Genomic DNA, 144,179 nt, shown 5'->3' with positions numbered 1-144,179 from the left:
TCAGAGTTTTCTGCTGCTCGGGGCTGAAAGTATCCTAAAGGAGATGGCAGAAAAGCATGACTATATAATTCACTTTAATTAATTTGTTCAGCATGTGCTAAATGAACATCCACTAGCCCCAGGCGTTGTTCTAAAACTTGGGGGCAGACCAATAAATAAAACAGACAAATCCTTGCCTTTATAAACATATGTTCTGGTGGGAAATTCACTTCGTGTGATGCCTTATACACTTAGCACGGCACAAAGTGGGGAAAGGGAAGTCACCTAACCTTGGAAGGAGGGGAGGAAAGTTGCATTTATTATCCATCAGGACACGTTTCAAGGGCTATCTCATTCAGTCACCACAGCGGCATGGTGGGATTAGTGTTACGGGCCCCATTTTGCAGACGAGGACGCAGGCGCTCAGAGATCATAAGTGGCAGAGTCAGGATAAAAATCCAGATCTTCAACCTCAACTCTGACACTCTTTTGGTGCTAGTGCTACATTAAGCCTGCAAAGTAGTGAGTGGGTCAACAGTAGGAGCAGGACTAGAGACCCACAGGATCCTGGTGTGCTGGCACAGATACATGGCTGCTACCTGGTCTCAGACCAACACAGGGCCATTGTGTGCCCTGTGGGGATTGCAAACAGGACAAGGCAGTAAAATTCAGGACAATCCCAAACAGAGGGACATCTGGCATTCGTGAGATAAGCAGTCAGAGCTTTTGATGAGTCAGTGACAGCGAGGGAAGGAGCAGAGGTGAGTGTTCTGAAGGGTCTCTGATTTCCTGGTCTGTCAGCTCTGAGCCAGGCTGTCCTGTAAGGGAGGTGACCCCACCCTCTGTAGAAGATAAACACAAGAGCTGCTGGATCACCGTTAGGCGTACGGAAAGGGGGAGTTCACTCAAGAGCTGTACGTTTTGCAATAGTAATGCATAAAGGAATCCTTCCCAGACTTCTGCTTGGTGTGCTGTTTAGTGACATAATGATGGTGGCTTCCATTTATTAAGCGCTTAATGCATGCCAGGCAATGTGCAAAGTCCTTCGTCTGTAGGATCGTATTATGAAGTTAATTCTACCCTTATTCTTATTTTTACAGATGGGGAAAACCAAGGCACAGAGAATTTTAGTAATTTTAGTAACTGCTAAACAGGAGGCAGAACTGGGATTTGAACCAAGTCTGTCTTCCGACTGTTGTCCTCCCCTCTTGAGGGTTTATGCAGCTTTCAAGATCCTGTGTGCTGGCATTCTCCACTCTGATTCTCAGCCTGTCCAAAGTGAAGAACTGGTTTGTTTGCTTATTTGTTTTGTCCAGTTTGCCATGGACCGATGCAGAGTTCTCATATGCTTAGAGATTCCCACCACATAAGAGTCAGAACCCAGCCTGCACAATATCCTATAAGATAATCTTCTGACCATTGCTTGGATGGTATAGCAATGTCAAACCACTATGTCATTTTGAGATCTAGACACTTCCTCTCAGTTTATGTATTTGTCTCGTTGCAGACCAGCAGCAAACAGTTCACAGACATGCACTGGTCCACAGACCACACGTTGAACAACAGTGATGTAGGACATTGAACCTGCAGCCCGCTAATCTTGCAAAGGCAAGGAGGCCAGTTGACAAGGAATAGTGTTTGTACGTACAGGTACATCTCAGAGAAGGAAAGCCCAACATTAAAAAATCCAAAGGAAAATGAGGAAGCAAAGACGTTTATAAAAAGGTAGTTCCCAGACCTAAAAGCATCTTTCATATTATAAACCAATAGGATAGGGGCGCCTGGGTGGCGCAGTCGGTTAAGCGTCCGACTTCAGCCAGGTCACGATCTCGCGGCCCGTGAGTTCGAGCCCCGCGTCAGGCTCTGGGCTGATGGCTCAGAGCCTGGAGCCTGTTTCCGATTCTGTGTTTCCCTCTCTCTCTGCCCCTCCCCCGTTCATGCTCTGTCTCTCTCTGTCCCAAAAATAAATAAACGTTGAAAAAAAAAAAAATTTAAACCAATAGGATAGATGCAATTGTCTAGCAGTAGAAGAACGGAACAATAATTCTGGTGAAGTTATTCACTGGAATAGTATACAGTCATTGGAAAAATAGATATAATGCTAAATAGAACACAAGAGTAACATATATCCAGTATAATCCCCATCTCTAACACACCAAAATCTGCTATCAAGAAAGGACTCTATAAACTATCTTGTTTCTTTTTTAATTTTTTTTTCAACGTTTATTTATTTTTGGGACAGAGAGAGACAGAGCATGAATGGGGGAGGGGCAGAGAGAGAGGGAGACACAGAATCGGAAACAGGCTCCAGGCTCTGAGCCATCAGCCCAGAGCCCGACGTGGGGCTCGAACTCACGGACCGCGAGATCGTGACCTGGCTGAAGTTGGACGCTTAACCGACTGCGCCACCCAGGCGCCCCTAAACTATCTTGTTTCTAATTATAATTTGGTAGACGATTTTAGCTAGCATCAATGTTTTTCTTAACATACTAATTAATATCTCCTTAACTTATTTTAAGAAAATGTTATAAATTCATTCTCACTAAGGTGTAAATGACTAATAACTAGTAATGCTTTCCGGGAGCATTTGCCTTTTAATAGGAGACGTAGCAAAAAGAATTTATTGTCCAGTTTCAATTAGCTATGCATTAGGAATATTACTTTGAAATCAGGCAACTGAAAGAGGCTGGATCCCTGATATATATGGCATATGCCTCATAAGCTTGGTCCCAGCTCTTCACTTTCCAAGAGTCCTTGCCCACAATAATGAGCCATGAGACCAAAACAGAGATGCTGCCTTCGTCACCCACTTAGGAGGTATATAGAGAGAGGTTTTTCCATTTTTTAGGATTTAAGGCTCACCTACTTCCCAAAAGAATTTGAAAACACTGATGAAATTTAAACAATTCAATTAGGGGCACCTGGCTGGCTCAGTCGGAAGAGTGGGCAATGCTCCATCTCGAGATTGTGAGTTCGAGCCCCACATTGGGTGTAGAGATTATTTAAATAAATAAAACTTAAAAATACATACTTCAGTTAAAAAAAACACACAGACTAAAACAATTCGTAATGGCTGGAAAATAGATATTAAAAAAAGTGAAGCAATGAATTTAGCTGACATTTTCCTTCTAGAACACAGTATTATTTTTGACTCAACAAAAATATGCTGATTGTATCTCGTGTAGACTTCCCACAGTAGGTGTTTAAAATGAACACATTTAATCAAAGTACAGCAACTTCAAGTTTTAACCATCTCTTCCTAAAGAAACTTGTGGAAGTCAGTGTGTAAATTATGAAGTATTGGGTAAATTCCAAAGCAATAGTATATTCTGGTAATTGTTTTATTTTTCCACTAGGCCATTTAAAACATCTCAGTCCTGAACTACATTATGTACATTAAGTGTTATCGCTTTATAATGTATTTAGAACTCAACAGACTCCCTTTCCCCTCACCTCACCATCAGATGATCCACATAGGTCGAATTTGGTGTCAAGCAAATTAAAAGTGTTATTTTATTATCCAAAGTAATTGTTTCAGTATTAACAGGCCATTATGCTGAATTGCCTATGTTGGTGATTATGCCATTAAGAATGTGGGGCTAACTATTGGTTTAGCTGAATGCCCATGCTTGTGAAAGCCTTCTTTAAGCTCTCCTACATGTGGCAAATCATTCTTAACTGGGTACTGCAAATGGTCTGTGTACCTCAGATGTATTTTTCTAAGCCATTAACACATTGAGGCCCCTCCCCCAATTCCCCAAGCGATCATTGATTAACAGCGTAAGAAGAAAAAACCAGGCCTCCCATTGTGATGCGACTGGGACCAAACCGTTCAGCGATGATCTTGCTCAGAACCAGTCAGTCATTGGATGAGATCTCTTATTCACATCAAATATGCTATCATGGGAAGGGGGGTGTTGGGAGGGCAGAGTGTTAGAACAATGATTTTATTAAGAGCATTTGTTAAAAATCTGCCGGATATGGATATGTTTCTGAAAGCTTCAAGGAATCTCAGTCTTGTAAAGAATTTTGAAATGAACTCCTTAACCCGGCCCTCAAATAGCTCCCATTATCTGAGGACTCACTAAGTGCTAAGACCTGTATTAAGTGATTCATTTATCATTATCGATGCTTACAAATTCCTGCCAGGTTTTCTATTTTATAGATGGGGAAAAGAAGCTTACAGAGGAGAATCTACCTAAGCCTCTTGGCAACCTGGAAGTTATATCAAAGATCCACTTGGTAGGTTTCTATTACATACCAACTCCCTAAAACACCTCACTGCAACTCTGAGTTTACAATCTATGGCAGAGGGTAGCCTGTCTAAGCATATACCTGAGAACCATATGATTAATCGTGAAACCAACAAAACCCACAAAAATACCCAGAAACAAACACTGAGAGAAACAGGCAAAATCTGCGATACCCACTCACACACAGGGACATTGTCACTTGAGACTCGGAATTGTGAAGTAACCAGCTCTCCCCCCAACCCCAAATTAATCTATACATAAAATACAATTCTAATGAAAATCCCAAAAGGATCCTCTCTGAACCTTTGAAAAATGATTCCAAAATCTCTCTGGAAGACTAAACATTCGAAAATCGCCGGGAAAACTCTGAAGATGAATAGTAATGAGATATTAAAACGTGTGGTCCTGGCATAGAAATGCACAGAGCAATCAGATGACCGTGGTAGAGCCTAGAAAGTATATACGGACATTTAGTACATAATAAAAGTAGCATTTTATATCAGTGGGAATAAGATAAATTATTCAAGAAATGATCTTGAAAAAACTAGCTAGCCATTTGGAAAAAAATAAATAGAGTTGGATCCCAGCCTCGTTCTTTATACTGAGTGAAATTCCAGAGGGATCAACAAAATTACAACAAATGTAAAAATTGGAACTGTAGAAGTAATAAGGGAAAAAAGAACAAAGATTTTTATTATCCAGGAAAAATGGCAGTCTTTCTTATCATGAGTCAAAGGCCAGAAATGAAAAGAGGAAAACATGATAAATTTTATTTCATAAAAAATGTAAAACCCTTGTAATTAAAAAAGGAGGCAAATGACAAACAGAAAAACATTTGCAGCGAACATGATTTTCAAAGAGTTAACATCACTAATTTAAAGAGAGTGTTTAAATACTTTCTTCTTTATATTTTCCAACATTGTTTGATTTTTTACAATGAACATATACCATTTTTCCACCAAGAAAAATAATAAGGCTGTTTTTATTTTTTAAATGAAATATTTGTTTAACCATACCGATTTCCTCCAGCACATAACTTCCAATATTGAAGGAACCGGGCAATAACTTTAGATCACACCCTTGCAACCTTAACCATAGGAGGTCTCAAAGTTGTATGTGCTTAAGAATCACCCAGGAAGGTTTTATTTCAGGGGTAAAGGAATTTGCCTTTAATTTTTTTTTTTTTCAACGTTTATTTATTTTTGGGACAGAGAGAGACAGAGCATGAACGGGGGAGGGGCAGAGAGAGAGGGAGACACAGAATCGGAAACAGGCTCCAGGCTCCGACCCATCAGCCCAGAGCCCGAGGCGGGGCTCGAACTCACGGACCGCGAGATCGTGACCTGGCTGAAGTCGGACGTTTAACCGACTGCGCCACCCAGGCGCCCCAGAATTTGCCTTTAATTTTTAACAAGCGTCTTGATGTGTCTCGCCTGTTAATCTCACTTTGAAAGTATCTCCAATCACAGTACATTTTAACCTGCGGAAAAAGTACACTGAGAGACTATCTTGAATTTAGGAAGAGATGAAGAAAGATCCAGTGCTTCCTAAAGCAGCTCCACTGGCCATTGAAGAATTGCTTTCTCTGTCTCCTAGCTTTGGTGGCCTCTTAAGATCTGATGTTAAAATGCTGGCGCTAAATAAAACTTACTATCTAAGTTTTATCCTCAAGATGTCTTACATTTTATACCAGGAAACGAGTTCTGGGTATGACACTGTATTCTCCACATTTCTATGATGTGAAGTATGAGCTCTGTCCTCTGCAGTTAAATGACCATTACAGGAATTCAATCTTCTGCATATAGTCTGAATTTCATTTACTGAAGATGCCATATATGTCTCCTAAGTTGAAATAAAAAATTTGGATTCTTTATTGGAACTTTCCTGCTCCATCATGACACTCTGGGTTTTTTTTTTTTTTTTTTTTTTTTTCATATATTTGGAATGACTTTGCAAGTTTCTGTTGGCTCTTTTTCCCTCCTCAGTTTTAACTTCAGTGTTAGGATCTTCACAGGCTTTAAGTGTTGAGACACTAGTACAGTTCACTAGCTATGTGTGGTGTTTTCAAATCTACCTTGTTGGAATAGAAACTCAAGACTTCGAGTCAATTGATGACATGTCTAGATATAAATACGGTCTACTTTGAGAGATCTTCCTATAATTGGGTTTTTCAAAAGATGTGATGGCCTTAGAAACTGACCATTCAATTGATGACATGTCTAGATATAAATGCGGTCTACTTTGAGAGATCTTCCTATAATTGGGTTTTTCAAAAGATGTGATGGCCTTAGAAACTGACCATTTTTTCTAATTGTTTTCTCTTTTCTTTCAACTTTTAGTGACAAGTAGTTAGATCCTACCACCTACATATTTAGGCTTGCAGTCATTTCTCTCTTCATACATAGGTATTATCAGACTAGATAAAAACAATCGGTTATCTTTTTATATTTTATCTAACATTGAATTATTCTTTCTTCACTCATCATTTGATTAGTTTGTATTGACCACCTAGATAGGGTCTAGTTACTTTCTAGATCATGAACACATAAAAATTTGGGGACATCAATTCTAGATGATATACTTTTGTTCTTTCCCAAGCTTTCTCAAGAAGGAGTTGAACTTCACAATCACAACAGAGCTCCAGAAATATCAACTATATAACTACTGTGAAGTTAGTATTAATAATCTTGGCAAATGGCCATGAAAAAATTCTAGGGTGATGTCTTACCAGTCAGACCCTAACAACTAGCATTACCTTCATGTGTTGCTCATGGCCCCCGGACAGGTACTTTTGGACCTTCTTGTCTCCGCTGGTATAAAAATACGTAAGCTTCCAGACACCCAATGATTGATTAGATGTCATGCTCTGCTAGTTGCGATCCCTCATACCTGTTAAGGGGCACATCCTTTCACAATGTTTATCCTTTCAAAACAATTTTTGCTTTCCTCCTTGAATCTAGGAGAAAATCACTGAGGAAAGACTGCTGTCTGAACAAGGATTGCATGTCCCCAGAGTCCTAATGATGTCTGGGATTGCCAGATCATCTTATTCACCTACGTAGTAAGAATTCTCTCACCAACCTTGCGCTTCTGTTCGATATCTGAGAAAATTAGAAATTTATTCTCATGGCCCAGGCTTTGTTCCATGCCAATGAAAATATCAAATTTGGTTTTGTCAGGAGTCCCTCTTGGAGGTCATTGCCAAGAATTTCACATAGGAGGTGATCTCATGGGAAACTATGTTGGAAATCCCCAATATCAACGTGTGGGGGCAGGTGGCTTGACTCTGTGAGGTTTCAGCAGAGCCTCTCAGGCCTCTCGCTTTCATTTGTAAAATTCAAGACTCTGAACAGGGACTGGTAGGACTGACAGGACATCCTTCTTCAGTAATTCAATCATGTCATCAAACTGCCTAATCTGAGGCTAGTCACTGGTCACAAGAGATGTTATTGTGCCACATGTTTGGTCCTAGGGGAGGTCTGCTTGTGCTTGTTTTGTTTGCTTCTAGACAGCCTCAAATACGACATGGAAATCCCTGAGCCTAAAAATTGGGGGAATTACGTAAAGTTCATCTGGAAGTCAGCACAGACTTAAACCAAGTCTCTCATTCTTTTTTAAAATTTTTTTTTTTCAACGTTTATTCATTTTTGGGACAGAGAGAGACAGAGCATGAACGGGGGAGGGGCAGAGAGAGAGGGAGACACAGAATCGGAAACAGGCTCCAGGCTCTGAGCCATCAGCCCAGAGCCTGATGTGGGGCTCGAACTCACGGACCGCGAGATCGTGACCTGGCTGAAGTCGGACGCCTAACCGACTGCGCCACCCAGGCGCCCCAAGTCTCTCATTCTTTTAAGCAAAATGAGCTGGCTCATAATTCTCAAAGAGGACTGGTGTCAGCTTGGAGGGAGGTCTCTAATCAATAGGCCACAGGGCTCTCTCTGTCTTTAGACATTCCCTCAGTCCAAATGTTTTCCCCCGCCACCGATGAGGACATGGATGGCATGCCTATCAAATCCTATGAAATTTATTCAGCGTGTAAATCCAAGAAACAGGACACCTGACATCCATCTCTGCAATATACTTCAGAGAAACGATGTAAGCAGTGTCTTTTCAAACTCCGGTAAAGATAGGATTTAGCTGCATGTGCAGAGTAATTATCAAAAGATGTATACTGCCTGCTGTTGTTTTGTGTTCTTCTTCATTCTCATTAGTATCTTTTTGGGGGGTGGGGAGGTGACTAAAAAGTGTATGTAGTTTTGAGATCACAGCAAGTGGCGTTGGTAGTCAGTTGCAGCAAATTATAACGAGACACTTCCTATCATCTTAAAGGAACACCCTGAGATATCACACAGTGCTCCTTGGCACACAGAACAAAAGACAAAGGTCCTTGCAGGCAAGTTCAAGTCCTGTAGCTCAAAGACCATAGAATTTTAGAAATGATAAAACATTAGAAAGTACGTAGCTCATATGTTCCATCTTAAGACTGAGGCACTTTAAAGGCACAGGATTTCCATGGCTTTTGAATGCCCCAGTGCAATTCAGATTTAGAGTCTAAGTGAAAATCCCACTCCCTCCTTATACCTCATTCTCTTTATGCTCCCGAATGCCTGACTCAGTGCCTCCTCCTAAGTAGGCTGTGCTTCCCTTTCTGCTCTCTTTCCTCTCTGTGAGCCATTCACACCAGCATTCCCACAAAGCTTCACCCTCCTATTGTGGTTTCTTCTGTCTAGAGGTCCCTCCCTGTTGCTATGGAAACGGTTCCCTAATCATCTTCCAAGACCCAGGTCAAATAAACTTTGAGGAAACTATTTACTCCGTCCGAGTTAGTTGCTCATTGTTCACTTTGCCCGCATTATGTGAATTTTCAGACTGGCTTCCATTCCCCTGTCTCTCCTACTCTGAGCTGCTGGAAGAGGAATTAAATGTCAGCCATCTTGGATGCCCAGCCTCAGGGAGAGCCAAGTATACCCAGGTATGTAGTGGACAATAAATGGCCAAATTAAAACAAGCCAATAAACAATAATAACAATAAAAACAACCTTAGGCCAGACCCAACTCCATAAATCTGTAGAAGCCACAAAGGTAAAAAGACAAAGCTTTTGCTCTCAAGGGGCTTACCATCCAGTGGAGAAGTCGTTTATAACTTCTTAGCAAATATTTGATGAATGATGAATTAACATGACTTAATTCCAATTGTCCCAAATTGATAGGCTATTATGAAATTCAACCGATCTCAGTGTGTTTTGTAGAGCAATCGCTTTTTATCTCTACTAACAGGACTTCCTACTTTGTAAGCTGACTTCCGCACTTCACCGCGTTTATCACAGCGCCCCCCCTCCCCCCCCCCCCCCAGGGCTGGGCTCTCACCATAAAGCTGTGCAGAAAACATGGTGGGAAAATTCACTCACACACATCAGAAGTGTCCCCCATGATAAACCATCGTATTGGCCTGGCGTGGGAAAGTAGGCACACATATGTTAGTTGGAGTATAAGACAGCATAATCATTCTAGTGACCAACTTGGCAATATGTCTCAACATTTTAAATGTACATCTCTTTGTCCCAGCATCTCACTGCTAAAAATTTACTCCATGAACATGTTTGCACAAATCTGCAAGTGTGTAAGTATATTCATTGCAGCAATGGTTCGAATAACATAAATTTAAAATTTGTTACATCCATACCCTGGAATTTCATGCAATCACCACAAAGGATGCAATAGATTAAATATGCTGGGGGGGGGGGAGGGGAGACGTTCGCTATGTTATTAAAAACAACAGATGCCTATATTTGCATATGTATAAAAATTACTAAAAGAATATAAAAAAAATATTAACAGAGATTATAACAACGGATGGTACAGACGCCAGAAGGAAACAGGAGAATTTCATTTTTTTAGTTCACAGTCTTTGGCAGTGTTTGAATTATTTTACTATAAAATATATCACTTTTGTGATTTTCTAAAAGTGTCTTCCATCTCCTTACCACCTTCTTATTTTATCTATTTCGGTTTCGCAACTAGATTTTTCTCAGGACTGAAGTTATTTATTCCATGTTAACTCTGAAACTCATATGCATCTCTCAAACTTATTCGCTCTAAACCACTTTTGCACTTTAAACACGGCCTTTCCCACGTCTTCAGTTCATCGTCAACCAGATGAAATCATCAGTACGTGGCCCCCCAGTCCAGGTATTGACTTACAAAAGTACATTTGGAGGAGGCGGCGGGGGGGGGGGGGGGGGGGGGTGGGAAGCTAACTCAATTGCATTAGTGAAAACATCAACAAATGTTAGTAATGCCACAGTGGCAGGAGGTCAAAGACCCATGCACTCTGCACCAGGAGTCACAGGGGGACTTAACTGGGGCAGTTCTGGTTCTGCCGCTAGGACCAGGAGCACTCTCATCTCAAGGAAAGTGCATAAGACACCGCCATTATCCCCGGATCATTGCCATGGTAGACCCAAACAACTCCAGTCTGTCGTGTCAATGTGTATTTGGGGAGTCTTTAATGCACGGATCATTGGCAAGCTGCACCATAAAAGCCCTGTAGGAGCCATGGCCGTGCGTGGAGTCAATGCACACTCAGGGACGCCCTCATGCCTGGATCATTTGCAGCGCATCGTGTCAATGCATACTCGGGGAGCCCTTACTCCGCAGCCTGTGCATGCCGAGGAACAATGTACACCAGAAATACTTATGAAATAGTCGTTACAGTGCATACACAGTATTCACTCTTCTAAACGGCATGTCAGCAAGTTTAGTCTGCGACAAATAACTCCTAAAAGGCACAAAACGCTCCTAGAGGCCCAACTTCACACACAGACAGTTGGCCCATGGAATTGTGGCATGGCTGTAGCGGGAACAGGGGTCTCTCTTTACAGTGAACAAAGGGAAAGGGATAGTTGTTGGTCCGTGCAGTCTAAGCCTCAGCCTCTACTCAGTGTTTCAATACAACCCCAACTATTTTCTAATTATTTTCCTGGGCGTTTGACACTTGAGATCCCAGAACTTTCCCTCTCTCCCTGCCCTGCTCCAAAGCACCTGCAGAGTCAGGTAAGAGGTCACGGCTAGAGGCAGGCTGCTTGGGTCTTAAGTCTCTAGACCAGCACTGCCCAACAGAAATACAGTGCAAGCCTTGTATGTCATTTTAAGTGTTCTTTGCAGTCTCGTTTTTTTTTTTTTAAAGGCAAAAAGGAACAGACTTAACAGATTTTAATATTTTATTTCACACAAAATACCAAAACGGCATGTCAATAACCAATCAATATTTGTAAATGATGGGGAGTTTGCATTCCTTTTTTCATAGAGCCTGTATTTTGCACTTACAGCACATCTCAATTTAGACTAGCCACATTTCAAGTGCTCACTAGCCACATGTGGCCAGTGGCTGCTCCAGTGGACAGCACAGCTCCAGAAGCCCAGGAAAATGAGTCTCACGAGCTTCAAGGTTCACCAGCAACTACCTATGTCAAAGCAGGTATGTGTCTGTCTTTCCACGTCGTTTCCTTACCAGTGCTGCCGCACCTACAGCCTTTTCTTAGCAGTCTGAGTGGGTGGCTATGTTTCGGTTTTGTAATCAGAAAAATGACCACAAACATGCATTCAGCAAGGGGAGAAAACCACTGCAGGCCAAAGTGATAATGACAGCATTTAGGTCCTCCTTCTCGGAGATGGAGATAAGGAGAACAGGGGGAGGGGCCGGGGGGAAGGGAAGGGTGCCAAGTGTGAGGGTGGTGGCCTCACTGCCACGAATTTCGTCCCCCTGGGTGCTGTCCGCAGGGCAGCGGGGACGTGCGTCTCGGGGTCTGCGGGGCCACCGGCGGCCAGCCGGGTGGGGTCGCTTGGATCTGAGGCTGAGCCTTCCAGAGACACAAAGCGGGAGGGAGGCGGAGACAAAGGCGCGGGGAGAGAAAGGGAAGAGGGCGAGGGCGGGGCGCCGGCCGGAGCGGGCGCGGGGCGCGGGGAAGCGGCGCCCCTGCAAACAAAGCGCCCGCGGCCGTCGGGGAGGGGGCGGGCGGCGCGCGCTCATCCGGGGACTCGCAGCCCGGCGGGGGGCGGGGGCGGGGGCGGGAGGCTGGGCGAGTCGGGCAGGTCTATTTGAATATCAGGCTCTGGCACACTCCGGGCGCCGCTGACAACTTCATTACCTCCGCGTATAAAAATGACTGCCGGCGAATGCAAATGGCTCGCCCGTCTCAGCCGCCTGCCTCCGCTCTGCCGCCGGCTGCGGGCGGAGGCCCCGGGAGCCGCCGCCGCCCGACCTGACGAACCGCCCGCGGCAGGGCCGGCGCCTCCTCCCGCGCCCCCGCGCGCCGCCGGGACCCCGGACCCCCCGCCCGGCGCGGGCTTTGAGGGCCGCGGGGGAGGCCGGTTTCGGGAGAGACATGGGGGTGGGGGCGGCTGAGAACTGCTGATCGACTGAGATGTGCTCGTGAGTGTGAAGCAAATGCCCTGCCTCTTAACTGTCATCTAATTAATGTATGGAAATGCCGGGAAAACAGAGTACTCGGTGCGTGGGATTCGCAACCTTGAACCCTGAAGGAAGAGGTTGGACCCCACTGGTCCCCGGGCCTGGTGATTAATTTGGACGAAAGCATCCCTACCGCCCATTTGCGCCTACTGAGCAAGCAGGGAAGCCAGCGTGCTGCTCCCTGCTCCCCAGGCCTTAGGGTGCACCTGCCCCCCAGGACGATGCCGCGTCACCCTGCAGAGCCCCTCTCCCAGTCCAGATGGCAATAGAGGCAGGTCTAGGGCGGAAGGAAAAACAGCCCTTACAGAACCTCTCTCCCTCCTTTGGCACGTAGAACGAGAGGAGGGCTCGCTCCCTGGCAAGAAGTCACCTCTCGCCTTGCGACAGTTCCACTTATTCCATGAGGACTCCTTGGGAGCTCCTCTAGGGCAGGAGTTAGGTCATTTTTATTAATCACATCAACAGCAATAGTTAACATCTGCTGATAGCTTTTTATGCGCAAAATGTATACCCACTTCTTTATCTAGATGACTTTACCTTTGCCACAACAACGCTACCGCTCTCCTAGAAACCCAGGCTTATGGAAGCCTTACCAGGGGCCCAGAGTAACCCAGCAGGAAGGGATGGAGCAGGGGTTGGGAAGCAGGCCTGTCTGCCAGCAAGTCTGCTCTCAACCACTCGGCAATGTTCACTTTATGGGGCCGCTGGCACTGCTGTGCTGGGCGCCCTCCTCTAGACTCCCCAACCCCCTCCCACAGGGTCCTCTCTCTTGTGGCCCAGGAGTAAGTCCTAAATCTGTTCCAGTCAACCCCTTCCTTTGTCCCGGGCTTGGTTCAGAAAGGAACACGTGACCAGTCCCGGCCAATGTCATGGGAGGGGACATCTGCCAGGGGGCTCTGGGAAGTGCTTAAAACAGGGACACGCAGAAGGGATTCCCGTTTCTTCTGTTGGATGATATCTTGGTGCTGTGTGTAGTTTGATAGTGTCTACCACCTGGTAACCATGGGGGTGCCAGCCAGCGAATCTCCTTTTTGTGGAGACAGATCTGCAGGATGCAGTCATGCGGGCAGAGGGAGTCCAAGGCCCCAGGGAGGGAGGGGGGGAGGGGGGCCCCACAGGACCAGCCAAGAGGGTCCTTGGCTTCACGCAGGCTACAATTCCAATGCAAGCCAAAGAAAGTGAAATCAGAGTTTATTGAATAGCATGAGTGACAGAGCACAGCAGAGTGTCTGGGAAACTCTGGAAGGGAAGGAGGGTGAATCTCGTCGTCACTTTTTCCAATTTATTCTGGAAAGGGGTCTGGGGTATGTGTTCCTTCAGGAATCCAGGGTAGCGGCCAATCACAGGCTAGTGTCAGGTGAACAGTAGGGGCTATTCCCTAAACGATCGAAGGTAGGGGTATTGAGGTCCAGGTTTGTTTGAAGCTAATGTCCTGGGACATGTCAGCGATCTGGCTCTCTCTTCTTCCATGTTGTGAGGCCTATGACAAAACTCGGAGAAGGATTAACTGTCTTGCTTCCCCCCTTGAATTGGGAACGTAGCTTTTTGAGCTGACTCAGAAGCAAAATATGGAACATGAGTAAATCGTTTCTAGCAGAAACACAATGAGAGAGCTAAAGTTTAGGCAAGTCTCATTCTATTCCCATGTCTACCAGCAGTGAAATCACGCTGCCTCATGTTCATTCAGGGGTATATTTAAGTTAAGCCTGTTTGGGAATGAGAGAAAATATAAAGAAGTAAAGGAGGGAAACCCTCCCGCCCAGAAATTTGGTCAGGTCTCTTCCCTGGTCTCTTTCCCTGACTTCATCGGTAGAATGAAGTAAAATGACTGAAGTGTCTGCACCAGATGCTTAAAATGAGACCTCGCCTTTCCAGATTCTCTTCCCGGACACTCACCTCCAACCTCATTCAGTGTCAAGGCACTAGGCAGCTTTTCCCCAACCCCCTTTTTTGCTTCAAGACATTCCTCTGTCTACACAGGCAAGGCGTCTCTTCCCTCTCAGTATCAGACCCTCCATCTAACTGTCCCCCCCCCACACACACACACACACACACGCAGGTGTCTGAGCTTGACCCCCTTTGAAATGTTGCTTACTAGCCTTCAAGTAGTGTCTTTAGAGAATGTGTATCTGGCTTGGGACATTTTCAAAAACGATGGCTACTTAACCAGGCACTTAGTAGTTTCCTTTGGCAGATGCTTTAAAATATAGAATCCACATTAGGATGGAAAATTGATTTTATTGTTTCATTAAAACCACACACACTTTTGGGGGTGCCTGAGTGGCTCAGTCGGTTAATCGTCTGACTCTTGATGTCGGTTCAGCTCATGATCTCACGGTTCATGGGATCAAGCCCCGCGTTGGGCTCTGTGCTGGCAGCGCGGAGCCTGCTTGGGATTCTGTCTCCCTCTTCCTCTCTGCCCCTCCCCCACTTACACGCTCACTCTCTCTCTCTTTCTCAAAATAAATAAACAACAACAAAATCCACACTTCTCATTAAAATATGCAAAAAAAAAAAAAACACTACATAAAATACATACCATGTGCAATCCATCCAGAATCAACCATGTGAATCCAGGGATCCATACAATCGATCCAGAATCAAGTATGGTGAACAGCTCAAGTATCTCTAATATTTCCCACCACTGAGGAAAAGAAGCCCTCATGCATTAGCAAGGCATTCAAGACCTGCCACAATCCGTACCTAAGCAGCTCTCGCCTTATCTGTCTACATCATATACCCCTAAATCGTACTCTTGCATTTTCTCTCCCATGACAGACACTTTAGTATGTTCATTGCCCATGCTATCCAGAAAGCCCTCGAACCCCATCTCCAACTATTCAAATACCACTGCCCTTTTCAGGTACGGATTAAATACGACCTCCTCCCCAAATCCTTTCCCCTTCCTCACGTTTAATGACGGAAACTTTTGTTACCTAGTATTTGTTCTCAGTAATATTTAGCCTATGTTTTGAGGTTATTGACACCCAGTATTCTAAAAGTAATGTACATGCCCAAATAGCATAGGCCTTAAATATCCTCAAGCAAACAAATCAAATAGGTTATATATATATATATATATATTATCAGCAGAATGTATAAACCTCACTCCCAACTTAAGGATGTTCTCTTAGATATGATAAAGTTTCTTGCACTTCTTGTTTTTACTAGGACAACTTTTTTTTTTAACGTTTATTTATTTTTGGGACAGAGAGAGACAGAGCATGAACGGGGGAGGGGCAGAGAGAGAGGGAGACACAGAATCGGAAACAGGCTCCAGGCTCTGAGCCATCAGCCCAGAGCCCGACGCGGGGCTGGAACTCACGGACAGTGAGATCGTGACCTGAGCCGAAGTCGGACGCTCAACCGACTGAGCCACCCAGGCGCCCCTTTACTAGGACAACTTTAATGTAAGCAATAGAAAAGCTGTCCCTACTAGTTCAAGTAACAAGGAAAATGTAGCATCGCACATAGGAAGTCTCAAAGTGGCAGGTGCTGAGGCCGATTAATTCAGTGTCTCCATAATGTTTTGTGTTGTCAAGGACCCAAGCCATCCTCAGCTTGTTGACATTGTCCTTAGCTGGTTCTCCTCAGGGTCTCAAAATGGCTACCAAAGTTCCAGGCATCACCTCAAGACATGCTAAAGACCAGCCAAAAAAGTGGGACTGTTCTAACCTTTCATTTCTTCTGAAGAGTTAGGAAAATTACACCAGACGCATCTCAGAAGATCTTTTCTCATATGTCATTAGCCGGAATTGGATCACATCTCCAAACTTTTACTGGCAAGGGAGAGGAGATTATCATCACTGGTGACTAACTGGGATTTATCCCTGGGTTGTATTGGGAGAGCAGGCAAGGGATAGGACAGGTCACATCAGAACAAACGGCAAATTTTAGCCAGTCATCTCTTCTGCATGCAGACCATACCAAATTTACCGGCTTAAGAAAATAATTTGTTTTTCTCAATATTCTAGGCTGGGTGAGGAAAGGGGTGAACCCCAAGCAAGAAGGGAGGTTTGGTTGGGTGGGCAAGTGAAAACATCTCTTTCATGCAAATTATGATGGTTTATTTGAAAGTTAGAAACAGTCACACTTAGGTTATTCTTGTAGTTGTCCTTTCTACAGAATGTGTTAAAAATGGTATATATTAGGGGCTCCTGAGTGGCTCAGTCAGTTAAGCCTCTGACTCTTGATTTTGGCTCAGGTCGTGATCTCACGGTTTGAGTTCAAGCCCCGAGTCGGGCTCCACACTTGGGATTCTCGCTCTCTCCCTCTCTCTGTCCTGCCCCTGCTCGCTCTCTCTCTCTCTCTCTCTCAACATGAATAAATAAACTTTTAAATAATATTTTTAAATGGTATATTTTAATTGCATCAATAGCCGATTGGCTAAATTCAACCGATAATTTTCTTCGTGGGTGGTAGAATCATGTTTGCTCTTTTGCATTGTTTCCTCCTAAATAAGTAGCCATGCCATGTACCCCACATAGGGGTTTTCCTTCAGTAACATTAACACTTGGCTGAATTAAGCCATTTCTGCCCTAAATTCTTTAGGTTGTCGACATCTGAGAATTGAGGTCAGGAGGATAGCAAATGATTCCTTTGGTTTTGCAAATAATTTGGTAACTGGACTATTCGCCACCAGAGTATTACCCTTTTGAAAACCTGTAAACCACAGAAGCTTTTGAGGATACAATTATTAAATAACCATTCCTCTCGTTTTAATCAGGGCAGGTAGCAAATGGCAACCTAATATTCTTTGTTTTGTAATGCCACCGCCTTACCCTAAATAGGCCTTCCAATTCTAACTTCCATATGTGTGAGGCAAGAAATGCTTTCGTGGCGGCTACAGTGAGATTCATATCATTTACTAAAATAATACATGGGCTTCCTTTTGTGATGATATCTTCCATCTTCTAATAAATGTATAACCGCCTCTCTAACAATACCCAGTCAGATGATGAATGTCCGTATAATAATACTACCTCTCTCCCCCATTTTTTTTTTTCGAGAAGCTCGTGGAACTGCTTGCACAAAAACAGATGTATTTCGACCTCATCTCTGTGAGTCGTAGGCCACGAAATCCAGAACGACAGCCCTCTAATTTGGTAAGTGAAGAACAGGAGGGCCCTTGCGTTTGGAGAACTTTTTGGAAGTTGCCGGGCTAGTCAGTGGCAGAGTAGGGTCCCATCATCTTGTTTTCTGGTTACCTGTCCTTTACACCACACAATGCCATTAATGATTGACGTTAAGGACAGAACTCACTCTAACCAGGTCATCAGGTCAAAGTCTTTATAGGTGGCACCCGCTCAGCCAGGTCCCCGAGAGGGCAGGGTGTAGGTTCTATCCTCTGGGTGTCCTCCCCACCAGCCCAACACTACCTACATCCTGACCCACAGGTACCTCGGGTCTCCTCAGATCCCTGTTTCCATGACACGTCCCAGCAGTCCAGGCCAACCGAGGGTGCGAGGAGCGTCCCTGACAAGGTGCTTCTCCCCCACACTCCCATTCAGCACAAGAAGGGACAAACAGAAGAGCACAGCTACAAGGCATCGCTGGCCATCATGTCACCCTCACGGTGAGTTTGAAGCCAAATTTTAAGAATAGAGTCTTTCAGTTCCATCATGAAAGTAGGTTTTTACTTCTCAAGGTCAGCTGAATTTTCCCCCTTCAATAATTGTTTGGAATTATTCCAGAATGGAATAATAGAATTATTCCAGAATGGAATAATAGAATTATTCCATTGGCGGCATTCACTCAAACCTACAACTCATTTGTTCATACCATACATTTCTTTTTTTTTTTTTTTTACATTTATTTATGTTTGAGGGGGCTTGGTGAGGGCAGAGAGCAAGGGAGACACAGAATCCTAAGCAGGCTCCAGGCTCTGAGCTGTCAGCACAGAACCTGACACGCGGCTCAAACTCACGAGCCTTGAGACCATGACCTGAGCCGAAGTGGGACACTTAACCGACGGAGCCACCCAGGCACCCCCATATTGTACATTTCTAAGCAGCAGAAAGGAAAAGGAGCTCCAATTCACTCATATTTTCAACAATTGAGGCACAACTAAGAAAATGAAGCCGTATTTCCCCTCTTTATCCCTTGCCTCCTCTCCTTTGACCAACAATTGCCATAATCCACACTAATGAGGTAGACTGTGTTAAGAATTTTCTTCACTTAACAGTTCTCATTATTAATAAATTTTACACTGACAACTATAAAGTGAACACTTTGGATTTATGCACCTAACCTAATTACATATGCTGCATGTACGCATTTCATTATTTACTTGACAGATTCATTCCTTGATATCATAAATAATTAAACAAGAATCAAATATTAACAATCAGATACATGTTAATTCCCCTCGAATCTGTAGAAACAAACTATATTTTTATCTTCAGTTCAACAAGCACTGATGAAAATTTCTTCGTTAGGCAAATTTCATAAGCAAAGTTCTTGATCTACTTTTCTTACTTTCATTGAAAATTAAACCTGGAGCAAATTATTCCAGGATTACTTCATGGGCAAAAAAATGGAACGTAATAGTATTTCTAACAAGCCGTTGGATTCACAATCCTTCTCAAGCACTGCTCTCTCTTATATATGAAACATTAATCTGTGTGTTTGTTAGGAGTTTTCAAATATGGATTTTATTATAAGCCAGGAGACAGCCCCATATTAGTAGCTGGTAGTGTATTACCAGAGCTTAGTTTCCAGTGAGCTGGTGGTTTTAACCAAACAATTATTTTATCAGTTGTTTAAAGAATAATATCTGGGCATTATGGATAATGGTGGAACTAAATTTACTGGGGCTGAAAATTTACTCTGAGGTCAAAGTATAGCTTTTTCTGCTTTGATGAGCTGGGTTTCAATTTTTTTTATTCGTGTATAGCAACATCTTCATTGATCAAACCATTCTCACATTTTATCAAATTTGCTTTGGTAGAGCATACCATACAATTTCATCATTGAAAAAATATTAAAGATTCATAGATAGCCACATTATTCATAACACAAGATTAATGCCAGGCTGACAGGTTTTTGTAAAGATCTGACTCTTTTTTTCTAAGTGCATATACCATATCTATGTGAAATGTACCTCCGATGTTGCATATTGATTTCTCCCTTCTCTTCTCTTCTGATGCTAAAGAGAGAATATTATGGGATGATTGTCAGGGTTAGTGTGTTTCTGACCTACACATGTACTATTAATAATTTATGAGCCGATTTGAAATACAGCACGAAGAAACCGACTGAGGACCAGTGCCACTGCCTGGGAAGACGTACACCCAGGGCTGACAGCCTGTGCACCCAGATTTTGAGGTTCCGTTAAAATACATGGAGAGACACAAACGCTCTAAGTGCCAGACCTAACTGGATACAAGGAAGCCATGCTTCTTTGTTAGAAAGTTCAAGTAGCTACATTTACCTCTTTCCGTCCTATCCTTTCTATGACATCAGATTTCCTTTGTCAATTATTTAATTAGATTGCCAAGGGAACTCATAGCATCTTAAAACATCAGGTAATCTAAATTCAAGGAATATGGAAGCATATAAAGCAAAAGATCAGGGCTTTCTTCTTATTTCCCCCATGCTTTTACACATAGAGGTTGTCTGATGAGTAACCTCCCAGACTGTTCTGTGCTCATTTAAAGACAGAGAAGACGGGCGCCTGGGTGGCTCAGTCAATTAAGCGGCCCACTTCAGCTCAGGTCATGATCTCGTGATTCACGATTTCGAGCCCCACGTTGGGCTCTGTGCTAACAGCTCAGAGCCTGGAGCCTACTTCAGATTCTGTGTGTGTGTCTCTCTCTCTCTCTGCTCCTCCCCGGCTCACGCTCTGCCTGTCTCTCTCTCTCAAAAATAAACATTAAAAAATAAATTAAATAAATAAATAGATAAAGATAGAGGAGATGGGGAGGAAGAGTTCCCCCTGCCCTCAAAAATGGCATCACACTCTACATTACTGTGCTGCGATTTGCTTTTTTCACTCAACAACATTCAAAGACGTGCCCCGTATCACCACGTACATTTGTAGCTCGTATTTTAAACAACAGTATAGGGCTCCATTTTATAGAGGTGCCATGGTCCATCTATCCATTCCCTCGTTAAAGATTGTTACGCTGGGGCACCTGGGTGGCGCAGTCGGTTAAGCCTCCGACTTCAGCCAGGTCACGATCTCGCGGTCCGGGAGTTCGAGCCCCGCGTCAGGCTCTGGGGTGATGGCTCAGAGCCTGGAGCCTGTTTCCGATTCTGTGTCTCCCTCTCTCTCTGCCCCTCCCCCGTTCATGCTCTGTCTCTCTCTGTCCCAAAAATAAATAAACGTTGAAAAAAAAAATTAAAAAAAAAAAAAAGATTGTTACGCTGTCTCCAATTTTTCACAATGAAAAAATAGTGCCACATACACTGAACATATATGCTTATGCACTTGCTCAACTATTTCACTTAGATGGAGACCTAGAAGTGGAATTGCTAGGTCAGTGACTGATTTTTCAGTAGAACATGTGACTCTTGCTCTCAGGGTCATGAGTTCAAGGCCTACAATGGGTGTAGAGCTTACTTACAAAAAGAAAATAAAATCTCCTTAATCCATTAAGTACATAAGGCTAGAATAAATGAATGTCCCTAGTTAGGATCTGACTACAACACTGCATTAATAGATTTGTACATAACATTTAAGTACATTTTCTTAAAAGTATAGTTTTAAAACGTTAACAATATGAAGTAATTTAGGAAAAGTTCATCTAAAGTTTTAATTCCTGAGTAGCTTTATGCAAAAGCAAACTAAAGTCTAAGTTGTTCCTAATGCTTAACAATATGCCACCAGGCCACACATCTGTATGTATTTTTTAAAAATGTTTATTCGTGGGACACCTGGGTGGCTCAGTCGGTTAAGCGTCAGACTTCGGCTCAGGTCATGATCTCACGGTTCGTGGGGTTGAGCCCCACGTCAGGCTCTGGGCTGACAGCTCGGAGCCTGGAGCCTGCTTCGGATTCTGTGTCTCCCTCTCTCTCTGCCCCTCCCCCTCTCACACTCTGTCTCTCTCTGTCTCTCGAAAATAGAGATGTTAAAAATAAAATAAAGTAAAAAATAAAAATGTTTATTCGTTTTTGAGAGGGAGAGAGAGAGCGTGAGTAAGGAAGGGGCAGAGAGAGAGGGGGACAGCGGATCTGAAGCAGGCTCCACGCTGACAGCAGCAAGCCTGACGCGGGGCTCGAACTCACAAACCCATGAGACCATGAGCTGAGCTGAAGTCCGATGCTCAACTGACGGAGCCACCCACGCGCCCCTGTATGTATTATTTTTAATACCAACACTCAAAGCAGGCAGTCTTCATTTTAGCAACGCTACATGTAACAAACCCTCTTAAAGTGTGTTTATAGAGATTGACAACTGTTAAACTATCGAATGTTTTACAAAAATATATTCAAAGAATTTTACGTTGAAAGACATCTCATCCACGAAATCTAATTAAAACCAGTATTGTTATGTTTATGTGAAATCATCACGAGCGAAGTGTATTTGTAAAATTCTCTGCTGTTCACCTAAACGGCTTGAAGCTTTCTACAAACAGAGTAGCGGTTACCTAGTGTGTCTGTCAAGTTCCATTACATGAAGTAGAATATGCTTTCAGAAAAGACGCCTTGCATCCGATGACAGGCACTTCCTATCTGCTAGGTTTCATAAAAATTGGAACATTGATCATTTCATGTAGAGATTTTCTTTAGCAAGAAGATAAAGGGAAACCTTGTTATGCCAAATGACTTACTAGTCAAAAGTATCCAGGACACTGAAACCTGGAAACTAGTTAATGGTTTGTAACAAGTCAGAAATAAAGATGTTCAACCAAGAAAATGACATTAAGCAGCACCGGCTACAAGAGAAAAGAGCAGCCTGTCAGAATCATGCAAGGGCTGTGGTGACAGGTAGACAATAAAATGGGATGACACCCGTTCCTCTCACTGGGGGTGTTTTCAACGGCTTTCTCTTGAGCGTTTCCATGCACTTCCTTTGTAGGAGACTTTCCCTCTGAAAATGGCAGCAGACCCGTTGGAGGTCTTATTAAAATTCTCCTTCTGTGTCATAAAATATGTTGTATAAGGCAGATGGCTGTACCTGAACAGTTAATTCTTCATTGTGTAAAGGAATGTGGGGATAAGTCATTCCCGTAAGAGGTAGCTCCTCGGCTGACATATCCCAGCAATACTGCACCGTAGGCATCAGGAAACAGGAAATGAGTCAGGGGTGAAATCCGTCCACAACCCCATCTAAAATGGCAGACAGCACGAATCCAAACAGAAGCAATATGGTACATGATTAATATTTCATACTCAGATTGGTATCCATCATATCTCCAGATGAATTCCACACACTCGCTTAAATCTCCACAGTGTATAGTCCAACAGCACCGTGAGGATAAACACTGTTTTCATTTTTAAGAGAAATTTTCTTTCATTTACTCTCCACCACAAAACTGCTGTGGGAAGAGTGTACCTCGACCTACCTCATCATGAGCTATACGGGCTGTGCCATCAAAGAACGGAAAAAAAGCAAACACCCAGCGAGTGCCCAATGAGTTCCTTAATACCAGCAATTTCAAGGAATGAACCTACTCGATCTAAAATAATACTATCAATGTGTTTTACTTAACCCCGGTCTACTGTAAAGTTCGATCATTTCATATATGTCTACTTAAAATGTTATAATACCACTGAACTAATTTCCAGTAGAGTAATAGCTGTTAGAACAGTTTTCTAGACCATTTCTCTCTTTTAAAAATTCTGTTCCCAACATATTTCAAGTTATATGACAAAATAAACATGTCATAACCCTTTTCAGCTGAATTTTTTTTTTTCTACTAATGTCATTTCAACCAGTGGTGGGTGGGGGGGTCTATATTTTTCACACTGCAGTTCTACATCTAAAATTATTTCTGATATAGATTAGCTGTCCCTTCCTGAGCGGTGAAAGACAAAATCTTAGTGTCTTTAACCCCGTCTGGTTTACAGCATGCACATATTTACATGAAATAAAAAGCAAATATTTGCTCTTTTCATACAGCTGTCAGCACAAACTTGGGTTGTGTAGAAACCTGTTCACACAAACAGAATTTGTGTTTAAGACATGACATATGAGAAAAGGTCAACGATAGGTAAAATCAAAGATTATTTAAAAAGAAGTATGGAGTTGATAACACATTTTTGGAACAGGAGGTGGCCGTGTTATGCCATACATTATATAGCACACTGACGACTAGAACTTCGTTGTTGATTCATTTGGTTGTTTATTTAAGAAAACACGGGCCTCATTTTAGTTGCTCACTTACCAGAGTATTAACTTTGGGTTCACTTGCGGGGATAAGTATACGAAAATGTTGTTACCCTAAAATATTTCCAATGAAAGCTGCTTTTCACCTCTTTCTTTCAGGGGATTTTTCTAATAGCTAATGGGCACGTATTCTGAGGTCAGGCAAGCTGAGCATTCCGGATATCACTGCCACCGACTCTGGGATCCTGAGCCACACCACCTCCAGTTACCCGACAAAGTCACGCGGCTGCATTAAGAAACTGGTAGCTCCCGAGTGTGCGGGAGCAGGAGCAGTGATTTACCAAAAGATGGTTTCAGGGGTGAATCTACTTTCTTCCTTCCCCCGGGATTTGTGCTGTCCTGGGGACAAATTTCACCTGCCCCTGGACCCACGCTGTTCTGAAGCCCCGAGGACAGAACTTGTTCAGCTTCCTGTGGACAGCGTCCCATCTGCGGAACACACATTTTAATAAGTAAACTCTATTTCCAGGGAAATACCTGCTGGTATTAACAAGAAAATAGCATCTCTACAAGATGCTCTGAAAAGAAACCCTGTCAGCGCCACTCACTCTGCCTTCAAAGACAAGTCCCTGTAATTACTTTCTCCTCTTCGTTTCCTTGTCTGGATAAAGCAACAAGATCAGGAGAGCCTATCCATTTTCCCCAGATACCTTCCAAAATGTGCGTCTGCTGTGCAGGCTGGGATCAGAAATTGCATTATCTGTATTTGTATTAGTAATTCACTGCACAAAGAGAACAGGGGGCAGAGGAGGAGAGCAAGCATGGAAGCAAACATCAGACAGACAATTGTATATATGCAAATGCTTGCAAATTTCGGCCAGCATCTCCATATCTATAACCAAGCAACATGGAAGCCTATTCATCCCTCATCTTCTTTGCTGCCAACTATGGTTGTGGTTTTGGAGGAAAATATTGAGAAAACGTTGAACCTTCAGCCACCGGGACTAAATCTAACTCAAAGCCTACCATGTCAAAAGCTAATGCATAAGTATAATCAGTGATTTTCTGGAAAGACGTGAGATATTCAACCTCCCGGCCACAGAGGGTGGGAAACAATACGCCCTGGGAGGGGGCAGGGGAAGAGAATGGTAGCGTGCAGCTCTCCAGCCCAATTGACAGAGAACTGAAATGTTGCCTCTTGGCTTGGGGTTGTGTATTTGCACAAGCAGCCCGAGCAAAAGGGGCATGGAAAACCGGAAACAGGCATGATGAAGAAAATGCCCCAAATTCAAATTCATAAATACCATGTACTATCTTTCAAATGAATATGCATGATGGTTGAAAAATGACAGCGGGACTCACCATGCATTTTGCTTTGTCTTGAAACCGATTAGTCCCAAATAATGATGGTTATAGAAACGGGGCACCTGGGTGGCTCAGTCGGGTAAGTGTCTGACTTCGGCTCAGGTCACGATCTCACAGTTCAGGAGTTCTAGCCCTGCGTCAGGCTCTGGGCTGGCAGCTCTGTGGAGCCTGCTTCGGATTCTGTGTCTCCCTCTCTGCCCCTCCCCTGCTCGCTCGCTCTCTCTCTCTCTCTCTCTCTCTCTCTCAAAAATAAATTTAGGGGCGCCTGGGTGGCGCAGTCCGTTAAGCGTCCGACTTCAGCTCAGGTCACGATCTCGCGGTCCGGGAGTTCGAGCCCCGCGTCAGGCTCTGGGCTGGTGGCTCAGAGCCTGGAGCCTGTTTCCGATTCTGTGTCTCCCTCTCTCTCTGCCCCTCCCCCATTCATGCTCTGTCTCTCTCTGTCCCAAAATAAATAAATGTTGAAAAAAAAAATTAAACAAAAAATTAATTAATTAATTAATTAATTTAAAAAAATAATAATGGTTATAGAAATTCTCATGACCTTCCTTTTATACATTTATTCTACTCACTGCACATCAGTAATAACATTAATAATTCACCCATATATATGCATTTCACACGGAGTAATTCCGCTCACCTTCACAATCATGCTTGGAGACAGGATCGGTATTGTACTCACTTTACAGGTAAAGAAAGCAAGGCTCTGATGTTCAGAGATTCACATCACTAATAAATGACGGGACTGGAACTCCTCTTCTCACGATCAACCGAGCCCCGGGTGCTACCACAGGTAGCTGCTGAGCAACATTACAAAGAGAATTCACTCCAAGTGTAATGGAAGTGGCCCTTTTTTACCTCCCAGCAACATTTGGCCCTGCTGCTCACTCCTGCCTTCTTGCAACCCTCTGCTTTCATTGTGCTCGGGAATCGCTCATTATTGATTGGCCTTCTGCCTCACAGACTTTCTCGGTCTCTTCCAAGATTTCCTTTTCCTTGGACTTCCGTCCCCTCCTCTCAATTTCCGTCAGCAGTGAGCAATCTCATCCACTTCTGTTCTTTCATTTATTCATTCAACAAGTATTTCTTATGCGTCTCCAATGTACCACACTCCAGCCTAGTCCCATGGGATAGCACAGCACACACCAGCGATCTCCCTGCACAAATAAAGTCTATATTGTTGGGTGGGTGCAGAGAAAACGGATAAAAACAAATAGATAAGGAAAAGAGATACAGGTGGCGAGCGCTGTGGAGAATAGAAAGCAGAGAAGGATAGGGGAGCGGCCAGGTCAGGGAATTGAGACGAGATTGCAACTTGGGGGGTCAAGGCAGGCCTCACTGGCTAGACATCTGTGCAGAGGTGACCTCTGCGATTCTCCTCTCAGACGATTTCTGAATTTCCACATCTGACCTCTCTCCTGATTCCAACCCCACGCTGGCACTCCTCAACACACCATCTCTTTCTGTACCCACACCCCGAAGTCATTCACCCTCTCCTCCTCTTCCTCCTGCACCTCCTGAGTCAATAAATGTATCAGGAGGACCTCTGAAGCAAATGCACTATTCTGGGTGCTAAGGGAATTCATTGGTCAATAAGACCTATTTTCTTCTTAAGAGCTGTGTCTGGGGAAATCACAGAGGGAAATGATTAAGGGTTTATAAACAGACCTGTGTTCAATTCCATCTCCTCCATCAATGAGCAGCAGGTTCATCTATTCAATGGGGATAATGGTACCTACTCATATTAATGCTACAGGGATTAAATGCAACAATATCAGGAAAGTGAGCAGTACGTTAATGAATGAATAAATCAGCGAATGGTGTGCTTCCTGCCGTGCGTGAGGTGGGAAGTACTTAAGATATTTACATGACGTCATCAGGGCCCACTCTCTTGTCTCCCAGCTCTGTTCTGTTTCGCGTGGCCTCACTCTCCTCATTCTCAGGCAGGCTCCCCTTACGGTGGCAAGACGGCATCCCAGAGTTCCGGGCTTACACCCTCACCCAGCCACTCCAGAAGGCGAAAGAGAGTTTCTTTTCTCCATAATTGCACAAAAGTCACCGGTCCTGGTAGAGTCATGTGCCCACCCCTGAACCAATCACTTGGGCCAGGGAAATACCGTTGCTCTGATTGGCCAGGCTGGTGGCAGCCCCCTCTAGGTAGGGAGGTTGAATCAGCTCCACCGTGAACCTAGAGCGAAGAGAGATGCCCACCGAGGAAAATCGAGGTGCTTGCAGGAAGACAATGCGCAGTTGGCACGTAACGCAATGTTTACCTGCTACCCTCGACTGGGGCACCTAGCTCATTCTATCCCGTATTACGGTCAGATGCTTCCATGTGTATCTGCCCTCCGATTGAGAGCCCCTGAGAACAAGGGCTATTCGTTTGTTACCATGGTATCTCCAAGACCCAGGACAATCCTTGAATATAGTACAAGTTCAGTAAATGTTTCTTGACACGAATTGATTCATGACGCTAGTTTCAACTAGTTCTTCTTGTGCTCCTTTGAAATCCTGTGCTGTCTTGTTCTCTTTTTATTACACGAGGGTAAAGTCTCAAACACACACACACCTTTTAACGCCGAAGAGGCAAGAAGCAAATAAACCATCTTCATAATTTACATATATATTGACTCTCCTCTAAAATCATTATCTCAGCTAATTTTACGCAGGTGAGAAAAAAGCAAGATTTGGTGGTGCCTCTCTAAGCCGCTTCGTTTTGCTGTTCTGTTTTTGTTCGGCAAATGTTGCACTTGCTAAAAACTCAAGGGCGGAAGACTCACACTCGGCCTTTCGCAAGGTATCAGCAGTACACGGTTGTCATCATTTGGATTTCACCGCAGGGCGGAAATGTCCTTAGTCTTTCCTTGACTAACTTCACTTCGATCTCTGTGGCCTTTCTCAAGGACGCCCCTCAAATCCTGTGGCCTCAAGTGGGGCACTTTCCTCCACTTTCCTGGGCACACAGCCGCCTACTGGAGACTGCCCCGGCTTTGCTTACAGCTGGATGTGGCCGGGTCACTGAGTTCTTGCCAAGTGATGGGTGTGGTGACGGCTGCCACTTTCAGATAGCTTCTTAATCACAGAGTGACCGGCACGGCCGGGGTGCGGGGTGGGGGGGGGATATTATACTACATTATCCTTACCTGTGGGTGTGTTTGAAAATTCCTATTGGCAGATGAATCCAAATAAATTAAAATAAAACATAATTAATTAATTAACAGGCGCTCGCCCCAGTTGTTCTTACCCCAGTTGTTCTAGCCTTTCCATCGGACTGGCTAGAAACAGGAAGGAACGGGGCAACCTTGGAAAGCACGTGTGGAGGGTGACAGAGCTACTCCACCAGCCTGGGTCCCTGAATGATTTCCTGGAGCCGGGCTTGCTGGTCTGTGTTGGAGAGCGGCTGGAAGAGAAATTGATTTCTGACTCATTGGAGCCATTGCACTTTGGGCTCTCTCTCTTATGATTAGTGTTCTCTACCCAACTCCAGCTCCTCATTTACTTACGTTCTATTTCGAAGCAGCCTGCTTTCCTCTAACAGACAGGATAGTTCGCCTGCCTTCACCATCCCCTTACTGCTTTCTGGTTCTCTTCGCGGTCAGAAGGGTGCTACAGCTCAATACATGTTTACTACGGGTACATTTTCTGCTCCTCTGCAGGTCAGGCTCCACAAGCCCCCCAGATACCTAGATTGCACTGAGACGACCTTAAATCGCTCACGACACAGCTCACTGTCAAAACCCTTACAAAAATGTCATGTTTGAGTTTGCAGGTCTACCGTTTACTACGGTTATGGGCAAATTTGATTCAGAAAAGAACCATAGATTCTTACAGCAAAACTTAGGATGAAAGAGTGATGTTGAGAACATTTCAACGAGAGAATGAAAAGTGAAGAAAAAGTTAAAAAATTTTTTTTTTTTTTTTGCATAAAATATGGTTGTATTCGAAACCATCCCGTAGGTTGCATCCAACCCGTGGACCTGTTTGGCCTTCCCCTCCCCAGATCTGGCACAGTCCAACACCACTTGCATGATTTCTGAATTTCTGTACTTCAAGGACATACACGCTCCAGGGCCGCACCCCCCCCCCCCCCCACCAACTCCCGCCAGGCTTCTTACACATTTCCCTGGAGCCCGAGGGATTTGGCCATAGACTGGGCTTCACGTGTAGCATGAGGCACACGGATTGAAAATAATTTTCTTTTAAAATGATTTTTAGGGGCGCCTGGGTGGCGCAGTCGGTTAAGCGTCCGACTTCAGCCAGGTCACGATCTCGCGGTCCGTGAGTTCGAGCCCCGCGTCGGGCTCTGGGCTGATGGCTCAGAGCCTGGAGCCTGTTTCCGATTCTGTGTCTCCCTCTCTCTCTGCCCCTCCCCCGTTCATGCTCTCTCTCTGTCCCAAAAATAAATCAACGTTAAAAAAAAAATTAAAAAAAAAAAAGAGAAAAGGGGCGCCTGGGTGGCGCAGTCGGTTAAGCGTCCGACTTCAGCCAGGTCACGATCTCGCGGTCCGTGAGTTCGAGCCCCGCGTCGGGCTCTGGGTTGATGGCTCAGAGCCTGGAGCCTGTTTCCGATTCTGTGTCTCCCTCTCCCTCTGCCCCTCCCCCGTTCATGCTCTGTCTCTCTCTGCCCCAAAAATAAATAAACGTTGAAAAAAAAATTTTTTAATGATTTTTAATGTTTTTTATTTATTTTGAGAGAGAGAGAATGAGCAGGGGAGAGGCAGAGAGGGTGAGAGAGAGAGAATCCCAAGCAGGCTTCACACTGTCAGCGCAAAGCCCGACGCGGGGGCTTGAACTTATGAACCGTGAGATCATGACCGGGGCCGAAACCAAGAGTGGGGTGCTAAATTTGACTGAGCCACTCAAGTGCCCCTAAAATTAATTTTCTAAAAGGAGTTGTTACCCCTTACCAAAGGACACAGGCTCTTTCCCCAATGGGCCTTAGAAATAAGGTTGATTTTCACACTTGTGGCTTTAGGTGAATTCCCCTGAAGGTCAGAGGATGAAACTGTAGATAGACCTACAGAGAGGAACGTAGAAATGGGGTGCGAACTACCCTTTGTTGTTATTGAACCTAAAAAAATTGGGAGTCTCAGGAAAGCTGTCCTGGCAGTGTGAGACTGTGGGTTTCCTCTGCTCACTTCTGCGATGGGGGGGGGAGGGGGGGAATTACCTGGCGAGTACAGCCAGCCTGCTCCCGCCCTCTGCCCCCCCCCCGCACACCCACGTCCACACACACACACACACACACACACCCCAGCGCCCCTCCCCCCAGGGCTGGCTGCGCAGGCTGGAGTCAGTGGTAGTGTGGGTAGGAACGGGGAGGATTGGAGATTGTCTTCACCAGCTTACACAAGAGCAAGGAATGGATAGGGCAGGTTCGAAAAGAAGGGGAGAAAGACGAGAGCCAGTGTGGGCTGGGATTTGGAAGTCTCAACAGACGCCCAAGTTGCCAGAAGTTTGAAAGAAACTGACTAGGAATGTGAGGGATGCATGCGTGTGTGTGTGTGTGTGTGTGTGTGTGTGTGGAGAGACAGAGAGAGACAGAGAAAGTGTAGGGGGCTAAAATGAGATTCCTTTGGTGTTTGTTTTAGGAGACTTTAGTAAAACTTTAAAACTCCGTCTGGGCTTCAGCTTTATGTAGGGTTATATGACAAGAGCCGCAGACATTTGGAGAAAAGGCTCACCTGTCCACAGAGTCAAATATTTCTTTTTTTAATTAATTTATTTTTTTTAGCGTTTATTTATTTTTGAGATAGGGAGAGACAGAGCATGAACGGGGGAGGGTCAGAGAGAGAGGGAGACACAGAATCTGAAACAGGCTCCAGGCTCTGAGCTGTCAGCACAGAGCCCGACGCGGGGCTCAAACTCACGGACCGCGAGATCATGACCTGAGCCGAAGTCGGACGCTTCACCAACTGAGCCACCCAGGCGCCCCACAGAGTCAAATATTTCAACTCAATCATCAACTCTGTCTTGGATGTCACTCTACTGTTGACACACCGCACTAGGCACAGTGTCTTGTCAGAACCGAGTTGGCCAAAAGAAATATTTCATCAAAATGTTTCATTGTGTGGTCTCTTTGATCAACGAAAAAAGTAATGTCGAGCAAGGCATTTATTGACCCACCAGGCAGACCTCACGAGTGGACAATTATATTACCATCGCAAGGCCTACTGCAAAAGAGAACTGGGAAACAAGGCACTGTGCTTGAGGGTTCTCCTGCACCGTCAGGATGACCAAAGTCTCCAAGTTCAAGGAGGTAAACGTCTCTGAATTACCTGCTGCATTCTCTAAGCTCTTCTATTTTTGCTGGTTCTGCCACAGGAAATGGAGCCTTAAGAGGGTCCACAGGCCTTTTGCCCACCACATGGCATCATCGACTCCAGAACGTGCTCTGTATTAAACTGTAGGTTGGTGCTGGGTGGCAGGGGGGTGGGAGGCAGAAACGAAATGCGTTCCTCACCGTCCAGGAGCTTCTGCCTGAACAGAGGAACAGACAGGCGGGTGACCAATCATGAAGAGCAGGGGGAGAAGTGCTACCAGAAAGTCACGCGGGGATACGTGGGTCTTGCTACAGAAACACCACGAAAGGGCACCTGACTTGTAGTGGATGCCCTCAGAGTAGACCTCAGCCATCAGCGCATAGGAGACATATCATGAGTCCTGAATAACTAGTAGGAATTAGCCAAGCTATGAGGCATTGGGAGAGGAAAAGACCCTTCTGAACCAAGGGAACCCGCAGTGACTTCATCAGCAATTCACACCCAGCCTCTCGTTGTATTATTATCCTCATGCTATAAATGAAGGAACGAATTCCATAAGGTTGAGTGACCTATTCCCACTTACTTTGTAAGCAGTGAAACCAAGATTTAAACCTGTTACCATATTCCCTGCCTCTTTATAGAACTTGCCCTCTGAAGGGGAATCCTTTTTACTTAGTGATATTCACACTTTCCTCACACACCACACCTCAGGGACACCTGGGGTGAATGCAAGTGCATTCATTCTGGGAAGAGATCCAAAGTATTCAGAATCAAATATCATGGAATTTTAGATTCTCTTCTTCAAATCAGTTTAAGGAAACTGCATAGAGAAGCCCCCCCCCACCCCACGCCCTCCCACACACGTACACTTAAGAGATTCACAGTGCATATTAACATATGAAAGGCACTGACAAGTCCTGCAGAAAAATTAATGTTAAATTTTGTTTAACTCAATGTGTCTGAAATGTAACTGACCATGGAAACCTTAACCCCTTTCCTTCCTTCTTTTCTTTCTTTCTCTTTCTTTCTTTCTTTCTCTTTCTTTTTCTTTCCTTCCCAACCCCCTTCCTTCCTTCTTTCCTTCCTTCCTTCCTTTTTTAGTAACACTTATTAACACCTTTAAAGACATTCTGTATCCAATTTTCTTACTGCAGTGATGAGGAAACTGCAGTGGAGAGGGGTTGGGAGCTACCTTTGGGTATGTGCTAATGGCAGAGTCAGAACTCAATTCATCAGACTTCCTTCCACTCAACATTCTCTCAGACAAATCATGCTTCAATATGTCCGTTCCATACTTCCAATATGTAAACAGCACACACAGCACATGAGTTGATAACCTTGTAATTGCCAACTTAACAAATTACCCCTCTAAAAAAAAAACACAAAGAAATCCGTAGGTGAGAGCTGAGATCATGTATACAAATCTGAAGTGTGTTTATATACACTATTAATCGCCCTTGTCATGGTTTATATTAGTTATCCAACTCTTGCTGATATCAACTGTTTATCTTCACAGCCTTCCCACTGAAATAATAATACTAATAACAACTACTAGCTCTCTCGTTGCTCTCAGTGTGAAAGATAACATTAATATTTCGATGGCAATTTCTAGTGTTTATCTTTATGCATTCATTTAAACGGAACCAAAGCTGAAGAAATCACTTGTTAACAAGATAATCACAAAACAAATCTTTGCACCAAGTACTTCGTTGCGAGATCAAATCCCATCATCACCACCTAAAAGGAAAATTCTTACTTTGGAATTCAGTTGGAATCCAGACAGCACAAAAAAGGAAGGGAAGGTTTTTTTTGTTTTGTTTTTTGGTTTGTGTGTGTGTGTGTGTGAAGATATCTATTATAACAGTATCTATTATATTAAAATTTAAGTTATGTTTGAATGAAAACATTTTACAGGTAATATACAAATTAAAGAACACATTTCAAGAGCAGTCAGGGTGCAAATTTGAAGAGTATTTATGAATAATAATGGATTAGGAAAGGCCAATTGGGCTGTCTGTCTAAACAGTTAAATGTTCGGTGCCTGCATTCTGCATTTGTTACCAAAGCCTTCTTTATCAGCAGAAGGAGGCAAATGATACCCTGAAAATGTTTTAAACGTGCAACTTTGCTTATCTTCCTGTATTAATGATCCTTACGGCAGTTGTTATATTAACCTTATCACATAGAACAGCAATAGGGGAAAACTATTGTGAAAGGAAGGAAAAGAAAAAGCATTTAGTTTAATCTTGAGACCCTTTTTTCAACCTAGCAATTTTCTGATTGTCAAGGGCAGGGGGTAATGAAAGTAAGGTTTTTACTGGGTTTTCTTAAAATCTCAAAAAAGAAATCAGACATTTCAGACATTTCCAAGTCGTGATTCATTAAACATCATATGCTGTGAAGAGTACAGAGATTAGATTATCAATGAAAGGCTCATTACGTGAGTTCTGGGTTTCGTGAGGTCCGGGAAAGAGCTCTGACCGGGAGACAGTGAGTGACTCCTGAGAAAGCCAGCCTCTCCTTCAAGGCTCTGAATTACTCATTTGTGGATATGACATTACAAGAAACACAATTTGCCCCTCAGAAGACTTCTAGATCCTTCTTCATACAGTCCCTGTGCTCACATAGAGGAAATTCAAAGGCTCCGTCTTTTAACTCCTTTTAACTTGGACAACAATACCAAACCCGACCCTAAGACCCCTTACCTTCTCATTCTCTCAAGGTGCTTAGGGAACCACCTAACTTTATGATTGCAATGAATGTTTTCGCTCCACTGCAAATGCTTGAGCGTAACACACAGACCAGCAGAGTGAAGCCCCTTCGGCTTCTTCAGCCAGGTAATACGCTTCTTCCTTTTTTTTTTTTTTTTTTTTCCCATTATCCCTTTAATGCAGAGCAGGGCTACTGATTACAAAGAGGCAGTTTGACTCCAGCAATAGGTCTTCCTCACTAATCCTCACTGTCATGGAAATTCCAGCTGCTACAAGAATAAGAGGTTCAATCCATATTTGCCAGCTCTAATATGAAATCTGTCAGAGCCCAAATTAATGAGTTCCAAATTCCTTACATCACGATAACAGGTTAAGACTGGTCAATTAATTACATAAATCCTTCCCGATTCATTGTGCGTTTGCAGCCCAGATTGTGTCTTACATTACTCCATGACACAAGGCCTTTTGGCTCCTGTTGTTCTGCAGAAAGGCCCCATTTAAGTGGAGGCTGCCTGCCACGGCAAAATGTTAAATGTCACACGTTAAATTTGCACTTTTCTGTAATTGCTTTTGTTAAAAAAAAAAAAAATTAAATTAAAGCACAGGGCTCCCAGTACACCACTATGCAGAGGGCTGGGGTGGTACTGAATGGATCCCCAGGCGTGCAAGGAGCTACCTTTCACCTCTAAAGGTTCACAGGGTCTCTCTGTAGCAGGTGCCCCGTAGGCAGTGGAACCCAGAACGCGCACATTTGTGAAAATGAACCAAGTTTCCCGAGGATCCGTGGCGGCAAAAATATATATTTGGGAGAGTCTTTTCTTGATGAAAGGATTAAAATAGCATTCTTTACATAGCCAGATTCCCTTTTGTCTACCAGCAAAAGTTAGATATATAAAACACGGTTGATCTAATCACTTCTTCAGGAACATACATGGTACAAACGAATGCGTGTTATACGTGTGTAGATCTTTGCCATAAAAAAAAGATGTTGCTGATGGCTTTGCTCTTTGGGTTTGTAACTGGGACACATCTACAGAGGGAAAATAACTGAGGATTAAGATCTCAAAGGAGTTAAAAAATCGTCCAGGTCAAACGTTTTCCTTTCTAAAGCATCAAAATGAGCTTGGAATCACAACTCGTTTGAACGAGACGTAGACTGTGGACTTCCAGCTTCCTAGGGCAGCCGGTCTTCACTCCGGTACACGTCCTTGTGAAATGGCCTTTTATGTGCCTAGGTGTTCTGTACTGAAAGGACCCAGTCCCTGGTTGTATTTCCTGCATCATCTCATCGAGGGCTGGGGGTTCTGCTAATACCCTAACGAGCAGACGATGCCACTAAGCACAAAGTGAAATCTACATGGGGCGCAGGTTCCTCCGACCTGGAACCCCTAACGCCGCTCACTCCACCACGCGGACAACTAGCCAGACCCGAGGCTGCGTGTTCTCTCCGCCGCCCTGGCCCCGCAGCGCCCCCCTCTGTCCTCCGACGGCCTTGCACCGGCTATGCCATCTGCGCGCGCCTCTTTTTTCCAGGCGAACAACACCCCCTCCCCACCCCCGCCCCGCTTCTGGGCCCGCAGCCTAAAGCGGTGGAGGATCCGTGTTCCTAAACTACCCCGCTACCCCCACCCCCGCACACAGAGACATTAAACTCTGACCCAGGGCCGTTTCTGGACCCGGAGGCACGCCCTTCTATCCCGAGGCCCAGTCCCGCCACCAGGCGCGACCGTCCCCTCCCTCTCCAAACGGGAGGAGGCGAGTTTAAGGCGACGGCGCGTCCGCTCGGCAGGTTTTAAGGTCCTGGGGAGACTGGAGAGGAAAGGGGTTAACTAACGGGTGCGGTGCGTGCGCAGACATTCGGAGCGCACCGGCTTCGCCCCAGCCTCGCCGCGACCCCGGGGCGCTCGGCCCCCCCCCCCCCCCCCCAGGCCTCGTCGCCTCCAGGCCGGGCGGCGTGTCGTCGCCCTCTCTCCGGCCTGCCGGCGGGGCCGGGGGCCGCAGCACCGCGAGCATCTTGCAGAACAAAGACTCGGGTCTAGACGGGGCAGCGCCGCCGCCGCCGCCGCCGCCGCCTCCCCCGGCTCCGGCTCCGGCGCGGACGACCCCGACCCAACCATCCCCAAACCCACCGGAGCGACAGGGTTGCGGCTCCACGCGCGCTCCCAAACCCAGCGGGGCCCCAGGAGACCACTGAGCCCGGAGGCCTGCGGTGGGGACGTCGCTATTCAAAGCTCCCCCCGCCCCTCCGACACCAAACCCACCCTCCGAGGCCCCTCTGCATTTTTATGTTTTATTATTGTTTTCCAAGCAGCCAGAGTCGTCATTTTCACATTGGGAAGGGGGCCTCGTGGTGCCCACGTTGACAGCAGGTGGGGCAGGGGAGAGGGCGCTGCAGGTTTGTGCTGTAAATCGCAGTCTTTTTGCGGCCGTTGTTCCCACTCGCCACCCACCGCCCCCCCCCTCCACCCGGGTTTTCTCTCTCTCTCTCTCTCTCTCTTTCTTTCCGCAGCGCAGTTGCTATGGGTTACCAGGGCGGTTGCCATGGGTTACCGGACCGAGGCCGGCTGGCTCGCTACCTGCCACCCAGTCGCCGCCGCAGCCGCCGCCGGCGGAGCGCCCGGGCGGGAGGAGGCGGGAGCGCGCGTGTGCGGGACGCGGCGCGGGGGAGTGTGCGCGGGCAGCCGAGGCGCCGCAGCCAACGGGCGGCCGAGGGTGCAGCGGCGGGAGCGCCACCGCCAGTGGGGTGGGGGCAAAGCTATAAAGAAGACCCAGAGGTAAGAAACTAACAAAAACACAACCACAAGTTATGCCCGTGCTGTGCCTGTGCAGCAGCAAAGACAAGCGGTGTGGGGTTTGGGGATGAGTCTACACTTCTCGTGGGGGAGAGAAAGGGTGTGTGCCTCTTTGGCATAAGCCATTTGCATAGTGTCTTTAGACCAGAGTTTACTTTCAGCAGAAAACCGTGGCTGAATTTTTTCCCCTCTTTTCTTCTGTATCGTTTGAAAAGAAGTCTTTGGAATTTTGGAGAAAGAGAAAATGATCATTACCAGAGTTGGCGCAGCTGAAATAAATGACTGTCCAAGGCAGTGTTCGTAACAATGATCCAGAAAAGTTTCCAACAAGAGTGAACAGCAATTGTGTCTGACTTAAAGGGACAATGGTGACTCGTTTGTGAGATGCATACGGCAAAGAACAGAGTCAAAATCCTTAGTAAATATTTTTAAATTTTAAAATGTTGCTTACCTACATTCTTCTAAAATTTTTGAATTCCCTCTATTAAAATGTATTTCTTATGACCTTTATTTGCAAAGAAAATTGTATCTATGCTTTGAATGTCAAATTGCAGTAATTAATTTCAGACGGCGTTTTGTACTTGAAAATGTGTCTATATAATAAAGGAAGAGAAGGTCTACATTCCAAACAAAAACAGAAAATTGTGTTGAAATTAATGGTTTTCCTCCACTGAAAAGATACTACATTGGATTTGCAGGACACCAACTAAGCAATTTAAGTATTAAGAGGGCAACTATTTAGAAAGAGAATAAGCTTTTGTTGTGTTATATTTGTCTTAAAACTATAGAGGCCTTTTGTGAAAAAAACGGTCTTCCATTTATAGCTGAAATACTAAAAACCTTATTTGTACCACAGTAGCTCCATAATGATGAATCCTTAAGGCACCAAAAGAACAGAGTTGAAAACAACATTAAATTTACTGTTGGATATAACTGTAATTGTGGCGAGGCTAAATGAATTTGTTTATGTTCTCAATAGCCATAAAAGAAATTTTATTCTTTTACCTTACTACAGTAAGGTTATTGCATATCACTTGTTTGTATTTAATTATTCAATAAAATGTGCATTAGGCTGGAAAAGCTCCTGCAAGATATTTAATATCTTAAGGGACATAACTATTTAAAGATAAACATTTCTGCTTTTCCTTGGTAATTTTTAAAACTTGTAATTTTAACTAGAATCTAAGTCACTTTCTTCCAAGTGAGACTTTAAAGAAGCCCTAAGTAACAGGTTGTTGACTTTCCTTGTTGACACCTCTGGGTTATATATAAAACCAGTTCTCAAACAAAACACACAAACTGGCTTTATAGGTGAATCATTTACCCTTTAAGAACTAGCCAGGGAAATACAGTTCTGCTGTATGTAAATCATAAAGCATCCAAGGTCACATTAAAAATAGTTTTAAATAAACATCGACTTAATTTAGTTACTTAGTAACTACTTTCTTTTCCCAAAGAAAGCTTTATAAAATTACGCCAGAGAAAAATAAGAGACTTGAACATAGCAAGAAGGCCACTGGGGGCTGAAGTTTACCTAAATATCTCAGCTGCAGAAAATGAGAAGCCAGTGCTCACAAAACAACCAAACCCAAGGCTAAAAACCTCAAATGTGTACAACTATACTGAGCAGTAAACCAAATCTTACCAAAGTTTCTCATTAAAATTTACTGCTTGCTCAAAAACACCCTGAAATTAGGTGGAAGTCAAAAAAAAAAATGTATTCTCTTCTATAAAATAAGTGATCCAACAAACTGAACTTGATTTTTTCATGTTTAATGTGAAAACGATGATCTTGTGAAGGTTACATACCACAGTATTAGGCACTACTTAATATCAACTTTAATGGCTATGTTACATCATCTAAAAATAGGACAATTGGTGGCACATTACATGCTGTTGAAAACTGCTGTAAAACAGAAATAATGTGAATTCAGACACATTGCCAAACAAGCTGGGGATCGCTCTTAAATGACTAGATGGCAAACGTCACAGGTTAGCAAGATAAAAAGAAATTGCTCCATCTTTTCCGCCCCCGTGTTAAAATGAGTCTTAGATGATAAAATAACAAGATCCAAGATACATTAAATAAAAATATTTACAAAAGTTCAATAATGTTTTAGACCAAACAAAAACAAAAAAAGGAAAACTTAAGGAAATCATTCTTGTTCTAAATTTAATTTATTTTCTGTTCTTAGTTACGAGCACTTCAAAGGCTTTTTAATAATACAGTCACTTTTAAACTCCCAGTTAAAATGAGGTGAGGTAACATTTAATTAAAGCAACAAGTTATCGCAGTTACGTGGAAGTGTCTTCGTGGTGGTTTAAGAGACACTTCACACCATTCAACAGAGAAGAAACTTGGATAATTATCTCAAGAAAACGCTGCCTCATCTGAAATTTGAAGTTCAATGTAGTTTATCTAAGACATTTTATCTTTGGGCCACTAACAAAGAAGACATTTTATTAAATTGCGCCAGTCCTCAGGCAGATGCCTTAAAAGGAAGGCTCTTGAAAAATGAGTAATTCTTAAATTAGCAAGTTGATATTCTTTTCTAAATGATGGGAATGTTTACTGAAAACATGAAATGTATTACTTTTTATAAGATCCCACTCGTAACTTAAAAATAAGTAACAAGTAACCACCACTGACACTGAAAGTTATCTAGTGATAAGAAATTGCACATTTAGTCAGAAAACAGTCAACCTGGAATTCTAATTACACGCCGGTAATGAAACCACAGTACCTGTTTCCAGAAACCAGGTGTTAAAGCTGAATGTGAACAATGCAAATGTATTTCTGAATCTATATATTGCAAATATGAGCAAAATTACGAGCACGATTTCTGTTTTCATGTAAGACGTAAACATTATTTTACCATGTCTCTAGTCATAAGGTACATTTTCCATCTACGTTGTGAAATAAAATACTGGAAAGGCGAAGCTTCTTAAAATATTTCAAACACCCAAAGCGAAGTGTTTTGCCAGTGCAGGGGAGGTGCCCACAAAACATCAGCCACATGTCTGAAAGAGGCCGTCCGGTCGATGCCGTCAGTCTTCATCCTGGCTAAGATCATACGAGCTGGGTTTATGCTGACGCTGTCCCACTGACACGAGAAGGAAGGCGCTCTCTGGATTTTCAATGCTGCCTATTTACCTATCTTTTCAAATTCAGTAAAACCAACTCGGTGCTTCTAAATGTATGTGGCATTTCAGTTCAAGACAGGATCTAGTTTTACCGATAGTGTTTGCCTATAAAGGAGAGTTGCATTCGCGGGCCTTTAGCTTTTTACAGGAGCTCATCCAAAATAAGACAACATAAAAATACCACTAATAAACAACCCAACGTCTTTAATTAAATACCTACTATCATGACAGGGAGCTTTAGGTAAGAGGCTATTATTAGCGAGCTTGCTTCTCCACGACTGGACGTAATTCACTATTCCTAAGATGGTAACATCAGAATTCTTTTTCAGGATTCCTGTGGGGCTGTGCTCATTTTACATCCGTGTGAACTGCTGTCATCGCTACTATGTCCGAGCCCAGAGGATGAACTGGAAAAGAAGAGAGGGGGAAAATAATAAAAAGAGGAAATTGGTTTTCACAACACACTCAAAGCCTGAGTAACAGAGGAGAACTTTAATTATCTCCAGTCACAAAGAGAGACAGGAAATTTGGACTTTTAATTAGCCATTTGGAGTGCAGTTGGATATTTTTTTAGCTAGATAATTTAAACGCGAATAATTCAAGTCTGACTAAATGAAAGTCACATAATCAGAATGCAGATAATTGAATTTCTACTGCGTTCATTAATTCAGTGTGGAGGTGTGTGTGAAGACTACTATGATGAGCTGTCACAGCTCAATAAAATCTCAGTCAATTAATTTTTTCATTATCTTAGTATTACATCAACAAAACAGTGAGGTGCGTATGCATATACACATGTATGTGTATATGCGCACGCACACGCGCGCTCTGTATCATACAGGCGCATACACGTTAACTCGAAGTGCAAGGCGATACCTTTCTGAGTCATAATCTATATCATTTTCTTTTTTTCCTTCTTCATCTTCTTCAGGGAAACGTCTGTTCATCAAGGCAAACTTGTGAATTGCGTCTTCTACCGAGTACTTCGTCTGCCCGGAGACGCAGGCCTCAATGTCTTCCGAATTCAAATGGCTCTGCAGGAAGAGGTGAAGGCAGCTGTCCGAGAGCAGAAGCGCGTTCTGTAGGACCCTGGGCAAAAGAAACAAGGAGACATCCTCGGTGAACAGGGGTGGACAATTCGAGGGTAGGAGAGAGGAGAAACGTTAGAAATGTGCCACCGCAATAATTTCTCTACTATGGCAAACTTTGCATCAATTACAGACTCTGCCTATTAAAAGGATGAAAGCATATGTTAACTTTTATTCAATTATTTGGAAATTTAGGTGAGTAAAACCACGAAGCTAATAGTTAACAACATCTGTTAAAAGAATAACTTCAAGGACGTTTCTTCAATTTAACCATCTGTTATGACCGTGTGGATTAATTATGGAAAGATTCTGCTGATAGTCCTAGAAATTTATTCTACTTCAAAAAAATTTTTTACTGCCAACCAGCATGTCTGTTCTGTGATCTTTATTGGCTAGGCTGTCATCAAACATCAAAATTTTCCACTGCCATTAAAAATTATATTAAAAAGTCAATACGTTTCTCAGCATGTTTTACATTTTAAAACTTTACAAGTATACTTATGTACATGTTTACAAGAGCTAAGTTGAGAGGTGGCTTTTTTTGAATACCTAAAATTGGCGAGAAATTTCTCCATACTCTGCAGTAGCACTGTGTATCCATGTTATTAAAATAAGCCATCAAATAAAATTGCTCCCAGCTAATTTTACCATATCTATACTTAAACCATGATGATTCTGTGGTAAGTACACACTAGCCTTCCCATATTCAAAGTCAAAGTTTACAACGAGTACAGATTTCAACCAGTGCATCAGAACTACACGGAAAATTAAAAATGACTCTAACAAATCCATACATGCTCAAATTCATATTATTACTGAATGTGGGTTTTCTTTCTGAAATGCATGTCTCGGGAGGGGAAATGAAGTCAGAGTACACCCTTATTTTTAAATAAAAACCCGTTTCATATTTTCAGGAAAGATCTTGAGGTATGATAATTTAGTCTCTACAAATAGTTCAATAAAGATATAATACAAGGCACTCAGACCAGATGGAAGGGACAAAACTAAAATACTAAAACCTGAGCATAATTTTGCCCAACATGGGATTTTTCATAGAGAGCTCTAAGAAAAACAGATTATGTATGTCAGGCCAAATGAACCTTGCCTTATAGTCTGCATTTTTACACAAATAATTAGGAAAAGTGAATCTTTTCTGGCCATGCATATTAATTTACTTAAAATCCAAGGTCATTACAAGATTTCCTTTTCTTCAAAATAAAAGAGCTATTTCTTCAAGAAGGCAAAAGTCCAAACACGTACAGTATCACAACCAAAATGTAGCTTCGACAGGCTTACCAAATGTAGCCTGGGAAAATATTCTTTACTGGCCCTACGAAAAGGAAAATGAAAAGCTTCGTGCGTTTTGAAAGGGCAAAACTCTCAAGCAAAGCAGCTAAATACTTCCCTTCCCTCCATGTCTTCTGCCCTGGCTTCTCCCAGAAGATGAGCGTGTCACATGGTAAAGATTAATTTACCAAGTACAAGTAGTAAAGTAGTAAATCCCTTTTACTACTCTTTGAGATTTATTTTCTACATTTACAAATGTTTACCACTCTTGTTTTAAATACTTGAAATCAAGAGAAGATTTATGTGGCAACAGCCCATTAATATGAACTTGCATCCACTGTGAAGTTTGCACGGAGTGTTTCCTGCGCCCTTCTGTCTGTCAGTGGTTTTCCTGCCAGCCAGGGTACAAGTAACTGCTCACAGGATTATACTTCCTGCTTTATTTCTGTTGGAAATGTGTTTTATTTTCTTTATAAAATAATGGGTAATCCTTAAAATTGATTTTAGATGGTTCGAGGCATTACACCACAAAAGTAATGAGCACTAATGCCAATGATATTGGACACAAATTCATTTTAGCTTTATTTCACGTCTAAAGCAATTCTACTGAGCCTTGAACTGCTCACGCGCTGTTATTAACTTGCTGGTAACCTAACACACGGGTACAGCAAACAAAAGTGATCAGAGTCCAGGTTGATCGGGACCTCAAGGCTACTGTCCTTTTTCTTGAGCTATAATTCAATTTCCAATTTTACTGTACATTAGACTCATTATTTCCCAGTGTTTTCTCTTCTGCTCGCTACTGCCACCTGGAGGACATGCCCGTGAAAAGCGAGAGGGAGCCCGCACACACCCAGCTCACAATTCTGAAGTGGGAGAAAGTGGCTGGGGAGGCAAGATCTGAACACCACACAGGCCTGGAGTTCAAAGACAGTACATCTGAATGCCCGCTGGCTGGCTAAATTTATGCTACCATACTCCATGGGTATGGCCTTTAAAGAAGCAAAATAATTTTTTAATGTACCTATGATTTTTTTTTTTTTTACTCAGATAATTCATTTCACAATTAAAAATACAAAATTTTGAAAGCAATTTCCCATCCGGTTCAGTGAGCGTAACCAGTTCATTTTAAGTAACACCTGGTTTACTGTATTTCAGAGAACGTTGTGACTGCCATCATCATAGTATTAAATCCTATTTTTACCTTAGTCATATTTGTGCCACACTTTCCACAAACAAATCTAACAGCAGAAATTAACTTCAAACTTAATATAAAGAGTACTTTGTAAAATGGTCAATAAAATGTCATCTTTATAAGCCTCCATAAAAACAAAGGTATACAATTTTCAAGCCTTTACAAAAGGAGCAACAAATAGCCTCTAGAATTTTAGAGGGATTTCTGAAAAGATATTTACAACATGAGTCAAACGTTATTCCTTTTCCCATAACAAATTTAAACTAAACAAAGCAAATCTTGTTTTTCCCTTGAATTGGACACAGTTGAAAATCTGGTTTTCCTCAACCTGATTTTATTAGGTGTATTATATACCAGTTCAGTTGGGAACAATATATAGCTATGCAAAACCATTTAATCCTAACTAAGGATGCCCTGTCTACTGAACCCAATATAATGATATATACACATGTGTATAGTGTGGAAGGTTCGCAGTTGGATGTAGGGGAGAAAGAATTTAAGTCAGCCTGTTTACCTCTTACCATGAGGGAAAAAAAAAAACAACCTACAAATCTTCTCCGAAGACATTCATGATCTGTGCTATGGTGCCCTCTATTGAACACAAAGACTTATATTGTGTGTGTGTGTGTGTGTGTGTGTGTGTGTGTGTGTGTGTTTGTGTTTCCATGGTATCCTTTCACAAAAAACTAATATTCCTTAAATTTTTAAGAAATATAAAGCTGTAATAAAAAGTCTACACTGTAAGGCACACGTAGTTATATTAATGGGATGAATTCAGCAAAAAAGGAAAGCTGGCTCCCATTCATGATATGAATCAAACAAAAAATTAGTAGGACTGCCATGTTTATAGTTAGGGACTTACCAACACAGTTTATCATTTTAGTCCATAACTTTCTTTTCCCATAACTATTAGCAGAAGTGACTTACAATTTATAATTAGCTAGGGAGGGAAAATCCAAACGGGAGAGTATAGCCAAGATTGAGGGAAAATGAATGTATTTGAAAAATCTCACACTCATACTGACCAAATTTAACTATCATGTAAGAGTTCTACTAATTATAAACCTGCCAGATCCTAGAATGAATATGCCTCCACCTTTCCTCTAACTTCCTTGTTTATAAAAGTGAGATGATACCCAATTCCTAATATTATTGTAGGACCTGAGCTAAAACATGCAAAAAGCTAGACACATAGCAAGTGTTCAATAAACAGTATAAATTATTATTCTTTGGCACCTAGTCAAAGGAACAACTTTCCAATTCCTTTATGAAGACTGGCCTGGATGCGTACTTTGTTATTAAAGATGTATTACTGAGGCGCCTGGGTGGCTCAGTGGGTTAAGCGACTGACTTCGGCTCAGGTCATGATCTCACGGTTCATGGGTTTGAGCCCTGCGTCGGGCTCTGTGCTGACAGCTCGGAGCCTGGAGTCTGCTTCGGATTCTGTGTCTGCCTCTCTGCCTCTCTCCCTCTCTCAAAAATAAACATAAATTTTTTAATAAAAAAGTATTATTCCACCTTAAGATGAATATATATATAGTATACACACATATGTACAGAGACAGCAGCAATTTGGTTTTAAAGGGTTTGAACATATATACTCTTCTTGGTTCATAACTTCAAAACTTACATAAAAACCAGATTTAAAAAATACATGCGATGATCAAAACAGGGAGGGGGACAAAACAGAAGAGACTCTTAAATATGGAGAACAAACAGAGGGTTTCTGGAGGGGTTGTGGGAAGGAGGGGATGGGCTAAATGGGGAAGGGGCACTAAGGAATCTACTCCTGAAATCACTGTTGCACTTCATGCTAATTTGGATGTAGTTTAAAAAAATAAAATTATCAAAAGAAATACATGTGATAAATCTACAGCACAAGTATATATCACATTTGAATGCTGTGGTATCTTCCCTCTCAAGTTCCTAGAAGTACTACACAAAAAACCAGGTACAGGCCACTGACAGTGACCACTACTTAGCAGGTACCTCATGGGGCCTCAGGGGGTGTCAAGCTGGGGTCAGGACACGGCGCTGAGATGGCACTGAGACCGCCGAGTTGCAAGTCACATCCCGCTTCCCAAAATGGACTTGGGCTCAGGGGATCCCAGGGGAAAAGAGCTGGAAGGTTGCTACTTCTACACAGACTGGACAAAGCTATGCATCCGAATCCGAGGGACACAGAACGGAGGGTGAGGAGGACCTGAAGGGGCAACGGTATTTAGGCCATTTAGGTCGGGGGTGAATCCGGCTGTGTGGTATTATAGACTCGTTGCTTCCTTCAGGTTCAAACCACGTAGAAGCACCAGCTTCACTTTTAATGTGAAACTCACCAGCTTGGAGACTAATGTTCACACACCACAGTGGAACAGACACCACAAGCGAACTTGCTGTCTCTTCTCTGATTTGACTTCTGGATGGTAACCCAGACCCAATTTTAATGAACCTAGCCATCCCCTGGTAAGTACATAGGACTTTCCCACTAGAATGGAAGCTTCAAGTGGATAAGGATTGGTGTCCATTGTGCGCAGTCCAAAGTAGTCACTTACTAAATAGGTTTCCAGAGTCCTTACCAATGCATCATCTTAACGACACAACCAACTAGGGCAGCAGTGAATGTGCTACATCATCATACCCTTTATAACAAAGGCACACAAGAATTAAGTGACTCTTCCAAGGTCAGATGGCCAGAAAGAAATTAGGAGTTGTGACTTATAGGAGACCTGGAACCCAGCTCTTCAAGCTCCTGATCCAGGATACTTGCTGCTATGACGTCTGCATCAAATTCAATCCGCAAACAGCCAAACGACACAGTATGTAACAATAACCAAGCACAAGCCTAAGCGCACTGCAGCCAAATGACATTCGTTCAGTCATTAATTTGGCAGATCAACTGTGGAAAAACGGTCGTATTCAAAGCAGCGAAGTGATTCCTGGTCAAAAACACATGCCCTGAGCTTAACTCAATGTAAAGACAGAGACACATGCTGTTCTTTGACCTCCAAAAAGGAGACTTCTCTACGGAAGACAAGCGGCCCCCCAGTGCTGACAGGGACTGCAGGATTTGGCTGTCCCCATCCAGGCCCCACTGCCAATGGCCAGTCTGCAGCTTCCTGAACAGCATCTGCACTGACAGGCCATTCGGCCAACTTGGACAACTGGGGCCACATCTTAAGGGAGACGCCATCAGCCACCTGGGTCTCATACAGACAACAATTAAAAGCAGAGCGGTCTCCAAAGGAAACGGGCAGAAAAAAGTTGACCAGGCCTTTGTTCCGTCATGCCTGTGATACCCAAAAGAATACCACTGTAATGTTTTCTGAGGACTCGGCTTGGTTAATGGGTTCTTATGGTCTCTTGTCATTTTTATTCCTCTGTTCTTTTTCCTTTCTGGCCCTCCTTCAATTTATAATCGCGGATATTTCTGTATGTCTCCATGACCCCTTCCAAGGAAAGACACTATATCAACTTAATGGAAATAAATATTAATATTCATGTGCATACTTAATATCCAAACCCTTTATGAGTGAGCCATATGGGGAGAAGGCAGTATATTATTTCAGGCTGGCTCTAAGGTCCCATGGAGTGAATGAACTCAAAAGGAGATTACTGCAGACCCTGAAGTCAGGAGAAAAAGACAGCTTAGGAAGCTGGGCCCTGCCACTAACCAGCAGTCCTATGACTCAGTCTATTTCCTTATCTATAAAATGGGAAGTTTAAAAAACTAGCTCAAAGCTGTTTCATGTCTAAGTAGATCAAAACAATAACAGCCAATACCACACATGACATGTCACACTATTGTGAGTGCTTTCTATTCATTAACTCACTTCATCCTCTCAACAACTATATGAAGTACATACTATTAACCCCATTTTATAGATGGAAAAAAACGAAAGCACACAGGAGGTAGAAAATGCTCCCAGCCCCTCAGCTCATAAGTAGCAGAGCCAAGATTTGAACCCAGACAGTCTGGCCTCAGCGTCTGTGTGCAAACCAATGTGCTGTCTCACAGATGGGTATTCTAGCATTCCGGAGTGGGGAGAGAAAGAAATTATAGCGGTGAGAATTCAAGTCGTTTTAACTGCACTGCCTACCATCACCAAGCAATCCAGAGTTAATAACCCACCGGGACTATTCAACCACCAATAAATACTCCCTTATAAACATTCCCTCCAAAGAGGAGAGTTAAGGTCTTCCTTTAGAAGAGCCCAGAACAGTATCACTTAGCAGCCAATGCACTGGAGAACGGATTTTGGTCTGTCGATCCGAAATGTTGTAAATATAGATAGTTTTTAAGTAGCACCTTTTTAATAAAGCACGTTTGCTTCCTCGCAAATTTTTCTTTTGTCAGCTGAACTCCTTAGTAATTTGGCTCTGCTTTACAGCTTCAAGGACCACAGATTTATTCATTACCAGACTCAATTAGCTCATTGTTTTCCTTCTAGAAGATGTGGTCCCAGATGTGCACGATAAGATGTCAGCCACAAGATGGCGCTCTAATATAGGAAATGAACTACTGAGCTAGGCTCTAGATTATTATTAATATTTGGAACAGTGATATTCTTCTCCCCCACATAATTATAGGACACTCAACTTTTGCAAAGCACTTTGCTTACAACTCCTGTACCGCCGCAAGAGTTTCTGCACACTTACTTTCTGAGGAAATCTTCCAAACCCTGACGACGCTGATCTACATGCTGGCGATTATTCATGTTGAAAAACAGGTTTTTAGATGGAAGTTCTGGCAGTTGCCTTAGGAAAAAGAAAAAAAAATTTTTTAATAAATCAAGGTGGGTTAGTGACAAAATTTCTCCAGGCAAAAGCAAATTATGTTATAATTATCATATAGTTGTATATATTATAGGGTATATATAATAAGGGTATAAGATAATTAACTTAAAGAAAAACCCATTTTTAAAAAATTTTGAGGGCTTTCATGGTCAATACTCAACAGGTTAGTGAAATGCAAGTGATAAATTTTGTATTCAGATGTAGCAGCCACAAAACTAACTAAAGCTATAGATGGCAATCAAGAAGCCTATCAAATCCTTCATGTTTTCTGTATCTTAATGCATGACGAATTTTAAAATATTGAATATAATAATAAAGTCTCCCCAATATCACTTATTTAAATCACTTACACCAGCAACGCATTACTTTGGAGTCTCTGCCTCAGCCACACAAATTCTCTGTATCTTCTTCGCACACAGGATGTTTTCATTGTAAAACACATGCTATTGGTCTGTTTGAAGAAAAAGAAAAATACAAGCCCCATTTAAGGAAAAAATGTTTTTTCCTCCATCTCGAACTCACCAAATGTGCCCATGTTCATTTGCATAGGATTTAAAGAAACCGAAAGCACAGTTGCACTTGTGCCAGATTCCAATCTTGCACAAAGCCCACCACTATCTATTACATCCCTGAAAAACAGCGGGATGACATCAACGCGCAGTGTTGTCCTGGGGCAAAGCCTGACCCTGCCGTCCCCTGAGTCCTGAGGTAGCCTCCTGCTCACCTATTAGGACTGCTTTCAAAGATGAATCGTAAAAATTAAACAAATCCTGCAGTCTAAATGACCAATAAAAACTCGGGGTCATCCCTTCCATTTTAACACCGTCCACCCATGAGGCTGGAGAAGCCCTTGGGAATTAGAGACACCTTCTTATGGCCCTTGACACGACACCACGAGAAGCCATCATATCCTTGATACGGCCATCAGTACAGATCACACAAACCGCCAGGTTTGGTGGTTTTCAGGCATCCTGAAATCACTTTTTTTTTTTTTTTTTTAATGTTTATTTTAAGTAGGCTCCACACCCAGAGCGGGGCTTGAACTCACAACCCTGAACTCAAGAGTCTCACGCTCTACTGACTGAGCCAGCCAGGCGCCCCCTGGTATCACTTTCAAACAAGAGAAGAGCATTCTCCTTCTCTACTAGATGTGCAAGGGAGTGCGATCCAAGGTAGAGAGAGGCTTGGGGTGCACAGGGACAATTATACCCATGGGGAACCCACGTGCCAGTTCTGGCCCTGCCATATGGCAAGTCACTTAAACTCCAGTTTGCTGAGTGGTAAAATGGGGGGATGAAGTAGTACACACCTATTTTACTGGGTGGTCGTAAGGATTGATGGTAAGTACCTGACAAATGTTATCTATTAATACTGTTATTAGATAGGAGATGTCGGTTTGCTTCCAGCTACCCTAAGGCAGACTTGGAAAAGCCACCTACAGAGTCCCCATCCTAAGCAGAACAGCAATGCTTCTCCTCGGGGTAAACCCAAGACCAGTAAATACATGTTCCTCCTTTCTCCTTTGTGTAAAACAAGAGACTGGCAGATACCTGACTAATGGTTTCGTAAGATTTCTGTTCTCTACATTTATTTCAAACTTCTATTTCATGATCTTTTTACCTTGCCAAATGAGAGTGTTTTGGGTCCCCAAGATTTTTATTCTTTCAAAAATCATGATTATCCTACCACTTAGCACCTAAGCACCCAGCAGTTGTTTCCCTTGGCGAACGTGAGTGACTATGTGCCTGAGTTCTTAAACCACCCCCACCCCCACCCCCACCCCCATGAAAGGTACGGCACAGCTCCTGGTTCTCCTAAACTTGATAAAGTTCAGGAAACCTCAGAATGCAGACAGATGAAGAGATCTGCCCCCAAAGGAGCTACTGGTCTAAAGCCTGTCACCTTTGACAACACGGCAGCAAAACGCACAAGATGGAGTCTGGGGCACAGTAACATTCTGTATGTGAATTTCAGAGCCTACTACAGCCTCACTCTAAAGTGACCCCTGGGGACGGAGTCAGCAGACCGTTCACACCAGGACGAGTGTCCTAACAAGGCCTGGGCAGGTGTCCTCTAGAGGACCAGGCCACTGCAGGGACTCCTGACACCTCAGGTAGGACTGAACCAATTTCAACTCCCTTTCATTTCTGTTCTGGATTACTGTGGATGTCAATAATGTGGGTGTCAGTTGGAGATCCACCTGGTACCTATGCCAGACAAAGGTCCATCCATAAGTCCTTCATTTGCAGGACAAGGTTAGGAGAGCATATACAGTTCACTAGTTTACAATTCTAAATAAATGCTGAGATTCCACAGTCACCTGGTATCATTTCTCTTGAGGTTCATTTCAATGGGTTAACTACCGGCTTCTCTACTGCAAAGCCCTATGGGTACAGCACCTAAATGAGGCTGACTAGAGCTCTCTAGTCCCCCCCACCCGGCCCCCCACCTCATTCCTAATCATAAACAGGTATGGATAGTTAAGACCAGACTATGCTGAGATCACTAATTTTTAAGTTCCTCTAAATCTGTTTGCTTATTCTGTTATCTCCCAAGCCAAGAAGATTTAGTCATTGTCAATGTATTAGCATTTCAGAGACACGCCAGAACACCACCAAATAATATTCGTGGAATCTATCATTTCTGGCTTGAGACAGACATTTCTGAATTCACCTAATGCAACTTATGTAGCAGAGAAAAAAATCTACGCTTTCATTAACTCTCTGAGGATATTAAATTTCATGTCTCCCATGAAGTGTGATAAGGACACACAAATTTTTCAGAAGAAGTTAAAAAGGCAACTAAAGAATTACGTTTCATTTCCAAATGCTTACTCTTACATACTCATAATTTTCCACACAGAACGCATATCTGGTGGGATTTTATGAGTAAAACCAAAACAAAATCAAAATACAAGGTATACCCTGGCAGTGGTCTTCAACACAATCATCAAAAAAGCAGTTCTAAAAAAAAAAAAAAAAAAAAAAAAAAAAGCAGTTCTGAGTTTTTATTTTCTAAGTTGGAGAACTTTGAAAGAAAAAAAAGGGAAGAAAGGAGAGAAAAAAAGTTTTATGGCTGATGCCTGGGTGTCTAATCTATCAATTTAACTATTTACAATGGGAAGATTAAAGGTGGCTAGATTTTACTTCACATTGCATACAGTCACAGATAAAATCTGAGTCTATGCTCCCAAGAGAAGTCTGGACTCAATCAGATGGGAAAAGGAACCTATCTTCACGATCAGGTCCAATAAACTATAGCCTGTGGGCCACATCCAGCCTGCCACTTAGCTTTGCAAATAAAGTTTTATTGGAATACAGTTACATCTATTCATTTGTGTATTGTTTAGGACTGCTTTCGCCCTACAATAGTGGAATTGAGTAGTTTTGAGACAGAATGTATACTCCAAAGCTGAAGACATTTACTACCTCAGTGTTTACAAAAAAAGTTTGCTGACCCTTGTTCAAGATGATTACAGAAGGCCATACACCACACAAAAATGCTCGAGATTATGATAAAGTATTACTTCCAAATAAAGTACATCATTTCTAGTTATTTACGTATGTTAATTACGAATCTAGACTAAGGCAAAATAATTGCACATATTTATTTTCCACTTTCTTATTCTACATATATAACCACTGCACATCAGTTTCCCAGAAAGCTCTATATCCTCTTAAAACCTAAGATTTATCAGGCAATCTATTACCCAGAAATATGCTATAACAGATCATAAAGAAATACCATTAATGAGCTATAAATACACTTTAACTGTGAATTTTAGATGTATTCACATATTCATACATGAAGGCAATAAACTTTAAAATATTAGTATTAGCAAAGGTACAATAAGCAATTCTAATGAGTAATTTTCCAACTTTAGGAACCAACTTACTACTCCATTTGAGACACAGGCATTAGTTATAATCATCCAAAGTCAGTTATTTGAGATAGGAACATTTTTACAAATATCAATTTGAAGTATAACAGTGTGTCCCATCAAATGCATGATACCTAAAAACTGCCATGATTTCTGCCGACTATTGACTGAATACTTACATGAATACATATCTCATAGTCAATATAAGAATGCCAAAAGTCCTCCTTCTGAATCCGAGGATCTCGAACCCAGACGCTTACAAATTCCTGTAAAGGCATCATAAACAAAGGAATATGTTTCAGAATCGCAGGCAGGGCTGGAAGAAGAAGAGAGAAGCACACAGCACTGGAACAAAACTGAAATGAGCGTGGTTGTTCATTCTTTAAAAAACAAGAAGTAAAGCTAATGAATCAGGCACTATGGGAAGTCCAAGAGCATTTCTATCACAAATGGAATTTTTAAAATGGTGTAAATCCAACCTGGGGGTCCTTCTAGGGAGTCTTACAGGTTAATGAAGACCGTAAGAAAGTAACTGATGTGTCATTTTGAATCGTGAAATATGTTCAGATTTTTCTCAAATCTTACTTTCTTTTTTTCACTTTCTTTTCAGCAGCCATTTCTTACTTTTTTCATCTCCCTACGTTAAAACCATAGGCCCTGGGGCACCTGGGTGACTCAGTCAGTTGAGCGTCTGACTTCGGCTCAGGTCATGATCTCGCAGTTCGTGAGTTCGAGCCCTCAAATTCGGGCTCACTGCTGTCAGCCTGTCAGTATAGAGCCCGCTTCAGATCCTCTGTACCCCTCTCTCTGCCCCTCCCCCTCTTGCGCTCCCCCCAAATATAAATGAAAATAAATAAATAAGTGAAATAAAAAAACTATAGGCCCTACCTGATAAATCACTTCCTAGAAGAAAATAAAAGAGTGGCAAAGAACATGTGATAAGCAAGCAACGGAAGATGAAAATGACTTTCTACGCACCCCACCTTCATGAGAATAAGCAGCAATAACTTAGAAAGATGAAACCCTTTTACCCAATACTTTTCTATTTTTTTAAATACACTTTCCCATATAGTAAATAATTTCACCTTCTTAATAACCTCATGTTATAAGTAAAAAGAGATGTTAAAAAAAATACCTGGTAGACAATCTTGTTCCTTTCAAAAGATAACAAAAATTGGAAATACAGGGTAAAATTTAAAACACAATGCTTTCCAAAAAGTGCTCTTTACTAAATATTCTTAGTATAAAAATATGACATCATATACAACAAACGATTATTATGTTTAGCATGATAAATCTGAAAGTATTAATTTATTCACTTGGTGATCACAAATTTGCTAACTGAATTTTTAAATCTTATTACTTATTTTTAAAGATTTCATTAAAAAATTTTTTTTTCCAACGTTTATTTATTTTTGGGACAGAGAGAGACAGAGCATGAATGGGGGAGGGGCAGAGAGAGAGGGAGACACAGAATCGGAAACAGGCTCCAGGCTCTGAGCCATCAGCCCAGAGCCTGACGCGGGGCTCGAACTCCCGGACCGCGAGATCGTGACCTGGCTGAAGTCGGACGCTTAACCGACTGCGCCACCCAGGCGCCCCTAAAGATTTCATTTTAAATAAGCTATACACTTACTTAAAGTAAGTGTACTTTACTTCGGGTTGTGGGAACCCGAAGATTAAGAGTTGCACGCTCCACCAATTCAGCCAGCCAGGTGCCCCAAATTCTTTCTAAAGATCTTATTTTTAGATAATCTCTATACCCAACATGGAGCTCAAACTCACAACCCCAAGATCAAGAGTTGCATGCTCTACCGACTGAACCAGCCAGGCACCCCTAATTCAATTTATTTTTTTAATTTTCTTAAGTTTATGTATTTATTTTGAGAGAGAAAACGCGAGTGAGCTGGGGAGGGGCAGAGAGAAAGGGAGAGAATCCTAAGCAGCTCTATGCTGTTAGCACAGAGCCCAATCCCATGGACTGTGAGATCATAACCTGAGCCGAAGCTGGATGCTTAACTGACTGTGCCACCCAGGTGCCCCGAATTTAATTTTATTTTAAATATTTCAACTTTTTATCTAAAAAGGGGGGGCATCAAAGCTGAAATCTTAGGCTTCTGTTACTGCTTTGTGCTGGCACATCTGAGAGGCAGGCTCTGAATGTTTGTAGAGCAGAAGCAGAAGAGAGATGATGGTGTTTTCTGGACAGAGTACCTCTATTCTGTTACACAGATCATAAAATGATCATTTTTCAGCCCAGGGCATTTTTTAAAAAGGCGAAAAAAAAAACAGCTCACATTCCCTTTTGACACCTATGAAGTTTCACCTTTTTTTAAATTTTTTGTTAACGTTTATTCATTTTTGAGAGACACAGAGAGAGAGAGTGCAAGCAGGGGAAGAGGAGAGAGAGAGGGACACGCAGAATCCAAAGCAGCTCCAGGCTCTGAGCTGTCAGCACAGAGCCCGACCCGGGGCTTGAACCCACGGTCCAGACCGCAAGATCATGACCTGAGCCGAAGTGGGATGCCCAAACGACTGAGCCACCCAGGTGCCCCTCAAATTTCACCTTCTAAGGCAACATACACTTTGTTCTTGAATTTGAGACTTCTGCCCCACTGCCTGCCCGAAGGATACAGGGATTATGAGTTAATCTTCCCAAAAGTCTTACTTTAAAAGCTTTTCTTTATGTATTTTTTTAAGTCATTTAGAAGACAGATAATAAAAATAAGACAACATAGTGATGCTCTTTTGGCCATTATTTCTCAAACCCCCTTTTTTAAAGTTTATTTTTATTTATTTTAAGAGAGAGAGCAAGTGGGGGAGAGGCAGAGAGTGAGGGAGACAATCCCAAGCAGGCTCCATGCTGTCAGCACAGAGCCTGACGTGAGTTGCAAACTCACCAACCGTGAGCTCATGACCCAAACTGAAATCAAGAGTCAGACACTTAACCAACTGAGCCACCCAGGCGCCTCTCAAAAGTACATTCTAAATTGTAAGAGAAACTGTTCAGAGATGGAAACTGAAACAAACCCAGGCACCCTGCCCTTAGTCTAACTGTCATTTCCATCTCCTGTGAGTGTGTGTGTGTGTAACTCATTTCCCTGCAGTACTTTTCACACACCCAGAGTTCTTAATGGGCTAATCATCAATGAATCAATGAACAGAAGGGAAAATAGGTTAGGAAGAGAAGACCAGAATCCAAAGCAGACCACATTTATCTTTCCAAACCATGCACCTCCCCCCTCCCCCCCACACACACTTAGGGCTGCATTCTGGCTTTCATGGGCCTTGGGGACTTTTGCCTTCATGAGACCTTTCTGCCACACACACCAAAAAAAAAAAAAAAAAAAATCAAAAATCATACTTTATAACCACACTGACATAAAGAGGAATATATTAATATTATATATTAAAACCTTTCATTTGATCTGAAAGTTCATTTTATTTTTCTGGTTTAAAAGGAAATTAAAACATTTTCAGTGGCCAACACATGAAAAAATGCTCCACATCACTCATCATCAGGGAAATACAAGTCCAAACCACAATGAGATACCACCCTCACAGCTGTCAGAATGGCTAACATTAACAACTCAGGCAACAACAGATGTTGGCGAGGATGCGGAGAAAGGATCTCTCTTGCACTGCTGGTGGGAATGCAAACTGGTGCAGCCACTCTGGAAAACAGTATGGAGGTTCCTCAATAAATTAAAAATAGAACTACCCTATGACCCAGTAATTGCACTAGTAGGTATTTATCCAAGGGATACAGGTGTGCTGTTTCGAAGGGGCACATGCACCCCAATGTTTATAGCAGCACTACCAACAATAGCCAAAGTATGGAAAGAGCCCAAATGTCCATCAATGGATGAATGGATAAAGAAGGGGTGGTATCTATCTATCTATCTATCTATCTATCTATCTATCTATCTACATACAATGGGGTATTACTCAGCGATCAAAAAGAATGAAATCTTGCCATTCGCAACTACATGGATGGAACTAGAGGGTATTATGCTAAGCGAAATTAGTCAGAGAAAGACAAATATCATACGACCTCACTCATAGGAGAACTTTAAGACACCAAACAGAAGAACATAAGGGAAGGGAAGCAAAGATAATATAAAAACAGGGAGGGGGACAAAGCATAAGAGACTCTTAAATATGGAGAACAGACAGAGGGTTTACTGGAGGGGTTGTGGGAGGGGGGGATGGGCTAAATGGGCAAGGGGCATTAAGGAATCTACCCCTGAAATCATGGTTGCACTATAAGCTAACTAACTTGGAAGCAAATTAAAAAAAAAAAAAATTAAAACGTCTTCATGTGTTAATGAAAACCCCTAAAAGCAGTGTGGGCCTTGATCACCACTATGCCTACACTGAGCAAGGCAGGACACTGATAACCGCAGGCAAGGTTATTGTGCATGCCCCCACTCTATCCCTCCACCACCCTACAGCCAGAAGGCACCCAGTCATCAGGTCACATGTGGGCTATGAGCCCTCACAGGGTGCTGGCAACTCCACTTTTCCACTGGAGAGGCCGAAGTTCTTGAATATACCAAAAGGGGAATTAAATATTTCCAACAGCTCAATGTTCTGTATTTTTTTTCAAATGTTTATTTTTGAGAAAGAGAGAGAGAGAACGCGCGCTATGCACGCTAGCTAGGGAGGGGCAGAGGCGGGGGGGGGGGGGGACAGAGGATCAAAGCAGGCTCTGCGCTGACAGCAGAGAGCCTGCTGTGGGGCTCGTACCCACAAACTGTGAGACCGTGACCTGAGCTGAAGTCGGACACTTAGCTGACTCAGCCACCCACGTGCCCTTCAGTGTTCTATATTAATAGCAGAAGATATGCACCTGTTACTGAAATAGTGGGTCTCTACACAGACTAAACAAAAATGAAAAGAAAAGGAAATCCATTTGTCAAAGTGCTACAAACTTGTGATTAAAAAAAAAAAAAAATCTAAACTAAAACTATAAAACCCACAGTTACTACAGTGTCACAACGCCCCTGACCACTCAACATTCTATTAATCGATGATGGTAGCAATGACAAATAGTTCTGGAAAAAAAAGGGGGGGCTTTTATTTCCCCCCACTATTTGCTTGCTACAGCCCAACCGTTAACATGTAAGCTTTGAGTAACATGTCCCGTTTCATGGAAAGAGCACTGAATTTATGGTCACAAGACTAGGGATAAATTCTGGTTAACTGCATTCTAAATTATGAACTTATTCACTGAGCTTCTGTTTCCACATGTGGAAAATGGGAATAATGCCTGTTCGAACAATATCCCAGCTATTTGTTAGGAGTACCAAATTATAAAACACCAGTGGAAACCCTGGGAAGTTTTTCATTAAGTACTACATGAAGGTAAAGTGTTATTACACAGAAAGGAAAATGCTTATAATAAACCCAAAGCATTGAGACCTTCCCACAGACACTGGAAATAAAAAAGTAAGCTAAACCAATTGTATGTGTTTCTTAAAGCACAAAAAATTATTAATTTAAGAACCCAGCAGCCAACACGCTAACACTGTAATTTTTCAGCAAAACTCAGACTGACCTAAGGATTTCACAGTACTTGCTCAGAGCAAGCGCCTCATAATATTTATAGAAGGGATGGACAGCATAATGAAAAATTACAGTAAAAAAGTCTTTTCTTCATCTCAATGGGTTGGAATTCTCAGACTGCTATTATTGTTACTTATTAAGGTCTACTCTTTACATAGGGAAGGACATGTTGAATACATATTCTAAAACTTTGCTGCGGGAAAAAAAGTCTTGTAAGAGCAGCAAAGCATTTTTTTTAATGTTTATTTATTTCTGACCGGGGTGGGGGGTGCAGAGAGAGAGAGGGAGACAGGGAATCCGAGCGGAACCCAACATGGGGCTTGAACCCATGAACCATGAGATCATGACTTGAGGGCAAATCAAGGATCAGACAGCCTACTGAGCCACTCGGGCCCTCCAAGAACAGCAATGCATTTTAAATGCACATTTAAAGTCAACTATGGTGCTAAAACTCCAAATATTTTTTCAATCTTGAAAATTTTTAACTTGGTAGGAGGGCTAAATATCCCTATTCTTTTGTGGATGGTGAGCTCTTCCCTTCTCACTCTCTTAAACATCGCTAGGGCCCTGAGAGCCACCCCCAGCTGCTGTCTTTCACACCCAGATGCACTTCCAGGATGATCTCATGCAAACATATGCTTTCGAGCACCCAGCAGGAGCTGATGATTCCATCCCCAGCCCAGCCTGGGCGTCTCTCCACATCTCCAGCCTCTTGCCTAGAAGTCTCACGAGCACAGAGTCTATGCCATTGCCACACACCCCATCCTGCTCCCCCATCTCATCTCCAGCAACCCCGCCCGAAACGCAATTATGCCAGACTTCGTCTGCACCCAGTTCATCTCCCACACTGAGACAAGAATGGCCCCAACGCACACATCTGGGGATGTCACTTTCCTGCTAAAAGTCCTTCAAAACCTGCGCCATAATTTTCAAGATCAAGTTCAGACTCCTTAGGTAGCACAACATGATTTTCACTCTACTCCTGGCCAAAGGCGAAACAAAGGTCGCCTACATGACATGCCAGTCCAGCCCTCCATGCCTTTGAACATACTGTTCCCTCTGCCTGGACTGCGATCCCTACCCTACTTTCCGCTTTCTTCTTCATCATCTTCCTCTAGCCTTCATGGTCTGCTAACTCCAATTCTTCTTTCAAAATGCAACTCAGTCTCTGGAAATCCTGCAGTTCACCCAGTCTGATTCATCTGACCCTCCTCCGAGCCCCTAACACCTCCGGGCACATCCTGGGCACTGTCCCTACTTGCCACAGCTTACTGTGCTGTGATACCTGTAGGTCCCCTCTGTCGGACACTGAGGTCCTTCAGGGTAGCCCAGGCCGTCACAGCCGACCTGGGCGCCTGGCACAGCCAATGCATTCCATTAATATCACCTAATGAATAAATGAATGCCTGCAGGAATGAATGAACTGCCTTCGGGAAAAAAACAAGATCCAACCTGAACTGGAATAAAATCCTCATCCGCTTGTGTTCTTGGACTCCGTGAATTAATGAGAAGTTATTTAGCAGCTGGTCTAAAGTTTATCTTAATTTACCAAACCCTTTCCTCTAAGGGTGTGCCAATTAACAGCATATGGCTACGCGAGCAATGTTTAAGATCTATGAGAACAAACTGTTTTCGAGCACCCTAAAGAACTCTAGAAGCACCTATTTACATAGAAATAATTGAAAATCATTCTGATAGCTTCAATAACTTGGGTCCCAGAAGACCTGTGCCAGACGACAATTTGTTTGCCTAGTTGGAGTTAAAATATGTACTTGAAAGTAATAAAAGTACATTTATTTTAAAATATTCTATAATTCAGATGGGCCTCCCCTCCCCCACCCCGCAATTAGTAGGAATTAGTGAAGTTTCGCCGTACTTCCAGCTATGAATAGCACACCCAGGAAGCCAAGGTTCACCTATAATCTCTTAATTAGACGCATCCCTCACGATGCTGCCCACCATCCTTCAAAGGAATGTTGACAGCTTGTCAGCCGCAGAGGACAGTTCCGAGTTCCACACCTACAATCATATGGATTTCCTCTGAAAATTGCTTCAGCAGCAGCAGTCAGTCAATTTAATAACCTTATTAAACACTTTAATGACTTCTTGGGCCTAATGACTGTATCTAGTGTGGAGGAAGAAGCCAGGCAGAGTAGAATTAAAAATTTAAACTAACTGATCCCTACTGTTCTCCATGTGGGAAAAGGCTTCTGAAGAAAGAGAGACTGCTAGACTCTTTGAAAATCTAATTCCTGTGTTCTCTTATAATAATCGCTCTTTGATTGTAATGCATCCTGTCCCCCACCACCACTGCCCCAGGTTCAACCTTTATCTATTTACTTGTCTACCTTGTCTTCTCTTCCTTAGCCCTGATAGGAGATGAAATTAACAATAAAAATAACTGTATTATATAGAGCACTGTGACAAGCGTTTTACATATGTTTTTCTTTAATCTTTACAACAATTCTAAGGAAGCGGTCAATTAATTATCTGTCCCATTTTACAGATAAGGAAAGTAAGGCTTCTAAAGCTTAAGCAACTGGCCCAAAGCCAAACAGCCAACAGGCTGAGCTATTGGCCATTTCAATATTCAAACTCAAAGCTTGTGCTCTCAAACATTCTATCTAGCAGTACTTTTGGCAATGATAAATCTCAGACGATTTCCATCTTCTCTGTAATTATTTTGGAGGGAAAAAATTATCTTTGTTGCTCTTAGCCAACATCAGTTCAAACGACATGCTCTTCTCAAAGGCTTTCTATTCCATTTTTATATTTCTAGCCCCAAGCACAGTAGTAGCACATAGTAAGTCCTCATGAAATGTTTGAAAATTAATCAAACAACTGATTACACAGATGACTCAAAAACAAAGAATGTAGATTCTGTCTGCTGAAAATTACAAGATGCAGTTGAAAGAAGTCTACACTTCTCTGTATATGTCTACATAAGTATATGTCTGTACTGCGTTCATGTATTGGAAGACTCAACACAGTAAAGAGATCAGTTCTCTCCAAACTTTTCTATGGGTTTAATGCAATTCCTGTATAAACCCCAGTAAGATTTTCTGAAGACACAGATGAGATTCTTCTAAAATTTACTTGGAAAGGGACAGGCCCTAGAACAGCCAAAACAATTTTGAAGAAGTACAAAAGAGTGAAAAGAATCCCCCTGCTGCAGTAATCAAGACAGTACAGTATTGGGAGAGGTACACAGATCGACAGAACAGAACAGAAAACCCCGAAACAGACCTATACAGGGATGTCCAACTAACTTTTGACAAACATGTAAAAACAATTCAATGAAGGGGCGCCTGGGTGGCTCAGTCGGTTGAGCGTCCAACTTCAGCTCAGGTCATGATCTCACTCTCCGTGAGTTCGAGCCCCGAGTCGGGCTCTGTGCTGACAGCCCAGAGCCTGGAGCCTGCTTCAGATTCTGTGTCTCCCCTTCTCTCTGCCCCTCCCCTGCTCATGCTCTGTCTCTCTCTGTTTCTCAATAATAAATAAACAAAAAAAAATATTTTTTAAATAAAAAAACAATTCAATGAAGTATAGACAGCCTTTAAACAAGTGGCTCTGCAGCAATTAGACATCGACAGGCCCAAGATGAACTTTGACCTGACCCTTGCACCTTCCACAAAAATTAATTCAAACGGATCATATATTTAAATGTAAACACAAAACCATAAAACAGGTAGGAAAAAATATGAGAAAATCTTTGGGTCCTAGGCGTAGATGAAGAGTTCATCGACTCGCTACCAAAAGGATAATACACATAAGGAAATGGTTATACAGTGGACCTCACCAAAACTAAAAACCTTTCCTCTGCAAAAGACCCTGAAAAGAAGTTGAAAAGACAAATGACAGACTAGAAGAAAATATCTGCAAATCACACATCCTTCAAAGGACTTGTACCTAGAACATATAAAGAACTCTCAAAACTCAACATTTATGTGGCACCTGGGTGGCTCAGTAGGTTAAGCATCTGACTCCTGATTTCAGCTCAGGTCATGATCTCAGGTTCCTGAGTCTGAGCCCCACATCAGGCTCTGTACTGACCACGAGGAGCCTGCTTGGGATTCTTCCTCTCCTCTCTCTCTGTCCCTCCCCACACAAGCTCTCTCGGTCTCTCTCAAAATAAATAAATAAACTTAAAAAAAATAAAAACAAAATTCAACATTAAAAAAAATAAAGAATTAGATTAGAAAATAGGCAAAACACACAGAGACCTTTCATCAAGGACATACAGATGGCAAACAAGGACATGAAAAGTGGTATAACATCATTAGCCACTAGGAAATGCAAATCACCACCATAATGTGACATCACAGCACCTACCAGTTTCTGAGGGTGTTATCCCTATAGTTTATGTTAGCCATTTTGATAGGTGTGGGTGTTTTTTTTTTTTTAATTTTCACTGTAGCCTAGCTTTGTAGTACAGGAAGCATAACCTTGTGCTAATTGTAAGAATATTTACTCAGATTACAAAAAGACAAGTAGGGACAAAAGCTAATAAATCAGAACCTCTAAGTGCTAATGAAGAGTAATTTTTCATAGCCTTGATGAGAATTTTCTATCACAAAAATGAAAACTTGTTTCATTATGTGTTCACTTTCTCAGGACTTTTTTTTTTTTTCCTATTCCAAAGTATGCTTTACATGCTTATGTGTTTAAACTAAGGATTCATTCATATTTTCATTCATTCATTCATTCAACTAAAGAACATGGACTCTGTGCTAGGCACTGTTCTAACTTGTAGAATTTAACCAATGTCTTATTCACCAGTGTTCTGTTCAGGAATCTCACATAACAATCTCAAAACGAATATTTAACCCATTTTGCACACTACATTCTTTACAAATAACAAGCTTGAAAGGCAGAAGGAATGCATCAAGTGAGCTTCCTATTTCCTAATGACAGTTATGACAAATCACCTAAAGGAATACTACAAGGGATGTTACTTTCTACTTTATAGCTTGGAGGGTGTTTAAATGCCATGCTCTGGCAGTTTTGAATGATGATTTTTAAGAAAGCTTTTATTACTTTAGGAGAAATAACCATGGATAAGATTCACTTAGACCTGCCTTTTGTATGACTTATAACAGCTCGTGATGTTGCAAGCTTTTTTATACAAGCAGGGTTCAAAATTAAGGAGAGTTACCTTTTGTATCTCGTAATACATTAGGAAAAGTGCAGTGGGAAAAAACTCATCTTTTGCAGTAAGAAGTAATTGCCAACCTGTATTAAACTATACCACAGGACACAACCAGCAAAATCCAGTTTGTGAAAATCTCTACTGAACAAAAAGATGTAGTTTCTTCAACAAATTAATTACAAAAGGGGAAAAAGGCAGAATAACAGACTGTAAGCAAAACAGTAACTAAATGCAATGTGTGGTCCCTATTTGGATCATAATGAGAACAAAATATATACATTTCCCTCCCCAACAGAATCCAAAAAACTTGCACACTGACTGAAGATTTGATGGTATGAAAGAATTAATGCTAATTAGTTAAGGTGTAATAATCTGGTTTGTTCCTAAGAAGGGTCATTTGTTAGAAATGTATACTGAAATATTTACAGATGAAAATACACAACGTTGGGGCGCCTGGGTGGCGCAGTCGGTTGGGCGTCCGACTTCAGCCAGGTCACGATCTCGCGGTCCGTGGGTTCGAGCCCCGCGTCAGGCTCTGGGCTGATGGCTCAGAGCCTGGAGCCTGTTTCTGATTCTGTGTCTCCCTCTCTCTCTGCCCCTCTCCCGTTCATGCTCTGTCTCTCTCTGTCCCAAAAATAAATAGACGTTGAAAAAAAAAAAATTAAAAAAAAAAAATTAAAAAAATTAAAAAAAAAAAAGAAAAGAAAATACACAACGTCTAGAATTTGTTTCAAAGTAATTCACTGCCTGGTCCCACGAAAAAATGAATATGGGTGGGGGATAGCTTGGTCATGAATGAACAATGTGCTAATTGTTGAATCCTTAGAATAACGTAATGAACCCTTGTGTACCTCTCTGCTTTGTGTACGTTTAAAATTTCACAATGAAAAGTTACAATCAGAGAAAGTAAAAGGGAAGAAGGGAGAGAGGAAGGGAGGGAGAGGGAGAGGGGGGTCATCCTAAGATGACTGCTTTATGAAAAGGAACAAATGTGGCACCTGAAAGTGAAAGCAAGTCAGAAACAGAGACCTAAAATGTTAACCATTTATTCAACATTTATTGACACTATTAACATAATAGCCTAATACTTATCTACCTTAAAAAATAAGATTTTTTCATTTCTATAAAAATAAAACATGTATGTAATTAAAGAGAGATACATAAAATTTCAAACACAGATGAATACACCATGAAAATGAAGTCCCCTACATGCTGGATGCCCCGCTTTTTGTCTACCTAGTGAGGACTTTTATAATTTTTATATTATACATAGATATAGAATTGGCATGTGTATGTATATATATTTAATTTTAACACAAATGGGATCATAATATAAATACTGTTTTGTATCTTGCTTGATTTACTGCACAATCTTTTAGAAACCTTTATATGTTGAGCATATATAATTCAATGTAATTTGCTTCAAAAGTGTTAATTTTAGGGGCACCTGGGTGGCTCAGTCGGTTAAGCATCCGACTTCAGATCAGGTTGGGATCTCATGGTCTGTGGGTTCGAGCCCCGCGTCGGGCTCTGTGCTGACAGCTCAGAGCCTGGAGCCTGCTTCGGATACTGTGTCTCCCTCTCTCTCTGCCCCTGCCCTACTCATACTCTGTCTCTCTCTCTCTCAAAAATAAATAATAAAAACATAAAATTTTTAAAAAACAATAAATAAAAGTGTTAATTTTAGCACAGTTTTGGATATACAGAAAAATCCCCACTTATCTCACATCCAGTTTTTCCTATTATTATATCACACCACACAGGCAAAGAAGGAAAAAAAATTTGTTTGGCGGAGTAGGAGAGCGTTCTGTCTTGTCTTGTCACTTGCCTTCAAAGTCCCCAGCATCACAGGACCCAGGTGGAAGGCCTGCTTATGGGATATTCTTTAATGACATTCACTGGTTCCAGCCCAGTCAGTTTCCAATCAGTTTCCCAATAACAAAAGTATGCTTTCCTAGAGCGAGCCCAAGAGGTTACCACCAGTCAGCAAAAGCATATCCTGAGCAGGTAAATGTTAAGTTTTGAGGCAACACATCCAAAAGAGCAGCACATCCCTGGCATCTGTCCCGTGTAGGGCCCTGTCTCCTCCCTCGGCGGCAGGGTCCTTCCTCATGGTCCCTGGAACTCTCCTGGGCCCACTTGGATCCGTTCCATTCGGGGTATCCACTGCCACAGAGCTGAGGATTTATTGCCACTAGGTGTCAATACTGGTAGTTGCCGCTCTACCCAGTATCAAGTATGTCCATTTTGAAGAAAAACCCTCATCCTAAAGGTACACATTTCTCAAGGTAGAATTCAGTCGTCATGATCCAGGAGAGCAGAGGAGATATACATCCCATCCCCCACACCTACACCCACAAAAGGGGTTTCGGCCCACCCTTACAGTCATATCACAGAGGCAGGACTGTCCCATTTACACCACGTGAGCCCTGGGCAGAGGAACAAACCCAGTGCCCTGGAGGGACCAGAATGTGGGACGTCATGAAACACTGTGAGGCAGGAGGGAACTGTTTATCCACACATCACAGAAGAGGAGCTCAACGTGGCAGAGAGCAAGGGCCTTTAGTGACGCAGAAAAGCCAAACTGCTCACTCTGGACATTAGAATAGAAAAAGAACAAAAATGCCTGACTCCACGAAAGACAATCTGAAACACGTTTCCTGACACAGCCACCTGCCTTTTCATTAGGATACTGGGTTCTGTCTCATTAAACAGAAGAGTTGATTCAGTTGAGTCCACCTAATTATTCTTATTAAAATATGTAACCATAATATTTTAATTGTAAATTAAAGTTGCATGCATGAATGAATCTGAATTCATTTTAATTTTACAATGGCCCAATGCCAGGGCCTTTTTATGGGGAAGATCCATCAGCTTGCATACTGTTCTCCTGGGAATCCAAACCAATGTGCAAATGGAATATGTTTAACTAACAAGGGAAACTCTCGCTCCCTGTTCTCCTCTCTCTAGATTTATTACAATAATAAAGCTATTTTAACAAGAGAGACTAGATTTGGTTACCCACCCCCCACATCTATAAAAAATTTTTTTTTTTACCAAACTTCTAGGCTGGCTCTATCAGTTAGGTAGAACCAACATGTCCCTCTTAGGCCATCTGAATTTTAAACAAAGGTAGTAAATAGGTCTCACTTCACGTGCCAATGTCAAGATTAATTAGGAATGTCTGCTATGGGCACTGAGTGGAAAGTGCTTACACACACACTGATTCCTTGGTCTAGATTCTAGAGCAATCAGTGACACTACATTCAGCCCTTACATATGCAGTCAGGTGGGAAATGAATTATTTCCACTGAACAACAACCAGGCACTAGGATATTGAAAAGCTCAGCCAAAACCTTCTCCACTTCTGACCACACCGACTACAGGTTAGGTGGTGAGGTAAAAATACCTTTTTATAATTGAGGCTTTAGGAAAGCCTCTTCTTGACTTCTAAGTGGAGGCCTGAGGATAAGGAGTAGTTAGCCACTCCACTCAACATGGAGTGAAATCTGGGGGAGGAGAGATTATCCAAGCAGTGGGGAAAACATCTGTGAAAGCCCAGGGGCCCAGAGGACACAGAGCATTCGACTCTGCAAAATAAGCTCCAAAATAAGAAGTGAGAAGTGCATCGGGGCAAAGAGAGGCACAGAAGATGAGCTTGGAGAAAGACGCACGGTCCAATTATAGAGGGTCTTAGTCACACATTTAGGAGTTTTAACTTTGTTTAAGAGCAATGCCATTAGAAGCCAGGAGATCATTCTGGCCACAGGGAAACAGTGAACTGTCTGAGCAACGCTACATTACAATACATCCAGAACCTGGCCCGGCTATGCTCAGTTCTTGCTGACAAAGGCTAACATAAATTTCCAAACATTAAATCTCTCTCTTCTTATCATACTTTTTTCCTTTTCAGTTGAAGGACTTTCTAGTTTAAAATTCCTTAATTTTATGGGGCGCCTGGGTGGCTCAGTTGATTAAACGTCCTCCTGTTGATTTCAGCTCAGGTCATGATCTCATGGTTTCATGAGTTTGAGCCCCACATCAGGTTCCATGCTGACAGGGCAGAGCCTGCTGGGAGTCTTCTCCCCCTCTATCCCTGCCCTTCCTTTATTCGCACACACTGTCTCAGTCTCTCTCAAAAAAAAAATAAACTTTAAAAAATTACTTTAAAATTCCTTAATGTTATAATATTATTATTATTATTATTATTATTATTATTATTATTATTATGTTTGTTTTTGAGATAGAGAGAGCATGAGCAGGATAGGGGCAGAAAGAGAGAGGGACAGAGGATCCAAAGCAGGTTCTGTGCTAAGAGCACAGAAAAAGTCAGATGTTTAACCGACTGAGCCACCCAGGCACCCCAATGTTATAATATTATATAATTATTTATAATAAAGGACTTTTGCAAGATCAATAAAACACTTTCTTTATGTAGGTGGTTAACTTATTTTTCGTGTTGTAGTTTTTATTAATTGAAATGCGTTTGTAATCAAAATCAAGTGCTTAAACCAAGTAAAAAATTTAGAAAATTAAAAATTAAGAAATTTTTGGGGCGCCCGGGTGGCTCAGTCGGTTAAACGTCCGACTTCAACTCAGGTCATGATCTCTCAGTCCGTGAGCTCGAGCCCCGCGTCGGGCTCTGGGCTGATGGCTCAGAGCCTGGAGCCTGCTTCGGATTCTGTGTCTCCCTCTCTCTCTGCCCCTCCCCCGTTCATGCTCTGTCTCTCTCTGTCTCAAAAATAAATAAACGTTAAAAAAAATTTTTTTTTTTAAAATTAAGAAATTTTTAAGTAAACCCTCTAATTGGAAAAACAGTCTTTGTTGCTTTCATTGGCAGTTTTCCCCCCTACGAGAACTTTTTTTTTTTTTTTTTTTTTGAGAGAGAGCACAGGTGCACACAAGTGGAGGAGGGGCAGAGAGACAGGGAGGAGAGAAAATCCCAAGAAGACTCCAGGATGTCCGTGCAGAGCCCAACACGAGGCTTGGGGCTCAATCCCACGAACCATTGTATCATGATCTGAACCAAAACCAAGAGTAAAAAGCTTAACCAGCTGAGCCACCCAGGCACCCTTCTCCCCTAAGAGAACAAGGTTTAAAATGTGCCTTTGGAATGTGCCATAAATCGCATAGTCTCACTCTCTCGGCACTGCCTGCCCAGTGGTCAGGACAATGCAGGTGGTGTAGTGAAGAGTTCACCTCACCCAGAGAGAGGTCTGGCCTCTGCCCTCAGCTACTGGGAGGTGATCTCTAGGCCCCTGGAACATCCTGCCTGACAGGAGTACCTTTGCCAGCCTGGGCTTTAGCCACCAGACAGTCCAACAGTGTGCATATGATGGGAGTTCAGTTGTACCAAATGCAACCTCTGGAGGAACTGGAGACTAAAGATATTAGCCTGACCCCAGGAGGAGTGGAGACTAAAAGGCAGCGACACAGGAGGACACCTGGGTGGCTCAGTCGGTTAAGCGTCCAATTTTAGTTCGGGTCATGATCTCACGGTTCGTGGGTTCGAGCTCCACATCGGGCTCTGTGCTGACAGCTTAGAGCCTGGAGCCTGCTTCATGAAGATTCTGTATCTCTCTCTCTTTCCCCCTTTTCTCTCCCACTCACGCTCTATCTCTCTCTTTCTCTCTCTCAAAAATAAACATTAAAAAATTTAAAAAAAAAAAAGCCACACAGGGAGTATGTGACCGAGCCCCAGTAAAAACTGGACACCAAATGCCCTGCTGAGCTCCCCTGCACATATCCTCACACATCAATGGTAGGAGTGTAACTCCAGCAACTCCATACAGAGAAGACGAGCAGGAGCTCCACATCTGGATGCCTCCCCAACTCTGTCCTCTGCATCCCTTCCTTTGGCTGGTTCTAATTTGTGTCCTTTCCCTGTAATAAACCGTAACTGTGAGTATCATAGCTCTCTCAGTGAATTCTGTGAGCCTTACGAACTAGCAAAACTGAGGATGGTTTTGGGAATCCCTGAAATTGTAACCGGTGTCGGAAGTGAGAGAAGTCATGTGGGGACTTGTAGTTTGGCCAACTTCACTGAGAAGGTATTTCCTGAAACAAGCAGCCTGATCCCAGTGTTGTTTAATATAGAGACGAGAGAGAAGTCCTGGTATTATGTGAGGTTACCTCTGTTGGGAAGATAGAGGGGACTGATGGGAAGGGCCACACAGCACTGTCTGGGGTGCTGGAACCATCTATAGCTGAGTGTGGTTACACAGGTGTACACATAAGAGATAATCTGTTGTACACGTAAGATTAAGGAATTTTATGCATTTTACTGTTTATATGTTATACCCCAAAAGTTAAAAAACACTGTCTTTGAAAATAGGAGAGCCAAGGGGCACCTGGGTGGCTCAGTCAGTTAAGCGTCCGACTTCAGCTCAGGTCACGATCTCGCGGTCCGTGAGTTCGAGCCCCACGTTGGGCTCTGGGCTGATGGCCCAGGGCCTGGAGCCTGCTTCCGATTCTGTGTCTCCCTCTCTCTCTGCCCCTCCCCCGTTCATGCTCTGTCTCTCTCTCTGTCTCAAAAATAAATAAACGTTAAAAAAAATTTTTTTTTAATAAAAAAAAAAAAACAAAAAAACAGGAGAGCCAAAAAAAAAAAAATGTAAAAAAAATAATAAAAAGAAAATGTGGGAGCCCAGCCTGGAATTAAAGGGTAGAAGTGAACTGGAGTAATGAGAATATGAACCGAAAGACAGGGCTGAAAGTAAGGATGTGAGATCTAGCAAAGAAGCTTCTGGAAAGATTCTCTGAAATGGATTTCTCAGATTGTTTAGTGCTTTAAACTTGGGCAAGGCAAACTAAGGACCATGTGGCCGTGTGTGTGTGTGTGTGTGTGTCTGTGTCTGTGTGTGTGTGTTGTGCACTCCCTAACAAGTCCCTCTGCCACTGTTCAGTCTCATTAGGCTCACCCAGTGACAAAGTGTGTGATACAGGAGTAGGCAGGGTAGGACAAATGGGTACTGTGAAGAGAGGACCACTCAGCAAAGGGTTGGGGTGGTGGTTACCCTACCCTCCGCCCAGTCAGATAAAGCTCAAGAAGCCAGGACTGGAGGCCTGGGAGGTGAGACTGGGTTCAGGAAAGAACAGCGTTCTCTGAACTGTGTGAAAACAAGCCAAGAGATCTGAGAGGTAACAAGCCAAGTGAAAGTGAAACTAATGGTGGACAGTTCCCCTGGGTCATTACCAGAGGTGGGGGGATTCACTCATGAGGCAAGACAGTAGAAAACCAAGAAAGCAAGAGGGAGACTGTTCAAAGCAGAGGGTGATAGTCAGAGCCTGGGAGAAATCTGAGTCATGGAAAAAGATATTTTTATAAGCAGTGGGTGGAAGTGAGCAAGGAGCCAGCTCAGTCACTGGAACCAAGGAATGAGGGCCGAGGACGCATCAATGCTGGGAAATGGGGGCAGCAGGGGCAGTGAGGACAGGAGGGCAGGTGTTTTGTTCTGTCGTTAGCCCTCCTCTAGGATGCCCTGAAGTATCTTGACTCTTCACCACAGATTGATGGTTACTGAATGAAGAACTAATCCGTGGTGAGTCAAAATGCATGGATTATTTATCTTTGGATTTGTGATGACATACCTCTTTCTGTTGTTCTGGAAACATCTTCAGCACAGGATACAATCAATCTGAAAAATAAGATACCAACAGTCAGTGATTTGGAAGCAGAAATGTCTCTCATGGCCTCCCACCAAAATCCTCCAAGGGAAAATCTCTCTGCCTACTCAGTCCCTGAAAGATGAACCTCTGCTCCTCCTCCCTCCTATCCACTGCTGACCAGACCAAGGTGAACATCAGACTGATGTTTAGGACACGGCAAGTCTGAGGCAGTTGGATGCTGACAGGCACTCAAACCCGAAGGCCAGGCAGAGTGTAGCTACAGGTGAAGCCTTGGTAAGTCAGAGTCTGGAGGTGGGGGAGCAGGGTGGCCATGGGGGGCCGGCAGAGGATGCCCACTGGCAGAGAAATGGAGACAATGGAGATGCTCAGAGAGAGTCACTGCTGAGAACAGCTCTGATGGCTTCACCGGCAACCAGACATTCAAGGAACGGGTCATTCCTGTGTCATCTGAACCACTTCAGTGTTCAGACAAGAAACGGTGTGGGCCCCAAGAAGGATAAAGGTCAGCACCTTGATTCCAGTCAGTACAACCAACCTGATGGGTGATTCCAGGCCCTGAAGGTCCCTGGGATTGTCTGTTGGATTTTAAACCCCATTTATTACATAAGCTCATTGAATCTGACACCTGCTCTCTGTCAAAGAAAATTAAAATCCCCTAGCTGTATCCCTGCACGTGTATTCTTACGACAGAAAGGTGGCTATGACTGTATCATCACTGTCTGTCTTTATTTTAACCATAGGTGTCTGGGTCCATTTTCAGGATACTTTTTACCATCCACAAAAATCTCCTGAGCCTCTACTAACATCCTTGGGACTGCAGGGAATAAAAGGAAGCAAAAACCCTAGCTTCAGCCTCCAGACCCACATGATGTTGCTGATAAGATGCCGCACAGCAGGCAGAGGCAAGGACCTGCAGCAGGAGGAGAGTGGACTGCACGTGAGTGGCTGGAGAGTTTCCAAAGGGAAGGCAGTTCCTGTCACCTGGGAAACGCAGGAGGACCCATGGAGAACACAGGAATGTCAGCATTCACGGAAGGAAGAGGGACCTCCAAGGAACAGGGGTGATAGCAGCATGCACAAAGGAGGGAGAAAAGCATGATGGACAGTCAAGAGAAGGTGGGCAGGCCAGTTCCACTGTGGGAAAGGGATGGCGGGGTGGGCCAGGTTGCACTGTTGCTGCCAAAAAGATATGCCCAGGTCCTAACCTCCAGGACCTATCTAGAAAAAGGGTCTTTGCAGACATAAAGAAGAATCTCAGATGTGATCATCCTGAATTATTGTGGGTTCCGAATACAATGACAAGTGTTTTAGGAGAGACAGAAGAGGAGAAAACCCGCACACAGAGGGGAAGACGTGCGAAGATGGAGGCAGAAATTGCAGAGGGGCAGACACAAGCCAAGGACACCCAGAGTCACCAGAGGCAGGGGGAAAATGTCCCCCTAGAGACTCCAGAGGGAGCACGGTCCTGCCAACACATTGATTTCAGACATCTGGCCTCCAGAATTACAAAAGAATAAATTTCTCTTGTTTTAAGCCACAAAGTTTATGGTAACTCCTTTTGGCAGCCATAGGAAACCGATACAGAAAGGGTCTGCGGGGATCAGATAGAAAAGACAGGCTGGGGTCGTAACTGTGGAAGGGGTGGGAATTCATTTATTCACTCGGCAAATTTACTCGGCATATTTACTCGGCAAGTATTTATGGCACTCCTACTATGTGCCATGTGCTGGGCTAGGAGTGGGGCACACAGAGGACTACAGCATACACCAGAAGCTCAAAAGATGACTTTATAACCATAATGTGGAAGGGAGAGGAAAGGAAAGGACACCTGTTTCAAGAACGGAAGGTCAAAATAGGGGGTGGAGTGGGGAGCTGGGAAGGCTTTACTGAGAAAATGGCACTTGAGCTGAGACCTAAAGGATGGTGTGGTTTAGCGTGGAATGCAAAAGGAGAAACATTCTGAGCAGAGGGACTGGCATGTGCAAAAGGGTGGAGGCTGGGAGGAGCAGCTAGAGGGCAAGGTCATTGAAGGGGTTCCTGCATTGGATAAAACTTACACCAAGAGTTGCATCCATCTCAGGATGGGTCTCGTTTCCTACACACCCTGCAATGCACCACACAGCTGAGTCTCCGCCCAGGTGGGTCTTCTACTCTCATGCCTTCACCCCTTCCAGACCCCCCTGCAAAGCTCCAGTCCTTTTCCAGGATTCTGCTCAGAAACCACTTCCCCTCTCCTTGCCCCAGCTCTCTGCGCCATTACAGTCCCCTGCCATCATGACCCTCATCTGCATCATAATATTTATATATGCTATCTATATGACCCCAATTGAGTCAATTTCTCCAACAGAGTGTATCTGTGTTTTCCTGTGTAATCAAAGGAAATGTGTAATCTTCTGTGAGGGAGATGTGAGTATCCTCACTTTACAAGTAAGAAAACAGAAGGTCAGAGGGAACAAGTTGTCCAAGGTCACACAGCCAGTGACAGAATTCCAGTCTACTTTCAACTCAAGCCAGTCTGCTTCCCGACCCTGTTCTTTCCATTGCCCAAGGTTGCACCCATGACTGTGTCATATGAACCAATGGGTCAAAGTTTGGGTCTTAATTCTCCTTAAAGGGCTTGAGCTTTTCCCACCCAGACAGAAGGACTCTGCAACCCCAATAGGGTGCCAGCCACCCCGAGATGCTACATACCAAGTAGCACAGAAGTAGGAAACTGAATGTTTAAACCAGTTCCAGAACTTCACAGAGAACCACACAGTCAACCTTTAATATGGAGAGAGGTGGGGGGGGGTGGGGGTGGGGGGGTGGGTAGGACTTTCATTTTTTACTCTATATACTTCCATATTGTTTGAATTTTTCCAGTTAACACAAATTCATTTTATACTCCTTGAAATAATGATGGTTTAAAACAAACACCATAATTCTGTCAGAAGTAGTGACTCTAACATAAATTATGGAAGATTTTTCTTTCATGTGAAATAAATAGCAGATTTGAATTACAAAGAGACAGTATCTTTATAACAGAAACTACCAGCTGGTACTAGACCTTGCCATGGCATTTACTAATGAAGAGAAGGAAATTAACTGCTAGCACAATAGTATGGTTTGAGATAAAAGGTCAGTTGTCTATAACTTAGCAAACCAAAGCCGCTAATGAGAAGCTGCCCTCTGAAAACACGACACCCGCCTGGTGGGCTATAATATTATTAGGTTTGTTTAGATTTCTAAATTCCCCAGACTAGCCCATGTGTCTTTCTTAATACTGTACGTAGGGAATTCTTGCCTCACTGGAAGATTTTCATTCCAACAACTGTGGAAGTCTGCCTCCAGCTGACCATCAACAAGACTGTCTTCGGAGCACTGGACCTCCCCACCACCGATGGGGAACCACTGCACATCTGGATAATCACCCACTGAGATCCATGATCTTTCCTACTTACCTTCCTAGAGAGAATTATTAACTGTCCCCACTATTCTGAACAACAGGGATGACTTCTCAAACTTGTTCAGGCTAGAATTAGGTACACAGAGATGACAGAGATATGGATTGTCCCCCTACTGGGAAACATGGCGGCCACGGAGACTCATCTCAGAGACTCAAAATGTATCTTCACAACTCTATCACTGCCTTGAGAGTATGATGTGCCAAAACCAGAAACTTCAGGAGAAAACAGCCTCCATTTTCCACCTTGGAATATTTCTTCTATAACACACAAAATGTCTGGAACCAAGATAGAATTCTATAGAGCAGAGGTGGCAAATCTTTTCTGTAAAGGGCCAGATAGTATATATTTGAGGTTTTTCATGTCAAACAGTCTCTGTTATAACTATTCAAGTCTAAAATTTGTAGTGAAAAAAGCACCCAGATGCTAAGTAATCCAACGCACACGGCTATGTTCCAACAAAACTTTTATCTACAAAAACAGGCAGCAGTAGTTTGCAGACCCTACCTATGGAGAAATTAAGTATTGTGTTTTCAATTCTATACCTTACTAAAGCCCTCTCTTAGATAAACAGGAAAAAAACTTCACAATGTTCAGCTTGGTCTGTATACCCATGGGCAGTCTCCTCTCTGACAAGCAAACTACTGACCGAGAGTCTGTAGACCATATGCGGTGCCGGAAAGAGAAGGGATTACGTACTTTTCCCCATGGTGAAATAAGCAACACAAGTATGGTTTACGTCATTCTCTAAAATGAAGATGGGGGTGGAGGGAGTGAGCTTTTAGTACCATAGTCTTGGGTTTTCTTACCATCTCTTGTCAAAGGCTGATTAACCCAACAAACTTGTTAATCATGAACTAGGTCAGAATTTACATCAAAGCTACAAGGACATTGTAAACAGAACAAAACTGGTTTTATCGAAGATCTACACAGAGTCATTGACTCACTGTAACAATATACAATTTCGTAAACCAAATAGGTATGTTTTTCCATATTTCCCACCCAGAAGCCAAGAGAAATCTCATGTGCTCCTAGAAGAAAGTACAGGTAGATTTTTAATTCACCTCATGGTGGGCAGGGCTCTTCTAACAGTAATGGGAAAAGGGTATATTTTTTATTAGGAAACAACTTTTATAGCTTTCTTTTTCTTTTCTTTTCTTATTTATTTATTTATTTATTTATTTATTTTGCTATGTTAGAAGGAGTCGTCAACCCTCAAACAAAATACACTTAACCTCTTCTCCCTTCTGCAGGTGTGCTCAGGTTCCAAGAGCTGGGGCTTGAGCCTGGAGACAGGCCCACAAGCTGTGCATGGAGGAAACAAACAAGTAACAAAGATACCACCTCACCTTTCTGTTATGTCTCACCATTTCACCTTGAAACTGCTTCTTTTTTTTTTTTTTTTTAAAAGAATGTGAGAGAGAGAGAGAGAGAAAGCAAGTGGGGGACAGGGGCAGAGAGACAGAGAGAATCTTCAGCAGGCTCCACACTCAGCACAGAACACAATGTGGGGCTTGATCTCATGATCTGGGATCATGACTTGAGCTGAAATCAAGAGTCAGACACTCAACCAACTGAGCCTCCCAGGTGCCCCGACACTGCTTCTTCCAACGCATTTTCACCCAAGTCTTAGAGCCTTCACACCAACACGTTACTTTTTAATGTTGAAGAGACTCCACTCCGGGACAAGAGGGCTTAGCGAAAGGTGTAAGTCACCCAGTTCCTTTCCTGTTACGATTCTGCCTTCAGAGAGGGCTTTTAGAAGAAAGTCAGACAAAAGCCTTGGTATTGAAGGGGTGTGAGCACTGGAGGAGAGGGCCCATGTGAGGAGTTGGCTGTACAGCCTGTGTCAGTCTCAGCGGTAGCTAAAAAGGTGGGAAGAGGGGGGTGGTTGCTTTCAGGGGCACCCAGGACCTGTGTTGATTCGGGGTTCTAAAAAGCTTATTTCCTTACCTTTCGAGAGAACCTCCTCCCACCTACACCCAGTCCTGTGCCTATGGCCTCTGTAGTGTGCACACAGGAGGGAGACGTGTTCTGTCTACACCTGTGTCTCAGCAGCTCAGCGCCTAGCAGGGGAAAGGCTCACCATGCCAGGGAATTTATGCTGTGGCCACTGTGCTGCCCTGTGAGATGCCCTGGGGTGCTGAAGGCCCCACAGAGTCCTCTAAGATACCCAAAGGAACTGGTACTAATTATTACTGTCAGTAAACACCCCTCCACCCTCATACACACATAAAAACAGGACAAAATTTTTAGAAAACAGTGACAGACGTGGCCACATGAAAATTTAAACCTGCTGTAGTGTACATTTCAAAAGGAATATGAAGACAAATGTTAATATTTGTAATACATAACAAAGGATTAATATTTCTTAACTTATGAAAAGCTCTTGTAAATCCATACCAAAGAGCATTTCTGTAGAAACATGGGGTAAAGGTTACCAATAATCAATTCATAAAACGAAAACAATAAAGGTCAAACTCAACAACAGAAAACAAACACCCTGATTAAAAACTGGGAAAAAGACTTGAGTAGACATTTCTCCAAAGATGATATACAAATGGCCAAAAAACATATGAAAAGACAGTCAGTGTCACTAGTCATTAGGGAAATGGAAATCAACGCCGCAGTCAGTTATCACCCCGCGTCCATTAGGAAGGCTAGTATCAAAAAAAAAAAAAAAAAAAACAAAACAGAAAACAAGTATTGGTGAGGCTATGGAGAAACTGGAACCTGCATGCTGGTGGGAACGTAAAACGGCGCTCCTGTATAAACCAGTATGGAGGATCCTCAAAAAATTAAAAACAGACAGTAATTCTACTGCTGGGTACATATCTGAAAGAACTGAAAGCATATCTCAAAAAATTGCACACCCACCTTCTTAGAAGCTTGATTCCTACAGCCAAGAAGGGGAAGCCACCCAAATGTCCATCAACAAACGAATGAGCAAGATGTGGTATATATGTAGAAGGGAACATTATTCACCTTTTAAAAGGAAGGAAATTGTGACACATGCTACCACATGGATGAGCCCTGACGACACTATTCTAAATGAAGTGATCAGTCTCATACACAGAAACCAGGTACTTTATGATTCCACTTACCTACATGAGGTAAGTAAGGTTTCTAAACTAGCCAAATTCACAGAAACAGAAGGTGGGATGGTGGCTGCCGGGGGCTGAGGAAGGGGAAAATGGAGAGTTCTTGTTTAATGGGTATAGAGTTTCAGTTGGGCCAGACGAAACAGACCCGGAGATGTTTTACACAACAATGTGAATATACATAATACTACTGGACTGGACACTTAAATTGGACAAGATGGCCAATTTTACATGTTCTTACCACAATTAAAAAGTTTTAGGGGTGCCTGTGTGGCCCAGTCACTTAAGCGTCTGACTCTTGATCTCAGCTCAGGTCATGATGTCGTGCTTCGTGGGATGGAGCCCTGCACAGAAGCTGCTTGGGATTCTCTCTCCCTCTCTGTCTGCCCTTTCCTCACTCGTGCGTTCCCTCTCTCTCTCTCTCTCTCTCTCTCTCACAAAATAAATAAACGTTAAAAAAAAGTTTTAGGAAAAAGGTCAATGATTTATTTAAAATGTTTAACCTTGCTATAAACAGAAATGCAAATAAAAAATAAGATACCATCTTTGTGTCTATTAAATTAGAATTTTTAAAAAAAAAATTTTTTTTCAACGTTTATTTATTTTTGGGACAGAGAGAGACAGAGCATGAACGGGGAGGGGCAGAGAGAGAGGGAGACACAGAATCGGAAGCAGGCTCCAGGCTCTGAGCCATCAGCCCAGAGCCCGACGCGGGGCTCAAACTCACGGACCGTGAGATCGTGACCTGGCCGAAGTCGGACGCTTAACCGACTGCGCCACCCAGGCGCCCCTAGAATTTTTTTTAATGATAATATCTACACTGGCAAAGATCATGAGAAATGGGACTGATCGCTGCTGGCAGGAATGTGAGCTGTTTCAACATTCCTGAAAGACAAGTGGGCCATATGTTTCAAAAGAACTTTTAAATTGCTCGTGTTCTTTGACTCAATCATTCCACATCTGGGAACTCAACCTAAAAGAATCAATCAGACGTGTGCAAAAAAAAATTTTTTTATATGAAAGAACGTTCACAATGCAGTGTTTTTAAAAAGTGTATCAAATAAAATGGAAACGTAAATGTCCATCGGTAGATTAGACAGAATGAATTATGGCAGCGCTTCATAACACACCAACCAGCTTGTGCCACTACAAATTATGTTATAGAAGAATATTAAACGTAAGGACTGTTCAAGAAGTTCTGAATAGGGAACGGGTTGACACCAGGCAGGGAAAGATACGGGACCTCCACGGAGGCAGACTGCATCAGAGAGCGGGAGGCTAAGGAGGCAGCCGGGGCGGCAGAGTTTGGGGAAGAAGAGGAAGAGATAAACGTGTTCTGGACCTGCCCGCACTAGGGGCCGTGCGTGAAGTCTCACAAACTTTCTGATAGGGTCCCATAAAAAGTCAGGGACAAAAATCCTCGGTGGCTACCCAGTTGGGACCCCTCTCACTCTTGAGAGCTTTGCACTTCCCCTCAATAAACTCTATGGCTTTGCTCGCTCTCTGTTGTCCGCAAAGATTCCTTCTTCGACTCCGTGAGACAAGGACCAGTGTCTCTCCCACCCTTCTGTAACAGTATCGCCAAGTGAATTTTTTATGTATGTTTTTATTTCTTTACTTATGTATTTAAGAACCAGGGGCGCCTGGGTGGCTCAGTCGGTTGAGCGTGCGGCTTCAGCTGAGGTCAGCTCAGATCACGATCTCACAGTTTGTGAGTTCGAGCCCTGCGACGGGCTCTGTGCTGACAGTTGAGAGCCTAGAGCTGTTTCGGATTCTGCGTCTCCCTCTCTCTCTGCCCCTCCTCCGCTCGTGCTCTGTCTCTCTCTCTCTCTCAAAAACAAATAAAAAAATAATAATAATATTAATTAAAAATAACTAAATTAAAAAAATAATAATAATATTTAAGAACCAGAGCCTACATACAAGGAGTTAACAGTGGTCATTTCTGAGTGGTGGGATTCTAATGGCTTTTTACTCTGTTCTTTTCTGTATTTTTCAGGAAGTTTACAATGCATTTGTTACTTCTGAAGTCTGAAAACACTGCGAAATTTTTTTTAAGTAAAACTTAATGTGCTCAATTACTTTTATGTTACCATTTCCAAGAAAACAGCTAAGTTAATTTCACTTTGTGTTTTACTTCCTCCTATGATGTTCAGCAATTTTTCTACATAAATCAAAAATTACTGACTTCTTACTTTCAGCTCATAAAGATATGCCATCAGTGAGGTTGTTTTAAATTCAAAGTTTAACTTAGTGCCAGTTTTCCACATACCTATTTCTCAGTACCACCTATGTCCTTCACGATGCATTGGGCAGGTCTGGGGGTGAGGCCATACCCCCCCCCCAAACCTCCTCTAGGGGGGAAGCTCTGGGCCAAGGTCCTGCTGAAGGGGCAGCTCTACAGGTAACCCCATTTTGTATCACCTGAGGGGACCCTTCCTAGACACAGGTGATGGCATCAATGGTTAAGTATCAGACTCCAGAGAAGCCAGTCCACAGGTTAGTCAGGTGCCCAAGACACAGCCTGGCAAGCAAACAAGGGCTGGGCACCTGCTCCTGCCCACATTTGGCCCAGGAAACACTGAGAGACTTGGCAGTACTCTGGGACCCAAAGCTGGGAAATGATGAAAGAGAAACAGGAGGGATTACAACGTCACAGCCAGAGGTCTGAGGGACCAGAGCTTGCACTGAAACAGAAGCCATGCTGAAGATAAAAGATCTCATGAGACATCAAAGAAACTGGTCGCCAGAAAAGCTGAATTACGGCACTGGCTTCAGCTGCTGACATCCACACAGCTGCCTGGAGCCAGCATCCAGAGTGTCCAGTAGCTTAAGGGTCCAGCGTCTCCTGGGTACCCATGCACCCCTTTACTCAAGGTGGCCTGAGGGAGAGCCCAGCTTGGGCAATCCAAAAAGAAAAAGACAAACAAGCTGGCACCAAAACATGAAAAAAGGACCGATGTGGGGCAGCTGTGCCCTTTCGAGGAGGACCAGCAGCGCGTGCAGAACCACCTGTAAAGCCAGCCCAAGTTCTTCCTCAGTCTGACCTTAGAACTTAAAAAACACCAACCAAAATGGAAACACAAGCAGAAAGCTGAAATTCAGTGAAAGCTGGAAACACAGATAAAATTACTGCTTAAGTTTGCCACCATTTATCACAAAAGAAAAAATCAAAGAGAATACGGCATTTCTTTTTAAGGTATATTAGCAGTCTAAAAAAATACTGGTGCACGGTACAAAAAAACAATGAAACCACTGATTTCGTAATCTTCACAACATATGAGTTCCTTTTATGGTCATGAAATGATGGTGGGCCAAATATGGGGTCTAAAATCCAGGAACGAGAAAAAAATACATCGAATTTTAACCTCAACTATTTTGGTGGCATTTAGGAAACGTGCTACCTTAGACTTAAGGTCTTACCTGGACACATAGCCATGTACACTGTGGGCCTGACTCTACCTCCCCTCATCTATACACTAAGGACAACACTGGGGAATAGCAACACATGACCAGAAGAAACAGAATTGAAGGAAAGAAGCCATAAAACACAGATGTAGGAGAGAGACGGGGACACTGGAGCAGACAGGCAGGTAACACTAGACTTCCTAACTTGTGACATCCGCTCTCCCCAAAACAACCCTACCCTCCCAGATCAAACCCAAGAATGTTTTTCACATTTCCCAAATGGTCTCCTTCCTTTTTTTATGCTATTAAGGTTCTCTTAACTAGTGATGTGTCTGGGCTACTCCTTTTCCTCTTCTGGAAGAGCAGGTAAGTCTTGGGGTTGGGAGACGGGGTATTAGTAATCTAAACATTAGTGTGAATTTGTCCAATCAGACAGCATTCCTATTAACCAAAAGCTATCTACAGCTACTCACTCCCCTCCCCCACCCCCATCACCATGCAGAGTTTTGACGAAGAGGGAAAAGAGGGGAAACCATTGGTACTTGGGGGTGTGGAGTTCTTTGGAGGTTGATGCATCCCTCAGCGCCCTGCCACAGAATCGTGAAAGACTGAGACCACAGCCCCCTGAGGAACAGCAGAAAACACCCTGCTCTTCTTTCCTACCGACAATTAGAAGGCATTTTTTTCAACGTCACTTATTCTAGCCCCATCCCCTGATCAGGGGACTTTACGGAAGTACAACCACAACTTCCCATTAAAATACACCTTAAAAATGGCATCAAAAGAATAAAATATCTAGAATTAAATTTAACAAAAAAGTACAAAGAATATACTCTAAAAATTACCAGATATCATTTAAAGAAATTAAAGATCTAAATAAGCGGAGAAAAAAACCTGTTTATGGACAGGAAGACTTAACATTGTTATTGCTAGGACAGCAACTCTGCTCAAACTGATCTGTAGATTCAATGCAATCTTTATCGGAATTGCAGCTGACTTTGTGCAAATTACAAGCTGATTCTAAAACTCCTATCTAGTTGCAAGGGACCCAGTATAGACAAAACAACCCTGAAAAAGAAGAACATAGTAGCAAGACTCTCACTTCCTGATTTCAAAACTTACTACAAAGCAACAGTATGTAAGAGAGTGGCACAAAGATAAGCAGATAAACAGAATAGAATTAACAGTCCAGAAATAAATCCATACTTTTATGGTTACCTGATTTTCAACAAGGCTGCCAAAACAATTCAATGGGGAAAGAAAACCAGTCTTCTCAACAAATGGTGCCAGGACAAGTGGATATCCACAAGCAAAATAAAGCTGGACCCATACTTCATACCAGCTAGAGAAATTACCTTGAAATGGATCAAAGACCTAAATGTAAGAGCAAAAATTATGAAACTCTTACAAGAAAATACAGAGGTAAATCTTCATGACGTGGGATTTAGCAAAGGATTCTTAGATATATACCAAAAGCATGAGTAACAACAACATCAAAAAAACAAAAAAAACAAAACCCAGATAAATTAGACTTCATGAAAATCAAAACTGTTATTCTTCAAAGGACACCATCAAGAAAGTGAAAAGACAATAAATGAAATGGGAGAAAGTATTTACAAATCATGTATCTGATAAGAAACTTGACCTAGAATATATAGAGTTCATACAATTCAGTAATAAAAAAACCTTAAGAATCTAATATATAACTTGGTGACTATAATACATTGTAGTCATTGTATTGTATAATTGAAATTTTCTAAAAGAGTAGAACTCTCACCAAAAAAGGGGAGCGATATCAATAGGCAGGGTGATGGATGTGTTAAGTAACTTGATGGGGGAATCCTTTCACAATGTATACATACCTTCAAATCACATCGAACACTCTAAGTAACTTACAATTTTGTCAATTATGCTTTGGTAAAGCTGGAAAAATAATAAAAATAAAACATATATGTTGTATTACATTACACATATAAATAGAATAATAAAAAGACCACTGACAACTTATAGAGATAACTGATAGCTGATAATTCAAAACCAGGCAAAGGATCCTCAATAGACATTCCTCCAAGGAAAATAGAGAAATGGCCAAAAGCATATGAAAAGATGCTCAATATCATTAGCCATCAGGGGAGAGCACATCAAAACCACACTGAGATATCACTGCACTCCACTAGGCTGGCTAGAATCACAAAGTCCAATAATAACAAATTTGGCTAAGGATATAGAGAAACTGGAACCCTCATACACTGCTGGTAGATTTGTAAAGCAGTACAGCCACCTCAGAAAACAACCTGGCAATTTTTCAAACCACCAAACACAGGCTCATCATTTGACCCAGCAAGTCTCCTAGGTGGATACCCAAAAGAAATGAAAATGTATGTCCACAGAGAAACTGCTATATAAATACCAGCATTATTCATAATAGCCAAAAGGTGGAAATAACCCAAACGTCCAGCAATGGACAAACGGATAAACAAAATGTGGTATATCCATCCAATGGAATGTTATTTGACAATAAAAAGGAATGAAGTATTGATACACCTGCAACTTGAATGAAGCTTGAAGACATCAGGTTAGAAAAGGTCCACAAGAGTCCACCCGTTATACAATTTCATTCATATGAAAGTGCCGAATAGGGAACTAAGGACAGAAAATAGATTACTGGTTGCTTAGGGCTCAGGTGGGGGGTGTGGAGAGTGAAAGGGTGGAGTGTAGGGGTTCAGGGAAGTGACAGCTAAAGAGCAATGAAACGAGGTGATAAAAACATCCTAAAATAGTTGTAAATATCTGTAAATAAACTGAAACCAGTGAATAGTACACTCAACTGGGTAAATTGTATAGTATGTGGATATTTCAAGAAAGCTATTTTTTAAGTGTTACCTGAAACTCTGAGTTTGACCCATTTTATTCATAGCCCCGGTGTCCCTCATCCTACAAAACACCATGTGTGCCAAACTGAAAGCCCTGTGGGCATCATGTACCCCTAGGGTTCTCTCACCCCAACTTGGCTCTGACCCCATCCTTGCTCTGCCATCCCGTCTTCCCATCCTTCCTCCCACTATGGCTCGGAACTTCATTCCTAGATCCCACATTCACACCCACCTCAGCGGCCCAATTCTGGCTGGGCCCTGACCACTCTTCCCTTCCCTTGTGACCCTCCCAAGTCAGCACTCCCATTCTAAGGACCAGGAGAAAACCAAATTCCCCAGGTCACTACAATCTCCAGACAATAACCTACCAACAAGTGCCTAGAACCTAGGAATGTGGCCAACTCCCTCCTCCTCACTTCCTGGAATGACTTCCTTCTCGCCAGTTTCCTGCTTCTCCTTTCTACATTTTTAGGAACCTTCCCTGTGCTTTCCCATTTTTTCCTGATCCCTCCAAGGAGGACCTCATTCACGGTAATGACCTAAAACCTCTTGGTCTTGCCTTAGCCTATTGATTCCTGTGACCTAACCTCTTACCAACAATGTGTTTACCATGTGACCATATCACATCCTAACCAGGAACTTCTCTTTGAAATGTAAAACTAAAAGTCTCCTCTGATTACCCTTCTTTCTCACTTCCTCATTCTCATCCAATTTGCTCCTCCATTTGAATGAAAACCACGAGAACTTTGATCCTACCCTTCCTATTCTCCCTCTGGGCCTCACTTCCTCCTATAGTCTCCCTCCAGTACCCCTCATTTCCTCTTCCACTGACACACTCTATATGTCAACCTCCAAACACGGCTCAACTTAACCTCTGTCACCTCCATTTCACCTACCACTGAAGAAAAATGCCATCGTTTCTATGACTGCCTCCATCACCAGGTTATGAGTTCCAACTTCAGTGGGCTCCTCCAGGGTTCAGGAATCTTCCACTCATGCCAGCAGCTTCAGACCTTCACCCCTCACCTCCAGCCACCTACCTCCTCCCAGTTTGCTACCCCACCCCATCATCTGATAACTCTTATTTCCCATTTCATCAAAACAGTAAGACCATCAGGTTTACATTCTTCATCCTGGTTCTCTGCCCCTTTGAAATCTACCCACATACTCACCCACTTCCCTCAGTCTCAGAGAAAAAGGGTCACACTTCCCCCTGTCTTTGTGATCTTATTTCTCCTACCTCCTCCAAGACGTCGGTTCAAGTACCCCTCAGCCTTACTAACTCCAACTGCTTCCTTCTCCAACAAACGAGCTCAAGTTCCTCTTATCCCAGTGTAGATGGGCAACACTGGCTAATTCATTCAACCTATTAAGGACCAGGCACTGCTGCAGATGTCAGAGATAGGACAACGAGCAAGACACCAGGTCCCTCATTTCGCTTACATCATAGTGGGAAGGGACGGAAAGACAACATGTAAACAGACAGACAAGGTAATGAACAAGCTTAATGAAGAAAACAATAGGATGATGTAATCGAGCGTGATGCCGGGTACTTGGTGGGGACTACTTCACATTCGGGTGATTCGGAAAGGCTTCTCTGAGGAAGTGACGTCTGAACTGAAACCTGAAAGGCCAAGAGGGAGCCAGTGACAAGGCGATCTTGGGAAACAGCATTCCCTGGTGAGGCTACCATGGGGGAATGGGCCTTCTCCCCAGTTCTGCACTGGTACCTCCCGGGCTGGCCTTGAAGTACACAAGGAACAGTATGTTCCTGGTGGGGACATGAAAAGGTTCCCTGGTGAGGCACCACACACGGCTTCTCAGCAGAAGCCATGTACTCACTGTCACCCTCCACTTTAATCAGGGCAGTTCCCAAACAGGCCACTGGCAGCCCTCTTTCCTTCCACTCTCTACTCATTCTGTTTTGGCTAACACTCCCTTATCACATGCGAAGGAATCCAGAATCAGAACTGCCTTTGAGGACAGCCTGGCCACCTCCTAGTGGACATCTCCATCCAGACATCTGTAGGCACCTCTAACTTACTGTGTCTAATCCAAGCTGGCTGTCACATGTCACCTTTTCCCTGCACTTCCGTGGCCTAGCCTATTCCACCACCTCCTGTGCTGCCCATTTTAATAATGAATCACATCAACATCCACACAGTGACTCAAATGGGAGTCCCAGAAACTGTCCTTGATTCCTTCCTTTCCCTTACTTTCCAAATCCAACTGGTAAGCAAGCCCTCTCTCTGTGAATACCTCCTATGTCCATTCTCTTCTCCTGGCCTCCAGGGTCAATGGACTACCTCAGGATCTTGTCATTTCTCTACTGAACCCTAGCTGAAATACTGGAGATTCCCAGGGCCCAACACCCTTAGCAGATGCTCAGTAAATGATTTTTGAATAAACAAAAGAGAGGGAGCATGCATGAGTGAACAGAATGATTGAGTGATCAAATCAATGAATGAATAAAAGAATAAATGCATGCCGTGTACAAAGAAAGCTAAGAAATATAAAGTCTAAAGGAGGAGTTAAATAACGTCAAAGGAGTCAAATAATGATCTACGGTGGCAGGGTTTAGATTCATACATAGCAGGGTTTCGATTCAAACTGAGGTCTGCAGGCCCCAAATCCCATCATGGCTAATGGTCACAGGCTTACACGACAGGCTGGACCTCAAAAGATAATAGTAATAGCCAACACACAGAGAGTGCTTCTGATAGAGTCACCATTCTAAGAACTTCGCATACACCCTCACAAAAATCCTATGAGGCAGGTACGGATGTGATCCCCGTATTAACAGTTAAGGAAACAGAGTCACCAGGAAGTTAACAATTTGTCAAAGGTCATGAAGCTACTGAGTGACAGAATTGGGATTTGAACCCAGACAGTCTGGCTCCAATGTCTGTGTTGGTCGTCCCTTTAACCTTTTGGCATACTGCCTTCATGATGGAGGGAAGATGGCAGAGGGAGGTTCCAGGTGGAGGGAACGTACGATTACACGCAGCAAGGCAAGAAGGTGGGAGTCAAATCTGGCAACAGGAAGGGGGGGTTGCTGTGGCTGGGATCAAGGCGGAGTAGAAAGTAAGGCCCCAGAGAAAAGACGGTGTCAGACACAAAGCTTCCTGTTACCTGGTCCAGGGCCAACGGCCAGTCTTGTTTGGTACGTAAAGTGCCTCCATACTTTCACAAGGTAGTGAACTGTCAGAGGAACGTGTTCACTCTGTTTTCTTAACCACGGTATTTAGTTCTCCTGAATATCAAGGTGGAAGAGCTAAAAGGCAAAGGAAGAGCTAAGTTGTTCAAGGTCCTACGGTTAACTAGATGGTAAAACCGGCCCCAAGGTCCATGGAAATAATCATCGGCACCCGAACCTGCAAGCATTTATTTTTGACACAGTATTAGTTTGAAAAGATCACACATATTTTTAAAAATCTCTAATTTTGTTTCATAGTACTTCAAACGTGAGCCAATAAATTGCCATCTTCACACCTCACTACTGTGAACTTATATACAAGTCAGTCAAATATAAATTTATATTAGAGGGGTGCCTGGGTAGCTCAGTCAGTTAAGCATCCAACTTTGGCTCAGGTCATGATCTCACGGTTGATGAGTTAGAGCCCCGCAACAGGCTCTGTGCTGACAGCTCAGAGCCTGGAGCTCGGCTCAGATTCTGTGTTTTCCTCTCTGCCCCTCCCTCATTCGTACTCTGTCTCTCTCTCTTTCTCTCTCTCTCAAAAATAAAAAAAATTTTTAAAAATTTAAAAAAAATTTTTAACTAAAAAAAAAAAAAAAAAAGACTCTCTCTTTCCTGGGGCGCCTGGGTGGCTCAGTTGGTTAAGTGTCCGACTTCGGTTCAGGTCATGATCTCGAAGTTCATAAGTTCAAGCCTCACATTGGGCTCTGTGCTGGCAGCTTGGAGCCTGGAGCCTGCTCAGGATTCTGTGACTCCCTCTTTCTCTGCCCCTCCCCTGCTCGTACTCTGTCTCTCTCTCAAAAATAAATAAAACATTTAAAAAAACTTAAAAGTAAAAGATTCTCTCTTGGGGCGACTGGGTAGCTCAGTCGGTTAAGGGTCTGACTTCGGCTCAGGTCATGATCTCCCCGTTGGTGAGTCTGAACCCCACATCAGGCCATCTGCTGTCAGCACAGAATCTGCTTTGGATCCGGTCTCCCTCTCTCTGTGTCCTTCCCCCACTCATGCTTGCTCTCTCTCTCTCAAAAATAAACATTAAGAAATATATAAGATTCTCTCCCTCTTTCTTTGCTCCTCCTCCCTGCTCACGTGTGCACACGCGCACTCTCTAAAATAAAAATAAATAAAATATAAATTTATAGTAGGAAAACTTTAGTAGAAAAAAAAATTAAAAGGCAGACCTTAAAGCTAACCTTTCACCCTAAAACTGCTTCGGGAAAGAAAAGGGAAGCAGCCTTGCAAGCCATCTAAGCAAGCCCTTAGGTCTCTATGGACCTACAGATTCCTAATCTCATCAGTCACTGGAAATGGTCACCCTGGAATCTGTAAGTGCTACTCTGGTTCCCTCCTTCATGAGGATCCAGGAGATCAAACAATGACCACAGCTTCAAGGCCTCCCAACTCGTGGGAGACCAACATGGTCATCCCTCATGGTCAAGGGGAGAGACATAAATACTAAGTGAAAGAACCCAAAGAAACGTTCTCTGACCTCTGAAAGTAAATATTCCGGAGGGCTCGTCTGGCTCCAAGGGAAAGGGGCAGGACCAGATCACTCAGTGCCCTCTGCCATGGGAATACCAAGCAGGGAGGGAATGGGAGATAAAGCAGAGGCAGGGTGACGTGAGCAATGCGTCTGACAGAAATAACCCCTGCCCCAAGCCCGTCTGAGCCCAACGTTAAAACCTGCTAAATAAACTACAAGTGCACCCTCTTTCTCTGCCCCTAACCCACTCGCATTCTGTCTCTGTCTCTCTCAAAAATAAACATTAAAAAAAAAAATTTTAACTACAGGTATAAAATTAAAGTCACTTATTGAGCCCCTTAACGTAAGTTGCTGCTGAACATAGAGAAGTAGAGGGCCAGGAAGTCACTAGGGTGCCCAGCAATCAGCTGGCCTCGCTCACTCCTTTTACATGATTCACTTCCTGCCCCAGCATAACCTTGACAGCAAGCTGTCAATGCTGGATCCGTGACCTCGAGGGTGTGTTGTACATCCGGAAAGGAGCCTTGGCCCAGGAAGTCTGGCTAGGCAAGGGCTCAGGGACAAGGCCTCACAAAACTGACCAAATCAAACAAAGCCAAAGGGAGTGTTTTCCAAACAACACTGACCTTGTGGTCTTGTGAAGTCCGAAGATTAACAAAATACTAAGAAGGCAAACAAATGCAGGTGGTTGGGGAGTGGGAAAGAAAACTCAGACTGGCTTTGTTCTAGGAGCAGACTTGACAGATTCAGGTTCTTTGTGAATATATCTGGATTGAAGCAAAAGCCCAGATTTAACACTGGTTAAATTGCTACCTTCACAAATTCGAAAAGCGTAAGCTAGCTGGGAGAATCATCATGCCCATTAACTAGCCCTGTCACGTGGCTCTGGGCTGGGCACTGCTCTGCATGCCTCAGGGGCACATAAGACAGGACTCCAAGCAACTCAGGCCAGGATTTACACCTTGACCCTGACCAGAATACAGGGTTACTGACTTCAAAGTCTAGAGCTCACACACCCTCCAACCCAGCATCCCTACTTCTAGGAAGGGATTTCTGAGAAAAACTGGCACCAGGTGCAAAGTCCCATCTGTGAGGCTGTAGCCATGTTTATTAACTGGAGAAACAGAGACAGAGTGAATGCCCGTTAGTAAAGGACAGATTGAATAAAGTAAGGCGCATTAATGGCATACCTTGCAGTTGTTGTCCCAAAAGAGGGGACGGGATCTGTAAGTGCTGAGATAGGGGATTATCCACGACGCACAAAGTGGGAAAAACAAACTGCAGAATGATATGTAGTGTGATTCCATTGTTCAAGCGTGTACATTGTCAAAAACAAAACCATAGGCCCAAAATGGAGTCACTTACACAAGGCCACGCCACCAGCCAGGGCGGGGGGGGGGGGGGGGGGGGGGGGGAGGGGGGGCGGGGGCTTAATGCCTAACCTAAATGCAGTTTAAACCTCCCCCAGAAAGTAGTCTTAACCGGTCAGTCAGGAATTTTCTGGTCAGCACTAATGAGATAATCTGTTACAAGGGCCTCTTGGTCCTACTCCTCCACTCTCCCCACAGAAAGAAGGTAAAATAATCTGCAGGTAATACCCCCACTCTTCCCAAGGGACAATGGCTTTGCCTGAAGCAATTTTTTCTTTTCTTTTGCTAACAACTTCCCTGCCCTACCCTCCTTCCTATAGAAACCTTCCATTTTTTGTACAGTTCCTTGGAGCATCTCTCTACCTGCTAAATGAGATGCTGACCCATTGAATTTAATTTTTTAACAACATACATGTGTATACACTTAAATGCCCGGTGATGCATTGAAAAAGATTCCACAGGATATGTGCCAAAGTGAATGCAATGGAGGCGTATGGCGGGGGGGGGGGGGGGGGGGGGGGGGGGGGGGGGGGGGGGGGGGGGGGGGGGGGGGGGGGGGGGGGGGGGGGGGGGGGGGGAAGGGGGAGGGAGGCATTTTTTTTTTTTAGTTTATACACTCTTGGAGAGAGTTAAAAACTCTCATTTTTAGTTTATACACTCTTGGAGAGAGTTAAGAACTCTCATTGTTAAAAATGAGATTTTGTGATTTGAAAGTATTTATGTAAATATATAAAATAAACCGGAGCCCCTGGGCATCTCTATTCCTCTTTTGCTGAATCAGAAGATCCCAGTTACTAGGAAAGGAAACACGGCCTGGAGAAGTGAACACACCACTTTCTCCAGAAGTGTGTAAGATATTTCTCCCTCCTTTAGCTGACACATCAGGCCAGATTTGTATTCAGTTCCGATCCATCAGAAATGATGAGGGAGCCTGAGGCAGGCTGAGGGGCAAAGCACAAGCTAGGACCCCCACCCCCACCCCGCCCAGGTGGGACATGTATGATATTCCTTGGACACTCCAGGCTACGCCAAACCTGGAAAGGACAACAAAACAAATGGTTAAACTGGTAAGAGTCTCCACCAGTTTGCCAGAAAAAGGCAATCCCATCATAGCCTAAAGTCCAGGAACTCCCTACTGTCTTAATGTTCATGCTTTACTGGAGGGAAAAACAACCTTAGCTTGACAATAAATAGCTAGGCTTCCAGTAAGTCTTTTGCATGTAGAAGTCTCTTTGGGAAACTCCCCCTCAGACTTTATCTCCCCCAACTCCATTAAACACTCACCACCACCCCCCCACACACACACACATAACCCCAGTGCAACTCTTCCTGCCAACAGGTCCTGTCCCCATGCTTTACTAAAATCACCTTTCTGCACCAACAACGTCTTCAAGAATTCTTTCTTGGCAGTCGGCTTCGGACCCCACGAACCCCCCATCACCCCAAAACTTCATCAAAAAATAATTATTATTTTTTTAATTAAGAGAGAGAAAGAGAGTGAGCAGGAAAGGGGCAGAAAGAAAGGGAGAGAGAGAATCTTAAGCAGACTCCATGCTGACTGAGCCCCGACATGGGATTCGATCCCACGACCCTGGGATCATGACCTGAGCCAAAATCAAGAGTCGTACAACTCAACTGACTGAGCCACCCAGGGGCCCCAACAGTTAATTTTTGAAGCAAGATTCGCATTAGCAGAAACACAAAACAGAAACTGTAGAGCAAATCCACATGGTTTGAAAGCCAGCCCGGCCCAGCGCGAACAGACTCCATCTAAGTCTGTGGCCAGTATCAGGCACTGAAAGCCAACAGCTTAACTGGCCAAAGTCTCAGGGGTACGTCTTTCCAACTCCACCCACCTGGTCTACACCCATTTCTGAATATATCATTTATCTCTAATTCATCCTTCCCTTGCTTCCAAACGGATGGGAAGCAGTTCCCAAATGGCAGTAAAGGCAGTAAAGCTATTAACATAGGAATTGTGATACAGATATGGTAAGAATGAGGAAAAAGTAAAAAGGTCATTTTAAGTATAAACTCCTAACACTTATTTAATTTTGGGTTGAAGCATATTTAATTTTGGGTTGATATACACTAGGGCTCCTTAAGATCTGTACTGTAAAACCAAGGAATATAACAATCAGGAAAATAATCCAGAAGGAGAGCACTACATTCTCCACTTCTACCGACTCAGTAAATAAATCTGAACTCAACAAGCTTCCCCATGCTCTTCAGAGGACACGGGCCTTTTTCTAAGCCTTTGTCTTAATTCTCATACAAGTCTAAACGATCTTCTGGCACATACCTAGCTTGCTGACACAGCAGCTTAACAATCCTCGATAACCAGCTCAAAAGGCAGCACGGAAGTGCTTAGAGCCATTCACATCTGGATTCAAATCCCAACCATTCCACTCATGGCTGTGTGACCTTGGCTGAGTTACTTAACTTCTCTGGTCCTCCATTTTCTTATAGGGGCAAAGAAAGGATTCTTAATAGTGCTGGTTTCGTAGGATGAAAATTAAATCACATAATGACTTACTGCACTTACCAAGTATGCAATAAAAGTTAAGTGTGACCAATGGCTGAATTCTTGGCACCTTTTTCTTCAAAATCTAAGAACAATGGAAGATGCAAAAAATTGTATATTTTCAAAAAAGCTCAATTGGATGGCTGCATATGCATGTATATGTCCCGGAGCAGAGAGAGAAAAGCAAAACTTGCCATTCACAAAGGATGCACAAGACCACTGCATCTTTAGCTATAAAAAATATCCATGTAAAACTATAAACACTGCAGCAAAAATCAACGGCCAAACAGAATATGGCACTGGTACAGAAAACACGCATTATTAGCCTAGCTATTCGTGATCGACTGTCACGAGAAATAGAAATGGAGATGTGATCTAACACTACTGTGTCTTAAAATCCTAGTCTATTACAAATGCTTCCCAGGCAGCCCCCTTATGAATGTGATTTCACACCAACAGCTCTGTAAGAGCCGAATTTCCCACATCTTAGGTGCCAGGGACAGTTGGCCTGGTTGAAGACCAGCAATAAATCTCCCTTTAGGCTTCCATTTTCCAAGTTAAGTATCCTCAGGTATTCAGTGGCTCTTGATAACCAGGATAAAAAAAAGATGTAAACAGGTACCTTTTCAGAGTCTCCAAATGCGCAGAAAACACAGATAGTAATAAAAATAGCTACCATTTCTGAGTGTCAACTATGTGCTGGCATTGTGCTGAGTATATTATGTGCACTGCCCCGTTTAATTCCTAAAATCACCCATTTTATAGATGAAGAGGTCAAGGCTTAGAGAGGTGAAGCAGCTTGCTCAAGGTCACCAACTTGTCCAGGGGCAACACTGGAATTCAAACCCACCTGCCTAGTTAATCACTACTCACTTTCCAGATCTCCGTTCCACTCGCACCAACTCCCTCCAGCAAAGTCAAATCCCCCACTTCCCTTGCACCATTGTCTTCCTCCGAAATTCTGATCACAGTGATATGTGTACCCTTATTTGTGTCAATACTGAATTAATGTCTGTCTCCCCACCAAACTGTAAGCTCAGGGATAGCACAGCTCCTCGCTGTGCTTGTTGACTTAGGGTCCCTGACCTCCTACCCCAGTACCATGCACATAATGGGTTTTCCACAGACATTCACACTGATTGTGCAAAAAAGTGGGGAAAAACAGTATTTAGAAATCAGCCAGCCGCTTGGGCACTGCACCAAGCACAGGCAGTTCAGTGTTCGTCCGTGTGTGGGCACCACAATGCCACCTGCCCGTTCTGAGGGACAAGATAACTGGAAGAACTGGAATAAGCAGAACTGGAGGATCTCAAGCACAAAACCTCCCAGGGGTGAGACATGGTTTTATCTTCCCATCTGAAAGAGGGCAGTACAAGAGATGGACTCTTCATCAACCCAATTAAGATATTTTTTTTTTTAATTTTTTTTTTCAACGTTTATTTATTTTTGGGACAGAGAGAGACAGAGCATGAACGGGGGAGGGGCAGAGAGAGAGGGAGACACAGAATCGGAAACAGGCTCCAGGCTCCGAGCCATCAGCCCAGAGCCTGACGCGGGGCTCGAACTCACGGACCGCGAGATCGTGACCTGGCTGAAGTTGGACGCTTCACCGACTGCGCCACCCAGGCGCCCCCCAATTAAGATATTATTAATAATAAATCAGGGTGGCTCAGTCGGTGAAGCGTCCGACCTCAGCTCAGGTTGTGACCTCACGGTCCACGGGTTCAAACCCCATGTCGGGCTCTGTGCTGACAGCTCAGAGCCTGGAGCCTGCTTCGGTTTCTGTGTCTCCCTCTCTCTGTCCCACCCCTGCTTGCTCTCTCTCTCTCTCAAAAATAAATAAAAACATTTAAAATAATAATAATAATAAATCATGCTTCTGATTCATTGTGGTCAACTCATTCCACTGCATATGGCTTAATTCTGTTTTGACACTTCTTTAATTAAATTCTTAAAGATTTTGCTTTTAAGTAATCTCTGTACTCAATGTGGGGCTCAAACTCACAACCTTGAGATCAAGAGTCTCATGCTCCAGCCAGGCGTCCCCTCTGTTTTCTTGCCCCCCCCCCCATTCTAATCTGCATTCTATTCCCTTCCTTGAATATCTTTTTTCTCAAATACTTGAAGCAGAATCACATCCCATTCACAGGCTAGTTTCTTAACACTCAGCTACGAAACCAAAAGCAACTGGAAATAAAGGAAACTATATACAAAACAAAAAGCAGTTATTGAATCTCAGCATTTCTTTGTAAGGCACTGTCACAAGGAAAATCCCAATGGTTTGAGAGTAAAATTTTTTTGTCTTTTTTTTTTAAGTAGGCTCCACGCCCAACATGGGGCTCAAACTCACGACCCCAAGATCAAGAGTCGCGTGCTTTACCGACTGAGCCAGCCAGGCACCCTTGAGCCAAATCTTTTAAGCAAATCATATAGCACCATCCCATATTATACTCCATTCATAATATTAAAATGTTAAATGGTAGAAGCATTAAGTCCTTCACGAGACTGGAAAACACATCCAGAGCAAGCTATTTTAGTCCAATAAGATAAAAAAGGAGTAACTGTTTTAAAGAGAAAATTACATTTGCTACCTGTCAAAAAATCAGGTTTTTTAAGGGCTCAGGATCTGATTATCAGTCTGATAGTTCTAACTTTGTAATGTTTTTTAGTTTTATATCACAGGTGAACGCTGAGCTTTAAGAGTATGGAAGAGGTGGAGACAATCCGGAGAGGGGGTTTTGTTACATAAATGCTCAGGAAAAAGGGGGAAAAGGTTAACTTAGTCCCACTGGTTTAGCAGAGCCCCAAATTCATGAAAGGTCTACATGATCTAACCCTTTTTTAACATGCAATCTTACCCTGTGATCCAGCAACTACATTACTAGGTATTTACCCAAAGGATACAAAAATACACCCTGATGCTTATAGCAGCATTATCAACAATAGCCAAACTACAGAGAGAGCTCAAATGTCCACTGACTGATGAATGGATACAGAAGATGTGGTACATACATACTACGGGATATTACTCATCCATCAAAAGGAATGAAATCTTGCCATTTGCAATGACGTGGATGAAGCTAGAATGTATTATGCTAAGCGAAATAAGTCAATCAGAGAAAGACAAACGTCGTATGATTTCATTCATATGTGGAATTTAAGAAACAAAACAGATGAACACGTGGGTCAGGAAAAAAAAGAGAGAGAGAAACAAATCACAAAAGATTCTTAATGATAGAGAACAAACTGAGGGTTGATGGAGGGAGGGAGGTGAGAGATGGGCTAGATGGCTGATGGGCATTAAGGAGGGCACTTGTTGGGATGAGCACTGAGTGTTGTTTGTAAGGGATGAATCACCGAAGTCTACTCCTGAAGCCAATATTGCACTGTATGCTGACTAAAATGTAAATAAATTTAAAAGAAAAAAACACACAATCTTTACAGGTATAGAATTCCCCCGAATATTCTTTTCAGAGAGTCACAGGTACAGCAGGTTCTCCAGGCCTGGCAGAACAACCAACCGTGAAGAGCCCAGTTATGCAATGTCTTAGTCAAGGAAAAGTGCTGCCTGTGAGGGAAACAATAGCCCTGAGGAGACAAAACACCAGTGTACAAGTTCTAACACCATCCAGTATCTACTAGAAGGACCAATTCTAGAGAGCTGCTGTGTGATATGTACTTATCGTTAACAATACTGCGTGTCAGTGGCACCTGGGTGGCTCAGTTGGTTGAGTGGCCGACTTCAGCTCGGGTCATGATCTCACGGTCCGTGAGTTCGAGCCCCATGTTGGGCGCTGGCAGCTCGGAGCCTGGAGCCTGCTTTGGATTCGGTGTCTCCCTCTCTCTCTGCCCCTCCCCTGCTTGTGCTCTATCTCTCTCTGTCTCTCAAAAATAAATAAATGTTAAAAAAAAATTTTTTTAAAACAATACTGTGTAGCATACTTAAAAATCTGTTAAGAGGGTAGATCTCATATTAAATGTTCTTACTATAATAAAAAAAAAATGATCAGGTATCTGCTAAGTGGTTTTCTAGTTAACCACACATGAAGGCTGAGAGAGAGAAACTGCAGGGTCCCCAAAATGCCCCATGCATGGAGGTTCTTCGCGCCTCTTCCGTGCACGTGCACATGCACACACACACACACACACACACACACACACACACACACACACACACAACTAGCTTCTTCCTCCTTTTGCCAGTTAACTTCTACATCTTGATTCCTATGTGTGCTTCACATATCTTTTTAACATAAATACTAGGCCCTTTCCCAAGATGCAGCACGGTGTATAAAAGAAGAAACAGAGGGGTGCCTGGGTGGCTCAGTCAGTTAAGTGTCTGCCTTCCGCTCAGGTCATGATCTCACGGTTCGTGGGTTCGAGCCCCGCGTTGGGCTCTGTGCTGACAGCTCGGAGCCTGGAGCCTGCTTCGGATTCTGTGTCTCCCTCCCTCTCTGCCCCTCCCCTGCTCGCTCGTATGTATGTGTGTGTGTGTGTGTGTGTGTGTGCGCGCGCGCGCGCGCGCACGCACTCGCTCACTCTCTCTCTCTGTCAAAAATAAATAAACATTAAAAAAAATTTAAAAAAAAAAAGAGGTTCTGTTCCCAAGTGTGCTACTACCTGGGAGTAGACTCAGTCCAAGCCAGTTTCCTCAGCAGAGGAAGGGATGAAAAACTACAATCCTGATCTCAAGGGCCCAGCACAAGCCCTAACATGACAGTTTTAACAACTATGTGTAGCCTCTGCTCTGAATGAAGTAACCCACAGCCAGACTCACGCACGACCATTGGCATCTGGAGCTTCCTCAGAATCTAATTTTAAGCAACTCAAACTTCTTTATCACAACAGTCCTAAATCTCCAGTGACCCCTCCTGGCAACTATCATGAAGTCAACAGTGACCAAAGCTTCTGTCATTTGCTGCAGAAGCCAAGATCCTCTTTCCTTTCCTGCACGCAGGACTGGGAAGCAGCCCTGCGTCCAGAGGGCACACCTGTGCACTCACCTACCAGGCAGTGAGAAGGCGGTGAAGTTGGCAAGGCCAGGCGCCCATACAAACACCGCCCAGATGCCAGCTGAAAGCCCCGGCAAAGGAAAGAGAACCTCCACGGCATGATTAAGGGAAAGGAAGAGCAAAGCACTCTCAGACGTTTCCCAACCCATCACGCTATCACCCAGAAACCCAGGAGACCTTGAGCCCAAACTGCCGAGTTACTAGAAGGCCTCCACCTTGGTAAACCGAAGGCTGCCATTTACAATCACAGCTTGGCCAGGGTGCCTGGGGGGCTCAGTCGGTAGAGTAACTAACTTCAGCTCAGCTCATGATCTCATGGTTCGTAGGTTCAAGCCCCACATCGGGCTCTGTCCTGAACGCTTGCTTGGAGCCTGGAGCCTGCTTCAGATTCTGTGCCTCCTTCTCTCTCTGCTCCTCCCCCGCTTGTGCTCTGTCTCACTCCGTCTCTCAAAAATAAACAAATGTAAAAAAAGAAAAAATGAAAAAAAAACAAACAAAAAACCAATCACAGCTTGGCCCCGTCACGGACATTACCATGTACCCATAAGCTGTGAATACATATGTTTTTGTCTCTTGTTTGTGATCTGTCCCCACAAGAGTAGGGCAGGCATCGCATCTGTTCTATCACTAATGTATACCTGCTGCTTGGCACAGTATCAGCCACGATGTCGGTACTCGATGACTATGGAACGGATGAGTGAATGAACAAATGGATGAATGATATCCTAGTCACAATAGTCCTCTGAGGCGGGGCAAGTATTACGGTCTCTGTTTCTCAGATAAGAAGAGACACCTAATGGGGGCGCCTGGGTGGCTCCGTCGGTTGAGCGTCTGACTTCAGCTCGGGTCATGATCCCACAGTTTGTGGGTTTGAGCCCCGCATCAGGCTCTGTGCTGACAGCTCAGAGCCTGGAGCCTGTTTCATATTCTGTGTCTCCCTCTCTCTCTCTGACCCACCCCTGTTCATGCTCTGTGTCTCTCTGTCTCAAAAATCAATAAACATTAAAAAAAAATTTAACAAAAAAAAAAAAAAAAAAAAGAAGAGACACCTAATGGAGGTGATGACTTAGCCAAGGACAGGCAGGCCTGGGCATTTCCTCACATGATCATAATAAATCCACTCATTAGCCCCTACCTGTCCCTTTGCACAAGTTCACTCACTTATCAGATAATGTAGTAGAGAAGAGGCCTTGGAAGACTGACACTCCAGCTTGTAAATTCTTAGGAGACAAAAGCAGGAGTGAGAGGAGGGGCAGAAGGATGAGATAAGCCAAGAGCACAGAGTTGGGGGGGTGAGGGGGGATGGGGAGGAAGGCCAGGCGGGAATCCCGTATTTCAGGGACAGCTCCCTGAGAGGCCCTGGGCATCCCCGAGTCAGCAAGAGGAATCTGAGCAGCTATGAGGAAAGAGGGATTTCCAAAAGGCAGAGGTTGAACACACAGGACACAAGGACTAGGCAGTCGGGTCTGGAAAATCCAGATTCCCATTTCTGCTTACAATGCTGCACCTCAGGATCATTCTCTCCAAGAACTCTGAAGGTTCTGCTGGCTCATCTGTGCAAGAACCAGCCCTACATGTTGAGAAGACACAGACCCCAAATGGCCAGAAGAGAGCTGGCTTCTCAAAGGCAACAGGGATAGGCCCACACTCACCACCGGGCCCAGCCATCAGCCTGTGGGGACTTGCTAAAGCCACACAGCTCAGGTCTCTGCTCCTTTGTCTGTGGGGACACAGAAGAGGCTGAAAACTGGCTCTGAAGAAGCAGGTGACTCTGAGCATCTACACACATGACAGCCAGCTACAGATCCCACAGTGTTCTCTAGAGACACGGAATCCTGGTGATCCAGTACTGACAAGACACCAGGTCGTGGCCCCGAATCCAAATCCTGCAGGGTGGCCCTGGTAGCAGAGAGGAGAATGAAGAGTGACCATCTTGGTTAGAGGTCAGGCTGCTCAGAGTGAAGGGATGGAGGAGAGGTGAGTGGGAAGAAGACTCTGGAGTCAGGGCTCAAAGACCACACCTGCCTCCCCTCTTAGAGAAACCTGATCAGCACCCTCGCTGAACTCATTGTCATCCTACCTGCTGAAACCTCTAGGGCACTAAGTGGATGTCCTTCCATCCAACTTCCAAGGCCACCATCATCTGGCTCCATGGTCTGAAACAGTCTTAGTTTCTGCTCCTTCTTCCCACCGGCGATCCCACCATTCAACTGAGAGCCTTCCTCTCCCCAGCAGTGGGCTCGGTGTCCCCAGGTGCTCCATCACGTCTCTCTGCCTATCTCTGCCCTACCCATCCGTTAGGGCAAAATATCAAAAGCGCACACCTCCACAGCCCTTAGAATGGCCAGAAACTACTCCGAGCACTCGACACACGTTAACTTATTGACTTTGCACAACAGCCTTTCGAAGAGGCGTTATTAAGTATCCCCACTTTACAGATGAGAAAACTGAGGCACAGAGAGATTGACTTTCTCCAGGCCCCATAAATATGAAGAGGCAGAGCCAATATTCAAACCCACAATCCGCACCAGAGTCCCTCCTCCCAATCAGCAAGCCACACTGCCTCTCACGGCACAACTCACCTGCACCTCTTCCCCGAGCCTTCCCTGGCTCCTTCGTGGACAGCTCCTTGCAAATCTTCATGCCACTTTCCATGTTTGCTTGGCATGGTAATTGACTAGATTCTTGTCTTCTCTTCCCTCCTAAACTCGAAAGCCCGTGAGAGCAAAGCTTCGGGGCTATTTCTACATCATCTTTGCACGCATTTCCTATAGCTGCTATAACAAACTGCCATCAATTTCGTGGCTTAAAACAACATAAACTTATTATTGTACAGCTCTATAGAACGGAAATCCAACACTGATCTCTCTTGGCTAAAATCAAGGCATCTACAGGGCTGGAGGCTTTAAGGGAGACACTGCTCCCTTGCCTTTTCCAGCTTCTAGAGGCCGCCGGCATTCCTGGGCTCCTGTCCCTCTTCTCCATCTTCAAAGCCAGCAACATACCATCTCTCTGACCCTTCTTCTGGGGGCGCATCTCCCCCTGACCACAGCCAAGAAAGTTCTCTGCCTGTAGGGATCCATGTGATTCGACTGGGCCTACGTAGAAAACCCAGGATAATCTCATCTCCAGGGCCTTAATTTAATCACATCCACCCTTGAATACAAGGAAACATTCACAGCTTGTGGGGATGAGAACATGGACCTTTTGGGGGGCCATTATTCTACCACAAGCTTTGTATATACACTTTGAACACAGTGTTCCCCTGACTAGTGGAGAACCGAATCCCCATCAGAAATCAGCTGCACCAGCCCCTGAATGTTTGATCAGATGGTCCTTCCACCGGCCTCTGACTGTGGTGTACGTTAGTCTCGTGTCCCCAAAATGGCCAACAGCTCTTTGAAGAGTGTCCTCCCTTTTCACAGCCCCAAACTGTGATAGTGGTGAACACATAAAGACGTTTAATAACCTGGGGATCAAACACAATGCTGAATCTATACGTAGGTTCAATCCCTACCTCAACGACAGTTTTATGTTCTATTTTTTTGTTTCATATTTATTAACTTTTAAAACATAACTTATTTCAAAATATAAAATACACAAAAGAGTATAGAATAAAAACCCTCCCTCTTTTCCCTACCTCTTCATCATTTTTAATATAACTTCCAGAGATATTTTACGCATATGCAAGTACATACACATGATTCCCCCCCACCCCCCGCTTCCTTTTCTGTAAATCGTAGACTCACATATGGCCCTTCCTACACTTCACTCTGTACTTAACAATACACACTGCTCCACAGATATTCATAGACCATTCTTGTTCTCTTTTTGTGGCTGTGTACTACTCCATTGTGCAAATGTACCCTAATTCATGTTCACCGGCTTGCATGGATAGGCACTCTTGCTGTTAGAAACAGTGAATCCCGTGAATTTATCTGAAGGGTAAATTTCTGCACATGGAATTTCTGAGTCAAGCAAGACCATGTGAATTTTCCACTCTGACAGATACCAGCAAGACAGCCTCTATAGGAAACTAATACACATTCATCAAGCGAGTATGTGAGTTCTGTTTTCCCACAGCCTCCCTAACACGGATGGTTTTCAAAATGTTTTCTCTTTGTGAATCCCAGACAGGTGAAATGTTGTAAATTTCAGTGCAATTTAATTAGAATTTAAAAAATTATTTGTGAGGTCAGCATTTTTATGTGTTTAGGAGCCACTAAGCTATTTTCTATGAATTGTTTGCTCATATCCTTTGACCATTTTCCTATAGTATTCTTGTTCTTTTCCTTATTGATTTTTAGGAGTTCTCTATGTATTAGGAAAATTAATCCTTAATACATAACATGAAATACAAATGTATTTTTCTGGTTTGTAAACTTTTTTTTTTTTTTTTTTTTTTTGCTTATGGGGTTTTGCTATGCTAATTGTTTTTAGGTAATGAATTTTATCAGTCATTTCCTTTACGGCTTTTAAGTTTTGCCCCATACTTACAAAGCCTACTCCTAGTGTAAAGTTATAAAAATATTCTCCTTTAAATTATTCCAGAAACCAATCATCTGTAAGCAGTGAAAAGTTACCTTCTATGTCATAAATTATATCGGGGCCATGAGAGCTATTGGCCATAATGTACACAAACAGAATTTAAGTTCTTTGGGTTTTTTGTTTGTTGTTTTTTAAGAGAGAGAGAGAGAGAGAGCAAGAGAGCATGAGCAGGGGGGAGGGGGAGAGAGAGAGGAGGGGGGGGAGAGAGAGAGAGAGATTGAGAGAGAGAGACAGAAAGAGAGGGAGAGAGAGAGAGAGAGAGAGAGAGAGAGAGAGAGAGAGAGAGAATATCCCAAGCAGGCACCAAGCAGGCTTGATCCCATGATCCTGGGATAGTGACCTGATGAGCCAAAATCAAGTCAGATGTTCAACAACTGAGCCACCAGGCGCCCCCAGAATTTAAGCTTTTCAAAGTTAACTTTCATTTTCTGACGTTCTGACGTTTATAAAAGCACTGTCCCATAACAGTTGGTGAGGCAGGCAACTTAAGTGTCTCATTTCACACAAGAGGATACCAATATCCAGAGAGGATAAATGGCCACTGAAAGCCACACTCTGTGGTGCAGACTCAAACTGAGGCTCCTAAATGCCAGAAGCTCTTCTCTCCTCTCCCCTCGACCGCCTCTCCTAACACAAGGACAACATCCACGTGCATTGAATCTTAAAGGACATCTCCAAAGTCATTTCTAAATAATTTCAAAAGAAAGTGAAAAGTAACTTTTCTATTCAAAAACAGTTAGGTATTGAAGTGGGTCACACAGCAATCCAATTAAACAGTGACTCATCCTCAAATGCCCAAGCCAATGTTCTCACCAGTTGACAGAATTCCATGTCCTATAGTGTGCCTATATAACCTCACACATTTAATTGAAAAATAAAGGACGTAAAAGTTCCCAGACCCCACGGCTTCTGAGTGGATCCTGAAGAACAGTGCTTCTCCATTTGGGAAAGGGGAGAAGGAGGTACCTCCCAATCACAGAGGGCTCTTTTCAAATCGCACAGACCCGAGACTTCCCCATCACCAACCCCTTGACAGCCCACCCCAGAAGGTCACTGCCTGCTCCCTCAAGTGTACTGGTGACAATTTTTGAAAACCACTGTTTCAGAGGACAAAGTCTATATCTGCACAACCCCTGTAAAGCACAGCGCTCTGGTTCTCTGACCAACCCCTTGGCTCAACTCTGCACACTCATGGTGCCTAGTTGCCCTACAGGTCAATTGTGAAACTCCCACCTCAGTCCCTTTGCACCTCTTCTTCCCTCTAAAGCCCCTCCCACCCCGACCTCCCCACCTAACCCACCATGGAGGCTCCTTCCCATCCTGCAGCTCTTGGTTTCAATGCTACCTCCTCAGAGGAGCCTCCCCTGATCATCCACTAAAGCAAACTCCCCCCAGTAATGTTTTACCCTTTTATTTTCTCTTTAGAATTTATCACAATCTGTATTGTTTTATCTATTAATCTATTTTGTTGTTTATTATCTGTCCTCTCAAAGGTCCCACAAGGACAGGGACCTTGTCCAGATCATTCAGGCTTTATAACAGCACTTAGCAGAGTGCCTGGCATATAGTAAGTGCCCAATAAATATCGGGTCAATTAAATTTGACTGCATTACTCCCAACTAATTTTCTCCATGTCTGCACCACCATCAAGTTTCTAAGCGGCCTAACCACGTGGGCTGAGAGGAGGGGCATACAAACACTTCACCTGCCTCTCCTCCCAGCCCTCTCCCTTCTCACTCATGGTCGTTAATCATTCACCTTGGAAGAAAAGAAAGCTTTCAGCCAGCAACAGCCTAGAGGGGACTATCCGAGCCACCCAGGTCTTCCTCTGTCGTTTTCTATCTTTCCTCCTGACCTAACTCCACTGGACTGTAAAAGAGGAGAATGGGGAATAATGTTACAGTTATGCCACTGATAATCAGAAACTGTAATCAAAATAAAAAATAGCAGACTGCTAACCATGTGTCAGACACTGAAGAGCTTGTAAGACGGATTATCTCATCTAATCCCCAAGACGGCCAAGTATCATTACTTGCATTTTACAAATAAGGAAACCACGCCCAAGGTCGTGTAGCTAGTAAGTGAAGGAGCCAGGATCCAAAGCCAGGTAACCAGCCTCCTCCTTACTCACCACACGGGACCCACTATGTCCAGCATGGCACCTGCACTATCTCCTTAGAAATAAATGCTTAAAAGACAGCAACCGATACACTGGCTCATTAATGTCTCAAATGCTTTAGGAGGTGAGCTGGGGGCAGAGTCCTGTCTGTATATGAACCTGGGAAAGCCTGCAGCCAAACATCTAGATGTGACTTTCTCCTCAGAAAGAAAGAATACTGAGAGAGGTGTGCTGCATTCACATGACACACCTCTTTAGTGTCACTGGCAATAAAGGACCCTCTAAGCATTATGGGGGACAAGGACAAGTCAATTCAATATGTAATCACTGAGCCTCTGCTGTCTGATTGTTACAGGTCTGGTCCTGGTGACGGGTATTTTTTTTAATGGTTAAGTAACACTTTCTCACTTCCACGGCCTAAAGATGCCCAGGCACAGATATGAGACAGTCCGCTTGTAATGCAGAACTCACTGTGTGTCACTCTCCCCCCCGAAATAGCACTGACAACAATGCCACAGGAAGAATGGAGAGGCAGAGGCTTCACGGAGAAGACAGGGAGTGAGGAGGCCTCGATGCTCGCATCAGGACAAGCACAGAAAACGGGACCAGGTGATTAAGCAGCAGTACCACGTTTGGAGAGCCAGGAATCCGGCCCCCCAGGAGTGGAAGAGCTGTGTTGGCAGAATACTGCAAGGAGGTAAGTCTAGAAGGGCTCCAAAGGGCATCTAGGATGGGGAAGTCCCTGCATGATAAGAGGAGGATTTGATAGGGCTCTGGGGTGGCTAAGTCGGTTGAGCTTTTGCTTTCACCTCAGGTCATAAGATCAAGCCCTGTGTCGGGCTCTATGCTGAGTGTACAGCCTGTTTAGGATTCTCTCTCTCTCTCTCTCTCCCTCTGCCTCTTGCTCTCTCTCTCTAAAATAAATTTAAAAAAATTTTTTTAGATTATATATTAAAAAAAGAGGAGGAATTTGAACTTCGATCCTGCTGGAAGGCAGGGATGACTGAGTAAGTTGCCATGATATGATAGCAACAACTCATGCGAGGATGGGGTGGAGGATGGATTGACCAGGAGAGAAATTAAAGGCCATGAGCTTCATCAGGGAGAGAAATTAAAGGACAGGAGCTTCATCTGCTGGTTGGATGCTCCAGCCAGCAGAAAACATCACAGACCCAAGGTGGGCTGGGGGGATGGAAAGCACTAGAAAATAACAAGAAGCAGAACACAGAGGGTGTTGGGTGCAGTCAAACTATTCTGTAGGATACTCTAATGGTGGACACGTGTCTGACTTGTGTCAAAACCCACACAGTACAACACCGTGAGTGAACCTTAATGTAAAGTGTGGGCTCTGGGTGATGATGGGGGAGGGGATGCAGACAGTATATAGAATCTCTCTGTGCTTTCCCTGAATTCTGCTGTGAACCTAAAACTGCTCTAAAAAAACACACAAAATCTATTTAAAAATATATATATCATGAAAAAAACTTGGACAAGAGCATGATGGAGAAAAGGGAGTCAGTGATGACTCACCAATCAGGTGACCGGAAAGAAGACTGTGGTCACTGGCAGAATGAAGAAGTTGGAAAGGTGTGGGGGTGGGGGGAGGGCGCTGTTTTGAGAGCTAAGAGAGAAAGATGAGGTCGGGTGGGAACAAGCTGGGATGATGTAGGACATCCACACAAAACAATCGTGTTTTGGAGAACAGGTTGGGAGTGAGATAAGAAAAGCGTACAGGGATGCAAATTAGAGACAGAAGTGAGCACTAAATGTTCCTCTTTAGTACCAGTGATAAATTCTCTTTCAAAAGGAAAAGCATTACAACACGCTGGAAATGACAATCTTTCCATGAGCTCGCAGCCTCTGTTGCAAAGAACTGCAACTAGGGAGGCAATTTCAGTTACTTGTGAGAAGAGCAACACAAGGAACTGTGACCTACTGGTCAAGTTCAAATCTGTCCAAAGTGACATCAGTCCAGATAGGAAGAACTCGCAAGTTAAAATGAGGGACAAGCAAGAAGGGAGATTTCATGTTTGAGCAAGATTTCACTTCTGACTTCCCCTAAGAGGAGTAGGAAGGACACAGTGAATGGGAAAACGGTGGAGCTGTTCAATGCCAAGCAGCCTGACTGTGAATTCTCATTCTGCCCTTTGCCAGGAGAAAGTAACCTTTCTGTGCCTCAGTTTCCTCATCTGTAAAAACAGGACACCTGCCTACTTCGTGGATCTGCTGCAAAGACTGAAGGAACAAACATGGAGGCAGATGCCAAGGATTTGCTGTGTCAGCCGCTGTCCCTGTTCATTACGGTCCTAGACTTCTCCAAGACCCCTGAGGAAAAATGCTGAAGTCTCCCTCAATATCACAGAGCACCTGTGTCTTTAAAAAATGTTCTTTAAAAAAAAAAATGTTCTTTTCAAGTATCTGTTTTGTCAGATGAAACAGTAATATTTACAGAAGCAGAAAATCTTAGATCTTTATACAGTCTGAAACTCAGCCCACGTGTGTGAAATGCATACCTGGGCCATTGCCTGCAGTAAATCATTTACCCGGGGATGTCCAATGCCCAACTTTGATCCAAGAAGGCGAAGATAAGCCACATAGAAAGTCCTTTTCAAGTGGGTAAAATACCAAAGTTATTATTCCCTAAATTACTTGCCAAAGCACTGACTGTAATCCAAGGGCATTTTGACGTGTGTTTGTTTACCGACTCGGTTTAGCAAAGTTCTCAAAACAGAGGTCAGTTTTTCAAGGTTTCTCAACTGTCAGGGAAATGAGCTGACTAGGAAAAAACCAGCATCTAGTCTGCACCTCCTTGTAAATCACTGCATTGATTTCCTGGCATAGGAGCTTTCATGCGTGTTTGAGCAGGAGCCCAGATTCTCAGAGTCTGATCATCCATAGATAGCTGACAAAAAGTCTCTGTGTCTCCTGCTGAGATACCAGAACCCAGAGCTATGGTAACACCATCCCCCAACCCATCTGGTGACCCCGGAATGCTGCGAGGACGACTGCCTTCTCCCCTTTTCCCCCTTCTCCCCAGCTCTTCCAAATGCCACTCTATAATAAGGAGAGCTGCTATGTCAATAAGAAAGGGGAAGAGGGGTGCCTGGGTGGCTCAGTCGGTTAAGCATCTGACTTCGGCTCAGGTTATGATCTTGCGGTTCATGGGTTCAAGCCGCACATAGGGCTCTGTGCTGACAGTTCAGAGCCTGGAGCCTGCTTCAGAGTCTGTGTCTCCCTCTCTCTCTGCCCCTCTCCAGCTCATGCTCTGTCTCTGTCTCTGTCTCTCAAACATTAAAACAAAATAAAAACAAACAAAAAAAACCTTTTAATTAAAAAAAAAGGGGGGGGGAGAAAATTATCACCTAATAGAAAACTCTCTTCTTTACGTGTTTATATTTCTAATTTCTAAGAAGCACAAGTCTCCAATATACAAAGCCCCTTGTTGTGCTCTGCACTTTGAACTGTTTGGGTTTATAAGTCTGAGGAAAGACCTGGGAAGAATCCAGAGTCATGGAGGGAAAAGACTGGAGCTCAGAGGAAAATGAGGAGGGAGGGAGGGAAGGACTAAGAGGCGGAGGGAAGCACACACAAGATGGTGGGTCAGGGGCCCCACCGGCTGACCTCCCACTAACCTAGTTAAGTCCATTGACCCAGGAAAGCCCATGGTGGCAGACTGCTCTATCAGCATGTCAGGGCTGACACCAAAGTAAAACAGAGAGAGCAGGTGAGCCTTTCTCCCACTTGCACCCCAGGGAATTAGCAGAAAACCTGGGAAAACTGTGGAATTCCCTGGACTATGGCTGGTGGGTTCTCCCCGAGGTTTATTAGTTCTCTAAGGAACAGGAGGCCCCAAGTGCTACCTGGGTTAGAAGAGAATGTGCCTTTCTTCCCCAAACTAATTAAACAGTCTGATTTTACTACATAACATCTAATCACCACAGGAATGCACCAAAAGGCAAAGAATGGACATCCACCCCGACTTTGCTCGCACTCCACAGGTCTTACATGGCCCCCAAGTTCTAACAGGAAAAGGCGGTAAACTGGGAGGGAAAGCAACAAGCCTTAGTGAACAATGCGGGCGTGCCTCCCCAAATGCACCCCACTTCTTTGAAACCAGTCCCCAAAAAGGTCAAGCTGGTATAGTGTGACCCTAGCCTGACCCTCCCCCACCCACCCCACATTCATGGCCCTACCACGAGTCTCAGCCATCTGCAGGGACAATCCAGTCCACACCATGGGGCTGGCAAATCCAGGAGACCACACGTTTCAATGTATGTTCTTAAAAAGATTACTCTGGCTGATTTAGGAAACTGGATCTGAGGGGAGCCGAGTGGAACGAGAGGTGTGATCAAGCACTGATATGAATGTGTGTGGCAGCAGCCTGAGCTAAGGGGGGGAGCTGGGGTAGGAAGTGGAGCATAGACAGACGGGAAAATGAACCGAGACCTTGAGCCGGCTGGGAGGTGGGGTGGAGAAATGGCTCCCGGCGCTAGCCTGGACACACGAATGGACGGACGGCAGTAATGATTTCTTCAGATGGGCAAGGGAGGAGGACGGGTTGGGTGAGAGTGGGGAGCAGAGGAAGAATCACCAAGAAGTTAAAGAATCTCCAGTTTCTGGGCCGGCATCTGCACAGACACCTCTGCGGACCTGTACTGCATTTTGCATTCACAATGCTGCGTTCTTTTTCGTAAAGAGGACCCCACACCGTTTGAGTGTCAGGCCCCGCAAAACTGGGGAGGGGAGGGTCAATAATGTTGGGCAAGTTCACTTAAAATGTCCCTGACACATCCAAGGAGTCAGATTTGATGTTAACTACATAATCCTGGGGCTCACGAGAGAGCCAGCCATCTGCATCAAGGAATTAATGGTTCAAAGTCTCAGAAACAAATTAAACCAGCTTGTCCAGTGTTTATCATTGCATCTGGATCACGTGGGAATCAAAACACAGAATCCCAGGTCTCATCCCAGACCTACTGCATGAGAATATTTCAAAGTAAGGCCCAGAAATCTGCTTTAACAAATTTCCCAGAGAATTCTAATGCGCAAAAACATTTGAAAACCACAGATATACAGAGAGAGTGTGGAGAAATAAAAGAGGATCAGGGGGCACCTGGGTGGCTCAGTCGGCTAGGCGTCCGACTTTGGCTCAGGTCATGATTTCACAGTCTGTGAGTTCGAGCCCTGAGTCAGGCTCTGTGCTGCCAGCTCAGAGCCTGGAGCCTGCTTCTGGTTCTGTGTGTCCCTCTCTCTGCTCCTCCCCTGCTCATGCTCTGTCTCTCTCTGTCTCAAAAATAAAAACATTAAAAAAAATTTATAAAATAAATAAATAAATAAATAAATAAATAAATAAATAATAAAAGAGGATCAGGACAGGCCAAGGAGCCACCAAATGGAGGGGTCAGTGGGAGAGTGGAAGAACAGGGAAGGCAACAAATCACTTACCTGATTATTAACAAGGTTAAACATTTATGTGTGTGTGTGTGTGTGTGTGTGTGTGTGTGTGTGTGAATTACCTGTTAATAGCCTTTACCTGTATTTTTATTGGATTATTTTCTTTTCTCTATTGACTTTGAAAACTCCATGCCTTTTATAGATATTGCAACTATTTGCTTTGCTAATCTGTCATCTGCCTTTCAACTTTGTTTATGACATCTTTTTTCTTATAGTAGTATAATGTTTCATAAAGTTAAATCAGTATTTTCCTTTATGCCTTCTGAGTATTAAAGTTGGCAAGATCTTTCCTACTCCAAAGTTATTTTTGAAAACCATCACATGTATGTATATTTTAATGTCTATAATTTGTTTCTGACATATAATCTTTACTCTAAATGGAATGTGCTTTTATGAATGGTATGAGGCAACCATCTCAACAGACTTAACTGTAGTTGATTTTATGTTACTTTCAATTCCTGTCTTCACAATGGAACCATTTCTGGACTCCCCATCCCTGGTCCTACTTGATACATTTTGAAATCTGGCTGGATGGTACATTTCAAAATGTATTACCTATTAGGACAAATCTATTTTTCCAGGTAAACTTTATCAATTTGTAAAAATGAAGCAAAGTTAAAGGACTGGCCTAAACTAATAAAGATCTCATGACCTTTCAGTCTTGCTTAGTCACTGGAGCATCAGCCTTTGGCCAGGAGGTGGCCTGACTTCCTAGTGACTCACACACTACACAGAATTCTCAGACTTCACGGAATTTAGATTGAATTCACAAACATCTCAGCAAAACATTTTCTAACACTACAATTCTACCAAGAGGCCTCAATGGCCTCCTTGCGACTCAATCGGTGCATGTTAGGACTCTTTCCTCACCTTCTCCCCCATTTTTATGCTCCTGCTCATACCTTTCAGAGTTGTTGGTGCCCATCCTGAATCACAGTAAAGGGGTTCAGTTTACAACATGATATGCCAAAAGATGCTGTATTTTGATAGGTACTTCCAGGAAGCTTTGCGGGCCCCACACACTGTGGCAGCCTATCGGGTGAGGAGTGAGTCTTTTGACATCTCATAATTTATTCACCTGGCACCACTTATTCCAAAGGGAAACATGGGAGTGCGATGGAAAGAAGACGAGACCAGGAAACCCGAGTTTTGGTCCCCTCTCTACTCCTAATTAGCGGTGTCGTTCAGATTAAGTTATTCCGCCTTTCCACTGGGTCTCCACTGCCCCATTTGTAAAATGAGATGTCGGGAATAGAACAGTCATTTCTAACCTTTCTTTCCGCCATGGGTGACCCTTTAAGAATCGGAAGTAAGTTGTGGATTCTCTCCTCCAGAATAATGCACTTTTGCACATGAGTATAAAAATCAGACATTTTCAGGGGGTTCACAGATCCCCAAAAGCCTATCTCTGTATTCCTAGGATCAAGATCTCTGAGACCTACCACACACTGTTAAAAATACCAGCGAGTACCATAAACGTATATAGAATCACAAAACCTTACGCAAAGTTGAATCTTTGCAGAACTAAAAGCATCTCCTCTGCAGATAACTGGGAGGAGGAAGTAGTTACTTAGGGAAGAATAAATGAAAGTGCCAATAAGACTTGCCTTTGATTGAGGCCTGGCTCAGCCCTTTCCGTACATTCACGGGGGACTGGGTGAGAGCACCCATTCCAGAGCCAGGCTGCCCAGGTCAAATGTTGTCTCCATCATTTACTAGTTGTCTGCCCTGGGCTCTGAACCACAATTTCTCCATCTATAACCAAAAAAAAAGAAGGATGTGGGGCGCCTGGGTGGTGCAGTTGGTTAAGCGACCGACTGACTCTTGGTTTTAGCTCAGGCCATGATCTCGTGGTTTCCAAGTTGGAGCCCCACATTGGGCCCCACATAGGGCTGATGGTGTGAAGCCTGCTTGGGGTTCTGTCTCTCCTTCTCTCTGCCCCTCCCCTGCTTGTGTTTTATCTCTCTCTCTTAAATAAAACTTAAAAAAAAAAAAAAAAAAAGAAGTGTGAGGGGGTAGAAAGGACTGTTAATATATACATAGAGTATTTGAAAAAGGGCCTGGCCTACAGGAAGCCCAAAATTATTATTAGCTATTATAGAAAGGTGGGATACAGGGGTGCCTGGGTGGCTCAGTCGGTTAAGCGTCCGACCTCGGCTCAGGTCACGATCTCGCAGTCCGTGAGTTCGAGCCCCGCGTCAGGCTCTGGGCTGATGGCTCAGAGCCTGGAGCCTGTTTCCGATTCTGTGTCTCCCTCTCTCTCTGCCCCTCCCCCGTTCATGCTCTGTCTCTCTCTGTCTCAAAAATAAATAAATGTTAAAAAAAATTAAAAAAAAAAAAAAAAAAGAAAGGTGGGATACATTTGCTGAGTGGTTAAAATTGTGAGCTGTGAAGTTTAGGGAAGTCTTAAATACATTGATGCCTTAGTTTCCCCAGAGGTATATGTGCTGCCGAAACGAGCACAGTTTCCCCAGAGGTAAATAGGATCGGATTCGTAAATTTGTTGTGAGGATTAAGGAGGCTGTCACATAAAAACTCTCTCACAATGCCTAGCACATAGTAAGTGCTCAAGAAATGTCAGCTGTTGTTATTTACAATTCTGGGACGCAAGCATTACCATTGCTTTTTTTATTTTAATTTCTGAATAAAGGATAAGTCAGACAGGTTAAGTGCCCCCACTGACATACCTCAGCTAGCAAATGACTGTGCCAAGACTTCAACGTGGATGAGCCTGAGACCATAATCTGTAACCACTACCCCGTACTATCTTTTATTTGAACAGGGCTAAGAGAGCATAAATGCTGATTCATAGTTACTGCGTTAACCAAAAGAAAGAAAGAGGTAGGTGCTAACAGCCTAAAATTTGGGATATTCTCCATGGAAGTCAGCCCTGACTTGGCAAAAAGCCCTTCTTTGCCACTCTTAGAAATGAAAGACTACAGAGGTTGGACTCTCATCTCAACCAGTTCTAAGCCTTTTGCAAACTTGGTTGTTAAACCACAGCAGTGACACCAAAAGAGGAAAAAAAAAAAAAAAAAGAGGCCATTTCACAAACTAGTTTAACTAACAAAGTGAACCCTTTAAAATGAAAGCAGAGACCCTAAGGCTGAAAGAAGATACTTAAGAGTGCTCCAAAGCCACGGAAAACTGCGTCTAGGACACAATCGTCAGCCGTTAATGAATACATTTTTATTTAGAAAAGAATGACAATTTAGATCTATTTTTTGGATACCATGCTCCAGGAGGCCTTCCCCTAAAGTAAAATAAGAGGAAGTTCTCACCACAGCCCAGAGTGGTGGGGAGAGAAGTGGAGTGCCAGTGAAGAGACCCCTGGTTTGGAGCACTGTCACCTGAGCACGCCCCCACTCTTTCAACACCAATTTGCTCACCACTGAACCGGGTAACTGGTAAGGTGGGAACTGAGAATGAAATACTCCGGCAGAAGAAAACAGGACGAGGAGTTAAATACAAGCCAGTGCTTGTAATCACGTTTTTCACATCTTCCCCTATTTATTTCTAAATGTATTTTATTTTTGTACATTTATCCAAAACACCCCCAGTAATCAACCTGAAATCTACCATTCCTTAGAATAAAAATGGCCTTAGGAACAGCCATCCCTGGAAGTGATGGCAGAAATGGCAGGAGTGCTCACCTCACGTGCCTGGTACCTCCCGGACACGGATGGAGGAGCCGGTGGGTTCTCACTGGCTCTCTCCCGGGCGTCCACCTTACACCGCGGCCCAGCTCACCCGCCCCCGCCCCCCGGGGCGGGGCGGGGGGGCGAAGGAAAGGGAGTTCTGCATTCCAAGCCCGCCCCTGCCCCCCTCCACGTCCCCCGAGGGTCAGAGTCAGAAGCCCACTGGAATCTAGGCCTGTTTCTGCTTCCATCCGGCTGAAGGACTCCCCTCCCCGGGCCTTAGTTTCCCCGTCCTTAAAATGAAAGGTTTGAAGGAGATCACGTGAAAGCCTCGTTCCTGCTCTAAATTTCTAATTCCATCATTCTTACAAGAAAACGTTTCCTGCAGAAATAGACGCCTTTCCTTTCAAGCAGGGCACGCTGCCCTGCGTCCCCGTGACCATTCTCCTCGATAATCTCACAGAAGTATGATGCATCAGAACTGAAAAACAGGCTGTTGCTTTCCCGTGGTACCAAACCCGGTCACCAGTCAACGTGGATTTTCTCTCGGGCCTCTTCCCTCAATCCCGCAATCCCACGAAAACCCCTACCTACCCCTCCCAATTTCTAAACTCAAAGCTACCGTTTCATGGGTTAAAAAAAAAAAAAAAAAAAAAAAAACACCCAAACCCGGCCTGGAGTAAGGTGCTACAGCACTTTTTTGGGCATCCAGGATTCCATCTCCGCCCCACCCTCTCGCCGGGGTATCTCTTTAGCCATAAACCCCTGTATCGATACGTAATACGCTCCATGCCCTCCCCTGGCAAAGAAGCCGACCATTTCTTCCTCCCCTGCACATCCCGGCTGGAAAGGTGGCAGCTCCCCGCTCCAATCCCGGGAGACCCAAGCTCTTCCCGGCCCGCAGGGAACGGCACCTGGGCGCATCGGTCCCTCAGGAAAAGAAAAGGGTGGCCGGCTCGCCCACGGCCGCGATCCCCACCTCGGCGGCGCGAGGAGGCCTCCCCCGCAGGGCTCCTGTCACTTACGGATGGTTCCTCCGGGCAGGGCCAAGCCGGCGGGCTGGCTGGCAGGCGACGGAGTTTGCTGACTCAAAGGCACAGCGGCGGCGGCGGCGGCGGCGAGCGCCCAGGAGCGCACCCGAGCGCAGCCCCGCGCTCCCCGCGCACGTAGCGGCCCGCGCCCGCGCTCAGCTCCCGCAGACCTCGTGGGGCCGCCGGGCCTCCCGCTTCCGCCGCCCCGGGGCGCCACCGCACCGCCCAGCCCAGGTGCAGCCCGGCGCCGTCCGGGAGCCCCGCCCTCCCTCTCGCGGAAGATGAGACGCACCCTCGGCCCGCTGGGCTGCAGCGAACCGTGCCGCCGCCCGGGTGCGCCGCGGCGCCCCGGAGCCCGCGTTCTCTTTCCCGAGTCCGCCAAACCCGGCTGGGGAGGCAATACCCGCGCTTGCCGGGGCTCTAAAGCTGAAGGTGTGCAAGCGGCATCCTTTGGAATCACCACCTGAAAGCCACCTGGAGTTTGCCAATCCTGCCCCCTTAGTGATGGAAGGATTGATGAATGGGGAGAGAGGGGATAGATAGCGTGACCGACAAGAAAGGTAAATTGTTCATGGTAGAATCTAGGCGGTGGGCACATGGAGTGTTTGCTGTAAAATTCTTTCAACTTTGCTGTATGTTTGAAATTTTTCTGCCAAGGGACCTGAATCCTTTCCCACTGACACCTTGGGCTGCGCCTGACCCACCTGTTTGCACGGAAAACCCCAGGGTTCGCTGAAGCAGCTCCTAGATGACTACAGGCCAGAATAATAAACGTAGCCTTATACTTCATTTTCCCAGCACGAAATTACCCGTTAGACGCAGCCAGCTGCAGATTATCATTCAGGGCCTTTCCAGGCCCACCTGAAAATGTGCCTGTCTTTGGGGCGTCTGGGTGGCTCAGTTGGCTAGGCGACCCACTTCGGCTCAGGTCATGATCTAGCAGTTTGTGAGTTTGAGCCCTGCGTTGGGCTCTGTGCTTACAGCTCAGAGCCTGGAGCCTGCTTCGGATTCTGTGTCTCCCTCTCTCTGCCCCTCCCCTGCTCACCCTCTGTGTCTCTCTGTCTCTCAACAATAAATAAACGTTAAAAAAAAAAAAAAAAAAAAAAAAAAGGAGAAACTGTGCCTGTCTATCCTCCACACCTAAACTAACTTTGCATAACAAAACTTCCAAGTCTACAAGGTAGTGTCTTAACATCTTGGATCCTGAACTTAAAGCTCTGAATCTTAAAGCTACTGGTGTTAAAATTTAACAGAATCAAATTTTAAAGATCTTATTGGCTTCATTCAACTATTCATGAATCTGGCAGCATCCCATGTAGCAGACAGAAAGGAGCTCTGAGGAGCTGGACAATGTGAAAGATTTTATAGGCAGAAGGGAGCAGAACAAGTAATACTAGGAAAAAGCAAGTTGGTTGTGGCCAAGTTATTTTCCTGGAGGGTTTAGCAGGAGTGTATCAGGCAGATTACCCAGTCTGTGCTGACCAGGTTATTCCTGATTGACTGGTTTAAGAGTCCATTTCTGGAAGATCCTGAAACTGTAACGAAGTCTTAGTTTGGTGAGGTGGGGCCCATTTTCAGCCTGTTGTCTTGTTTTTAATATTGCTATTTAATCTCTTAAAACTGCACCCAAGTCATAATACACAAGTGATGTAAACACGATCACTTTTGAAAATCAAATTAAAATTTATTTTTCAAATCTTGTTCCTTTGCTCCACAAAGAAAGAATTGAATGGAAAACAAAATGCTGCATATGTCTAAGATCCCAAGAGATTCTGGAAAATTAAAATCTTTCTAAATTTATTATTGTCAAAGCACAACCTTATAACTGTAGACAGAGCAGAAAAAAAAATAATTTGGAGAGTCTATAGGAGGTCATTTAAATATCTGTTAGGATTATGGCCCTAACAAAGAGGAAGACTATGGAAAGAATTCAGAATAGAATGATGCAATAATGAGGTATTTCAATGCACTCCGTGGATGTAGCATCTGGGTGGTGTTACCAATTTAAGAATTATAATGTGTAGCCTAAATCTAGGGGACTAAGCTAGGTGATTGCCACCTTTTTAGGTTCTGACTTTTTGTTATAGCATCAGTAGGCAGGTAAAAAAAAACTAGGACTTTCTGGTGCTTAAAAAATCCTAGCCAGCTGAGAAAGTCACCATAAAATTGCTTTAAAAGAAAAAAAATTTTTTATATATTTTAGAGAGAGAACGAGAGTGAGTGGGGGAGTGACACACAGAGAAGGAGAGAGAGAGAATCCCAAGCAGGCTCTGCATTGTCAACGGGGAGCGTGACACGGGGCTCGAACTCACAGACTGTGAGGTCATGACCTGAGCTGAAGTCAAGATTCTGACGCTTAACCAACTGAACCATCCAGGTTCATAAAATTGCTGTTAAGAAGAAATTCTTTTAACCGTCCAATCTGGCCTCAATAGTTACGAGGGCCCGGTTAACTGAGTTTAAACCCTAGCTTTATTACCTCTCATTATGCGATCTTGGGAAAATAATTTAAACTTTCTGGGCCTCATTTTCCCATTTGAAAAAGGAGGATGGTAAGATTAGCACCAGCCACATATGGTTGTTGTGGGGGTTAAGTGAAATAACCCAGGTATGGGTGTCTGGTCGACCCAGTTGGTAGAGCACATGACTCTTGATTTTGGAGTCATGGGTTTAATCCCCCACATTGGTTGTCGAGATTATTTTAAGAAAAAAAGTGAAATATTTAATCCAGGTAAATCTCTTGGAACTGTGCTGGATACACAGCAAGGGCTCAAGAAATTATATTTATTATTATAACATTATTATAGCTTTATTATAACTGTTACTATAATTTGATCCTCTAATCTCTTCCATCTCCAAGCTGCCCATAAGGAAGCCACCTCCAATATACTGCCTATAGCTCAAAAAAAGTCACTAAGAAGACACTGAGTCCTTCCTCTATTCCCTGGGAAAATTGCAAAACCCACAGACAGTACAAATGGAAATTGCCTGAACTCAGTGTTCAGAAATTATAATTAGCTGTTACTATACAGAACATTACATTAAAAACTCTTTACCTTTAAATTTACATTAATTGTCCTGTCTTCTTGAGAAGCACTGTGATGGTAGATACAATGTACAGAAGGTGGTTTTTGTCATCCATCAAACAATAAGGGCCATCAGCAAAAAAAAATTAAGCAAATTGCAAATAATTTGGATTTTCATTTCCGACCTTACAATCATAATCTTTTTTCAATAGTATGAAGACAGATGAACATGAGTAAAAAATAACCACTCCTGACCATCAATCTAACCTGTTTTTTCGAAATACCTCTCTTATGCATCCCTGCCAAACAATGACTAAAGAAAACTTTTGGGCCGGATTACCTATTTGTAAGACAAAAGGGCTTATTTAGACTTCTCATCCATTTACCCACCACTTCATCTTTCTGGACTACCTTTCTCTCAGGTAATGCCACAATCCTACCAACTTTGGCACTGGCTTTGACCTGCTCCCTTCCCTGATCCACAGAGATCCAAGTTCCATGCTTTTCACTGTGGTCAGATCTTGATGTCACTCACCTTCTCTGCTTTCCATTCTCTTATCCAGCTCCCCACTCTCTCAGAATCCTACAGCATCCTCTTTACGGTGGTCCAAGACAGTGGTTTTCAACTGTGTTTAGCAAGGGACCTTTCTTAAAAATGAACCCCCTTTATAAACAGCAATAGATACTATTGCGTTGCTATACATTTATTTGAAGAATTCGACTTTGTAACATTGGCATATTATAAAGAACTCCCAGACCACTGGAAGCTGCTTTGTTGAACACCAACATTTGAAATCAGGGGTTTGTGGGTGATTGTTGGAATCTACTATCAGCATCAACATATAATTTATTTCTGCATTTGATGGCTCAATATTGGGAAAAAAAACCTAATCTACTTAGAGAGGTGTTTGTAAATAGTCACAGTTTGTAAACAATTTAAGATTTTCTTCAATATAAACTATTCAGAAGTTTGAAAGAGGAATAATGGAAATTTTCGTTTCAAAGATGAAGCACTAAGAATATATAACACATCCTCGTGCTTTATTGTAAATAGAAAATGCCGGTTGGAGGGGGCGGGGGTGCCTGTCTGGTTCAGTCAGAAGAGCATGTGACTTTTGATCTCTGGGTTGTGAGTTTGAGTCCCACATTGGGTGTAGATTACTAAAAAATTAATTAAATAAACTTGAAAAAAAGGAAAGAAAATGCAGAAGACCAATATTTAGAGTAGATGCTAAGATGCATATAATGGGAATTATCGCCAGATGACAGGTTATGTGTCCACATGTCTTTACATAACTGTATAAGAAAAAACCCTCCTGTGTTTCTCCTTTACTCTCCCATGACTACCACATCCGCAGCACTTCTGATACAAGATGTGTGTGGTTCCCAAGCCATTCTGCGACACCAGATGGGTGTCCTACAGTTCGATTCAGTTCTGACACTATCTACCTGAAGTTAGTGTCAGATCCCACAGGTTAAGTCTTCAGGCCCACATGCCTGCCTGCACTTCAGATGCCACTTGCAAGGTCCCAGTTGTCACCCCTACGGATGGTTCCTGATTTATGACAGTTCAACTTAGGATTTTTCGACTTAACAACAGTGTGAAAGTGATGTATCTTCAGTGGAAACTGTACTTCGGAGTTTGAATTTTGATCTTTTCCTGGGCTAGGAATATATGGTATGATCTTTTGGGATGCTGGTCCCTCTCCCCTTGCTAAAGGTTAGGAGGTGGAGTGGAAAGTTTCAAGCTTCCAGCCGTGGTTTGGTCTTTCTGGGGACCAGCTTCTATCTTGAAGCTATCCAGGAACCCACCCAGCGTTGCCTAATTAGAACAAGAGACATTCCAAAGGATCTTGGAAATTCCAAGGGATTTAGGAGCTCTGTGTCATGAACCAGGGTCAAAACCAAGTATTAGAACACAAGATCTCCCAATGTTCTTATCACTTAGGAAATTACAAGGATCTTAGGAGCCCTATCCCAGGAAACCGAAGCATATGTGTGTGTATGTGTATTTTTTTCTTTTTGTATTATTTCACAACAACCAACAGAAGCACACACCAAGCAGAGGGGTGGGTACCTCACCTAGTTTTCCACAAGACCCACCCATGGATGCATGCTGCAGTGATGTTCTGTCATTCTGCTCTTTCCAAATAGCCAATGGCTTCATTCCCTAAAAGGAAAGAAAGAACCAAAAAAAAAAAAAAAGCTTTGCATTATTCAAAACTCCACTTTAAAAGCATTGGTTTTAGTGGCAGATTTTATTATTACAAACCAAAAATAATAAATGGGTTCATTAAAACTTACCAAAACCAAATAACAGAACTTAACATTACTGAGCATATCTTGTACTTAAATCCAGTCCCATGACATAGGATTTCTAGGCCTTTGATATAAATTGTAATATGGTATAATTAGCACCAACGGTCAACCAAAGAGCAAGAGAACAATGGAGAAGCCACCCTCTCGCATAGACGAGCCAGTAGAGGTTCCTGCTCTGCAAATGCTCTAGCCTTTTAGTTTATACACACGGTACTAGTTCTAGATTTTGGGTGCATCGCAGCCCACAGCCATGTGGAGGTGATAGAGGGCAGTGGTTATGGTTCTTGAGCCAAAAGCTCTGTTCTCTTCCCAAAGCTCTCACTTGGTAGCCACATGACCTGATAAATCACTTCATCTTTCCAAATCTCACTTTTCTTATCCATGATAGTATCTACCCAAGGGTTGGAATTAAAAGATAATATAAAAACATAACTTAGCACAGTGCTGCAACGGAGTAAAAAAAGGAGCTTCGTAAGCATTACTTAGACAGTATTGCTTCTAATGCACACCTCATCTTTCCTGAGTACATGATTGCCTAATATCGAAATCTCATTGTGATAACTCTTGCAGAAGAGGATATGCTTATACTCATGTATGCAATTTTCTGGGAACAGGCATAGACACGCCTACATTTTTTAAAATAACCAGTCTGTGCATATGCATGAAATATCTCTGATACACTTGGATGAGGAGAAATAGGGCATTGGGGCCAAGGTGGGAGGAAGATTACTCTTCACTCTATATCCTTCTGAACCTTTCAAATATTAGAGAGCACATTCACAAATATACAAACGAAGTAAGAGACAAGCACGGAACACATGAACAGACAACTCCACAAAAGAAGTACCAATAGCTAATAGACCATAAAAGGAGAATCCATTTTTCAACCGTTGGCTTAGTTTAAAAACTGTAATTGAGAGCATCACATGGTGACAACAGATATTTTCAGGCTCTGTTCTTGAGAGTCTAAATTGGAAGAACAATTTTGAAGCGTGATTCGCCAGTGTCCTACCAAATCATGCATACCCTGTAGGCCAGCAACATCACTTCTCAGCATCTCTCCTAGAGACCCTTACTTGTGTGATTGAGAATATGTACGTGCAGGGATGGGTACTGCAGCGTTGTTTGTAACAGCAAAAAACTGGAAGCAAGTTCAATGTCCACCAATAAGGGAACGTTTAAATAATCTATAGCACATGCGTAGCAATGTCTGTATGCATTGACATCAAAAGATTTTCAAGACAAGTGAAAAAAGAAAAGTGAGAAATAATGTAGTGTGCTACTATTTTATGTAGAAGTTTTAAGCTTATAAAACTTGTTCTGTTGGTATATGTATATATATGTATGTATGGTCTAGGAGAGCTTTAAACTTTTACAGAGGTTTCCTCTGGAGAACAGAATGACCCAACATTGCTGCTAGACCTTTGTGAGAATTTGTTAAACACTCTCTTTCATCAGGACACTTTACTGCCGTCTGTGCAGAACTATCACTAAAACTACGTGAAAACTTACTATCCTGTGAAGATTGCCCCCTAGGGTTGTTCAGGGGTACAACCTGCATGATCCTGCTCTTTGCCTATAGAGGACATGCCCCTTATGTGTAAGAACTAAACTTCTTTGCCGTGAGACTGAGATCAAGTTTTATTCTGAGCTCTACACAAAACAAGGTAACAGTTACCTTGGCCACATGGATAAACATCAGGTCGTTTTCAGTGTGTTAAAATTTAGCATGTAACACATTTCAGCGTGCAAAGGCAGCTAAGTGGCAATGCGGTGAGGTCTGTGGGTTTAATATCATCGCCAACATCAGAGACTGACTGTTTCCAAGTGCAGGGAGGATTTGAGCAGCAGCAACCTTGGGTATCAGATGAGATAAATTAATTACCTCTCAACTCCTTCCTTTTAGATGATAGGAGAGCAATAAATCTTGCATAACAAAGTATCATTTCTTCCGTGGAACCAGGTATCCATCTTCTTGCTTCTCTTTATATTTCAAACCATGTTTTGGAGGCACCAGGAATTGGTAAAGTATTTGCAGCAATTGCTCATGGCAGCTTCGAATGTTTTTGCAATATTAAACAATTCAAATTACTGTTAAATTTTTATGCGGGTTTAGATATACAAGGGTCAAATGTGTTACTGGTTATTTATAGTGGCAATGAAATTGGCATTGAACATAAAATTGTGAAGAATTTTGTTTGTATGAAAATATTAAATAGTATTTCATTAATTTTTCAAAAAATCAAGTCAAAAAGTGTCAGTTTCTTCAAACTATTTAACAAATTTTATGTTTAGTGTATATGCTTCATTTTTGCTTTTTTGGTTTTTCGTGTCTGTGTGTTTTGTTTCTGGGGGCTTCTGTGGGTCAGGAATTCAAGTAGAACTCAGCTCGGTGGCTCTTCCACATGTGATGGCTTCTGTTGCCCCCATTCACTTGCTTGTATTTGGCTGGTGGCTTGGCTGGCCTCTCTCTCTCTCTCTCACGTAGGTCTCAAGTCATTTAGCCTCTTTAGACTGGTTCCATTTCTTCCCATCTAGGGTGCCCCCCGTTGCCAGCTGCAGCACTTGTCCCTCAGGGTTTCAGGAGTCTGCTCAGGCGATTTCCGGGATAAACCATGGAGTCTCCCAGGAAGAACTTGTCCTTGATGTGGGGCAGACAGGGCATAAGGCATCTCTGCATCCAGGACCTGTCTGCCCATCACAGGGAGCTCAGCTTTGCAAGCTATTCTGAGCATTTCTGGCCACTCCCACATCCCACCAGCTTCTCAAGGTCTATTTTTGCTTTTTATGTATTTTTTTTAAGTTTATTTATTTTGAGAGAAGGAGAGAGAGCACACGCGAGCATGTGCCTGTGAGTGGGGGAAGAGCAGAAAGAGAAGGAGAGAGAGAGGGAGGGAGGGAAAGAATCCCAAGCAGGCTCCGCGCTGTCAGCATAGAGCCCAATACGGGGCTCAAACCCAGAAACCGTGAGATCATGACCTGAGCCCAAATCAAGAGTTGGGCCACCACCTGAGCCATCCAGGTGCCCCTATTTCTGCTTTTTAATTTTTAATAGGTGATAGTGAATGTTTTAGAAGAGGAATAATTTTTGGAAAACAAATGAAACTTTCAATAGAAATACATTCAAATTTTGGTCGTTTTGACCATAGTTACATCTTTCTTTGTCTGTTTGTTTTGTTTTCCTTTTTTTCTTTTTTTGATTATAGTTACATCTTATTTTTAATTCTTTAGATCATTAGTGTCAATAGAAGACAAATTGTGTGAAAAATCTTTATTATAGTAATAAAATTAATGATTTAGATAAAATAAAGAAACATAACCTTATGGGATAAATATGTAATAATTTATGAATTGTGAATGTTTATTTTATCCCTCATACAAACATCACCAGTCCATCAACAGAAGACTAGATATGCCCAATAATTATTAAATTTGGTCATCTTGGGTATTTTATCAAATGTCAATCACATAAAAACACGACCATGAACATATTTTTCAACTTTGACATTATAAAGGTACATCTATCAAGGTAGAAGAATTGTGTTTCATTTAACAGTTTTCCAGTCTGATTTATAATTTGTAAATATTTAGATCTATGATATGTATGTCTCCATTATACACTTGGCCTGGGGTCTGAAAATATAAGGGGCACATTTATAAATATATATATATATATATATATATATATATATATATATATATATATATATTTACACTGTATTTACATCATATATCTATATACATATGATGTAAATAAAATTAACATCACACCATATAGAAATATCATTTCAAAAAGAAAAAAAAAAAAAAGAGGTTAGAGTGGGAGAGAGCCAAAGCATAAGAGACTGTTAAAAACTGAGAACAAACTGAGGGTTGATGGGGGGTGGGAGGGAGGAGAGGGTGGGTGATGGGTATTGAGGAGGGCACCTTTTGGGATGAGCACTGGGTGTTGTATGGAAACCAATTTGACAATAAATTTCATATAATAAAAACAAAACAAAACAAAAAAAAATATTTCAAGATGCATCATAGACCTAAATGTGAAAGGTAAAACTCATATGTTTCCAGATGAACATTTAGGATACTATTTGTTGGCCTTAAAACAGGACACAAAAAGCATTAATAATCAAGAACACAATTTGATAAATTGGACTACCTTAACATTAAGAAGTTCCATTCATCAGGGGCACCTGGGTGGCTGAGTCAGTCAAGCGTCCGACTTCAGCTCAGGTCATGATCTCAAGACTCGTGAGTTCGAGCCCCACGTCGGGCTCTATGCTGACAGCTCAGAGCCTGGAGCCTGCTTTGGATTCTGTGTCTCCCTCTGTCTCCGCTCCTCCCTCACTCATGCTCTGTCTCTCTCCCTCTCTCTCTCAAAAATAAACATTAAAAAAAAATTTTTTTTAAAAGAAGTTCTGTTCATCAAAGGATACCACTAAAAGAATGGAGAAATTAACCAGAGTAGAAGATATTTGAATATCTGAAATCTAACAACAGATTTGTGTCCAGAATATATAAACAACCCCTTCAAATCAATTTTTTAAAGGCCAAACAGCCCAATAGGAAAATGAGCAAAGTCTTGAACTTCCCAAAAGATGATATTCAAGTGAATAATTAACATAAAGCTATAACAAGGTGTTCAGCCTCGTAAGTTTTTGGAGAAATATACATTAAAACTACTGACTAGAGTAAAACAAACAGTAAATCTTGCTGAGGATGAGGAGCAACTGGAACTTTCATGATCCATTTTGGAAAATCCTTTGGTATCATGTAGTAAAGCTGAATAGACACATACTATATGGCCAAGCAAATGCACTCCTGGATATATGCCCAACATAAATGCACACATACGTTCATGGGATATGTATAGGAATGTTCATAGCAACACTATTCATAATATTCCCAAAATGCCAACAGCCCAGATGACCATCACCATCAGGAGAACTAAACTGTGGTAATTCATACAATCCTGACAGTGAATGCACCTATTACTATGCAGGACAATGTGGATGACTCTTACAGCATCATGTTCAGTGAAGGAAGCCAAATACAAGATTGTATAAAACACAAACCAGGCGAAAGTCAGCTGCGGCATTATTAGTCATGGCAGCGGGAAGTCATGACTGGAAGGGACATGACCTAATATTCTACTTCTTGATCACGCTAGCATTCACACAGGTGCATATGCAGAATGGATGCATAGAGGGAGACAAAGGGTCTAATGTGATTCCCCTCGCACATCTTGCGGCTCAGCCCCTGCCCAGCCAAGGGACTATTGCTTACAATCTCCCTCCTGTAAACTCTTATACTCTCTATAAAGGTTCTTCCCAGGATTCCCCCTAGGAATAAGAAACTGCTGGCTCCTAGTGAAGCACTTTGGTAATTCTCCAGGACTAGGTCCCCAGGGAGGATCACATGCCACAGTGGTCCACTGTGTGAGATGTCTTCCCCTTCCACCCCACAGCACCCCAGAAACCCTGCTGATGTCAAGTCTGTGGTTTACTGGACCTGACAGTGGGCCCAGCCTCCCCTTCATGAGAGTATGTTTTTTTCATTACTTCAGTGTTGGGCAATTTTCTTTTCACTGCCTCTCAAGTGTTCTGATAAGCATCATTGGAAGACACAGATGGCGCTTCAAGAATTTCCCTGCTCAACATTTACATAAGCATGAATTGCAACAAGAACTTGAGCAATATGACTTCCATGAAAGTCTTCATTCACCACAGGTAGAATTTTCCCCAGGCTAACATAGCCTGGTTTTACAGCCCTGTGAAGCATGCTTGAGCCAACAGTGAATTATTTTATTTGGTATAATCCATCAAAGTGGAATAAATGGTTTTCATCAGCAAACATTCTGCAATCCCAACTAGATATGACTATTGCATTAATTCCTGCAGAGTGATGCTTTTTTTTTTTTTTTTTTTTTTTTTTTTTCTCATTTAACATACCCTATAGGCAGCTTCCTGGACACTGTCAAGCCATTCTGCCCTCCTGATCCAGGGACACAATTGATAACCTACCACAGGTCATGGAGGCATCATTGTCATTATTAATGAAAGCAGTCGCAAGAGCAGGGGCCTGGAGCAAATCAAAAGGAAAAGAATGTAGGATCGAGCAAGGCTCAGGGATGGGTGGGTTAGAGTGCAGTGTATTTTGTGTGTATGACTCAATCCTTTTTTAAAAAGAAAACTCGGGGCACCTGGGTGGCTCAGTCGGTTAAGCATTTCTTGATTTTAGCTCATGTCATGATCTTCAAGCCTTGTGTCAGGCTCTGCCCTGATAAGCCTGCTTGGGATTCTCTCTCTCCCCCCCTCCCTTCTCAAGACAAATAAATAAACTTAAAAAAAAAAAAAGAAAACTCAAATTTAATGGTTTGTTATTTTATCTGCCTGAAAGTATGTTATGTCAAAACATCAACATCGGCTTCAACTAGTTTGCATCAAGATAATTATGTCAACAAGGTCACATACTACAATAAAGAGGCTGATTCTTTTCTTTTCTTTTCTTTTCTTTTCTTTTCTTTTCCTTTTTTATGTTTTCTGATAGCTTTTAAGTCTTACACCTTGCTATTTCCCTTGCATCCCACATCTTGGCAAGCTGATAAGAAAGTGTGGTGCTCCCCACTTTGGCACCAACAGGAAGTTCAAACACACACAGAATCCTTACCTGGCCTTACCCCAAACATAATACCCAGAAGCCGTCTCTTTTCTCTGCTCTCTCAAACTATTTTGAGACCTGCTGGGGGGACACCCTATTCTTCTCAGTAAGTAGTAAACCTTTTTCATACCCTTTTGGGGTATGTGTGCCATAATCAGTCTCCACATCCCAACCAAATTCTTAGGTAATTAATTTGTACAGATGTGCTACGGATACACTAGGGTTTAAAATATCCCCAGGAGGGGCCCCTGGGTGGCTCAGTGGGTTGAGCGTTTGACTCGGTTTCAATTCAGGTCGTGATCTCAGGGTCGAGAAATTGAGCCCTGCGGCAGTCTCCATGCATGGAGCCTGCTTCAGATTCTCTCTCTTGGGGTGCCTGGGTGGCTCAGTTGGTGAAGCATCTGTCTTTGGCTCAGATCATGGCCTTCTGGTTCTTGAGTTCGAGCCCAGCATCAGGCTGTCTGCTGTCAGCTGTCAGCACAGAGCCTGCTTTGGATCCTCTGTCTCCCTCTCTCTCTGCCCCTCCCCAGCTTGTTCGTTCTTTCTCTCTCTCTCAAAATAAATAAAACGTAAAAAAAAAAAATTCTTTCTCTCTCTCTCTCTCCCTCTCCCCGTCTCCTCTGCTCATGCTCTCTTTCTGTCTGTCTCTCAAATAAAAATAAATAAATAAAATAAACAAGAATAAAACAACCCCAAGATGAAGGTCCCCAGAGGAGCTCCGTAAGTATAAAAAATGGTGCACCTACATTATGCCCTCATCACAATGCTTTGGTGCGTCACCTACTTGAGAGAAGTACTTCAGCTCCTCTCTTCCCAGACCCCCTCCCTTGGTTGTCTTTGGAAGCCCCCTAACAGGTCCTTCTGTGCAACTATAAACTGCCAGCCTCGGTCTCCACCTTCAATTGCCAGTTCTTTCTCTCCTGCTCCAACAATCCCACGTTGGTGTCCACTGCCCATTCGGTTACCTCCAGGAAGTTCCCGTTGGTTGCTGTGGCAGAGGCAAATCGGGAGAGAAGCTTTGTCTCTTTCTTCTCATGTGAGCTTCAGCCCTGACCCAGCCCGGATGTTCTCCCACGTTGCGCTCCAGGGCATGAGACGGATGACCCCAATCAAATCCACCGGCTGCTGTGTCACCGCACAGGAGAAGGTCCTTTCCCTGTTGCAAGCAGGCCCGGAGGAGCATTTCAGGGACTCAGGCAACTTGACAGCTTCAGAACGGTTTCCTGCCAGCTTACCCCCCACGTGGTTTCCTCTCCATACCCTGGCGGGCGCGAGCAGTACTTAACCGACCTTCCCCAGCAGCACCTGGTCTCCGTCTCCATGGCAACAGGCAGGCCTGAAGGAGGACAATCTCCAGCTTCCCTCCGGAGGACAAAATTAGGGTGCCCACATGTAAGTGCACCAAGGAAACAAAGATAATTAGATAAAGAGAAAATGGAGTCCGCGAAGGAGCAATTAATCTGGACAATGAACAAAATGAAGTTAACAAAAGTAAGAGAAAATATGCAAGGATGGAAAGAAGTTCATGATGTAAAATCTAGTGAAAAAACGCAAGTTATAAAGGGTATGTAAATTATGCTTTTATTTTTGTTTCCTTGAAGGAGACGCATATAGGTAGGTATAAAGTGGCAACGATAGCCTTATTTTTTTCCAAGAAATGACCCATTTCTTTTTTTTTTTTTTTAATATTTTTTTTTCAACGTTTATTTATTTTTGGGACAGAGAGAGACAGAGCATGAATGGGGGAGGGGCAGAGAGAGAGGGAGACACAGAATCGGAAACAGGCTCCAGGCTCTGAGCCATCAGCCCAGAGCCTGACGCGGGGCTCGAACTCACGGACCGCGAGATCGCGACCTGGCTGAAGTCGGACACTTAACCGACTGCGCCACCCAGGCGCCCCAGAAATGACCCATTTCTATATTTTGTCTATGGCAATAAATCAGACTCTAAGTCCTACTGCACTGGGTCGGTGGGGAGGTCTATTTCAGGCATTCCTAAAGGCTGCTTAACGTCCTTTCCCACAACCCAATACCTGCCTCCATGACAGGCTAAAAAGGAACAAGAGGTCTTACTCAGAGCTCAATATTTAAAGAAGCTTCAAATCTTTCGGTATCCACTGAGATGCCATTGTCCAAACTCTCGTGGTCCTTTAATGTTAATTCTATCCCATGGAAATGTGAAGAAGCTCTGTGGAAAAGGCATTGTATGCACTGAGGATGTTAAAAGAGACAAGTGAACATTGTTCAATATCCATTAAAGAAAAAAATTATAAATCCAAACTCAGCAGAAGAGAAACGAGAATAATTGATTATACAAAATCACCAACTGAAACTCTTAGGAAGGAAAATTAGAGTCAATGACATCTAAAACTCAACATATAGGATAAAGTCTAGGCTGGACATAGGTGAAGAGAGGATTGCTAAACTGGAAAACATCATGGTAGCATTTGCTCAGAATGCATCACAGAGACAGTTAAGAGAGGTGGATAATAGATCCAGAGACTCCAAAATACATAAAGTGGTGTTCCAGAAGAAGACGCTGGACTGAATGGTACAGAAGCCATGTTTAAGGCAATGACTTGAAAATTATCCAAAATTATTGAAAGGCATGATTCTTCAGATATAAATTGTGCTTTAAAATACAAGAAGGAACAAGAAAAATAAACCTACACTTAGACTTATAAAAGTGATATTGCAGAACATCAGAGATAGAAGACGATCTATGAACCTACCAGAGAGAAGAAGCAGATGGCGGGAATGATCTATAATTGGCCGTAGGCTTCTCAGCGGCAGCAAACAGACACCAGAGATGCTCAGGGAAAACAACTGACAACCTAAAAGTTTTTACTCAGCTAAGCTGCCATTTAAGAGTGACCTCAAAACGTAAGGCACACAAAGACTAAGAGAGTTTGCTACCCCCAAACAAAAATATCAGGGCTCGCAAGGCAACTCCAGCTCTGATCCACCATGAGATCAGGTGTTGCCAAGAAAGGGCACTGATTCTGAAAACAGTTGCCATAACTCAGTGTCCTGGGTGCCAGACATTCTTGTAAACCATCTTAATCCTTTAACACCTATGCCATGCAAACGGTCAAAGTATGTGAATATTGAATAGGGGGAAATAAAAGTAGTCCCTGTTTTATGTTACTTTGCCTCTGTAATAACTCCTTTGCTTGACTTCTTTGGAGAAAAAAAATGTTATATGTTTTCCAGATGAGGTGGGATAAGAAAGAATAACACCCCTCTCACCTAGAGGATTCTGGCCAGCACAATTGTCTGCAATGAAGCTCCATGATTATTATAAAGGAAGTACAAGCCCCATTACTAAAGCTCAACACCTCACAGGTAGGAGACCCTTAAAACTCAGACCCCTTTTCCTTGTAGTTACAGCAATTCTTGACAAAATAGTAGCCCAGAAAATAGAAGGGCAGGAAATGGCAAAGGTAGGTATGACAACACCAGATAAGAGAGAGAAAAACATTTTATTTTATTTTTTAAATGTTTATTTACTTTTGAGAGAGAGAGAGAGAGAGAGAGAGAGAGGTGCGAGTGGGGGAGGGGCAGAGAGAGAGGGAGACACAGAATCCAAAGCAGGCTCCGGGCTCCCAGCTGTCAGCACAGAGCTCGACGCGGGGCTCAAACTCACAGACCATGAGATCATGACCAGAGCCAAAGTCGGATGCTTAACCAACTGAGCCACCCAGGTGCCCCAAGAGAAAAACATTTTAAGAGCACGTCTGAAAAGATCCCTAAAGTTCCAACGCCACCACAAGGCTGATGTCTACCTTCCCCACCAGACTGTGAGAGCTTCCTGAGGGCAGGGGCTGTGCTTATACAGAGTAGACTTCTATAGTTCCAGACACAGTGCCTGATACACAGGCAGCAGGTCCTCAATGAATAGTCATTAGGATAAAAGGACAAGGGGACAAAGGAGGAAAAGAAAGGAGGAAGCAAACTGAAGAAACCCAAGGAAGTCCCAGTTGGTTGCTCCTAAGGTGTGTTGACTCTATTTTCTTATTTTCTGTATTCTTGATGCTAGAGAGACTGTTCCTCCCAGGGGTAGTAAGTTCCTACAGATAGCAAATGACTCCCCTACAAGTGTGCCTTTGATATGTAAACCAACCAATCCAGAGCTCACACCCTCAACCCTCTTCTTTATCAAACTCTCCCACACCAGGCTGTATTCTTCTTGCCCTAAATCACCCCAGGGCCAGGTACTGGACAAATAGAGACCACCCTTATAGCCCAGAGTCTGCCAAAATTATTTAAACCATCCAATCCTAAGCCTACTCATTGTATCAATCCTGCCTTGCCGGTTCTTTCCCAAGAGAACTCCAATAAAGGTTCTGGGCCATACTCTGCCCTCTCCCACTGTTCTGCCCCCTGACCATCCTTGGTCCTTCCCCCTGCGGCCCTGTGTCTCTCCTGTTTCTAGGGATCCATGGGCATAAACTTTTTCCTTCATGACAGCTATCTCCATGTCTGCTGTCTTACCACACCTGAGTAAAACAAATCTGGCTACATTTTGAACATACCAGGGCAACCTTTTTTTTCAAAGAAATAGATCTCCAGCTCCATAACAGAATTGTATGGAGAAGACAGGTAGGTTATATAGATTTTTATTCTATTATCTATTCCGTAAAGGAAAGAGAAGCTTGCAAAAAAAAAAAAAAAAAAAAAAAAAACCACAAATTTTGTGAGATGAAAACAAACAGAGCCATATCTTTTGCATCCAGCCAAAGATGGCTTCAAAGTCATTCAAAGTCAGTCATTCAAAGACAGCATCTCTTCTTTTCTTCCTCAGATATGCTTGATCAAGCCCTAAGAAAATTATAGCTTGATTCTGGAATTTTATTTTATTTTCTGAACTTAAAAAAAAAAAAAAAAAAAAAAAACTTTACTATCCAGCAAGCCTGTTTCAGTTTCCAGTTGCGAGAAAATGAAATTAACAATAGACATGTTTGTTCCTTTTGTAATCAATACAAGGAGCATTTAACTGTGTGAGGCAGCAATGAGACAAAGTTAATCACAGTTTGTACTGTTCCAGTAGCTCATTTGGAATATTTCTCTTTCTTCAGTCTCACTGTTTGTGATTCAGTTTTCCTGGAAATGAGTGTGGACCAGATGAAGCCAGTCACAAGCTGTCCTAGAGTATTTTTCCTCTACAGACATTAATATATTTCAGCTATATATCAAAACTCTAGTTATAAAACATCACTTCCCTACCTACTAATTTTTAAAACAATATTGAAATGTCTTTTTCTGTTTTCCACAATTCCCTCTGTGTAAGAAAGGCCATCAGAGTAAACCCAGAACCATAGATGATCCTAACCATCTCCTTTGCCCCTGCTTTGGTTTCTGCTTATCTTCTTAAAGTTAGTTCATTCCTTCAACAGGTATTTATTGAGCACCTACCATGTCTCAGTCCACAAGGTGGTTTGTTCACTAGGTATTGTCCCTCTTGTCATGGAGCTAACAATCTAATAAGAGAAATGGTCATTATTAATCTAATAATAATAAAAATTAATAATTAAGTATAACTTGTGTTAAGTGCTGTGATGTTAAAGTGCTAAATGTTACAATAGTAAAAACCGAGAGAACTAACCTGGAGGAATCACAGAAGTTTTCACTGAGAAAATGGAATTTGATGCAAAATCTGGAAGGATAGGGAAAGAATGCAAATTTTACAAGATGTAAATAGGGAGATTTTATGAGATGTGATAGGGAAAGAATGCAAATTGTTCCGAGTGTTTGGAACAGCATGTGCAAAGGCCCTGTGGCTGAAGCACAGGGCTGGGAATGGCTACAGAAGAGGAAGCTGCAAAGATGTAGAGATAGGTAGCCAGGTTAGGGATTTGGGGTCAAATACTAACATCACAAAGCCAAGTGAGGGGTTTTAGATAGGACGAAAATGTGATCAGCTTTCTATTTTAGAAGATCACTCTGGATTATATTTGAAATAGGAATGGGAGTGGGAAGCAGAAGAGTGAATGCAAGGAGACTAGTTAAGAAATAATTTCAAATGTTTAGCTAAGAGATAACGGCCTAGATGGTTGGCAATAAGTGTGGACAGCACGGAAAATTTTGAGAAGTATTTAGAAAGCAAAATTGGCAGTCTTGGTTAACTACATGTGGATTGCTTGGCAGTAATTTCAGAAAAGAAAAATATAATTCTCATCATGCCTGAGAGGTAGCATGTTAAAATGGGGAAAGCCTGGGTTGCAGAAGGAAAAGTATATTCAGTTTTTAACTCTGCTGCTTATTAGCCGTGTGGTCTTGGACGAGTTATGTAACCTCTCTGAGCTTGAATTTGTTGGCCAGTAACCCATGTTAATGTCACTCTATAAACTGAAGTCTGTAAGAAATATCTTGACTTTCTTCAAATAAACCAACTGGCTCTGGTTCCCCATTTTATTTGACTTGTGGGAGATTCAATCTTAGTTATTCTTGGGGTTACCTCTGCTGTGATTGGGCAAAAGTCTTGGATCATTACATAGTGCCAATACACAAGGGAAGACCTGGGTCATCAGATAACTGTATAGCCTAGTTACCACCAAGCCATCCATTATTCCAGAGTCTGGGATCTGTCACTTTTGTACCTTGCAAGGTAAAAGGATATTTCTGGTAAAGTCCAGAGATAATTTTCCAAGAGTCAGCCTTCTAAGGCTACCTCCAAGCCCAAAGGCCTCCCAGGGACCTGAGCCAGTCAGAAAATGAAATACAGCTACCCAGTTATTTCAGATAGGACTCAGAGAGAGAGTGGTGTGGAGCCAGGACAAACTACCTAACCTACAGTCTGGAAGAGAGTCTGGGACCCAAGTATAACGTCATGTGAAGATTTTATGCAGTGCACCCTAGAAGGTGAACCTCATTTGTTTCTACTAGTCAGAACAAAGTTTTGATGGTCCTTCTTGGAGGACTCACAAACATTTCACCTGAGGAAACTTTCCTGTCCATCACATGGCATCTCAAAGGCACCTCCTTCTTTCAATCCCTCTGGGACACTCCAGTAGTTTTCTCCATAAATGATCTTGCAATGAGGAGAACACCTTCTCAGGGATGAAGGGAGGGTAACGTGAGTAAATCCAGCCAGAAGTCTGACACATTGTCACTTCCCTTCCCTTAAGATTCTGGAAAGGTGATAAGTTTCAAAACTCAGGGAAAAAAAAGGTTCAAGACAGAACAATGTCCTGCAGATAGTATCTAGAAGGTGCAGAGGGAAGTTATATCTCTGCCAACCTCAGCTGAACACAATGGCCACATGGGCCTAGTATTGCGGGAGAGAACCACAAGAACTGAGTGAACAGGATCCTGTCAAGGCTGAAGTTCATTTCCACCAGTTAGTGAGGCAGCAGTTGTTAGGAGAGGAAGTTCAGTGAAGGCCCGAGTCAGGCAAACATAAGGTGAATCCTGACAGGGAAACACAAGAAGCCAAGGTAGGGTAAGGAAGATAAAAGAGCACACCTGTGTAATTTCTTTCCAGTAAGTACCACTCGTCCCTTGTGTCTCTGAAGTGTCTCTTCCTACACTCCAGTATCTAGTCAGTTTGCTCCACAGCAGTTTGAACCCAACATACATAGCTAGGGAAACAAACAGATTTTTTCAGACTTGTTTTGAATTCTGGATGTTCTGGTCCGTTCTCAGGTCTCTCCGTGGTGGGGGAGGGTAGGGGCGGTGGAGAGAGAACAGCTGGGTGAGGACCCGGCCTGGGATTTAATTTAGATGCAGGGCTGGCCTCCCAACTCGAAGCTACAGCCATCACGAACCACTGTGGCAAGATAATATTTTCAAGCTATTATCTTGTGTTCTTCCTTTCCCTCTCCCACCCCTTCTTTATCAAGTGTTTTCCTTTTTTTCTCTTGTTCTTTCCCCCAAACAAAAATCAGAACTATCACTAAGTCTCCTGGCTTTGGCTTCCAAAACTCTAACCCCATGGAATTAGCTAAATGTCCCTGAGCAAAGCATCAAGAGAAAGATATATGGGTTTTGAGAATGCATTTGTCCCAACAATCAGTGGCTTAATAAAGAGGAGTTTCTTTTTTTTTTTTCTCACACAGCAGGAAGTCCTGAGGTAGGGCTTTGTTCTTTGGGTTCAGTGGCTCTTTGATGCCCAACTTCTGGGGCCCGGACTCTGAGTTTTTTCTGCCTTCCCATCACGAGTGCTGTAGCCCCCCATGTCACCTTCTCTCACAAACGTTTCAACAGGGCGAGCAAGTTGGATGTAACAAATGCTGTCAGTACCCTGCCCATACCCCCTTGGCATGTACCATTTTCATGGATGCTGGCCCAGCTTCAGACTGCTAGCAACCGACCCCATACACACTCCTAGCTGAGGGTTCTCTGGCCACTGGGACCCCTGGGAACAGCACTCAAGCAATAGTTGATGGGAATCGTTGAGTAAGACCTGCTCCTTGCCCTTGGGGAGGGGGGCTGTTCCACATCGCTTCCCAGTGGGATTATGCCTCAGCTACCCCCAAGGGAACTTGCTTTGATAACTCATCTTTCATTGGCGTCTTGCCTTTTCCAGTCTCACTTCCCCACTCCCCTACCAGTGTTTCCTGGGAACATCTCCCAAACAAACTACTGATGCTCATGCTTGTTTCAGAGCCGGCTCCTGGGGGAGCTCAAACTAGGACAAGTAGCACCTGAACCTCATCTGCTCTGCCTGAGACTGGGGAGTTTCCCAGAAGCCCTCTGCAGACGCCCCTTACAGCCTATTGGCCGAAACTGGGTCACGTGCCCCCCCCCCCCCCTCCGTTGGAGAGGCGTGAGGAGTCAGCACCTGGTGGAAGGTGGGTGAGGGACTCGGCAGTGTGGCCTCTGGTTGTTGTTGGGTTAACCAGTGTATTTGTTTGCATTAAGCTCAGCTACCAGGGACGGGAAACCCGCAAACAAGAGTGTTTGTTTTCTTCTTTTTGTTTTAAGTTTTTAAACGTTTATTCATTTTTGAGAGAGAGCGCGCGTGGAGGAGGGGGAAGCTGCAAACGAGTGGTTTTTGTGTTTTTTTTTTTTTTAAACATGTATTTATTATTGAGAGACAGAGACGACAGAGCATGAGCATGGGAGGGGCAGAGAGAGGGGGAGACACAGAATCCAAAGCAGGCTCCAGGCTCTGAGCGGTCAGCACAGAGCCCGAGGTGGGACTGGAACTCACAAACCGCGAGATCATGACCTGAGCGGGAGTCGGAGGCTTTACCGAAAGAGCCACCCAGGCGCCCTATGGGTTTTTTTTTTTTTTTTTAATGTTTATTTGTTTATTTTTGAGAAAGAGAGAAAGAGAGAGAACACGAGCGGGGAGGGGCCGACAGAGAGGGAGACAGAATCTGAAGCGGGTTCCAGGCTCTGAGCTGCAGCACAGAGCCCCAGGCAGGGCTCCAACTGCGAGGTCGAGACCTGAGCCAAAGTCGGCCCGACAGAGCCACACAGGCGTCCCAACAAGAGTGGTTTCAACAGGGTGGAAGTATATTTCGGTTTGTCACGTAAACACGGAGAGGTGGTTGCTGCCTGTTGGTTAGGGGACCAGACTTTTATTTGTTGCTCCACAAAGCACGGCTTCCTATGCCAGCATCACCACGTGGTTTCCTACGCAGCAGGCGCTATGCTCTCCGAGGCATCATTTTGTGTAATCCGCTTAATCCTATGAGGGAAGTGCTCTTTTCCCCTCTGTTTTACAGAGAAGGAAATGGAGACAGGGAGAGGTTAAGCTACTTGCCTGCTACGAAGTGGTAGAGCCCAGCACATTCTGGATCCAAAGTTTATGCTTTTAAGCCACGTTTTTAAGAGAACATCTTTCTATCCAGAAACATGCATTTAGCATGTTGTCCTTAATTCCTTGTACATCTTTTAGTAAATTTATTACTAGGATCTCTGTTTTTCTCTGGTTAATGGTATCATTTTGGAAATTAAGTTTTCTTTGTGGCCAGAGTATCTACATATAATTGATGTTTTGTATATTGACTTTGTATCTGGCCATCTTAACTTATTAATTAATTATAATTTGTCTGGAGACTCTTGAGTTTTCTAGTAAACATTTGTATCCTCTGTGGATAAAACCAATTTTGTTTCTGCCTTTTCACTCCTAATGCCTATGTATCTTCTCTCCTTCCTTATCCTCTCCCTTTTCTTCCCAATTCCTTTCCTTCCTTGTCTTGCTGGTCTGGCTACAACCACCAGTACGGTGTAGACTAGAGGTGATAAGGGAGATCACCTTTTTTGGTAGATACTATTTATCTGGTTAAAGAAATTTCTCTCCATTCCTAGTTTGCCAAGGTTTTTTTCACAAATGCTTTTGATACGCTTCTTGAGAATCTATGATTTTCCTTTTTAAATCTAATGTAAAGAATTATATTTACAAAACTTAATGTGAGGTGAAATTTGTATTCTAGGGATAAGCTGAACTTACAGTGTATTATCTTTTCTACACATTGCTGGATTCACTTTACTAATATTTTGTTTGGGGTTTTGCATGTATGTTCATGTATGAGACTGTAATTTTTCCTTCTTGTATCATCTGTCATATCTAGTCTAGTTACTGAGTTTGCACTAGCCTCATAGAACGAATTGAGGAGTGTTTTGTCCTTTTGCATTCTTTGGAAGTCTTGTATTAAATTGGAATCATCAGTTCCTTGAAAGTTTAGTAAATTTCCTTGTAGGTATGGTGATGAGTTTTATACTTTAAACATTGTCTTCGCTTTTTGTTTTTAGATAATTTCAGCATATAGAAAAGTTGTAAGTACACTACAAAGAACTCCCATATATACTTTACCCGGATTTTCCAGTTGTTAACATTTTATCATATTTGCTTTATTATTATAGTACATGATATTTTTCTGAACTTGAGAATATGTTGCAGACTTAAAGTTCCATTACTTCTTACTACTTTGGTGTATGTTTCCTAAAAACAAAAACACTCTCCTGCATAATAATATATAACCAATAAAACAAATTAACAGGTATTATATTTTCATCTATCCACAGACCCTTTCACGTTTCACCGTTAGTCCCAATGATGTCCTTTATTTGCCTGGGATCCAAGCCAAGCTCAGAATTGTACATAGTTGTAATATCTCTTTATTCTTTTCAACGTTTATTTATTTTTTGGGGGGGACAGAGAGAGACAGAGCACGAACGGGGGAGGGGCAGAGAGAGAGGGAGACACAGAATCGGAAACAGGCTCCAGGCTCTGAGCCATCAGCCCAGAGCCCGACGCGGGGCTCGAACTCACGGACCGCGAGATCGTGACCTGGCTGAAGTCCGACGCTTAACCGACTGCGCCACCCAGGCGCCCCCTTTATTCTTTTCAATCTGGAACCGTTTCTCTGCCTTTCATGACCTTGACATTTCTGAAAAGGACAGTCCGGTTACTTTGTAGATTGTGGTGAATTTTGGGTTTGTCTGATGATCATTTATGATTAGATTCAAGCTGTGCGTTGTTGGGGGGAAAAAACCTCCCACAAGCAGATGTTGTGTTTTTTTCTCAGTGTAACCTAACAGCACATAATGTCGATTTGTTCCATTACTGGTGATGTTAACTTTTGTCATATGATTAAGTTAATGTCCCCCATGTTTTCCCACTGGTAAGTTAATGAGTATTTTGTGCTATCAATTAATAAGCAATTGATGACTATTTTTGTGAAGAGATACTTTAGACTCTATGAATATCTTGTTCTCCATTCAACTTTCACTCATTTTTTTAGAATTTATTTATGATTCTTGTCTGGATTGTTTATTACTATTATTGTGGTTACCAATTGGTGCTTTTCTAATTCTGTCATTCCTTCTACATTTATTTGTTGGCACACTCCTAAAAGAGGTTTACTTCCTCTCCCATTTGTTTATATATTCATTTATTTTTATCACAATAGACTCATGGATTTTTATTTTATTCAGTAGATTCTAAGCTGATGCAATAGCTTATATAAATCAAAATTATTTTTATAGCACGAATTATTCCATACGTGACAGTTTCTATGACCTCATTGACATCCCCCCATAGTTCTTTGAACACTTCATTGTTTTTCGGGCACAACAGGATGTTCCAGACCCATTTCTAGTTTCTCTACCCCAGCCCTGGAATCGGTCACTTCTCACAGAGAATGGAGAGGACAGAACTTCCCAGCGAGGGTTGGCATGTCCGCTAGGCACTGTATTCCTTTCCTTCCCAGAGGACAGAATTACTGACCAAAGTCTTCCTTGAAAAATGGAATTAGGGAATGGATTGTGATGGTGAGGGTGTGTCAGACTGAAGATGCATGTATTTAATCCACGAAGTGGAGGCACGTGTTTGGTGTAAATGCAGATTGGTATGCCTTGGAGTTAAATTAAGCACAATCTAGTAAGCTTTCAAATGCACATACCCTTTGATACGATAATTCCACTACTAGGAATATAGTGTGGCTTTCCCCTATGCAAAGGACTTATATCCAAAGATACTCATTGTAGTATTGTTTAGAAACAATCTATAACCAGGGGATTTATTACATAAAGAAATGTAATATCAGCTGATAAAAAAGAATACGAATGAGTTAGTTAGGAGCCAAAAAGAATGACTTCCAAGGCGAATTTTTAACCACTTGTTTAAAAGTTGTACAGAAAAACTGTCCCTATATTTGCCCATCCCAGGAAGGACATAGAAGAAATGGTAGTAGTGGGCAGCTGTGGATAAACCACTTGAGTCGGCCTCTAGTGCTGACGGCGTCACACCAGCTCAGGAGTTAGATGAAATCTGCTTAGCATCACCTGTGATGGGAAATAATGCAAAGTTGTTTGTCCCTTCTCTCTTCATGTATAGAAAATCCCACCCTACTGCCATGAAAAGAATTCAGAGCAGTATGATTAGATTAATGAAACAGGCTGGCAAGCCAGAGTGTCTGGGTTTGAATTCCAGAGCAATTCCATTGCTCATAAATCATGCAACCTTGGGCAAGTTATTGAACCTCTCGGTGATACAGTGTTGTCTAGAAATATGAGGATTGTAAGCCGAACATATTCAGAGAGTTGCAGGGGATTTGAGTGAGTAAATATATGTAGGAAATCTAGTTTCTGAGACAGAGTAACCACTAAAAAAAACGTGAACTATTAGTAGTAGTATTAAACCGAGCAAGGGAAGGAAAACAGTCTCTAACTTTGGCAATCTTAAAGACCCTTGCTTTCCACTGTATAAACACTAGTAATTTGATGATGATGATGATGATGATGATGCTGAATTAAAAAAAAAAGAAAGAAAATCCAGTCATGATAGATTCAAATGAGCTCTCCAGCTCCACCCATAGGTACACTGGGGCACATATTCATTCATTCGTGAGTATTAGAGCCCGGTTCCCTCTTCCCTCGTTAGAACTGGTTGAACCACCCAAATTTATCACACCCGTTAAGTCACCCCCTTTTTGTTAAACGTCTTAAAGCACAATATAAGTGACTAAGTTTGACCTTTTGCGGTTATAACTACATCAGACCACACGGTTCTGAGACTTCATCTGGATGATCTTAATTGGATTTTGACTGCCCTGAACACTGCAATCTGCCTTCTTCACAGCCTGCCTCAGACCTAAGCACTTCTCACCTGGTCTCCCTGTCTCTAGGCCTCTTTACTTAACTCCAACCCTCACGTTGATAGGGTAAAGTCCTTTCCTGCTTAGAAGCTTCCTTGACTTTCTCAAATGTACATAGAATTAAGTACTAATTAAAAGCAAAATAAAATAACAAATTAGGGTTTTTGTTTGATGCTGTGCTAAGAATTAAAAAGGAGAAGAGTGCCCACTTTGGAAATGATATTGAGAAACAAGAATTCTTCTACACTGTTAGTGAGATTAACCATCTTTTCTGGGGATAAAGCTGGGAAGACGTATCAACATTTTTTTTTTTTTATTTTTTTTTTTCAACGTTTTTATTTATTTTTGGGACAGAGAGAGACAGAGCATGAACAGGGGAGGGGCAGAGAGAGAGGGAGACACAGAACCAGAAACAGGCTCCAGGCTCTGAGCCATTAGCCCAGAGCCCGACGCGGGGCTCGAACTCACGGACCGCGAGATCGTGACCTGGCTGAAGTCGGACGCTTAACCGACTGCGCCACCCAGGCGCCCCCGTATCAACATTTTTAATGTGCATGTCCTTTGTCTCCGCTCTCCCCTTCTGGGAATTTAACTTCAAAAAATAAGTACACAAAGATGGTTGTACAAAGACTGAATATAGCTTTAAATCATAATCACAGAGGATTGGTTACTTACTTATGATGTATTATACAACAGAATACTGTGCACCCATTAAAATGATTATATAGATCTGTATTTACTGATGTGGAAAAATATCTAGTGTATAAAACAATGTTTGGCACATGGCAGATATTCAGTAAATTTTAACTAAATGAGTGACTATAATAGGTAAAAAAAAAAAAGTTACAAAACAGTATACATGCTCCTATTTTTTTGTTTTTTCAAAAATATATGTATCTCTGTGTTATATTAAATATATACATAATCTCTCTGTCTTTCCTATCCATCTTTCATCTGTCTGTCTCTCCCTTACTATATGAAAATACCCTGGAAATATATTGGTAAAACAGTAGAGAGTATTGTTGGGAGAACAGGGTTTTGGTGTGGTTTTTTTTTTAAGATTTTATTCTTTAAAAAAAATTTTTTTAAATGTTTATTTTCGAGAGAGAGAGAGTGAGTGCAAGTGGGGGAGGGGCACAGAGAGAGGGAGACATAGAATCTGAAGCAGGCTCCAGGCTTTGAACTGTTAGCACAGAGCCCAGTGCCGGGCTCTAACTCATGAACTGCAAGATCATGACCTGAGCCGAATTTGGACTCTTACCAACTGAGCCACCCAGCACCTCTTAAGATTTTATTTATTTATTTATTTATTTATTTATTATTGTTTTTTAAATTTATTTTTTAATTTACCTCCCAGTTAGTTAGCATATAGTGCAACAATGATTTCACAAGTAGATTCCTTAATGCCCTTACCCATTTAGCCCATTCCTCCCCCACACACACCCCCAACAACCCCGTCTGTTCTCCATATTTAAGAGTCTCTTATGTTTTGTCCCCCTCCCTGTTTTTATATTATTTTTGCTTCCCTTCCCTTATGTTCTTCTGTTTTGTATCTTAAAGTCCTCATATGAGTGAAGTCATATGATATTTGTCTTTCTCTGACTAATTTCGCTTAGCATAATACCCTCTAGTTCCATCCACATAGTTGCAAATGGCAAGATTTCATTCTTTTTGATTGCCAAGTAATACTCCAGTGTGTGTGTGTGTGTGTGTATGTGTATGTGTATATATATATATACATATATATATATATATATATATATATATATATATATATATATACACACCACCTCTTCTTCATCCATCCATCCATCCATCGGTGGACATTTGGGCTCTTTCCATCCTTTGGCTATTGTTGATAGTGCTGCTATAAACATGGGGGTGCATGTACCCCTTCAAAACAGCACACCTGTATCCCTTGGATAAATACCTAGTACTGCAATTGCTGGGTCGTAGGGTAGTTCTATTTTTAGTTTTTTAAGGAACCTCCATACTGTTTTCCAGAGTGGCTGCACCAGTTTGCATTCCCACCAGCAGTGCAAAAGAGATCCTTTCTCCGCATCCTGGCCAACATCTGTTGTTGCCTGAGTTGTTCATGTTAGCCATTCTGACAGGTGTGAGGTGGTATCTCATTGTGGTTTTGATTAAGATTTTATTTTTAAGTAATCTCTACACCCAACATGGGCCTCAGACCCACAAGCCCGAGATCAAGAGTTGCATGCTCCACCAATTGAACCAGCCTGGCACCCTGAGAACAGAGTTTTCACTTTTTATTGATGGGACTTTGGCACAGTTTAAGTTTTTTAAATTAATATATATTAATTTTATGATTTCTTCCAATGTTGAAAGAACAAAACCATAGTGTGTGGAAATTACAAACAAACAGGAATTCACTTGGAAGATAGACATATAAATTTCTATAACCTTTTTTTTTAAGTTTTTAAAAAAATTAATCTCTGCACCCATCGTGGGGCTTGAACTCATGATCAAGAGTCACACGCTCTTCCAACTAAGCCAGCCAGGCGCCCCTAAATTCCTATAATCTTTACATGGATAACTTGACATTGTTTCAAAGTTCTTAAAAATGTACAAACCACCTGAGAAGAAAAATACATTTTTCAACACAAAAGAAAAATATTCTTAAGATTCAAAAAAATGAAGCAGCCAGTATAGATAGATGAAAATGAACTGAGTAGACACTAGCCTTCTCCTCCCTCTCCCTAGCCCCAGGCAGAGAAAGGAGAGTGACAAGATTTCACTTCTAGATGGAAGGGGCTTGAAAAATACAGTAAGCTTAATTATATAGAAGAATTTAAAAAATTGTAGTTCTTGCACAACTGTGTTGGTGTCTAATATGATTGATTCTAAGATTTAAAGAAGAATGCATGAAAAAGATTGAAGAATATATATCAAAATATTCACATAGTGAATTTAAAAAAATTTATCCATTTCTTTTATTTCTTTTCCAGAATCAATAAGAATTACCTTTGGACTTGGGAAAAAAAAAAAAAATAGTTCTGTTAGGAATGCTTGTGAGCATGACTTTTCTTGCTTTGCTTTTTTTTAAAATTTATTTATTTTTGAGAGAGAGAGCGCGAGTCAGTGGGGGAGGGACAGAGAGGGAGACACAGAATTTGAAGCAGACTCCATGCTCTGAGCTGTCAGCACAGAGCCCCACACAGGGCTTGAACCCACAAACCATGAGATCATGACCTGAGCTGAAGTCCAGTGCTTAACCAACTGAGCCACCCAGGTGCCCCTGCTTTGCTTTTAATAACATACTGTAAATGCCATTCCACTTTGCTTTCACTATGAAGGTGTTTATACTCATAGCTATTGACTTTGCCAAGCTGATCTTTTTTACTTTGTATTAAATCTAGTTTTCTGGGGATCTTTCTGTCATTTATGCTTGCGTTTTTCCATGTTCCCATGATGAAGGCAGAAGTCGGTTCTAGAACCCATTGTCATGGATATAGATGACACTAAATTGGTTTAGAGGCATGCGATGGCAAGATAATGTAATTATGTAGTCTCTGAGACAAAGTAGTCCTCTTTAAAAAATTAAGTCAGTGAAAAAAATTAACAATGATTTCCATAGAATGTGTTATGCTTTCATTGTTCTTTATTCAGTCACCTGGCTATGAGTAGAAATGTCTGATGAGGTAAAGGTCAAACCTGGAGGTGACTCAGAGCCCTAGACTAAATTCCAATCTGATTTCTGTTACTCATTCACTGTGTCCAAGGCCCTCTGACCCCGTTTCCAAAAGGATTTAAAACAATGACCTGGTAAGGCCTCCCAGTGTTCAGAATAATGCCCTAAATCCAGCTTTTAAAATCTTTTTGCATGCAGGTTCTTATGTATTTCTCAGAGGATTATGTATTCTGAAAACAATAAGGTATTTAATTTACAGATGATGAAACTGAGCGGATAGATTAAGAGTTGACCAAGGTCATTCAGGTGGGTTGGGAGACAATAGAGATCTGTAAACCCAGAATTTGCACCCCTGGAACACTAATCACTACAGGAAAAATACACAAGCAACAATCATTTGTGAAGTGCCTCCCATGAGCAGGCACCGCGACAGGTGCTCATTTTATGGGGTTTTTCATTTCTCCACAACCTTGAAGTCTTGAGAGCAAATTATTATTCCCATGAAACAGATGATAAACGTGAGGCACAAAAAGTATTTGTGACTTCCTTATAGGCCATAGTTGGTAAAGGGAAGATTTCAGGTGTGAACCCAGGACCTCAGGTTCTATGTCAAATGTTTTTGAATGGATTTTGAAAAACCTTTGAACATTAATATTATTGTTAAAATGGTTTCATCTGAAGGTCAGAATCTGGTTACCTCTGGGGTGGGAGTGAGGATTGACTGGAAATGGGCATGAATGAACTCTTTAAAGTTTTAAAATTTTTTATTTTATTTTTGAGAGAGAGGGAGAGAGACAAAGCATGAGTGGGGGAGAGGCAGAGAGAGAGGGGGACACAGAATCCAAGCTGTCAGCACAGGCCTGACATAGGGCTCAAACTCACTGACTGTGAGATCATGACTGGAGCCGAAGTTGGACGCTCAGCCGACTGAGGCACCCAGGCA

General features: G+C 43.0%; 1 protein-coding gene across 6 annotated transcripts; it reads right to left on the bottom strand.

Annotated features, from left to right (window-relative positions):
* Positions 1 to 38,859: 38,859 nt before the first annotated feature.
* On the bottom strand, positions 38,860 to 114,322 carry SNX10 (sorting nexin 10). 6 transcript variants are annotated; one of them, XM_045495139.1, is made up of 8 exons: positions 114,028 to 114,223; positions 110,972 to 111,119; positions 70,795 to 70,841; positions 52,667 to 52,753; positions 48,958 to 49,058; positions 48,470 to 48,568; positions 41,123 to 41,335; positions 38,860 to 40,653 (listed from the first exon to the last, which is right to left on the bottom strand). In XM_045495139.1, exons 3-8 carry the CDS (start codon positions 70,816 to 70,818, stop codon positions 40,572 to 40,574), a joined length of 606 nt encoding a protein of 201 aa, XP_045351095.1. In that variant the 5' UTR covers positions 70,819 to 70,841; positions 110,972 to 111,119; positions 114,028 to 114,223; the 3' UTR covers positions 38,860 to 40,571. The 6 variants fall into 6 exon arrangements, with proteins under 6 accessions (XP_045351095.1, XP_045351098.1, XP_045351093.1 ...); XM_045495142.1 differs by lacking the exon at positions 110,972 to 111,119 and adding an exon at positions 98,896 to 98,963 and having other exon boundaries at positions 114,028 to 114,194; XM_045495137.1 differs by lacking the exon at positions 110,972 to 111,119 and having other exon boundaries at positions 114,028 to 114,322.
* Between the last annotated feature and the right edge of the window lie 29,857 nt (positions 114,323 to 144,179).

Source organism: Leopardus geoffroyi, chromosome A2 (genome assembly GCF_018350155.1).
Source record: "Leopardus geoffroyi isolate Oge1 chromosome A2, O.geoffroyi_Oge1_pat1.0, whole genome shotgun sequence".
NCBI lineage: Eukaryota > Metazoa > Chordata > Mammalia > Carnivora > Felidae > Leopardus > Leopardus geoffroyi.
The sequence above is the reverse complement of the archived record's forward strand: the minus strand, read 5'-3'. Positions and strand labels throughout refer to the sequence as shown.

Coding starts and splice junctions, on each gene's coding strand:
- SNX10 (XM_045495137.1), bottom strand. CDS start 70,818: ATGTTTCCAGAACAACAGAAAGAG. Junction 48,569..48,957: donor CAAAGTAATGCGTTGCTGGT/GTAAGTGATTTA, acceptor CTTTTTCCTAAG/GCAACTGCCAGAACTTCCAT. Junction 41,336..48,469: donor TTGGAAGATTTCCTCAGAAA/GTAAGTGTGCAG, acceptor TCTTTTGCCCAG/GGTCCTACAGAACGCGCTTC.